The sequence below is a fragment of the Musa acuminata genome, chromosome BXJ3-8 (genome assembly GCF_036884655.1).
Source record: "Musa acuminata AAA Group cultivar baxijiao chromosome BXJ3-8, Cavendish_Baxijiao_AAA, whole genome shotgun sequence".
Lineage (NCBI taxonomy): Eukaryota > Viridiplantae > Streptophyta > Magnoliopsida > Zingiberales > Musaceae > Musa > Musa acuminata.
Genome location: NC_088356.1, coordinates 37,825,569 through 37,943,068, shown reverse-complemented (window position 1 = coordinate 37,943,068; position 117,500 = coordinate 37,825,569). Strand labels below are relative to the sequence as shown.

The window sequence follows — 117,500 nt, the reverse complement described above, 5'->3', positions numbered from 1 at the left end:
TATATACATATATATATATACATATACATATGTATATATACATATATATATATACATATATATGTTACAAATAATATAAATTTAATATAAGTTACAAATAAGATAAACTTAAAGATATAAGTTACAAATAATATTTAATAAATATTTTTTAATCTAATTATATAAAAATTATTCAATAAAAATAACCATAAAAATTATTCAATTTAAACTAATCAAAATAATAAGAAACTCACATAATGATAATAATCATAATAAAATGAAATCCATACTTTTATGTGAAAATGAATATTATTTTATAATTTTTTATCCTTTCAAGTGAAAACAAATATGATTTAATAACAATGTTCTTTTATGCTTATGTATTTAATAACAATGTTATTTTTCTAAACAATAATTGAAAACTTAAATATCACAAGCAATTAAAATCGAAAAACCAAATGTCAACCCAATTAAATTTGATGAATAATCATTCATGTCGAATAGGAAAGCTAAAATATCTGTAATTTATTTTCCTCACAATTCTAATTAAAATTATTTATCATATTCTATTATGATCTTTTTTAATTCAATAAAAAACTCAATTTGGGTCATATCTCAATACCCAAATTGTATAGCCCATAGCTCAAGATCCAAATTGGGCCTAATATCTAGCCCACTAAATCCAATCAATCAAAATTGAGTATGGACTAGTCAAAATAGGATTCAGTCTAAATTAGGGTTGATCGACGTCAAAATTTGGGTTTGATCAAAATTAAAGTTGGTCGAAAATCTAAAGACCCAAATAAAAAAGAACCCAAAAATGATCAAAAAGTCAAAATTTGGTAAAAATGAGAACATTTAGTGAAAACTAATTTTGATTAAATTTTGGATAAATTTGAAATACCACGACTGCTACGGTCACACATTTCTCACCGTTGGCCAATCTATATGTTGACCAACTCTACTCGATGACACAATCTATCTATTGTCATTGTTGCATTACCTACACACTATAGTGAGCACACCCAATGGCTCACTTCATCATACCAATAACCTAGTGACTTTCCTGCATCATTGATCCCCACGATCATCACTAATGTCCATGCAACACCATCTACCATTCGCACACAAAACCATCTTCTTCGGCTAACTAACCCTACGGCCACAATCCTCAACACCACATGGTCCAATCAACTGATGCCTAATTGCGTTGCACACTGTAGTAATGAGCTGATCTCGACCATCACCTATGCCCTAACAATCATTGACGATGCTACCTATGGTGCCACATCATGACGTTCGACGTTGCACCATCACCTATGGCCTACAAGTCTTAATCTGGTTACCATCATGACACCTCCAACGATCACCACTCATAACAAGGTTGTCGCACTCTTGCCACTAACCATGAGAGGGTCAACAACCATAGTAGACCATTACCCTCTATAATGTTATTCTTGACAGTAAATTATCCACGATACCTTAGTAATTAAAACTAAACAACACCCTCCGCCTCCTGTTGTTCCACCTATAGATTTCATGTACATCGGTGAGTAAACCTATATCGCTCACAAGTAACGAAGGCAAAGGTAAAGAACAATAATAGGATAGAATCATCTTTTCACATGTGAGGGCGATAACAAGAACATAAATATATCTCGTACAAAAATAGATCTAACACTTTTATGATTTAAGTTATTTTTATTTCAAAAACATAGTTCTAATACCGGTTGTAAGCATAAAAATAATATTATGCATAATAACTAAATACCAAGATTGAAAGTAAATAAAATAAATTAAAGATTATGTTTGCATACCTTTAGGTATCATGATCAATAGAAAATGCCTTTATCGATTTGGTGACACACTAGTAGTTTGATCTACCAATACGTAGGAAGCAACATGCAGCACCGATTTGTAAGAAAAAAATTAGACTTTTTTTCTCCTCTATTTTAATCTTTAGTAGGACCACAATTATAATTACTAATGAAATATAAACTAATTGGAAGACGAAAGGAGAGATCTATCTAAGAGACAGGAAAGGATATAAGTAAGATAATTAGGAGAGTCCTCCCATTAAGGTTATCACTTAATATATTTTAACATAAGTGGACTTTCATTTTATTAACCAATAATCTCCATCAAAATCCAATTAAAAATTTAATATATCTTAATTAAAATTATATGGGGCTACATAATCTAATAAGCTTTCATTATTGTTCGACGAGTGGGTCTTGTGGTCAAATTCCCTTTTATCTTTGCACTGGAGGGTCAATCTTCATCCAATCCAATGAAACATTTGTAATCATTATTAGAAAATTTGTTTAAAAATGATAAACATCAATAAATCTTACATCAAGAATGGTAAAAAAACAATCATCTTTTAACACCTTGAAATCCTTAAAATAATTAATAAATAGTTTTTATATAAAGACACCAAACCAAACTCGAACCCATACAAAACGAGTTGGTTCCACAAATCGGATCATTATTTATTTACCGGCTGATCGATTTGGATGACTTTGTTCTAACCATAATCGAATGGTCAACGGTGCAAAGTTATTCAAAATATGCAACACATTTGTTTCCGAGTAGATCTTTATGTTGCCCAATAACCTAAACTGCGGGCTGGAACTATATACCTATGCGGACATCAGTCGTCTTCCCAGTGAACGGGTCAAGTAATCATCTCTTAAACTTCTGTTCGGTGTCACTCGATTCAACCATGTTTCGATTTCTAATCAAAACGTGGTTCCACAATTTCTAATCGAACTACAACCCGCAGCGGATGGTTTCTGATAGGGGTAAAAATAACGATGTGACATGCTATGACAGCAACCCTCTGAGCGACACACTGCCCGAGGCTCGCCATACCCTGCGGCAGCTCGGCCTCCCACGCAACCCCAGTGACAATGTCAGACGCCACCGAAGGTACAGTCCTGCCCTGCAGACAACCACGTCAGGTAACATCAAACTTCATTTATAAATACCCCCAAAACTCTAAAGAGAAGGGGGAGAGGAACTCACTCAGACACAAAACACTCAGAGGCTCTTCTTCTGCCTCATCCACAATCCCCTCCACATCTTTCTCTAATTTGATCGTCGGAGGGGTCGGGCCGAGCTCCCGGCCCGACCTGTGTGCAGGTGCGAGACGGTGTCGCCTCTTCCTGAAGCTGCGACGGAGTTGCCTCCCGACCCGAACCGTCGACCCGACCTGCCGAACCGACCTCCCGACCCGAACCACCGTGCTCAGGCGTCGGGAGACCCTGAGGGACGCCGCCCGAGATCCCCGACATCCGGACCCCCGAACCGAGCCGCGACGACCCCGAGGCCACGGCTTAAAAAGTTATTTACCATAACAGCTTGGCGCTAGAAGGAGGGCCCGGAATGACGGTACATTAGTCTTCTCCTTGGTTGCTTCGCTGCAGCCAACACGCTGCCTCGGCCCCTCAGCCTCATGCGCAGCCAACACGCTGCAGCCAACACGTTGCCTCGGCCCCGTGCGCAGCAACACGCTGCAGCCAACACACTGCACGCTGCCTCGGCTCCTCGGCCCCATGCGCAGCAAGCAGCCCGCTGCCTCGGCCCCATGCGCAGCAAGCAGCCCGCTGCCTCGGCCCCATGCGCAGCCAACACGCTGCCTTGGCCCCTCGGCCCCGTGCGCAGCAACACGCTGCAGCCAACACACTGCCTCGGCCCCTCGGCCTCATGCGCAGCCAACACGCTGCCTCGGCCCCTCGGCCCCGTGCGCAGCAACACGCTGCACGCTGCCTCGGCTCCTCGGCCCCATGCGCAGCAAGCAGCCCGCCTCAGCTGCTCAACTAACAGCGCGGCTTGCTGCCTCGGCCCCATGCGTGGCCAGCCCGCGTCAACTGCTCGGCTGACAGTGCAGCCCGCTGCCTTGACACTTAGGCCCCATGCGCGGCAGCCCGCCTCAACTGCTCGGCTGACAGCGCAGCTTGCTGCCTCGTCCCCATGCGCGGCCAGCCCGCGCCAGCTCGTCGGCTGACAGCGCAACCTGCTACCTCGGCCCCATGCGCGGTCTGTCTGCCCACACCGAGCACTTCGGTCACACACTGCCGAGATCTACCTTGGTGTGGCCCGTCCGCCTGTGTCGTGATCCTCGGCCGCATGGTGCCCGAGACCACGCCCGCGCATCCTGCCCGCCTGCATCGTGCTACTCGGCCGCATGGCCCTCACGACCACGCCTGCGCGGTCTGCCCGCCTGCGTCGTGATCCTCGGTCGCGTAATACCCGAGACCACACCTGCACCGCCAACCCGCCTGCGTCGTGCTCCTTGGCTCCATGTTCCCGAGACACACCAGCGCCTCCAGCTCACCTGTGTCGTGCCCCTCGGCTCCATACCCCCCGAGACACGCTTGCGCGGCCAGCCTGCCCGCGCCGAGCTCCTCGGCCATATTCACGACCGAGTCTATCTCAGGGCTGTTTACCCACCAGGGTCTCGCCCCTCGGTCGCAGCCCGCCTGCGCCGAGCACCTCGGCCACACACTACCGAGATCCACCTCGGTACAGCCTGTCCGCCTGTGTCGTGCTGCTCGGCCGCATTGTCACGGACAAACTTTGAAACAGGATGTTTGATGTAATGCTTATATCTGTCCGTGTCTGTTGGCATGTTCATGCCTTGTACAGAATGTAGAGGGGCGGCCGAAGGCTTAATAGTCCCACTTTAGTTGGGTTGGTGGCCTCTTCAGGCTTGTAAATAAAGGTTGTGTCATGTGGACACGTGCGAGAGCTTTTCGGTCTGTAATGGACCATTTTACCCTTTTGTCACGGACAAATTTCTCAACAAGATGTTGGATGTAATGCTTATGTGTGTCCGTGTCTTTTGGCATGTTCATGCCCTGTACAGAATGTAAAGGGGCGGCCGAAGGCTTATAAGTCCCATTTTAGTTGGGTTGGTGGCCTCTTTAGGCTTGTAAATAAAGGTTGTGTCATGTGGACACGTGAGAGAGCTTTTCGGTCTGTAATGGACCATTTTACCCTTTGTTGTGCCACTTTTCAGAGCTTGTAAAGTCTGTTTGTAATTTGCATTGTCTATGAAGTGTTTTTCGGACATGTTTGCTTGTGGATCCCGTTTGAGGCGTTCTCTCTAACCCGTTCTCTCTTTTGGTGGTCCTAAGGGACAATGGGAGGCTTCGGGGAGGCTGACCTTTGCGGACGGACACGCAAGGGTGCCGCACGCCTTAGGCAAAACCAGCTAAGGTCGTGACATTTGGTATCAGAGCGGGACAAGCACTCATAGAAACACTTGACATGCAAACGTGGGGGACCTAGCGGGGCTGCGTTGAGGGCAGTCAGCACACGCGCGACCGTTTGAGGGAAAACGGGCATGGAGATGTAGGGAAAAGAGTCGCTCAGAGGAGCGGGCATCTGAGATTGGCATTCAGAGGAATGGCCAACCCTTCGCGCAAGAGGCACCACGAGAACAGGCAAGCTTGGAAGAATTTGGAGCGCACAAAGGTTGGGGTGGCTGAGTTTGAGCTACGGCTCAACGTTGACAACTATACTTGATGGTGCTCTAGGCAAGCGAGGCGCTTGGCAAGAATGAGACCATCCAAGGTGGAATGAGTTGCTCAACGACCAAAAGAGTTATGCAAAGCTCACAGAGGTGAGGGGAATTGCTAACTCGAAGAATTTGGTACTCATGCATGGGCTTGTATGCGGACGACGGAATGTTCGTGGCCATCCCAAGGCGGCCGAGACTCAGCACCATGGAGCATTGAAACTTTCTCTTCGGCATGTGAAGGATACGTCCGTAGGAGGCTGAAGTGTGCAACGAGTTCAGCATGTTGCTAGACCTTGAGGGGTGCAGTGGTGGCTGTATTGACGGGGAGTCGCAATCTAGCAAGTGCGTTTGCAAGAGGCAGAACAATGCACAGTTTGTTCAGCAGATCGGAGTAGTCCAAGGGGATGGTGGTCTCCGAAACGAAGAGAGATGTTTCTCCAATGGGACAGTTATCCAGGAGGGATAAGTTCCGGCTCTCCAGAGGGAGAATCCTGTGAGACGGACCTCACAAGTTGAGGAGGAGTACCTCAACAAACAACAACTCCACGAAGCTCGATGGACTGAGCATGCGGCAAGGAGTTGTCGCATGATCTCGCTCGAGAGAATGCATTGGTGGATGCATTGCGAGATCAAGTGGGGGAGCGACCTGAAGCAACTTAAATGAAGGCACACTTGGAGTCGATGTGGAGATCGGACTCAAGGGAGGGCTGACCCGTGGAATGGTGGGCGCGAGGGCCACCATCGACTCAATGCAGAAACGAGGAGCGGAGCAACTTGGGTGTAACTTGGCAAAGTTCCCAAGCCGCATGAAGGGAGCTAGCAGAGAAGTTGGAACATGGAGCAGAGGCACAGTGCTTTCCTTAGACAGAGGTCAAGGACATGAACTCTTGCAGAGGCAAGAGTGGGATCATGTTGTTCCATGGGTCTTTCATTCTGACGGAGCAGACTCATCTTGCATGGTGCCAAAGACGAAGGGAGCTTCGGGGCACATGCACCTTATCTCGGAGGAGCATTTGATGAAGGAACTAAGGCGACTCAATTTACGGAGGCGAAGTTGAGTTCAGAAGGCCTTAGCACGGGGCAAGAGGACGCAGAGGCGGGTACTCTTGAAGAATATGCCACAGTGTTGCCATTCAAGTTGCTATGAAGGAAGCAGTGTGCAGCGGAGTTTGTGCTGGTAGGGGCAGAGGCCCAGGATCCAGACAATGGTGCACAAATCACAGTGAAGTCGGTGGACTTCGGGAGCTACTAGGCGACGGACTGTCCTAGAGCAGTGCTTCATCTAGGTGTGACCCAAGAGTGGGTGGATGAAGATCGATTGCCAAAGGAGCGAACAAAATCGAAGGTGGAAGAGACCCGGCGATGTATTGGCAGAGGCCACACATGGAGGGTTCACAATTCGAGTTTATTCCCCAAGGATCAGAATGCAATGGAGATGTCACCAGGAGGCGACATGGTGCAGCGGATCGTGGTGGAACAGTTCGTGGCAATGCGATACACACAACTCGTCCTGTGAGGGATGAGATCATATGGAGGTATGATCGGGAGCTACTGGGAGCTCCGCTTTGGTGAACAACACGACGGTAAGAAGGGCTATGGATTCAAGGATTGAAGGCCATGGTACCGCAGAGGCAGGTCTTCCGGGCGTGCACCGAATTTTGCATCGGATGAAAACCTTGGTCATCAGCATATGGGGGCTGGGTTCCACCAAGGGAAAAGTTCGAATGCAAGTACCAGTGAGTCCCATGGGAGGGACTTGATCATGCAGAGGTATGATCGAAGCAGCTGGAGAGTTGGACTGCTCCAGAGCTCATATTCGCTTAAGGGAGCCCGGCAAGTCAGAGGACAAGGCCGAGTAAGCGAACGTTGCTACCAAGGAAGCTATGGAGAACAGAATTGGTGCAAACCCTACAATGCGATGGCAGAGGCCATGCATGGGAGTGCAGTCTGTCTTTCCATCGACCAGAAGGAGCTGCTTGGAGAACACAGAGGTGTTGAAGCAGGGGGTCGAAAGGGGCGAGGAAGCGACGACGAGTCCAGAGGGACTTAGCTACCCAAAATCAAGCATCAGTTAGAATGGAGGTGGACTCAGAGGAGTGCCACGGAGACATCTCTACTGATCATGAAGAAAAGGGATTCAGAGGCGAGGCGACGGATAGTAGTGCCATGGGCATGGTAGCGCCATGGTACCGCAGAGGCGGGACTTCCGTGAAAGTCACAGATCCCTTGCTCTCACGGAGGGAGAGCGTTTGGTCGTGAAAGGGGCCGAGGAGGTGGAGCATGCAGAGGCAATCTCCAAGTACCGGGACAAGGCTGAAGGGCAGAGGCCGAGGAACTTCGTAAGACCGGTGTCAGTGTGCTTCTCATCAAGACAGCCGTAAGTGAAGGACTTCGGGTCATGCAAGAGTGCACGACCAAGGAACGAAGCAGGCAGTACGCGGTGCTGTACCTTTGCTACTCAGTGGAGTAGGCGGCAGGGTTGATGGAGAAGACGGTACAATCCCAGAGGCGACCTCATCTATCAGAGAATTACTCCAAGCTGGGGTGAAAACTTCCCGCATTCCAGAAGTTCAATGGCTTTGAGAAGGTGAATCACAGTAACTAACTCAATGCAAGGATTGCAAACACTTCAAGTGCTTCAGAAGTGTGAGCAAAGAGTAGGCGAAGGCCAGTAACCAGCTCGATGCATGAAGTACAACCTCGAGGAGGCGGGCGAAGTCAAGTAACCTTTGCCTTCTCAACTCTTAAGAGAATGGGCGAAACCGAGTACCCCAATTCTCTTATCTATCCAGCAGAGGAGCTCTGCACAAGTTCAAAGACCCTTCGAAGATAATGGAAGACAATAGTTGTCAAATCCTCACCAACGGTGATCAGTGCTACTGAGAGTAGATTGTCCGCTTCATTTCCCAACGAAATGCCAATCGAAAGCGGAAGTGATGCGAACCTACTTGGATGTGACAACTAACTGAAAGAAGAGTCAATGAGCAGATTTTGTGGAGGAAGGACCCAAAACTTCAGAAGTTTGCGAGGCGATGCTCGTTAAAGCTCCAACAAGCATTCACCCAGTTCAAGCAGCATGTGGAGATTTTGAGAGACTGGCGCAGTAAGGATGGTCTTTTCCTTCATTTGGTGGATCCGCAGGAATCAACGAGGATCAACACAACTCAGCCAACCCCACACCAGAGTCAGAGTCATTGGCGAGTTGAAGCAGCATGGCGGATCAAAGGTTCGACTACTCAGAAACAGCAGCGGAGAGCAGCTGGGAGCCAGGAGGCTCATTGCAGCTGGAGTAGAAGATTGAAGACTCAGCAAAAGGCGAAGAGTTGCAGTGTTCACAAAGGCTTCGACGAGGACGTCGAAGGGATAAGTGGGGGAGAATGTCACGGACAAATTTCTCAACAAGATGTTGGATGTAATGCTTATGTGTGTCCGTGTCTTTTGGCATGTTCATGCCCTGTACAGAATGTAAAGGGGCGGCCGAAGGCTTATAAGTCCCATTTTAGTTGGGTTGGTGGCCTCTTTAGGCTTGTAAATAAAGGTTGTGTCATGTGGACACGTGAGAGAGCTTTTCGGTCTGTAATGGACCATTTTACCCTTTGTTGTGCCACTTTTCAGAGCTTGTAAAGTCTGTTTGTAATTTGCATTGTCTATGAAGTGTTTTTCGGACATGTTTGCTTGTGGATCCCGTTTGAGGCGTTCTCTCTAACCCGTTCTCTCTTTTGGTGGTCCTAAGGGACAATGGGAGGCTTCGGGGAGGCTGACCTTTGCGGACGGACACGCAAGGGTGCCGCACGCCTTAGGCAAAACCAGCTAAGGTCGTGACACTTTGTTGTGCCACTGTTCAGAGCTTGTAAAGTCTGTTTGTAATTTGCATTGTCTATGAAGTGTTTTTCGGAGATGTTTGCTTGTGGATCCCGATTGAGGCGTTCTCTCTTGCCCATTCTCTCTTTTGTTGGTCCTAAGGGACAATGGGAGTCTTCGGGGAGGCTAACCTTTGCGGACGGACACGCAAGGGTGCCGCACGACTTAGGCAAAACCAGCTAAGTCCGTGTCATATGGTATCAGAGCGGGACAAGCACTCATAGAAACACTTAGCATGCAAACGTGGGGGACCTAGCGGGGCTGCGTTGAGGGCAGTCAGCACACGCGCGACCGTTTGGGGGAAAACGGGCATGGAGATGTAGGGAAAAGAGTCGCTCAGAGGAGCGGGCATCTGAGATTGACATTCACAGGAATGGCCAACCCTTCGCGCAAGAGGCACCACGAGAACAGGCAAGCTTGGAAGAATTTGGAGCGCACAAAGGTTGGGATGGCTGAGTTTGAGCTACGGCTCAACGTTGACAACTATACTTGATGGTGCTCTAGGCAAGCGAGGCGCTTGGCAAGAATGAGACCATCCAAGGTGGAATGAGTTGCTCAACGACCAAAAGAGTTATGCAAAGCTCACAGAGGTGAGGGGAATTGCTAACTCGAAGAATTTGGTACTCATGCATGTTCGTGGCCATCCCAAGGCGGCCGAGACTCGGCGCCATGGAGCATTGAAACTTTCTCTTCGGCATGTGAAGGATACGTCCGTAGGAGGCTGAAGTGTGCAACGAGTTCAGCATGTTGCTAGGCCTTGAGGGGTGTAGTGGGGGCTGTATTGACGGGGAGTCGCAATCTAGCAAGTGCGTTTGCAGGAGGCAGAACAATGCACAGTTTGTTCAGCAGATCGGAGTAGTCCAAGGGGATGGTGGTCTCCGAAACGAAGAGAGATATTGCTCCAATGGGACAGTTATCCAGGAGGGATAAGTCTCAGCTCTCCAGAGGGAGAATCATGTGAGACGGACTTCACATGTTGAGGAGGAGTACCTCAACAAACAATAACTCCACGAAGCTCGATGGACTGAGCAAGCGGCGAGGAGTCGTCGCATGATCTCGCTCGAGAGAATGCATTGGTGGATGCATTGCGAGATCAAGTGGGGGAGCGACTTGAAGCAACTTAAATGAAGGCATACTTGGAGTCGATGTGGAGATCGAACTCAAGGGAGGGCTGACCCGTGGAATGGTGGGCGCGAGGGCCACCATCGACTCAATGCAGAAACGAGGAGCGGAGCAACTTGGGTGTAACTTGGCGAAGTACCCAAGCCGCATGAAGGGAGCCAGCATAGAAGTTGGAACATGGAGCAGAGGCACAGTGCTTTCCTTAGACAGAGGTCAAGGACATGGGTCTTTCATTCTGACGGAGCGGACTCATCTTGCATGGTGCCAAAGACGAAGGGAGCTTCGGGGCACATGCACCTTATCTCGGATGAGCATTTGATGAAGGAACTAAGGCGACTCAATTTGCGGAGGTGAAGTTGAGTTCAGAAGGCCTTAGCACGGGGCAAGAGGACGCAGAGGCGGGTACTCTTGAAGAATATGCCACAGTGTTGTCATTCGAAGTTGCCATGAAGGAAGCGGTGCGCAGCGGAGATTGTGCTGGTAGGGGCAGAGGCCCAGGATCCAGACAATGGTGCACAAATTACAGTGAAGTCGGTGGACTTCGGGAGCTACTAGGCGATGGACTGTCCTAGAGTGGTGCTTCATCTAGGTGTGACCCAAGAGTGGGTGGATGAAGGTCGATTGTTAAAGGAGCGAACAAAATCGAAGGTGGAAGAGACCCTGCGATGTATTGGCAGAGGCCACACATGGAGGGTTCACAATTCGAGTTTATTCCACAAGGATCAGAATGCAATGGAGATGTCACTAGGAGGCGACATGGTGCAGCGGATCGTGGTGGAACAGTTCGTGGCAATGCGATACACACCGGTGAGTCCCGTGAGGGATAAGATCATATGGAGGTATGATCGGGAGCTACTGGGAGCTCCACTTCGGTGAACAACACGACGGCAAGAAGGGCTATGGATTCAAGGGGTGAAGGCCATGGTACCGCAGAGGCGGGTCTTCCATGCGTGCATCGAATTTTGCATCGGATGAAAACCTTGGTCATCAGCATATGGGGGCTGGGTTCCACCAAGGGAAGAGTTCGGATGCAAGTACCAGTGAGTCCCATGAGAGGGACTTGATCATGCAGAGGTATGATCGAAGCAGCTGGAGAGTTGGACTGCTCCAGAGCTCATATTCGCTTAAGGGAGCCCGACAAGTCAGAGGACAAGGTCGAGTAAGCGAACGTTGCTACCAAGGAAGCTAGGGAGAGCAGAATCGGTGCAAACCTTATAATGTGATGGCAGAGGCCATGCATGGGAGTTGCAGTCTGTCTTTCCATCGACCAGAGGGAGCTGCTTGGAGAACACATAGGTGTTGGAGCAGGGGGTCGAAAGGGGCGAGGAAGCGACGACGAGTCCAGAGGGACTTAGCTACCCAAAACCAAGCATCAGTTAGAATGGAGGTGGACTCAGAGGAGTGCCACGGAAACATATCTACTGATCGTGAAGAAAAGGGATGCAGATGCGAGGTGACGGATAGTAGGGCCATGGGCATGGCAGCGCCATGGTACCGTAGAGGCGGGACTTCCGTCAAAGTCATTGATCCCTTGCTCTCATGGAGGGAGAGCGCTTGGTCGTGAAAGGGGCCGAGGAGGTGGAGTATGCAGAGGCAATCTCCAAGTACCGAGACAAGGCTGAAGGGCAGAGGCCAAGAAACTTCGTAAGACCGGTGTCAACAAGTTTCTCATCAAGATAGCCGTAAGTGAAGGACTTCGGGTCATACAAGAGTGCACGACTAAGGAACGAAGCAGGCAGTACGCGGTGATGTACCTTTGCTACTCAGTGGAGTAGGCGGCAGGGTTGATGGAGAAGATGGTACAATCCCAGAGGCGACCTTATCTATCAGAGAATTACTCCAAGTTGGGGTGACAACTTCCTGCATTCCAGAAGTTCAATGGCATTGAGAAGGTGAATCACAGTAGCTAACTCAACGCAAGGAGTGCAAACACTTCAAGTGCTTTAGAAGTGTGAGCAAAGAGCAGGCGAAGGCCAGTAACCAGCTCGATGCATGAAGTACAACCTCGAGGAGGCGGGCGAAGTCAAGTAACCTTTGCCTTCTCAACTCTTAAGAGAATGGGCGAAACCGAGTACCCCAGTTCTCTTATCTATCCAGCAGAGGAGCTCTGCACAAGTTCAAAGACCCTTCGAAGATAATGGAAGACAATAGTTGTCAAATCCTCACCAACGGTGATCAGTGCTACTGAGAGTTGATTGTCCGCCTCATTTCCCAACGAAATGCCAATCGAAAGCGGAAGTGATGCGAACCTACTTGGATGTGACAACTAACTAAAAGAAGAGTCAATGAGCAGATTTTGTGGAGGAAGGACCCAAAACTTCAGAAGTTTGCGAGGCGATGCTCGTTAAAGCTCCAACAAGCATCCACCCAGTTCAAGCAGCATGTGGAAATTTTGAGAGACTGGCGCAGTAAGGATGGTCTTTTCCTTCATTTGGTGGATCCGCAGGAATCAACGAGGATCAACACAACTCAGCCAACCCCACACCAGAGTCAGAGTCATTGGCGAGTTGAAGCAGCATGGCGGATCAAAGGTTCGACTACTCAAAAACAGCAGCGGAGAGCAGTTGGGAGCCAGGAGGCGCATTGCAGTTGGAGCGGAAGATTGAAGACTCAGCAAAGGCGAAGAGTTGCAGTGTTCACAAAGGCTTCGACGAGGACGTCGAAGGGATAAGTGGGGGAGAATGTCACGGACAAACTTTGAAACAGGATGTTTGATGTAATGCTTATATCTGTCCGTGTCTGTTGGCATGTTCATGCCTTGTACAGAATGTAGAGGGGCGGCCGAAGGCTTAATAGTCCCACTTTAGTTGGGTTGGTGGCCTCTTTAGGCTTGTAAATAAAGGTTGTGTCATGTGGACACGTGCGAGAGCTTTTCGGTCTGTAATGGACCATTTTACCCTTTGTTGTGCCACTGTTCAGAGCTTGTAAAGTCTGTTTGTAATTTGCATTGTCTATGAAGTGTTTTTCGGAGATGTTTGCTTGTGGATCCCGATTGAGGCATTCTCTCTTGCCCGTTCTCTCTTTTGTTGGTCCTAAGGGACAATGGGAGTCTTCGGGGAGGCTGACCTTTGCGGACGGACACGCAAGGGTGCCGCACGACTTAGGCAAAACCAGCTAAGTCCGTGTCAGCATGGTGCCCGAGACCACGTCCGCGCGTCCTGCCCGCCTGCGTTGTGCTACTCGGCCGCATGACCCTCGCGACCACGCCTGCGCGGTCTGCTCGCCTGCGTCGTGCTCCTCGGTGGAATGATGCCCGAGACCACACCTGCGCGGCCTGCCCGCCTGCGTCGTGCTCCTCGCTCCCATCATCCCCGAGACACACCTGCGCGACCAGCCCGCCTGCGTCGTGCTCCTTGGCTCCGTGTTCTCGAGACATACCAGCATGGCCAGCCCGCCTGCTACGTGCCCCTCGGCTCCATACTCCCCGAGACACGTCCGCGCGTCCAGCCTGCCTGCGCCGAGCTCCTTGGCCATATTCACTGCCAAATCCATCTCAGGGCGGCTTGCCCACCTGGGTCACGTCCCTCGGCCGCAGCCTGCCTGCGCCGAGCTTCTCAATCATACGCTCCCGAGTTCACCTCAGCGCGGTCTGCCCGCCTGAGCGTTGTCCCTTGGCCGCACCGCCAAGATGCACCTCAGCATGGCCAGCCCGCCTGCGTCGTGCTCCTCGGCTCTTCGGCTTTACGCCACCCGAGACCACACCTGCGCGGCCAGCCCGTCTGTGTCGTGCTCCTTGGCTCTTCGGCTTTACGCCACCCAGGACACACCTGCGCGGCCAGCCCGCCTGCGTCGTGCTCCTCGGCTCTTCGGCTTTACGCCACCCGAGACCACACCTGCGCGGCCAGCCCGCCTGCGTCGTGCTCCTCGGCTCTTCGGCTTTACGCCACCCAGGACACACCTGCACGGCCAGCCCGCCTGCGTCGTGCTCCTCGGCTCTTCGGCTTTACGCCACCCGAGACCACGCCTGCGCGGCTAGCCCGCCTGCGTCGTGCTCCTCGGCTCTTCGGCTTTACGACACCCGAGACCACACCTGCGCAACCAGCCCGCCTGCGTAGTGCTCCTTAGCTCTTCGGCTTTACGCCACCTAGGACACACCTGCGCGGCCAGCCCGCTTGCGTCGTGCTCCTCGACTCTTCGGCTTTACGCCACCCGAGACCACGCCTGCGCGACCAGCCCGCCTGCGTCGTGCTCCTCGGCTCTTCAGCTTTACACCACCCGGGACACGCCTACGTGGCCAGCCCGCCTGCGTCGTGCTCCTCGGCTCTTCGGCTTTACGCCACCCCAGACACACCTGCGCGGCCAGCCCGCCTGCGCTGTGCTCCTCGGCCCTCATCGGCTCCATCGGCCCCGAGTCCAACCCTGCTCGGCTTCCTGACTGAGTTGCGCACCTCGGCCCCATGTTGCACGAGACGTGTCCGCGCGGCTAGCCCACCTGCGTCGTACGCCTCGGATCCACATGACCAGCCCACCTGAAGTAAGAAGCCATGCATCGGACCCCCTGCATGCAAGAACCGACGCATAGCTCCTTTCGGGGGGGGCATATGATAGGGGTAAAAATGGCGATGTGACACGCTATGACAGCAACCCCCTGAGCGACACACTGCCCGAGGCTCGCCATACCCTGCGGCAGCTCGGCCTCCCACGCAACCCCAGTGGCAATGTCAGACGCCACCGAAGGTACAGTCCTGCCCTGCAGACAACCACGTCAGGTAACATCAAACTTCATCTATAAATACCCCCAAAACTCTAAAGAGAAGGGGGAGAGGAACTCACTCAGACACAAAACACTCAGAGGCTCTTCTTCTGCCTCATCCACAATCCCCTCCACATCTTTCTCTAATTTGATCGTCGGAGGGGTCGGGCCGAGCTCCCGGCCCGACCTGTGTGCAGGTGCGAGACGGTGTCGCCTCTTCCTGAAGCTGCGGCGGAGCTGCCTCCCGACCCGAACCGCCGACCCGACCTGCCGAACCGACCTCCCGACCCGAACCACCGTGCTCAGGCGCCGGGAGACCCCGAGGGACGCTGCCCGAGATCCCCGACATCCGGACCCCCGAACCGAGCCGCGATGGCCCCGAGGCCACGGCTTAAAAAGTTATTTACCATAACAGTTTCGATTTCGATTTCACCCTTAGAACCGGAACGAGTGGTCTTAGAATCAAAATCCAACTAAGAATTAGATTCACCAAAGATCAGTTTTTCCAAAGGAATCTGATTCCTTGGCATCTAATGTGGCTTTGAAGCTTTTCTCCCCCCACCGTCAAATCTCATGAGAACCTATTCCAATATCTTTTGAATGCTTTACTTGCACCCAATACGCATTTGGTTGGATCCAGATTGAAGGACATGAAACGGACCAACTCCAGTATCTTTAGCTCCCTTTGATCTAAAGAGTTTAGTCTTTGTGACGTTTGATATCTCTATGTATGTTGATATCTCTATGCATGTGGTGTATGTCGATCGTGTTACACTATATTTCAAACTTTGACTTCAATTCCTGATGGGATTTTGGCCGCTTCTTTGATGCGTGTTACACTATCTAAGTGCCGTGTTCTAATGTTCAATATACTATTATTACACAAGTGTCGTGTTCTGCTCTAAAAGCCATGGATATGACGATGTACGCCGCGGCCTGATCCATCGAACGTGACGACCACGTCCATGTGGGTGGGGTCCTCCCATTGGGGTGGATCACGTGGAACCGGGCCATCTCTCGGTCCCTGGCGGGTACCGATGCCGAGAGTACCACTTACGATTTTGTCTGTAGCTCCGCTCACGTCGGCATGCGTTAACCAATTCGAGGTTTTCATGGGCGACCCGCGGCGGCCAAAACGACCCGATTTTTGTACCTCTTTCTGCCTATTATCTTTCAAACTTAACCAAGCAATATTATATTTAGAGAAAAGAAGTCCACATACTTAATATTTGCATGGTTTCTACCTGGACGACAGATGAGGATAGATATTTGCATGGTTGTCACGATCTTGATGAATTTACTAGTCCATTAATTGCTGAAGCCTGAATCAATCAATGATCTAAAACGATGAAATTTAACTTTTCAATCATTCTTTCACTTTCGAAGTGAGATTATACATGTTTATTATTAAACGTAGAATAAAAGAGCATGTTATAACGGGAAGCTAAAAGTCAATAATACCGAAGGGGGTTTCGAAGACTAATATGGCATATGACACATTAGTTTTAAATTCCATTATAAGGAGGTTCTGATAAGTATATTAAACAATAAGATCATTTCATCGTAGCGTATTTTAATTCAATTTTTTTTATTAATTATATATTTAAGAAAAGTAGTAAAAAAATAATATTCTAACATGGTATGAGTAAGGAATAACTCAGTAGATCTTGTTATAAATTTGTTCAAATTAAAAAGAAAAAAATTCTTTTCAAAAGATTTATTTGAAAAGATGATTTTTTTTAGTTATTTTGGTAGTTATTTTTCAAAGATGATGTCTTTTGAGAAAAATATCTATAAATAGGTAGTTGAGGGTAAATATTGAATACATCTCTTTCATACTCTTCTTCTTTACTCTCAACGTGATTGAATTAGATATTCTCTAATTCCTCTTTGAAGATTCTTTATTGTTTGCTCAATACAGATCTTCTAAAGGCTTGTCATATCCATTAAAATTATTTGCATCAAATCCATAATAATCTTATTGAGAAAAGGGTGTAAATATCATTTTTAGGAAAGTGTTTATACACGTTTGAAGCCTAAATATATTTCCTATAGTATTATTTTTCTTGTGTTTATTATTTGTTTCTATAATATTTTTATCATCTTTTTTGTTATATTTTTTCAACAATCTAAAAACGATATTTTGTGAGTTTATACAAATTCACCATGGAGGCTACAAATACCATCAAATTATTGAATCAAGATTTTATTCGTTTGGATCATTTTGATGGAATAAATTTTACTCGTTGGCAAGACAAGATGAAGTTCATGTTGACTGCTTCGAAGATCTTCTATGTGCTTGATCCAAATCTTCAACCAATTCTTGATCCAACCGACGATGACACCGATGAAGTCAAGGCTGAACGAAAGAAGAGAAATGAAGATGAAGTCATGCGTAGAGGACACATTCTTAATGCTCTTTAGGACTGACTTTATGATCTTTATATGGTGGAACCATTTGCAAAAGCAATTTGGAATGCTTTGGAATTCAAGTATCATGCCGAGGAAGAAGGTACAAAGAAAATTTTAATTTTTAAATATTTTGATTACAAGTTTGTGGATGACAAGTCAATCTTGGCACAAGTGCATGAGTTGCAGGTCATTGTTAATCAATTGAAGGCTGAAAAAATTGAACTTCTTGAACTTTTTCAAGTAGGGGCTGTAATAGCCAAGTTACCTTCATCTTGGAAAGGATATAAGAAGAAGATTTTGCATGACTCCAAGGATATCACTTTAGAGCAAATTCAAAAACATCTTCGAATTGAGGAGGAATCGAGGATGAGAGACAAGAGTGAGAACTCTTTTGATAATATAAAAGTAAATGTTGTGAATCAGCCTAAGAATTCTAACAAAGACAAACAAAATAAGGAGAATTATTTTGGCCCCAAAAGGGATCAAAGAAAATTTAAGAAGCCAAAGAGTGGAGGTTGTTTTGTTTGTGGAAAACTTGATTATTTTGCTAGGGATTGCATATTTAAAAAGGGTCAAAAACCTGAAGTTAACTCCGTTGAGTGAGATGATAATATAATCGCTATGGTGAGCGAAGTGAATACTATATTTGACAAGGTTTTTGGTTGGTGGTATGATATTTGTGCTACTATACATGTTTGCTATGATAACGCACTCTTCAAGACTTACAAAGAAGTCACAGAGAGGCAAGAGATTCAAATGGGAAATGAAGTTCGTTTTAATGTGATTGGCAAGGGAAATGTGGAACTCACTTTCACTTCGAGTAAGAAAGTCACTCTTACTAATGTCCTTCATGTACCAGATATAAGTATAAATTTAGTGAGTGGGAATCTCCTTGGCAAACCTAGAATTAAATCTGTATTTGAATTCGGAAAGTTAATTCTATCCCGTAATAGAACTTTTGTTGGAAAAGGCTATTCCGCTAAGGGAATGGTCAAATTATCTATTGTTGAGAATGATTCTAAATTTAATAAAGATGTTCTTGTATTTATATTATTGATTCTTATTCATTATGGCATGATAGATTAGCACATATTGGAACTAGCACCATTAGAAGAATGGTTAAGTGTGGCTTAATAAATTATCATTTTGATGATCTTAATAAATGTGAAATTTGTGTTAAATCAAAGATGACGAAGAAATACTTCAAAAGTGTTGAAAGATATACTAATTTATTAGATTTAATACATTATGATATATGTGAATTAAATGACATATTAACAAGAGGAGGTAATAGATATATTATTACTTTTATGGATGATATGTCTAGATTCGCATATGTATTTATTGAAACATAAAAATGATGCTTTTAATGCTTTTAAGGCATATAAAGTAGAAGTTAAAAATCAATTAGGAAAGAAAATTAAAGTTTTAAGAAGTGATAGAGGAGGAGAATACTTTCCTAATGAATTTAACTTGTTTTGTAAACAACATGATATAATTCATGAATGTTTAGCAGCTAGAACACCTGAGCAAAATGGATTAGCAGAAAGAAAGAATAGAACTTATCTAGAGATGATTAATGCTATGTTGTTGCATGCTAAATTATCTTATAATTTGTGGGGAGAAGCTTTATTGGTTGCATGTCATATTTTTAAAAGAATAAGATCTCTCCATATGAGTTATGGAAAGGAAGACAACCTAACATTGGTTATTTTAAAGTGTGGGAGTGTCTTACATATTGTAAGAATAATGATCCTCAAAGGACAAAGTTGGGACCTAGAGGAATTAAATGTGCATTTATAGACTATGCTTTAAATAGCAAAGCTTATAGACTTCTTAATTTGAAGTCTAATATAATCTCAAGATGTGGAGTTCTTTGAACATTTAATAACTTTAAGTAATAATGTTCATCCTCCAACTAGTGAAGAGTCACTAGTGGAGACATCTCAAAAGGTTGATGAGCAACCTAATATTCCTTTGATTAGACATCAATCAAGTTCACAAGAGGTTGGAGAGCAATCTCATAAATTAAGAAGAAGCACTCGTGTACGAAAAGCAAAAACAATTCCTCTTATTTTACAAGTGGAAAATGATCCATTCACTAAACCTCTTATAAGAGAAGTTGTAAGATTAACATCAAAATGGATGAGGCTAAAACTCTTTGAATAAAAGATCCACCAATGATAGCAACCTTACTCAATATTATGAAATGAGTAAAGAAGAATTCAAAGGGTAAGAACAAGTCATTGACATGTGGAGTGGTTCAGCACTTTGAAATATTTAACGAGTCCCATCTAAAGATGTTAAAGTGCTGGTTGTCATTGAATGAGGGTTGAGTTAATTATACTCTTAATGAAGTTCAGTATCTCAAAGAGTGACAAAGATACTATAAGAACTTCACCTATATGAACTTAGAAGTGGTGCCGTTTCGATTGAGAGTTGGAGTTTTCTCTCATAAAAGTTCATGAACTTGGATGAGCCCAAGGCCATATTAGAGCTGAGCGAGATTTTATGAGGAATACAAGAATGTTGTATTTATGTGTGTGGTATCACTAGTGTTGTCATTAGGAATAACAAATTCAAAACTTTTATGCTATTTGGGATTTTGATTTCACTTTGTGATGCTTACACTAAGTAATATTCAAATCAAAAGATATATTACTTTATTCATAAATACTATTTAATCACCTGGAGAAAATTTTAAATTTGAACAAGTGGGGGATTGTTATAAATTATTCAAATTAAAAAAAAAATTCTTTTTAAAAGATTTATTTGAAAAGGTGATTTCTTTTATAGTTATTTTGGTAGTTATTTTTCAAAAATTATGTCTTTTGAGAAAAATATCTATAAATAGGTATTTGAGGGTAAATAATGAATACATCTCTTTCATACTCTTCTTCTTTACTCTCCACATGATTGAATTAGATATTCTCTAATTCCTCTTTGAAGATTCTTTATTGTTTGCTCAATGCAGATCTTCTAAAGGCTTGTCATATCCACTAAAACTATTTGCATCAAACCCATAGCAATCTTATTGAGAAGAGGGTGCAAATATCATTTTTAGGAAATTGTTTATGCACGTTTCAAGCCTAAATATATTTCCTATAGTATTCTTGATCTCGTGTTTATTATTTGTTTCCATAGTGTTTTTATCATCTTCTTTGTCGTATTTTTTTCAACCGATCTAACAGGATAATTATTGTGATCCGATGCCTATGACGAATTATGCATATTATTTTGAAACATGATCTGATTAGGTGAGAAATTAATAATAATATACCCATCGAATTCTAAGTCAATCTTAATACTATCATACTTTAGATGTATGATTAAGTCGAGATATTACTTCTTTTCTTTTTCTTTTTTTTTTTGTCAAAGAGCTGCTGGTCGATTGCGATTTAATATTCATATATATATATATATATATTTATAAAGCAGAAAAAAAAAACCACAATAATGTCAGATATGTACGTGTCACGTTGCCGTCGTGATATAAAATCTCAGTTCAGCCTCGTGAGTACAGAGTCCACGTGTGTCAGCGGCACATGAGATGTCAACGACACCAATAAAACCGATTTATATAATTATTTAGTCCCCATTTGTCTTTAAAAATCACAATAATTGGTCACGGGAGAAGGGTTTAATTATCGCAATTATTGATCTAAAAAATGTGTTATTTAATGTAGTAAGTAGCTGCCAAATATATATCCCTCGGACCATATGAATGGCTGCACCGAGAGCAGCATAGAAACCGGTTTTCATTTGCTTGTCCTCCCGCCGGGCATACTAGCCGGCGAGGCCGCTACTTCTCGAACCTTCGCGTCTATAAATAGAGCCGGCTTCAGGTAGAGTGCGAGGTCGTCGGTTCTTTGTGGTTTCTCGCTCCGTTCTTGAGCGACCGCTCGGCGTCTCCCTGAGAGGGAGATCTGGGCGCGTCCCCCCGGTAGGGGTGGTGGTACAATGGCGGCGTCGGCGGAAGTGCCTGCCCCTTACGACGCCGGCAAGGCGAAGGGCGAGGGTCCATCTCCGGATGACGCAGTGATCTTCGTCGGGATTTCCCTCCTGCTCGGGATCGGTTCCAGGCACCTGCTGAGGGGCACCCGGGTTCCCTACACCGTCGCGCTGCTCATCCTCGGCATCGGTCTTGGATCGATCGGTTCGTGTCTGTTGGCCCGATTTTTCTGTTGCGAGATGAAGTTATTGTGGATTTTGTTGGTGGACAATGCGTTATTTTCTTGGATCGATGGTTCTCACTCCATTTCTCTGTTGCTGGATGAAGTTCTTGAGGATTTTGTTGATGCGTGTGCGTGTTTTCTTGAATCGATGGTTCTCACTTCATTTTTTGTCGCTTGATGAAGTTCTTGAGGGATTATGGATGGACAATGGGTGTTTTCTTGAATCGCTGGTTCTCACTCCTTTTTTTTGTCGCTAGATAAAGTTCTTGAGCGTTTGTGGATGGACAATGCTTGTTTTCTTGAATCGGTGATTGTCACCTTGTTTTTCTGTCCAAGTTCTTGAGGGTTTATGGATGGACAATGCGTGTTTTCTTGAATCGGCGGTTCTCACCTCATTTTTCTGTCGCTAGAGCACGCGTGTTATGTTTAGTCGGTGGTTCTCACTTCGACTTGATGACAAGATTTCTTATATAACTATTTCGGCGAGCTATTGGGGTTGGATCCAAACAATTAATTTAGCTGGTTATTCAGTAGCACAAGCCCAGGCTTGTTCTGGTGTTGGAGTTCCCAAGTTTTCATGATAGATTCTGCCCACACTTGAGGCCCGTGCCTTGTGTTCAGAGAACTCAACATGCCAGAGGAATTCTAGTATGGAGTTGCAAACCTCGTCTTGTGTGAACAATAATTGTATGTGTCACGTACCATAATTTTTAGTGCATCCTGTGTGTTCCTTGTGTATCATAGGTTCCCAGATTCCCCAGTGTTCCTTAGCATGTACTCTGAAACCTTGTTCCAAGTGTCAGTATAAACTTCACTGCTATTAGGACACAATTCATTTGCTTCTAGTGATATTGATGTTATGCTTTGCTTTTTATTCTGCAGTAAATTGAATAAACCATTAGAACTTGAGACTATAAAATTGAATTATTGAACCGAACCAATTACAAGAGTTTGGTCTTCTCCTATACTGGTGTAGCTTGTTAGCTTTCTTCAGGTTGCTATTCTTGTGGGTGTCATACTGCTGATTGGCCGTGTTACAATTTGCTGATATGATCGCCATCTTCCGTGGTATTTAATTCTTATCCTTTTTTTACTCTGGATCCAGAATATGGAACGAGCGGTGGATTAGGAAAATTAGGAGCTGGCATTCGTCTTTGTAAGTATTGATTTGAATTGTGGCCAATGTCAACATGATAAATCTAGCTATCAATCTTGATGAAATGACTTGTGTTGTCATCCAGGGGCAAACATAAATCCCAATCTTCTGCTATCTGTTTTCCTTCCTGCTCTTCTTTTTGAGAGTTCCTTTTCTTTGGAAGTGCACCAAATAAAGGTATTCTTCTATCTTATACTGGTGCAGATGTTCAACAGTCATTTCTTCCATTTTCATCTAGTAATTTTATTGCATTTGAGAGTTACTACGCCAATCTTAATCATTTTATATTATGCTGAGTTTTCTATCTGCTCACCCAGTAGATTTTAATGCAATCACAATCTGCATCAGTAGGTTAGTCATGACATGAAGTTCCATATTCTTCTGTTGTTTGGAGGCTGCAACAATTTACATGTTTTTTCCTAACTGGAGAGGTATGATGAAATCACAAAGCAAACACATTATTTTTTTGAATGGAGCTCCTATATTTTAGTGATGATGGAATATTGTGAAATTTTTTTTTTTTTATGAATTATAATTTGAACTTGTAAGTAGATGACATATAAGACACCATTGCATCATCCCTCTCATTTACATCAACTAATTCTTTTACTGAAGGAAAGGAACATTGATGAACATTGACTAGCTTCTGTCATGACTTTTACAAAAAAGTTGAAAACATATAACTCTCACTAATCATATTGAAATTAAATAACCTTGGCTGTGTCATTGTTATGACAAAGGGCAAGTGCAGTTCAATTTGTTTGTATGAAAGAAGGAACTCATAATTTGACTGAGCTGTCTTGCAAAACCTAATATGCACTTTTAAACCTCAACTTAATTCCTGTTGGCTATTTTTTTCTTTCATCTTCGTGAAGGATAGTAAACAATGATATTTCTGTTGCTATTGGTGAAGGATTGCTAACTTAGAAGGTTGGGTCTTGGGTATTGGGTTTCTAATATATGGTTATTTTAATATGTGGAGAACCGTGTTAGCAGTTGAAAAGAAATGATGTGGTTATTACTGACATCAACGTGAAATTGTTGTTGATGCAGAGATGCATGGTGCAAATGCTATTACTTGCTGGGCCCGGTGTGGTTATATCGACCTTTTTCCTTGGAGTTGCTGTGAAGGTGTGTTATCATGGCCTCATAAAATTTATTTTATTTATTTTTTAAAGGTAATTTTCTCCTGCCTTTATTAACAAAATAAGATGAACTCTCTTTAGAAAGTTACCCTTGAGTTAAAGAAAATAATAAGTCAGTCAATCATCCTATGATAACTGTGCTGCAGATTACTTTTCCCTATGGTTGGGATTGGAAGACTTCATTGCTGCTGGGGGGGCTACTTAGTGCCACAGATCCTGTTGCTGTTGTGGCTTTACTGAAAGAACTTGGAGCAAGTAAAAAGATGAATACAATAATTGAAGGAGAATCCCTGATGAATGATGGGTATGAGCTTTTCATATGTCATCTATTTTCACCAACTGCTAAAGATTTGTGTTTCCATTCCACAGTTGGTGTTCCTTTGATTTTGGCTGCATTCTGAATCTGAAAAGAAGGGTAGAATTTTTTTTTTTTTTTAAGTGGGTGCAACAACAAGAAGGCTTAGCGCTAAACATGTCAGCCTTCTGCAGCAGTTCTTATCAAATCTGAAACTCACTCTAGACAATAAGAATCAAGAGAAGTCATATGCTCTAATTAGATAAAGAGGCAAAGATTCATGACTTACCAATGTTTGACCATCTTAGAGTTCACATAAAGCAACAAAAGGTGCATTGCAACTTCAGCTAATTTGTTCCATTGATTACTATGGTGTTTTGTAATTTAGTCTCCATCAGCAGGTAGTGATCGGATTTCTTTACTGCTATGCGTTAGTATATATTTATTGTCTAAATGTCTTTGAAAAGATAATGCACATGGAGCACAAGTTCATAAAACTTTGGAGGATTTGGCCATCTGATTGGCCTTCTATAACTGATTTTTCACCGCAGGCAAACATATTAGTTAAAAAGTTAGGGCCACTTCATGATTTTCTTTTTTTATGCCAACATAAATCAATAGATGCAATTGTCATTGAGCTAAGAGGATTACTTGTCATGGACAGGAACCTATTCCCTTTTATGTTTAATTTTTTTTATAGTAATCTTCTACAATTATGATTTGAGAAAAATTGACAAAAAACAAGTCGAAAACACTTAGATGTATAAAAAGGCTCCTTCATCTTTACTGAAAGTTGTAAGTCATTTATGAACAGGGTGATTTGTATAAAAATCCTAATTAGATGGTTTTAAGGATTAAATCACTACAAGGATTATTTGCAAGCAGGACTTGATTATGACTACTGAATCGCATACCTATTTGCTGGTTGGCTAGTTACAAACACTGGTACCATCAATCGTGGCATGACTTTTGTCTGACTCTTTTGTACTTCGTTCTTTTTCCGTCTTGGTCTTGAACAACTCTGGGAACTTGGGAAATACTAGTTTAAATGCTTTAAGTTGTTAACTGGCAGATTGAGTTAATTTCTTCAATTGGCTTGAGTTATAGATACCCATTTCACCCATTTATGGTATTAGGTTATGCTGCTAAAAATCAGACAGCCTGAGACCCAGTCCAGAATTGGAGCAGCACGTACCTCTTGGTATCGATGGTATACCATGGTAAAGCCATTCATCACAAGAAGCATAATGTCTGTGAATGCAAACTTACAAGAATAAAAGCTAGGAGAACCTTTTTTATTGTGGTGCTGACTGGATAATAATCCAGAAACTATGGAGCCATAGTTGAAGAATGAGATGAATAAGATCACTTGGGAGTAAGAAAGGTCAAAAATTAGAAGGCAGCAATCATGGAGTCACTTCTATACTAGAATCTGAAAGTCTCAATATTTTTTTGAGACCTAAACGAGCAATATTGTCCTTGCAAAAGGGAGAGATGGAAAATGATATGATCATTTGACAAACTGAGTCTTCAAAGTCATTCTTTTCTGTTGCATAATTCCTTTTAGGATTTTGTGTCATCCTGATGGGATAGCCTATCAACTTTATTTGGTCTTTATAAGTATATCCTAGTTTTGTCAAAATGCTTAAATTGAAGTTAATAGTAGCACATTCATTAGACCCTTATAAGTTTATCTTAGTCTTGCCCACTTCTAATGTGGGAATAATCGGGATATTACATTTTATGATGATTATCACAAATCCCAGGGTTGCACAATTCTATTCAGGACTTTGTGATGATTGACTGAAATCCTAGGATTAGAGGTGCTGCCCATATTTCATGTAATAAAGTAAAACAGTGTAGAAGCATATGATATCTCTTAAGTTTTGGTTGAATGCATTTTTCTTAGGACTTGGTGAATCTTAATGCAAACAAAAGCCTACACATTGCATGCAAACTGTTGATAATGCATTTGGAAACTGCAAGGCCGAGGCAAGTGATCTGCTTGCACAATGTCTAAAAATAGAAACATAAGTTGCTGAATGGTAGTGTTACATAGTTGAACAAAAAAAAAGAACACCTTAGAGTGATATCAAGATCTGTTAGGGACAAAGTAATCATTAATCAAGAATGGAGCACAGTTAGTAGCTTTGGTTAAATGATCCAGAATGATGAACATGGTGACTGTGTCTAATTGGTTTTGTTTGATTGCATATCATAAGATTTCTGAGATATCCTAAATTAAGCAATGGACATATACTATGCATGGAAATTGTTAATACTGTTTCCAAAACCTGAAAGCTACATAATTGGTTTTCTGTGCATGGTGGCTAAAAACTTTAACTTTTCACCGGTAGCATGACATAGTTAAAAAACAAAAAAAAAAAGGCCATGTTACAGAAGATCAAGTTTGGACGGAGACGATGTAATTGATCAAGAATAAACTGTATTTGGCCTGAAAGTTACATCATTGAATTTTCGTGCATGGTGGCTAAAAACGTAACTTTTCACTGGTAGCATTGCATACTTAAATAAAAATAAAAAAACAAAACAAAACAAAACAAAAGCCACCTTATAGAAGATCAAGTTTGGATGGAGACAATTGAATTGATCAAGGGTAAACTGTATTTTGGTAGAATTGGGTAAGCACCCAGAATGTAGTCTTAAATATTTTTCTAGCTCCCCAAAACCCCATATAATGCCTAATATAGAACTGCAATACAAATTATAGTTACCACATTTGATCTAGAAATAAGGACCTGCAAACTGATTTGAGAATAATCATTCTTTTGAGTCCTGAAATGTCATAAAGGTGTACCCACTGTATGAGTCTCCCGCCAATGCGGGGTCTGGGAGACGGTCAATGGCGGCAACCTTACCTTTAAATGTCATATTGGTTATAATTATCTTGGATTCTGCTAATACAAGATATAGATTTGGCCCAGCCTAAAATAGTTAGACAGCAAGGATGGCCATACCATCCAAGTGTCATCATGATGTCTTTTACAAATTACAATATTGAAGATGTGATGATATAGGCAAGAATTTTAACTGGCTTCTACTAGTCAACTTCTATTGTGCTGTGCTACTTGATACATGACTAGCTACTGAAGGATTCAACCATGAAACTAAACACAAGGAGTCCCTATCGAACTCGGATTATGATCCCCTTCAGATGCCAGGCCCCCATGCTACCTGAGGGTTGTCAATGAATACACCTGACCCATTTCGGATTGAGATCTAATCCAGTTAAGAGTGGATATGATCATATTTCTAGTCTGATGACTGAACAGTGACCTGATATGCTGTTCTGCTTCATAGTCAAATTTGATTTAACCCCCTTCCTGTTCTACTTAAAGCCCTAACATTATGGTATGGTATTGGCCATGAAACAAAACCCTTGGTTGGAACGTTTGATTTTGCTCCATGGAACAAGTTGGAGCTCATCTATTGTTTTTGAGTACTCAAATGAATGACAAAGTTGATTGCACTAAAATATGTAAACAGAACTTGTTTCTCCAATTAATAATATGTTATCTAGACATGCATTTGTACAATTCTGAGAATTTTATTGGGTATTGAACTTTCTCTTCTTTTTCCAGGACTGCAATTGTTGTATTTCAGCTGTTCTACCAAATGGTCCTAGGTCGGAGCTTCAACGTAGGAGATATAATAAAATTTCTGTCACAAGTTGCACTTGGAGCGTAAGTATACATATTTTGTTGCGCATAATTAGGCTAACAAATGCAATCTGGTCAATGTGGATCTATATTTTGCAGTGCAGCTATGGGCATAGCTTTTGGAATAGTATCTGTATTATGGTTGGGCTTCATTTTCAATGACACAGTTATAGAGATCACATTGACTCTAGCTGTGAGCTATATTGCTTTCTTCACGGTAAGTTTGCACATCTCTATGATGTTTATATCAGATTTTCTGTCTTTCTCAATAGTTCTTTTTCTCATGTTTCATATGTCACTCTTCAAGTGTGTGACATTTATTCAGTATGTCTTAAATTGTGTTGAGGAATTGGTTATGCATATTGGTAGGATTTTTCTTAGACTAAATCCAATTTAGTTTTGAGCATCTTCCATCACCATATGTATAAGTTGAACTTAGCTAGATTACATATGCAGAAACTTAGTGTAGATCACCCATGAGGTCCTAGATTAACATCTAAGCTGATGATTCAGGTCATTCCTACTGATGTGTTCAAGATGCTGAAAACTCTGTTGAGTATGCATTGCATCATCTAAAGAAGTAACTTTATGATGCAATATTATGATTTCTTTCGCTCAAGAATATCAAGTAGTTGACATGTGGTTGATATATGTTTTAAGAGACTCAGATTAACTAATATACACACAGATGCTTGTGTATTTTTATGTGTGCTTTTTTGTAGTTCTAGGATGCTTGGCATGATTGAAGATTGTAGTAGCTATAAGCCTGTGACATGCATGGCAAACAAGAAACAAAAACAATTGAAATAATTAGAAAATAAATTTGTTGAGGAATAATAAAATGTTCTGATAATAGAAGAAGCAATAGAAAAATTAGTTTTGTATATATTGGATAAATCAATAATGTAGTTAAGCACATGTTCATAGGATCAGCCAATTCCAGTATGATATGCCTTGTCCATAATGGTAACAAGACTGATTTGATTCAGGTTGATATCTTGGCCTGATATTTAGACACTGGTCATAGTGATATTTAGACTAAACCAAACTCAATCAGAGTTGACCAATTTTGGCCAATGTTGGTTATTTCATAGCCTTGAAAGAAGAAAGAGAAGAACAATGGAAGGAAAGAAGAAACAAAACCTATGGCTATGACTATGAAATGGAGGAGATATTGTTATTTATGTGTTTATTGACACAACTATTGCTGCGAGACTAAAGCCATTATTTTTGCTGTTTGCCATAATAGTTGCAATATTTGTTGTCCATCGGTGACAAAACCTGATCCATATGGGGGAAGGACTCGGCAACGTTGAACCTTCCTCTGAGCCAATTTTACATCTTTGTGGAGAAGTTGCATCTTTTGCAGCAGAAAACATAATTTCAAAAGGGGAAATCGATATACTTTGCTTTGAAAATAGAAGTACCTAAACAAGGAAAACTAATTTGAAAGACTTCACAAGCGTCAAATGCTCGGACTTCTTTTGCACAAACACAGGCTGAAGAAGTCACAGCTTGCTGCCGGCTTCTCTCCCTTTTTCTCATCCTTTCTCTCGGTAGAGTTCTGCCCTAGACTGGCTGGAACATGCAGCAAAGGCTGCTGTTTTGAAGAATAAGATGAAGAAGATGATTGCTGCTTTGGGGCCCTATACTGGCTAGAGGAAGAAGTTGCAGTGGCTTGTTACTTGAAGCTTGCTGCTGAATTATGGAAGAAGGCTGTGTCTTCTTGGATCTCCTGTTGTCTCTCTCTATTGCAGGTGGCTGCTGCAGGCAGAAGGAAGAAGGAAAAAGAGCTAATCCTGTTTAAGGATGAAGCTGCTGCTCTCGGCTCGATCTCTCTCTCTCTCTCTCTCTCTCTCTCTCTCTCTCTCTTGTGGCTGGAATAAGAGAAAGGCTAGGGCCGGCTGGAATATGCAGGAGGCTGCTGAATTGATGCTTGAAGAGGCTACCACACCTTGCTTTTCAAAGCCTTGAGGGGTAGAGTCCTAACTAGGTTAGGAGTCTCCCCTTGGCTAGGGCTGGCACCCTTTAATCCCTACTTTAATTGGGGCGCAAGCTGCCCCCTAATCCCGGTAGGACTTGAATTTGGTTCTCTGAACTGGCCACCACTTTGGTCCTAATCCAAGTCCAACTCAGATTGAGTCTTGCTTTAGCTTGAAGCTGGTCGAACCCAGCTTTTGGGCTTGGGGTTGAGCTTGAGTTAGGTTTGTCTAGATTTGGATTGAATCAGAATTCGAGTTAAAGTCCGGTTGAGCTAAATTGGGGTTCTGCTCGAACTCAAGTTGTGCTGAACTTGAGTGAGACTTGAGCTGCGTAGGATCTGGTCTTTCAGCTCGGATTCAGGCTTGGATTGGGTTTGGCCAGATTGGGATCGATTTGGAGTTCAACTTGAACTCCAGCTGAGCCGAATTGGAGTTCGACTCGAACTCACTCTGATTGTCCCTGATCAAATCTGAGAGGAGAGGATATTGGGGGAGCCGGGGATGGAAGGGGAGGACAAAGAATAACTGTTAACTTCCTAATGAAATAGATATGTCATAATAGAGGAGAGAAATGCAATGAGATTCATAATTAACCTCAGATTTTGTTGTTGTTCTCTTTGAGTCAAGTTTTTCTTTATTAATATTTGTATCACCTAACTTTTTGCCAACATGGTGATTAGAGAATCCCTAGAGTTACAATTTTGTCCATTTCCATTCTCAGAACTCCCAAGTAAGTTTTGGGTCTTTTGGGTCTATATATATTTTGTTAAATTATTCTTTCGACCAATTTTGATCCCACTGATCTGATCTAATTAGTGCTGCCAATTCTAGTCATATTATCCCTAGCTAATTTTAATAAATATTACCAATCTTGCAAACCATAGTTTAGAAATGTTGGGAGATGACATAATTACAGAAAGGACAAAGTTAGATGACTCATTGAAAGCAGTCTGAGAATGCAACTTGCAATTTATTCAATCAGTTGAACCCTAGTTGCTCTTGTTATGAAATAAAACTCCATAACCATGAATGCAAGGAACATGACTAACATGCATGACAAAACTATTTTGGAAAAGAGAGCCCTATGCGAATGGCAGTAGATGAATAGTTTGCAGAACGGAATTCTAAGAAACAGGTAAACAGAGCAAATAAATATTGATTTCATTCATTTCTAGTAACTGAAGTGATACTTGATTTATTGACATTGTCATAAGACATTGTTTCTTTTGGTGACACAAAGCAAGGGGATTCAGACTTTCACATGTATTTTTCTTTGGTTTGTGATGAATCGTGGGGGATTTCTTGGGAAAGAATACATTATTGAAAAATATATCGAATTTTATTTGACGTTCTATGGACTGTAGGAACTTTTGATGCTATCCACAAGTTTGTACTACCGAGGTCATTAATTTCAAACAATGATTGGTAAGTTTCAAGTGTGGAGTATCCATCTCTTGATTCTTAATTATGGATTTTACCTCATCCCAATTTTGATAAATTTGCATTTTTGCTAACCGAAGCTTCACCTCTGAGTTTTCTAGTGTTGGTTAACATCCAGCACACTTATATATTCAGACCCTTCAGGGTTTTAGTATATAGTGAAACATGTCACTATATTATGGTAGTTTTCACTCTATGATACTGCTAACGTAATCATATATGAGATTATGAGTCCGTACAATTGCGTAACAAGAGCCCACTATTGTGCATTTATTATATGGGGAGTGCAAACTGTGTTTCATTGACACCAGAAGTTTCTTTATGATTCTGCCAAGGCAAGTTGCAATATTTACACATCTGCTTAACACCACTAATCTAATGTTCATTTACCAAGAAGGTTGTTTACAGTATATTCTTGTATACAGATTACAGTATATTGCTAGGGTTTGTCTTTTTGGGTATTGGACCCATTTCAGCAATCTGCTGGAATGGTATGTACCAGTTTGTACTGGTGTACTGACACATGGTACGTTGGTGCATACCAATATTTTGACGAGGAAGAAAAAGAGAGTGAAGAGGAAGGGATGGTGGAGGAACAGAGGAGAAAGAAGGAAAAAGGAAGAAGGAAGAAGAAGAAAGTAGAGGAGGTGAAGAAGTGCAGCAGCAACATCACAGCGGCGAAGAGGCAATGGCGAGGGCTGTGGCATCGTATGCGAGAAGAGGGCTAGCGAACATGAGCCCTAATGGACTAGGGCCCATCGCTTTTCTACTTTTTTACTGGTTTAATCGAACCACCTGAAATGGGGGTGGTCTGCTTATTGGTCCATGCCCAGATTAGTATGTGCCGCTTGTACTATACCGTTTCGGGCAGTACAACAATCACTGATATATACTATATTTCTTTCTTTTTGTAATCATCCATGAATATTCTTTTCATACCAGGCTCAAGATGCGGCAGATGTTTCAGGGGTCCTGACAGTGATGACTCTGGGAATGTAAGTGCACTTTCTCTTGCAATGATGTCTGCACCATTTTAGTTTGTGTGACTTTCTTTGCACTTCACTTGTACGGGCAGGTTTTATGCTGCTTTTGCTAGAACAGCTTTTAAGGGTGATGGTCAGCGAAGTCTGCACCATTTTTGGTATGTAACTTGTCTGCTCAAATGTTTAATCCTGCTGAGGCTATCCATCTCCATATAGCTTCTTTATTTTTCCTTATAGCATTATGCAATACAAAAACTGTCTGCTAAACATGTTATATACACAAATTTTACATTGTTCAATTGGCTAACATGATGTAAGGCTGCACTAAACTCAGGCATCAGAAAATAGTCTGTTAGGTTCACATTTATCTAGCCTACATTATGTATTATCTGTACCTGGTTAAATTTGACTGTTCATGACTTAGCATTACAATAACTTTAAAAGGTTATATAACTACATCATGCCTGAATTTCATGTTAAAAAAGTGTTCTTTTCAGAAACAACAAACGTAAGTTATTTGTATCTTTTCAGGGAAATGGTCGCTTACATCGCCAATACATTGATATTCATCTTAAGGTATTACTAGTTTATCTGTTGTTTCATGTCGGAGATTTCATATGATGTTTTTAACAACTCCGCCATCATCTTCTTAATCTTTTGGCTTTATGTTGTTATGTACTATATCCCTCATGACTTGTATCTACACAATAAATAGAAGAGCTCTGGCAATTCTTTTATTATTTAGTTTCACCTCTACTTATCTTTATTTTACCGTATTATTGATAACTGAATCTCATGACTTTTACCTTCATTTATGTATGGGATATGAATTTTTTAGAATTAGAGAATCCAGTAACAGATATTAGCAGATTGTCTAGAACAGTACATGATGGAAGGATTTGTAAAGGAGCAAGAAGCCAAGAAGCAAGTTCTTGACACAAAATTGAATTTAGTGTAGCACACACCTACAAGGGCACAAGAGATCTAACTTAGTGAGACACTTTGATTACAAATAAGAAATACATAGTGTAATGAGCTTCATGAAGACTATTATTCCCAAATGTGTGACAAATATGGCAATATTCCCAAATGAGTTTCATTAGCTGAGGGAGATACTTCTCCTGGTAACCCCACTAATTCGGACTTCTTTTTCTATCATCATGGCATTAATTCAAGAAATAATTTATATGATGATAACGTTATTTGTGTTATTGGACATAGGAAGAATGTATTGCTTTCTTAATCTCCTTTGGATTATCTTAAGGGAGAGAGATTTAGAAGGACATATTCATATGTATATACTTCAGTTCAGGCATGGATCTCATAAAAAGCTTTTGTTCATTGTTTTTTCTCTATTAGGATGAGAGTTTTTTTTTTTTCAACATTCCTATGATAAACCCTAGTCAACCAATTCTACTAAATTTTTTTCTTACCATAATTATTTCTGTTCTTATTGTCATACTGTCTGTTAGATGTTTCTCTCATCCTTGACATAATAAACACAATCATGAGATAGACAATATGGTAGTGATATTTTCAAATGCTTGTTTATGTGCTTTTGGATAAATAGTGGCAGTTCAAATTTCATTATAATGCACCATGGCACCCTGTTTATTAAGAAGATTTCTTTTTGTAAAGTGGTAATTTCTTTTATCGACTGTGCACCATGATTAAGCTCTTACTGTTATATTCTTTTGCTTCAGTGGAGTGGTTATTGCTGAAGCTGTACTCAACAATGATAGTCACTTTGAAAGACATGGTATGTCTGTGTAGCTTATGTTTATGATAGATTGTTTATTGAAAATTTATATATGGCTTGTCTTTGCCATGAAAATTCTTTTAGGATCAAATTGATTATTATTCAACAACAGACAGTTTGAACTTCTACCATAGGGAACACTTCAAAAAGTTCTCTGAATTCTTTTGACGAAGTTTCTGGAGATCTTTTCTGCCACTTTATTTAGACGATCTACTTTACACCATGTTAAGGCAAACACTTGGACAAACATGGTGAAGTTCAAGAAAATTTTAGTTTATATAGTTTGCTTTTTTTTCTAGGAAGTGAGTTGTTAAAATGTAAAAGAAAAAATACATATTATTTAGTAAAACAAAAGTAAATATCTGCGATATTTTCAAAAGACTACTGTCAAATTGGACTTTGGACCCTGAATGTTTTGTTGTGACCAGGGACTTCATGGGGTTATGTCATTTTGCTCTATGCTTATCTTCAAGTCTCGCGGATCGTAGTTGTTGGGTCTTTATTTCCCCTGCTGCAGTACTTTGGGTATGGTCTTACATGGAAAGAGGCAATTATTCTTGTCTGGTCAGGATTACGAGGGACGGTTGCTTTAGCCCTGGCACTCGCTGTTAAAGTAAGTGGTCTTCTCTTTGTGTTCTCCACTTATATTTATTGGATACATGGTTGTCTATCCTCTTAGAAACACAACATTTGACTGCTGATTTTGCTTTTGAAGCTACTAAAATTGAAGTCTGTGTGATCACTTTTCATACATTTGCTATAACCAAAGTTGTGTTACATAAGTTTGGCTTACTTTTCAAACTTATTTTTCTGGATCATAATTTTATCAATCATCATTTGGCAACAAATTGGACATCAAGATGTGTTATGCATAAATCTGCATTCATCTTTTTGAGGATGGACAGGCTCATGTTAGAACGACACAAGACGTCTATTTGCATGATTGACATATACTTTCTTGTATATCTGAGGCATAAACTACTTAATAATAAATCGTTGTAGTCTTGTAGGAAACTGCGAGTTACCTTTCGTGGGAAATGTAAGCCATGGGCTTGTAGCCTTTCTTTTGTAGGACTGAGATGGAATGGTTGTCACGGTCTTAAATATGATTTCAACAGCAGAAGTAGAGTTTACCAGTGGAGATGATAACCTCACAATTGTTTTCTTTTATTTGCATATGATGTTCCTCAAAGTAGAAATTGCACAGGCACACTGTCTCTAACACTGGGTCTATTTATAATAAGAATTAAGAAGCAATTGATGTTAACAAGTGAAAGTTGACTTGGGGAGGGTTCATATATCTTAAAACAAAAGAATGTTACTAGATTATATAAATATTTTGTCTTTATTATAGGACAACATACTAAAGCCTAGGTGATCATCTAAAATATATTTTGGCTCCATGTTTAAATAAATTTCAAGTTAACAATTGTTTACTTCAGTCAGATCATTACCCTTGACTTGATTTTGGAATTTATTTCATCGGCTTGTTAGAAACCAAGAACATTTCAGGTTTTAGAAATCAAAGTGAGTTTCATTCAACTGAAAGTGAACGATGTAGGATTTATCTTATTTGACCCATCTTTAGATTTAACTAGATTACTAGTTGTGTAACCTTTTCACCATTTTCTTGTGATTGTTGACTTATTTTGTAGGGTTTTTTTGGTGGCTTCTAAGTCCTATTTGCAGTAAAATTATTGTCCAAAAATTCCTTCATTTTGAGGAAAGAAGTTCCATTTTATTTAAATGTTATGTTACTGGTGTGTTAAAATTTTAAATTGTGATTTAAATCTCAATTTGTTTATGTTTCATGGTTGCCTTGATTCTTGCACCTACACTGTTTATGAATGCCAATCAATTAGAAGGCTGGAAAGCAAGATCTTATTGTCATGTAAACTCAGTCACATCTAGTTTGTTTGCTGTTAAATATTTGTCCTGTACAAGTATCGGTTCAAATTTATTGTTTCATACTTTGTCTTATTGTGGATGAAGAATTTTAAATTAGATCTCCATGCTTTATTTTCTATGGTCTCTATATTTCAACACTTTTCTCCATGGTTCTTGGAAGTGCACATGATGCATCATTTTGTACACACTATGGTTGTTTCAAGTATCATGCTATTTTGTACTTCTCCACAATGACATCATGTCCTGGTATTCACATTGGTACCTGTGATGTTTCCTTGTTTTAGGTTTTTCCTAGAAACAATATCTTTACTTGTATGGTCATGACGACGCGTATCAAGCCTTTCTAGACCTTACATTGGTGGCAGTGTTGTGCCATGAGAGACCCTTTTATAAAATGAAGCAAACTAATATTTGCTAATTTGAAATTGATGATCTTCTGTTTCAAAATTTAACTTAGTTACCTCTGATTTTGGTATTCTTTAGCGTGCCAGTGACAACTTGGATAAATCAATTCTCAAACGAGAATTAGGGACCCTGGTATGTTTTATGTTAAAGCTATCATATTAATTTTCCCAACAGAGAAACCTGAAATATGATGATGCTCGTTTAATGCAGTTTTTATTCTTTACTGGTGGGACTGTTTTCTTGACACTAATTTTGAACGGATCAACTGTTCAGTTCTTCCTGCAGCTGCTGGACATGGATAAACTCTCGACAGAGAAGGTTAGGTTACTTCTGTTAATTTCACTGGTCATAATCATTTATTGTGCAGGACCATGCTTTCTTTAGAACGATATCATGGTTCATATTTCTCTTATTTAACTTTATTGATTTTCATTGTTGATGGTTTTATTTTGGATCTGAAATGGCAAAGGTGTTGGTTGTACATTTATATCTGTTATAATTATTATTTATTAAGAATTAATTGGAATTTCACATATTCAAAACTTGCTCTTTTTTGAATGATCAATAGAGTTTGTCACATAAATTTGGATCTTTAGATGACTAAATTAGAATGAGTGCCATTAGTTAATAATTTTATAATAGTACCTGTAGGACAACTTTGTATTTTCCTTATTCAGTGACTGGTTCACTTAAATTAATTACATAGCATAGCTGTTGTGAAATTAGACTAAGACACTTTTCTTCTCTCTCTCTCTCTCTCTCGCTCTCTTTTCACCCTCTTTTCTTTTGAAGCATTTTTCTATTCTTCCTATCCACATTTTGTTGCTTACCACGGCAAGCTATTTGTGTCCATATCAATGGAATGGGTGACTCATTATTTCGATGAATCATTTCTTCGGACAAAAGAAGGTTTTGTAAACACTTCCTCGAAATCTCAATTCCAATGGGCAGCATAAATGTTCCCGGTGACAACGAAGATTTGATAAGACGAAAAGTGGAGAAGAACATTTCTTGTGAAATATAATGTAGCTAAAATTTAGCACTATATAATTTATACTATAATGAATCTAGTTCCTGTATTATCTATAATTTATTTTTTAATTCTTGTAATTTCCTATAATGCCAGATTCGCATATTAAACTATGCAAGATATGAAATGTTGAACAAGGCCTTGGAGTCTTTTCGTGATCTTGGAGATGATGAAGAACTTGGGCCGGCTGATTGGCCCACCGTAAGGCGATACATCACATGCTTAAGTAACTTGGATGAAGGTCAAATACATCCTCATAATATCAGTGAGGGTGAGTCTTACATGCAGATGATGAACCTGAGAGATGTTCGTGTCCGTTTTCTAAATGGTAAGCTGCTTGTACAACATGAACATTCATGACGATTAACAAAGTTATTTAATGATGATTCAGTTTACTATATAGGTCAGCTTCAAACCTGCATAATAATATGAAAGAAATGTCAAAAATGAAGCATTTCACTTTTTTGATCTATTGTGTTCATGAGTCATGACAATATATGTTTTGGCTTATTTTCTTATCAATAACATCTTAAAGGTTGATCTCTAGCTCTTTTCTGTGGGTCGGGTATCGAATGAATATTAAAGACCTCTGAGTTTTTGGACGGTTGAATTTTTTTTGTCAGTCATGAAATTTGTTTTCTAAAGAGAATTTTAGACAAATTGGATCTAGTTGCTTGTATTGTTGAAATCTTTGGCATGTCTTAGATATAATTCTCGTTGTGGCTGTGATACATGCCACACTGAAGTGATAAATTTGCTTTTCTAAACCACCACACTTCCATGCAAGATTTGTGCCAATTAGCTTCTTATTGACCGGTATACTTCAGATTTCTTTTCCTAGTTTTTGTTGAAAGATCTGCTAGTGCTCTATCTCATGTTGCATTTGAACTTACTGAATTTATGAAAGATATTACTTCTCCAAATCCTAACTTTATTGTGGCAGATCTAATGAGAGAAATATTTCAGGTGTTCAGGCTTCTTATTGGGGAATGCTTGAAGAAGGAAGGATAACACAGACTACAGCAACTCTGTTGATGCGATCTGTTGATGAAGCTATGGATTTAGTAGCAAATGATCCTTTATGTGATTGGAAGGGTTTAAAATCTAGTGTTCATTTCCCATACTATTATAGATTCCTTCAAGTGAGCAAATTTCCACGGAGGCTGATCACATATTTCACTGTGGAACGATTGGAGTCTGCATGTTATATATGTGCAGCATTTCTTCGTGCTCATAGAATAGCAAGGGGACAACTCCATGATTTTCTCGGTACATTATCTTTGACTATGTGCACTTTATATATATATATATATATATATATATTTGCATATCTTTGTGCTATATATTGGCCCTATGTTGATCAAGGTGAAATATTCTGTAAGAAGAAGAAAATTACATGTTAGCTGCTACCTTTTTCTTTTTTATTCTATGTTAATAGATAGTATTACTCACCATGCTAAATTCATTTCATGAATTTTTAAACTCAAAATGGTTCCTACTGGTCTCCATCGTTTTCTGAATTGTAATAGATACCAGCAAAATAATTTTGAGTTATCAATTATTCTTGATCTTTAGCATGTATGACTGTGTTTATACGTCCTCTACTAGGTGAGAGTGTAATTGCTACTACCGTTATCAATGAAAGCAATGCAGAGGGAGAGGAAGCTAGAAAGTTCTTGGAAGATGTTCGTGTTACATTCCCTCAGGTCTGTAACTTCTTAACAAAGACAGTCAACTACTATACTACATAGTTTTGGTTTTTCTTTCTCTTTTCTTGTAAATACATAGGCTTACTCTGCTATTCTCTCTCTCTCTCTCTCTCTCTCTCTCTCTCTCTCTGTGTGTGTGTGTGTGTGTGTGTGTGTATATATATATATATATATATATATATATATATATATATATATCTGATATGCTTGATCTACAACTTTGTATTAATTTTATTTGTAGGTCCTCCGTGTTGTGAAGACCAGACAAGTAACTTATTCAATATTGAAACATCTGAATGAGTATGTGCAAAATCTTGAACAAGTTGGATTACTAGAAGAAAAGGAGATGTTTCATCTCAATGATGCTGTGCAGGTTACTCATTGGTCAAATCACTAAACTTTGAACTTTCCTTTGTTTTTCTGTTACTAAATTAATTTTTCTAACGTGGCAGACTAACTTAAAAAAGCTTCTAAGAAATCCACCTATGGTAAAAATGCCAAAAATCTGTGAATTATTAAGCTCCCATCCTTTGCTTGGTGCACTACCTTCCGCTATCCGTGAGCCTCTCGGCAGTTCAACAAAAGAAACAATGACATTACATGGTGTAAACTTGTATAGAGAGGGTTCCAAGCCCACAGGCATATGGTTCATTTCCGTTGGAGTAGTTAAGGTGAGCTTGAAAACCAAACAACAGTGAATACTTGACTTAAGCTTTCTTGGTACTTGTAACTTCATGGTGATACATGTTTTTTGTTTATTCTCAGTGGACAAGTAAGAACTTGAGAAACAAGCATTCACTGCATCCAACCTTTTCACATGGAAGCACTTTGGGATTATATGAAGTTCTAACTGGAAAGCCATATATTTGCAACATGGTTACGGATTCTGTTGTCCATTATTTCTTCATTAAATCTGAAAAGATACTGTCATTACTTATGTCAGACCCAGCTATTGAAGATTTTCTTTGGCAGGTACTTTTGCTATACTCCATTCTCATATTTTAGCTGTTTACTAAATTTTTTTCCATAATTTGGCATCACAGATAAGTCCATAGTATATGCTTACCTATTTATGCAACTAGGAAGGTAGATATATCTCTTATGAGAAGTTGAATTCCATGATTCTGCAATTTAGACATTGTGCTACTTGCTTATTTGTTATTTTTACATATCCTTGTTGTAAATAAAAAATTTTACAACTAAATGGGAATTGAGGTAAAATGTGTTCATTGTTTATAGCTTTCCCAATGCTATTTCAGGTTGCTTGAGCTTTCATGTTGTTTTTCTAATTCTGCTTGTTTGATGTTTAATTTGCAGGAAAGTGCTATAGTCATAGCTAAAATCTTGCTTCCCCAAATATTTGAGAAAATGTCGATGCAAGAACTGAGGGGTCTTATTGCTGAAAGATCAAGTATGAACAAATATATAAGAGGAGAAGCAGTAGAAATAAGACCAAAGTCTATTGGATTTTTATTGGAAGGATTTATAAAGACTCAAAATGATCAAGAACAGTTGATAACATCTCCAGCAGTATTGCTGTCATCACAAACTGATCAAAGCTTTATTGATTTAGAATCTTCAGGTATGAAAATGTCTTATGTTTAAGTGGTCTTATGTTGATCATAGTTAATAGGTATGTTCTTAACTCAACCTCGAATTGAGAACATGGCATGCTTATGATGTAATCTTTGCTGCCAGTTTGCATAATCATCTACATGTATTATTGTATTATTAATAAACCCTTACTATTGATATTTGTGGTTCTACCCATTAGTACTTCACTAAATCCACACATCTGCTTCCATTAGTTACATATAGCAACAGAATGCTCTTCAGTGTCTCTGGCAATAGAGGTTGGGCCCTGAAGCTATGAACAGATGCTAGAAAAATGGTGAAATAGTATGGTTTCTTTTACCTTCATCACCAATGCACTTGTATAATGATTGCAGAAAGAAGGTAATTAATTTATCATAGATTATTGGTTTAGCAGGATATAGGTTCCAACTTGCCTGAGGCTAGGCTGACCTTTTATTGCCCAGTAATTCAGGTCTTATCATGTTGGTCATTTGAAAGCATGTTGCATGGGTGGTCAGATGTAGCTCTTGATCCTTTCACTAATAAACTGCAACGATTGTGAAATTTTAGATGCTGCTGTGCTTGGTTTAGCTGATGATTATATCTACATTTCAGAAATCTGATCTTTGAGCTACTTCCATTAATTGCAGGTGTGAACAGTCTTAGCTTCTGTCACACTGCATCCAGGTACCAGGTCGAAACAAGGGCCAGGGTGATATTTTTTGACATTGGTGTATCTGAGGCTGATGGTGCTCTTCAAAAGAGATCTGCCTCGTGGATCTTACAATCTGGTGAACCACAAAGAACCCCGAGCATGGAGCATATAGGGTTGCTTAGCTGGCCTGAGCATCTGTATAAAGCCACAGGACATCATCAGAGTCCTAATGAATCCATTAAGCAGTCAACAAGTTTATCTGCCAAAGCAATGGAACTAAGCATATACGGGAGCATGGTTAGTGAACTAGAACTTTATATACCATTTGCTTTCTTTTTCCACTTGTAAGTTGACATGGATGTTCCGAACTGCAGGTGAATGTCAGGTGTAGCCACTGCCGAAATATAATGACCGGTTCAACATCTAATCATTCACACAGCCTGTCCTACCCTAGAGTTCCATCAAGAACAACAGATGCCAGATCTCTTGTGTCTGTTCAATCGGAGGGAAGTAGTCTACAAAGCAGGCTAGCTCCAAGAAGGTCTGGCAAATCGGGTTCTATAGCTCCAAGAAGGAACGTAAGGCATGCTGAAGATAATTCAAGCGATGAATCTGGAGGTGAAGAAGTCATTGTTAGAATTGATTCTCCCAGTAGACTCTCTTTCAACCAGACCTCTGGAACTTAAATTAGCTCCAAGTGGTGATGCAATGTGTACCCGTAGGTGTATGTCTGTTTATTTCCGGCCTTCCTCCTGTTGATAAGCAAAGGTGACAAATTTTCTCTCTTCCGGTTTGGACAACAGCATTGCTTCCCTGCCTCATCATCTTGGGTACAGGTGGGAGACCAGAGTTCCAGGCAATGTTCATGTTGAATAAAAGTTTACAAGGCGTGCGTCCAAAGTGGCTGGCTGTTCTGTCACACAAAACCCATTCCTTTGGCACCAAAGGAATGGGGACCTGATCCTAGGTTGGCATACCTCCGAATCAGTTGGACTCTTGTAGTTGTATTGTAATTGGAGAAACAATTACTACTGTTGTGAAGTTTGGATTTGGTCAATAAAAAAGGGTAAATGTTAATTTGTATATATATATATATATATATATATATATATATTTTTTATATAGGAAAACTATTCATTCAAACTTGGCCTATGTTAGGCCTCAAAAAGGTTAGCATCTTCAACTCCTTAGGAAAGAGTTGATCTTTCTATTCTAGCTTTTTGTCTATGATTATGTAACTCATACCTATAAACAATTGATTCAAAAGAATTGAGACTTGGCTTTTCAAAGAAACCGAAGTAACTTGGCAACAAGAAGGCTCCTCCTCTTCCGAAGAAGAAGAAGAAGAAGAAGAAGAAGAAGAAGAAGAAGAAAGAAGAAGGCCATGCCCCCCTCACCTTTGTGCCAATGGGAAGAAGTCATAATAGGTTTGAGAACTAAGCAAATTCCAATAAGTTTCTTACAAAAGGACAGTCCAAAAAAGATATATTACAAATAAAACAAGAATCAGTTTGAAAATGAAGAATTCGAGCAAACAGTGAGGAGCAGTTCCACAATCATTTTCACACAAAAAGGTTTTTTAACTTTAGGGAGAGCATCACCATCACCTTCCTTCCACCCAGTCCAGCGTTTCCACCTTATGAAAAGGATCACTTGTTACATATGAATTAACCACCACTTGTAGACGATACAGAGCCTATAGGAGGAGTGCATATGATAGATAGATTTTTCTGATCAAGATATGATGAAACAAAGAACTAATTGCTTTATAATTTCCAAGAGTTGTAGAAATAATATTAACCACAAAAGAAAAATGATTCGTCTCATATACATTATTCACAAAAGCAGGTCACTTATTTATAGATAAGTTCTTTCACCAATGATCATCTCATAACTTGATGTAGCAACCATTACCAATAAATTTATGAAATCCACCTTTAATATCACAGAGAGGTTTACTTATATATTATGCCAAGAACAAGAAGCTTTGTTGCATGCTATAAGAGATATTTCGAGGATTCAAAACATTCTTTCCTTTCAAGAACAAAAGCCAAAATCATTTTATCCCAACTGGAAGGAAGAAAAACACTTGCACTAACAGTGGATAGAAACAAAGCTTCAAAGATACTGGTTTTAATTTTCCTCCAAATAATACTGGTTTTAATTTCCTCCCAATAATCCTTTTGCCAAGCTCCATTTGGTCAGCAGCAGAAATCTTTTTAGTCAGGTAAAGGTTGCTGTGATCACCAGTGCAGACCTGAGGAAGAGGGGTTGTAGAATTCAAATGCCCCGTGCTCAACATTCCACACTTCTTTTCATTAAAATCAGCCGGCAAAATAACTACTTATCTCAAAAGTGACCCAACATAACTTCTCCGTTCTCCAATTTAATAGAATCAACAGCTCATCATGGCTCAGTCTTGCAGAGCTACCTGACTCATCCCTTCTATGGTCATCGACCCAACCAATTCACTCACTCGTTAACTGCACCACTACGTGTTTAATCGCGTAGTATCGTATCGCTACGAAACCTACAAATGGTTGTAGAATTCAAATGCAGTGTATCATTTGTTTGGGAGAGTTTGTAAATTGCAGCCAAATAAAATTAATTTCAACTAGTCGACCATGACAATCCACCGATGCATCCAGATAAAAACTCAACACACATGTCAGCCCATTTAATACCATCCAAATTAAAAGAGAATCATGATGAGCTTTCCAGTAATTCCAGTAATGTACACATTCGAGTTACGAAGCTAAACTTTGCCTAGCAGCCACGCATAATGCATGTTGGAGCCTTTTTATACGATACCGGAGCACCGGTCCGGAACCACAGAAATGGACCTAGTAGTGATCTGAGAAACTGCATATATTTAGACTGCTGGGTCTTCGAGTGCTGCCGTTGTTAGATTGTTGATTCTTGGATAAGCAGCCTTCTCATCCAGCTGGTTCTGAGCCCATATCAGCATCTTCAGCAAACTTGGAAGCTTTGGATCTGCCACAAGTCACTCACATCAAGTGATAACGGTATCTCAAGCGCGATACTCTAGTTTGCTAGAAAGCAGCATGGCTATGTTTGGTTTGACCTCTAAAGAAAATAAGAGGTGGCAGAGAACTTCGACTGCATAACTACATTTTGATGGGCATTTTATTCAAAATTTGCTTACATATCTTTTGAACTCCTAAACAAGGTTCCCACGTGTCAAAAACAGAATTACCAACTAGGCTCCTGGAAAATATTATTAAACACTTTACGTCAAAAGTATGAAGTTGCTACAGGAGCAATATAAATGATTGAGACGGTTCAGCCTAGGCTTAACAGGAAATGAGATCATTATTTTGAGATAAGAAAGATGGTAAATGCAAGGTGGAGGACCAATTTGAACATGTATTATACATGCATCACAAAATGGTGTTTCCCATCATAGTGTATTCAGTGAATCATTACTCTTTTGACTCGAAGAATATATCTTTTTGGTTGCTTATAAGACACCTTTGATTCACTAGAGAATAAATAAGAAAATCACAAAATGAGAAAAAAAAAAGAAAAAAGAAAACATAACCAACCTTTCTCATGACTTTGGCTTGTTAGTATGGCAGCATTGAGCTCGCTTGCAGTTTTCAAGCGTTGTGACACATCTAGAAGCTCTCCATAAGGACAATTCTTAACATCTTCAAATGCCAGGAGAGCTACTGTCCTCTCCAACTCTTCTAGAAAACTTTGCTGTCAAATCCAGAATTCCAATTACATTAGTTTACAATTCTCTCTACTTAGTTACACATCAAAATTCAAAAAGAAAATACTTATTAGATCATCTAAAGTTTCAAATAAAGCACCATCATATGCAACTTTCGAGACAACCCCTACATACGTGGAGGCTGTTTGTATGACACTTGACACCCAAAGTATTATAACCCGAGCCTGATGAGCTAACTAGCCTATCAACTTCGTTTGGTCTAATCCACTGACCAAAATGCTTAAGCTGAAGTTGATAGTAGTACACTCATCAAACTCTTATAAGTCAATCTTAATCCTGCCCACTTTCGATGTGGGACTAATCAGGGGTGTTACAATCACCCCCACTCAAAGGCTTGACGTCCTCGTCAAGCCCCTACATAACCCAGATCAAACCCTAGCATAGTGCATGTGAGGCGTAGCCCAGTGGTGGCTCCACGCCGTGACGAGTCCTCTGACTCCGTCTACGGGTAGCCCTTTCCTACTCGAGCCCCCTCACCATGCCCAAATGCTAGGTCGGCTCTGATACCAAAATATTATAACCCGAGCCTGATGAGCTAACTAGCCTATCAACTTCGTTTGGTCTAATCCACTGACCAAAATGCTTAAGCTGAAGTTGATAGTAGTACACTCATCAAACTCTTATAAGTCAATCTTAATCCTGCCCACTTTCGATGTGGGACTAATCAGGGGTGTTACACAAAGCACCATCATATGCAACTTTCGACACAACCCGTACATACGTGGATGCTGTTTATATGACACTTGACACCCAGGCCGCACTGGAACAACCTCAACATGGCAGCAAGGCATGTGCTCACATACTACTTCCAAATTAAGTATGATAAATGCAAGCCACATGAGAAAACATGACGATATGAATAAATATCCATGAAAATATGAAAGAAGGAATTACATTTTCTTCCCCCCTTGGTGCAAGCTCCTCCTGGGCAAACTCTAGAGCTTCCTCTATTTTTCCACTGCGGATCAACTCAATCAGTCTCTGTTGCTGTAAATGAAAATAAAGTTGGGGATTGGTATCTAGAATCTGCAAAATGAAATACACCAAGTCAGGAATAAGGAAACACTTTTTTTTTGCAGCTTGAAACGTGTCTAATATGTGGTACAACATTCATAAACAATATCTAAAGCACCATACTATCGAACCATACATTATAAAAGAATGTCAACACACAGAATACAAGAAACTCCCAGATGAAGATCAGATCACATGATATATGGAGAAAACTGGATCTAGTTAAGCCACATAGTCGTGATGAACAATTGAATGGTGTCGGATGACATGTTCCAAATACTTGTTGCTCCAGAGAACGGATATTACATTCTCGATAATAAGGCGAACACAAAGAACCTTCATTCATATGCTAATATTACCATATACCTACTAGAGACGACAAGTCCCAAGATTGAGGGATTAAGGCTACGAGCAAGTCAAAAGACTCTTCCTTCCTCACCAGGTTCACAATTTTCATTTGTAGGGTAGTCTCGTTGGCTATAAAGCTCTTCTCTGACTTCATTCCTAGTCATTAGGCGACTCTTGTTCACATTCTTCCATCTCTCTGTTTCTTGATTAGTAGCATCAGTAGATTGCACCGAACATAAACCTAAAAGAGAAATTGGCTTCTCCCAAGGCTATCGACCATATGCTATGCAGAGATAAGAAGTCCCAAGATGGAGAGATTAAGGCAACGAGCAGGTCACAAACTACTCTTTTCTCACAAAGGATCACAATTTCCCCCCATAGGTAATGTTGACAGCAATAAAGGTCCTCAATTAAGCTACTCTCAATCACATTCTTCCACTCCTCTGTTTCTTGATTACCATCATTAGATCTGACCAAGCATAAACCTAGAAGAGAAACTGGCTTCTCCAAAGCTTATCTACCATATGCTAGTAGAGATAAGAAGTCCCAAGATGGAGAGATTAAGGCGAGCAAGTCACAAACTACTCTTTTCTCACAAAGGTTCACAATTTCCACCCATAGGGTAATATCGACAGCTATAAAAGCCCTCAACTAAGCTACTCTTATTCACATTCTTCCACTCCTCTGTTTCTTGATTAGATCGCACAGAACATAAACCTAAAAGAGAAGTTGAATCATCTCTCCTACATACGGCAGTCAGAGATCAAATGGATCTTACCGTGGGGTTCAAATCATTAACTTTCTCGATCGCATCCTCGACATTGCCCGACTGCAGCGCCTTCTTCACGGCCATGCGATCAGTTATCGTGGCAAGATCAATGTCCGCTGATCCCTTCATAAGGAAAACCAAACCACACGGCACTAAATCAACAAGAATAACACAAACGAAACCCTTGTCAAGAAATCATCTTCCTTTTTCTTTGTTCTTTGAAGCAATGGGGGAGGATACGCTCGGTGCCGGATTCGACCCGGAACTTCTCGGCCGCCTCCACGTAGCCCTCGGTGACGAGAAAGTTCATGACGAGCTTATTCATGTCCTCCTTCCTAATCTTGACATCCTTGAGTTTCCTCTCCCACTCCTCTCTCGTGATCACCTTCTTCGACATGGGCTGCCAAAGAAAGAAGCAGGATCGGGTCAAGAACGTCCAAGGAAACGAAAAGCTTCGACGAGAAAACCCCGAGGGAAACGAGCAGCTTCTAGAGGAGATCACCACTGTCTCGATGGAAGTGAATCGGCCAAGAAGGTAGTAGAAATGGGACATCACCAGGTCACCGCGGCGCAGCTGATCTCATCGATGGTTCTGTGGAAGTGGAAGACGAGGACGAAGAGGGCGGTGGGTTTCGGAGAGGGCAGGTGTCGGTGACCGCAAGGATCCTCTCCAATCTCCATCGTAACCACCCATTTTTCAAGTCAAATCTTAACCATTAAATTTACGAATCCAATTTCTAGTACCTGCCACGTAAAAATCCAATTTCTGTTAACAGGAGGATGAATTGGAAAGGATCCCATTTCACCAAATTCGGCACATTTCTGCCTCCAATATCAAGGCAGGTGGCTGATACGGATAGGTCACGAATGAGGATTTTCCATCCCGTAACATGGAGATAAATAAGGATAAGTATTTTTTTTGTGTGCGATAAAAAGAGAGTAATACGCAATAAATGGCAAGTATTAAATCGTTGAAGACAAATTAGTTGCTTAAATGTCTTCTATAACCATTATTAACCATAAGGTAAATCTACTTGACTTGATTTATCCCTCACATCCATGATGTTGCGCCTAAGTAACGACTGCCACGCTGGTCTCACCCGCGACTTAAACAACAGCTTTCATATGAAATTGAGAATTCACCTACAAAACACTGAGAGTTTAGGATCGTATTTAATATATTGTTATATCTATGACATTGTTCAACTGATGATTTGCTTACTTGAAATCTCATTCAATATGTTTTTTTTTTAATTTATATAAAAAATATGTTTGATCAAAGGAGCAGCAGCAGTTAGTGAAATTAGCAACTACATCAGTCACGAAATAGGATTCGAAGAGGGCTTAAAGCATAATCTATTTGACCCAATTTCTCCTATTTAAATTATTGAAATATTAAGACGTATATATATATATATATATAATCCTTTTTGATTATTATACACAGATTGGACATCAATATGGGTTAAAAGCTTATCCTTTAGGGATTAAATTTAATGTGTATAATCCAATCCTATTAATCCTCTTTGATATCGTGAGACTAATCTCCGCAGTTGATTCATCTCTTCGTCCTGCATATATCAAACTGTTTTTGATATATTGAATTCAACAAGAATAGTGCTTACGAAGCCAAGTACTCTGAATTGAGTAGTGACATTAGTAGAGAGTATTTTCTAGTATCGTTCATGTGAAAAATTACCAGCCTAATGATAAAAACGTCATCTTCTTTGGGTTCATTTGATCAAAACCAGGTAATATTTTGAAAGTAGATCAACCAGCAGACAAACAGATCATATGGTTGACAACAGTTTCGTAACATACAAGAGAATAGTTTGAAATGTCATTCCTTCCTCTATCTGCATTATTGCATAAATTCATTATGTCAAGCTCATGAGACAATAATTAATCATCATATTAGACAGCCTGTAAAACGCCAGAGACCAGAATCCTAATTCTCATGCTTCTGTGGCCATCCTCGACTATCCACTTGCTATGATACCACAGGAAGGCTGCTGCTTCTTGATTCATCACAGCCTGCAACCACATTTCCTCATGGTATAAGCATAAGCATGTCCAGGCAAACAGATTTACAATTAAACAAGGGAAATAAATAAATACAGTAACATAGCCTACACCAGGCTCACTATGACGCGATCATCACTCAATCGATGTCTAAGCTATATTAACATGTTCCACGAAGCATGAAAGATGTCTAGGATGTAGGTTGGCTGAAATAAGTATATCATGATACGGTCCGTCCATAGCAGATCGAAGCAAGGTACAGATTCTTTGCCCATTTATCCTGTGAATCAAAATCAGGTTAAATTAGATAGCTAAGCAATTTACAGAAAACAATAACTTGTATTATATGGCGCAATAACAGGCAATCAAGTAGACCCATTAAAAACAGATGCTGTAAACTAGAACAAGATACTCATTCTATTCTCTTCATTTTGATCAAGTGAGACCACTTATGCACACAAAACAAAAAATAGATGTGGCGTGACCAACAGTATTTTATTGGAACATAGTCAAATTGATATGCATACCTTAACATGGGCACTTGGAAATGCTGATGTTCTAAGGGTTTCCTGAGTCTCATCACAAGGCTTCCGCTTGGGCACACTAAGGATAAGAGCAGCCTGATCCCAAGTGGCACCCATACAAGTAATGCGATATCCATTGTCCCAACGTCTGTGGATGCCCTCACTTGGATACAGGAAGTCTAATTCAACAACCTGCGAAAGCAGCGGATCAGGATGCAAGCATCTTCAGTTATACATCAGATTCTAATACCATCATGTAATCAATACTATAATAGCTAAGCTACATAAGCAAGTTGATAGGATCTCATCACTTATGGGAGACACTAATAAACATATCACCATAAACTTAACAGAAATAGCAAGAAAATTTTGCTACAGTTTAGTACAGATCTTGACTTCTAAGAACAATTGAACAAAAAAAATTCTCATTTGGCACAGACAGCGGTACGTCACTGAGACAAGGTTGAGAAAATTGCAGCATACCTGATCACTAAAACCAGCATTGCGTGACATGACAATGCCCCATCGGCTCCCAGCTGTTGCCATCGATGTGACATGAAATCCTTCTTTCCACTTCTTGTTTATCCATTTGAAGGGGAAAGATTCGCTTACTTTGTAAGACTGCTGCGTGTATTGGGTGCCTGAGTTGAATTGTAGATGTAGTTAAATATCAAAGATAATTTGTCAAAAGAGCATAGCATTTGTACGACTTGAAGAAATCTAACCAAAAGCATAGCATCTTGCAGATGTACTTTTTATGAATAACTTCTCTAACCAAAAGGAAGGACCAAATTCCCCATAGCAACTCTTTTGTCCTTTCTTTTTCCATTTAGTGTGGGCTGGAGGGAGGTTGTAGAAACATCTAAACAGAGGTAGAGGTGATTTTGTGTTTTAGTGGGACCACAAAACATAAAGTCTTCGTTCCCTGCACCCCTCTTCTCTTTCCCTCTGGCACAAATCTACCCCCCCTTTTTTTTTTCTATTGGGTGTTCTTTCCTCATCATATTTATATTTCCCCTCTAATTACAGTCCATGGTCAGTTGTTTTTACTACTTTCTAAGCATGCATTTGATGATCCTGCATCGAAGAATGGCTTACTTGCAAAGGGCAACAATAAACTCAAAGATGTTTTAGATACAAAATTTGTGAAATTGCTTTCGGAAGCCAAGAACCAGAGATTAAAGCCTATCCTTGACAAATGCTTTCTTTCAGGCTCACAAACATCAACTAATATTACTGACTTCAAAGCAGTTGGCCAAATTTAAAAAATGTCAATTATTTACATGATACGAGTTTATATAATTCAATAACCAATACATGACATATTTCTGCATAATTGTTTATTACTTGATTGGTGAGAAGTTCTAACAGTGTAAAACATGGTCATCAATTTCTCACATAAGACAAACCTTTCGACATAACTACAAGAGAACTTCCATTGTTGGAACCAGCAAGAGAAGTTATATAGTAGTTCTTCTCCCATTGATCCATAACCCATTCCTGCATCACTTTACTTTATTAATAAAGTCATTGTAAATTAATACCAAGAGGTTAGCATATAATCTCATCATACCTTGTGGAGAAAGAATGGTGACAACTCATAGATCTGAGATGTGAAACCAGTTCCTGCATCCATAATAAGGGCCCACAAATTGGAGCTCGATGCAACACAACTAATAAGTAAACCATCCTCATTTCCCTTGTCTATATGTTGTGCCAGACGTGCATCAGCGACATTGTAGTGGTACCTAATCACACACAAAGAAGACCTATGTAAACAGTAAACAATGCTAAAAATACAGGCTGTAGAAAAAAAATAAGAATGCCCCACAAAAGATAAATAAAAAGATCTAAATACCCCAGATTTAAAATTCTCTTATAAGCACACACGAGAGAGAGAAAGAGAGAATCGTGAAGGATAGCCCACATTTTGTCACAAAGATCATGCTGATGAAGGACATTCTCCTTTCTTCTAAAAAACCATCAATCTGAAGGGCACTCTTTTAAAACTACTGAAGATTAAAGTAAATATTTATAGCTTATATTTACAAAGTTTGAATTTCAATTTTATTTTATATTGCAATCATTTCATTTAGTTCTTTAGCAAAACCAGTGTACTTTGTAAAAATAACACTCATAATGTGTAAAAAATAACACTTTGTAAAGTTAAGATCTAGCATGAGATTGCATGCTATGTCAGCTTCGAAAATGCATTGGATATAACACTTTTAGGATAGTTCTTATATATGGTTTGGATATTTGTCCAAATTATTTTTTAATAAATTAAAAATGAATACCTGGAAGCATGGTTTCAAATACCATTAGGTTTGTGTCCAATCAAGGACTGGTATGGACCATATGATCCAGTACTAGTTGGTATTAAATTTTATTAGCCTTTTGAGGTGATAACAGGTAGTATGGGTCAGTATACCAAGCAATATACCAGTACCATACCGGACCAATAGAATTCTGAAAGACCAATATCGGACCAAGATTTAAATTCTCACCTGTTTGTTCTTTTGATTCCAAACGAGATAATATAATATACAAAATATTGTTCTATTTCATTCGTATTATACATCAAATTAGGATTATGATAATAGAATGTTCTTGCTTCATTTATCAAAAACTTACCGCTTCAGCATAATCTGTTATACATAATTGAACAGTAATTTACATATGCTTAAAAGTAAGCATTTCAATCTAGCTAATACTCCTGAAAATATAATACCCACACGATTTAGCCAGAATTTCCAAAAGAAAAAACGAGTTTTCATAAACAATTCACAGTTGTTACAAAGAGGACTGTCAATAATAGAGGCAACCAACAGACAATGGACATTTTACGATAGTATTTATAATGCTCAGAAGAAAAAAAGTATTTACAATAGTAAATTTCCTAGGATCAGAAAACAACAAAAGATTAAACAGAATATACATAAATCTACCTTTGTTTCATTGGAAGCCTAGCATTATATACAGAAATCCACTGGGTCGCAGGTACTCCTAAACGGATCTTCTTCCTTTGTTGGCTTTGTTCATCATCATCAATAGTCAATCTACCACGTTTTTGACCAACCTACTAGATAAACTGCCATGATAAGTCATAACTACCAACCCCTGGATTTGATAGAAAAACAAATTCAACAGGTACAACAATCACCTTTTGAGCACCATCAGTGTTGATTGGCCTAGATGCTGGATTTGTTCCAATCAATCCATCAAAGAGAGAAATAAGCTTAGAGTAGTTTGGTTCCTCATCGAACTTCATGTTAACCACAAGCTCAAGAAATTGCTTAAATGGTGGAGGACAGAAACAACATAGCATCTCAGCAGATGTTGCCATCTTTTTCTTACAAACTAAGAAAGATTTATTATCACCCTGTGATGCATAGACATATAAAGAAAATGCAGCTTTATCTGACCGCAGATAAACAATTAGACATTTTGAAAATTATGTTATTTGAATCCAATTACCTGGTATCCTTGCCATGGTAATCTGCCTCGATGAAGAAAAATTAGTGTATATGCAAGAGACTCCAGATCGTCACGCCGGCTTGCGGTTCTTCCTAGATGTGCATGAACACTGGCATATCGAACAGTTCCTCTACAGCAACAAACATCCAGTATAAACCATGGCAATCAAAACAGTCCAAAGCATTCTTTGTTGGAATTTGTATTAGTATGAAATTAGCATACCTGAACACATCTGGGCGTTGGTCATACTCAACATGATGACCATTGCTAGCATCTTTCCATCTTGTGGCTATAGAAACATGAATGCACAAGAACTTAAGAAAAGGAAACTTAAATAAGACAACAAAAGCATGACTAAAATCAAAGGGAATTCTTTTTTAAAAAAAATATATAAATGTAAGTGCACAAAAGAAGAAAAAAAATATTATAACAAAAGAATAAAAGGGGGCATGAGGTATTATCACCCGACCAAAAACTCTTCACTCACCTAATCCAAGATCAACAAGATATAGTTTCTTCTCTTGAGGTGTTGCAGGCTGACCAAGAAGGAAATTTTCAGGCTTTACATCTCCATGGACATATCTACAACATTGTGTTCCATTAGTTTATGATAAAAAAGCTCCGAGTGAAAGAACACCACTTCCAAAGACACTATATCCAGGTTAGTTGTTAATTTCAATCTTACCCTTTTGAATGCATCTTCTCAAGGATTGATATGGACTCAACAGCAATGCAAGCAACCATTTCTGATGACATCCTAGAAAATAATAAAAACAACCTTAGTGCTCAAAAGATAATGATAAATGCTATCATCCTTTGTCTTAGATGATAAAACATCTCTACCCTAGCAGTAGGCCTGGGTTTGATCCCCATCTTGTACAAGTAGCACATTTTTCCTAAGAATTATGATGGATCATTCCCTTTTTGAAGCTCTGAGCTACAATATACTCAATGATCTTGTACCATACACAGAGTATAGGATAACTTTATGAAGAATTGTAGCCCATGTTGTAGGGTCTAGACCCTTCTAAAAAATAGTAAAAACACAACTGCAGGCCATCTTTATAAAAAATTATAGCAATCTTATTAACAACATAATATTCACTAAATGAAATGTCTGTGTACAAATGCACACAAGATCGCACCAGTATAAAATTGACAGGTGCAAAGGAATAGGTGATCAAAAGAATAGAAAAGCCAACCATGAAAATCATTTGCTAAACTCCAAACGGTGACAATGTATACTCACGTTTGACCTGAAGAATTCCAAGCATCCCAAAGGCTGGGACCTAGCATGTCCATTACCTGTGAGTAGCAAGTGAACAAAGTAAGTCAGCATAGTATACAAGAAAGTTTGTTGTACAATTTTCCATGCTGAATGAATCAAGTAATAGAGGCAGTTGCACACCAACTATCTGACTGGCTGAATGCAAAATAATGCACGAGTAAACAGAAGAAACCATACCATCACATAGTAGTCACCTTGCCGACCTTTATAATGTACCCTTGGCACTCCATAACTACCACCGAGAGCACTAAATAAAAGGCCACAGCAATAAGTCAGAACTATTACTAGAGAGGAAAAGAAGCATCAAATTCTTTTGCAGGGAGGATATTCTATACGAACCTATAAACTTGCCATTCATAAGGAGGGCCATAATTACAGCCTTTGCTGTTCCTGTGCTCAAATTTGATGGCAACCTATTATCAGAGGCAACCTTAATCAAATAGCAAAATATATAATAGCGATGCATGATAAGCTCTTTCAATTGCTTCTGCTCCATTAGCCTAAAGATGATAGAAAAATAAAACAGTACCTCCAATGCACCAGGACCCATTGTTCGATCAATGCCACCAGTGACTCGTCGACCAACAAAAACCTGGCCAAACCCACCCTTGCCCAGCTTCCTTTCAACCTTATATACGGGAGAACCACCAACCTGAACCTGAAATTATTTCAAATGTAGATTGACCTTTATTCTCAAATTTAGGCACCGCCAAAGAATGATAACAAACAAAGACAGTAAAAGATCTAGAGAGATTTTTGCAAGTTGCCGTAACATTCTGTTAAACAAAAAGAGAAGAAGAAAAAAATTCTGAAACACATGGTAATATATCCTTTCAGGATGATAAAATTAGACATAATTTATGAACCACAAAGACCACAGACAGCATTAACATAAGAAAATGGCTCCAGCAACTAGAAGCAAGACCCTTTATTACATTGATTACTCCAACTCAAATGACAGTCATCGGAAAAGTGAGAAAGATGCAAATTATTAAACCAGTAGTGAGCCAAAAGCAGATATTAGGTGACCTTATATGCCCTAGAAATAGATGATAGTTCGTGCAAAAACAATGATTGCATAGAGATTACCTTTGTAGAGTTAACAAAGGTGCTCACAAGAAAAGCATGGTCCAACACAAACAGAAGAATATATGGATTTGCAAAAAACAAAAGCCACAAACCTATATAATATTGACTGAAAGTCTAGGTTTGAAAATTTGATCTGGGACGATCTCAACACCATTCAACCAGTTTGGCCGATTTCTATCCAAGGGCCCCTTAAAGACTTGAAACTCTGTTTGGCCAAGCAAGGCCCAAGTCCCAGCATCTCACTTACCTAAATCCAAGTCCTAATAGGACTTAGATTAGGGCAGCCCTCACTCAAATCGGAGCAGCCACCGAGCAAGGAGGGTGCGGCAGCCCTACTAGTACTAGCTGTGCACACCATACAAGTAAAGTCCTTAAACCCTAAAGACTTGGGGTGCCGCTCACCCTATAAAACAAGGGATATATCCCCATCTAAAGGCAATCAAAGAAGTTCCCAACAAGTACCCAGCTGGCCCTAGCTGTTCCAACCTCAGAAAAAAGAAGAGAAGAGAGGAGAAGAAAGAAGGTAAATACTCTACAAGGTGCAGCCAATCCTTTCAACTGCAGCCTTTTCCTCGAGTTCCAACAGCCAAATCTTTGCATCAAACTCCACCCAGCAATCATGAGACAAGGTTCACCATAACGTAGTGTACCGCCCGACATGGGTGGTACGTATCGGTCCGATAGAAGACTAGTATGGGCGGTACATATCGGTTTGTCAATATGGCCCACTGTATCATATGTTAGTATGTTGGTATGGTTTGGTATGTATCGTACCAATAGCCGATCAGTACACTAGTATAGACCAGTAAGATGAACCATGCTGTGAGAAACCTCCAAAGCCTGCTTTCTGATGTCCGAACCTCAGGAGGAGGTTCTCGCAGCGAGACAGAAGGAGAAGACTAAAACTGGCAACGATACATAATTTGCCAAGAGCACCCAAGTGCTGTCCGAAGATAACCTATGCCCTACGTGCCTTTTAGTCTCTTTACACACTTTTAATTCTGTTGTTTTCAACTCTGTGTTAGCACTTTAGTTTTACAAGCAATAGAGGTTATTTTCTTTCAGTTTTATGCTTTAATCTTCCTGCGATAGTTCTCTCTTCCACGAAACTTCTATCCGACAGGTGGTATCGAGTCGACAGATTATCGGACCTGGACCCCATATAGATAAAAAATAACCCAATAGACTAAGTTTGCTTGTCAAAATATCAAAGAATCAAACTCCTATTGACTTCTAGACCATATAAAGTTAACAATGTCATTACGGGATATGGAAATAACAAGCATTGAAACAGACATAATGAGTGTATAGACAAGAAGAAAGAATGCAATATACTACTACAACAGGGACAAATATTGCAATGTATACTTAATTGTCACAACATGGACTAACAAGTATGCAAAAGCACAGAACAAAGGAGATAATAATAAGTAGAACAATTAAATCAGCTTCTGCCACAGCTTAAACCTAGAAGGCAAAGAACTAAATGAAAAGAAAGAACATCGACAAAGTTATTTTCTTGATAAAGATAAGACAAATCTATTCTGAAGTAAGACACAACTGTTGATGCCTAAATTATGCATCCAGTTGCTCAGAAAGGGAACTTGAAAAACAAAGAAAAATATGGTAAGGGCACAGACTATTTATATAGTGGCTTGTACATCACAAAGAGTAGTGTTAGTATGGTGCAAAACTAGGGGGAACATGTAAGAGGTAAAAGAACACTTTGCTAGTTTGGTTGCTCGTATATCATATAATGGAAGAAATATAACAATTCTGTGAAAATTTGTACCACAAAGTAAAAAAATAAGTTGTTCATGGAATGAGTGGGATCCGATCAGTTGGAAGGTAACTATGTAATAGATAAAATAAATATGAAGTAGACTTGTTTTAGTATATACAGCTCCCTAAAACACTAAATAGATCGTACAACTAAATAATTTGTCAAGTATGTGTACTAAAAACCCAGGACTTCAATGTTTCTGGTTTAAACCTGTGAAAGAGACCCATAGTCAGGTAGGTTGCCACCCGGTTCAGGCCTGATAATCGGTCGAAACCACATGGTTGGTCTCAGTTCACCAGACTTACCGCCCGAAAAACCTTATACCAGACATGAACTGCCCGAAATGGGATGGTCTGAGTGCTGGTTCATGCCCAAACCAGTAAGTGTCGACTTGTATGCACCGGTCTGTCCAGGTGAAATTGAGTACCTTGGATCATTAATAACTTGCCAAGGACGTGCATAAAAAAACCAGGATTGGCAAAAGAATCCTTATTATCCTATTGCTCTGCAGGGTGTCATCAAGAAATGATAAAGGCAGTCATCGAAAATGGTAACTATAAAGTTATTGACATCCATCTTAACTTGGGTGCACATATAAAACGATTGTGGGTTAAGCCTAAAGGATACTGTTCAAGAGCCAGACAGCCAAAAGATCGCATTTCTGAAGCAGGAAGAAAGGTTCCTCTTGTCATCACATAAATAATGGAAAAGAAAAGAACAACGAAAAGATTATTGTAATTTGTTAAAAAAAAAAAAAGGGCATGAGATATGTATAATTCGGCAGTCTGGAATTTACAAAAACAATATTCAACTACATCTAAGAACTTGATCTATCAGGAATGGAGCCTTTTCTGAAACGATAGCAAACAAATACAAGACCAAACAAGAGAATACCTTTTTGGGGAACGGTGTAGTGTTCCCCTCCTCTTCCTGTACCGCAACTTTGTTGGCGCTCAATCCACCACTGTCGTCACCCATTACTTCCTTCCCTCTTATTTCCTCCGCTAGATTTGCACGTTCCTTTCCTTTCTTTTCTTCCTCTTCCACCACCACGATCACCTCCTTCAACTGATCCGATCCCTTCCCCTCCCCCTCCTCGACCAAATCCCGTCTCTCCTTGGCCAGTCTCACACGCTGCCTCCCCTTGGCCACCGGCCGCGAAGGCGCAGCCCTGGTCCTCCCCCGACGGCCAACCACGACGGCAACCTCAGCAGGCGCCGGTTTCTTGGCAGCGGCCCGTGCCCTCGTATTCCGCAGGGGGCGATCTACCGCTTCCGTCGGTGGCGGCGGAGCATGGCCCCCTCGACGCACCCCACTCTGCAGCTCTGGCATTCTTCACCCATGCAATCGCGCCTGCGCGGTCCCAATTCGACCATTATCTCCTCAAACTCACCCGGACTTCCCACCCATTCCGACCTTGAAACCCTAAAAGATGCCCAAAAAGGAGATCCCCGGGTCAACCGCAATCGGCTGAGATCTTCTTCAATCTTCAGAACCTCGAGAGGATCCGAAGCGATCGAGGGAGAGAAAAATCGAAGAACGGTAGGAGAATGATTCGATCGACGACGAGGTAGAACAGTTGCCTCGACGGAGCGCCTTCGAGAGATGGAGAGACAGAGCGAGAGATAGAGAGAGATGGATTGGGAATGAAGGCCCGACGCGTCGAATCGTGGGCTAAATTGGTACTTGACGCAACGCGAGGCGATAGTGGGAATGTCGAGTGGGGAGGACCGGGAATACAGCACGTGCTCTCCGCACGTGTGCCGGCCGTGCGGAGTGCAAGCGAGGGAAACGATCGGCCCCGTTTCACCGTCAGCCACATTTAAGACGAGCGAAACACTTTTCTACTCGCTTACAAACCCATTCCTTGCACGACGATGCCCGAGATGGGATACGAGAGGACTGCCCCACAATTCCGTCCAATAGAAATGCCGGTATTCGGTGAAGACTGAGTAAATGGGCCTAACCACGGGCCAACAGAAGAACCGACCAACGGTACAACTATGATTGTTATTAGTATTTATATTAAGAGTGGGATCGGACAGTATTGCCGCATCATTGTGTTTATTGCCACTAACTCAGTCACGTCACTAACAAATTAAAATAATATATATATAATTCAAATAAAAACACATTTTCTATAACAAAGGGACATCCTCACAAGTTAATAAACATATTTCTTTTTTCTAATTTTTTCCATCTCGTTTTATCGAAATTTTACTACATGAACAATATCAGTCTATCCTCAGCGACTTCAAGCGTACACAACCAACACGAACCAACATGAAGGTTTAAATCGAAGTGGGTTCAGCTTCTGTAACCATACACATCCAGGACAAAGATTATCCAAGAAGCAAACATAGTTCAACCCACACGGAACAAACCATTTTTGGTCCAAACACAGTAAGCCAAGGATGAATTGCCAGGGAAGCAACAAACGCAGTGAAACACGATATGATGGGTTGTTCCATGGTTTACCTCATCGGAGGGACTCGATGCTCAGAGCCATTTTGCATTTTGCTGCAGCCACCTTGAACAGACACCGTAGCATGAGGGCGGTACTTGGATGAAGAAAAGCCGAACTGATGCTGCTGCACTGTCCTGCTTCCGCTGGTCGAAGCCATCATCATGTTGGAGGTGGTTAATGTGGCAGACGAGCCAGTAGGATGACCACCGGATAAGTATTTAGAAGTCGGGGCATCCTGGCACACCATGATGGCAGAAGGCGGAGCATCCTCCTGCTGCTGCTGCTGCTGTTTCGTGTTAAGGAAACGTCCCCCTGATCCTCTTGCCCGTTTCATCGCGTGAAGATGTCGAGACTCGTGAAGGTATGGCTGTAAATGTACAGAACAAGATAGATTACAAGTTCGAGCTTGCAGATCAGTCGTTAGAGAGTACAGTATCAACTGACTATATACATCTTGATATTTTACATGATCTAAATTTCCATACTAAAAACACCATGAAAGAAAGGAACAGGTTCTTCATTCAATAAGCAAACACAAGCATCCAATGGACCCAGGCATGCATGCATGCATGACAAAACAACAAGAGAAACAACAGATGGATAAGTATTCCACATGCATTAATATGTTAATGAATAATATAAGCTACAAGGTCATGATACTGCTTAAACACTCTATTTCCAATAACGGTCAAGAACGAGGAACAGTAAGAGAAAGCAAATATTTTATGAAAAATTTAGATACTAGTAGTCTGCAAAATTCATGTACCAGCTATGCATATGATTAGAAACTGAAAAAGAGAACTAACGCTGAAAATTTGAAAGCATGATATGGCTTTAGACTGAATTTGGAACACAAAATGCAGCAAGGTGGAATCCTGAACAAAAAGCAATTTTTAGGAGCTGTTGGTCCATATTGTTGGTAAGCTCCTAGAAAGTAGAAACTTCTATCACCATACGTCTAGAAGATTGCTACACAGGCCTCACCATTTAAACCTGAAAGGATAAAAAAAAAGCACAGATATTATAATAGGATTGTACCTTTCGAGATTTCATAAGTTTGTTTTGAGCCTCCAACCTTGCACGAAATTGCCTCCTTCTGAGGATTGCACTGTATTGTTTTGCATTCACATAAATGGGTTCTTCAGCAGCAGGTTCAGTAGGCAAAGGTACTCGAGCATAGGATGCTACTCCAGCCATTTGGGGGTGAATCTAAAATAAAGTAGCACAATACAGCTATTAGAAGAGGGTAAATCTTCGATAAAGTAGCACACAGTATTACAAGATGGTGGATCATACTAAACTTTTGGTTTGCTTACTTGAAGAAAAGCAGAAAGCCGAAGAATTTCACAATTCTCAATCAATCAACTTGGTAATTTAGAAAAAATCAAGGAAAAAAGAAGGCTAGGATGCAAAAGTGTTTTCATGATATAAGTAGGAAAAAACAAGCAAATCTATTGCAGGCTGAACAGAAATTATAACTTGGAAAACCATCTCCTTAAGGTACTTGAGAAAGATGGAAATAAAATTACCAAATTGGGAGTCCCAAACAACACAACGATTGACGACAATGATTCACTTCAAACAGACTCCAAGAGTACACGAATCGAAGGGTTTCTGGGCTCAAACTACTGTCAACTCCAAATACAAGGAAATGAAGGCATGATTGTGATGTTGTCCCATGTTGACTAATATCTAAAGTTGATTTGGAAACGTGGACACAAGCATCACACAGTATAAGCAAAATATTGAACTACTGATTATCAAAAACATTAAAGAGACATCATAAACAATATATGAAAATAAAAAATAAATAAACTATAAAATCAAAATCATAAACAATATATTAGTAAGCTAATACAAAAAACTTTTCATTCAAGTATTACCCACAAACTGAAAGCATGGGCAGCCAAACATTGACTCTTTTAGCGAGATCGAAGACGATACATTGATGTAACATAACTGATGATAAGTCAAAATAACTATACATTAGCTAGTGTATTTCTTTAAACCCACACAAAAGGACATTAACATGAGTAGCAAAGTCGTACACCAAGAAATTAAACCACAGATGGACAATTACTATAACAAAGAGGTAAGAGTTTTTCATGATCAGTGTCCCGTTAGGTCCATTACTTCAAGCTTTTCCTTGCCAAAACACTAACTAAACATGTGAAGTCATTATGTATACCTCAAGGTGATTTATACAGTTTCAGATTTAACCAATTTGTTTCTCCAATTCAGTCAAAGCTAACCAAACCAAGTGTTTAAAAGTGATTCTTTTGCAAATGAATTTTTTTGCTTAGATTCTAATATATTTTTATGCCTAAGACAAAATTCAGAAACTTTATTTAAAGGCTGTTTGTTATGATCAATATGCACAGAGAACTCTTTCCACTGTTTTTACTTAGTAAATCCACATTAAAATATGAAGAAGATTGCATCTTTATAGATAGGCAAGAGATTCAGAAGACTCAGGCAAACTTCATTCTACTATTCATGGCAGAAAAACTTACATTCAATTTTTAGTTTCAATCTAAATACACTTGAATTGATTAGATGATGTATGTTTGAATTTACCTTTCAGAATCAAAATTTCAGACTATCAAAAAGGTTTCCTCAGAATCAAAATTACAGACTCTCAAAAAGGTTTCCCAAACTTTGACAATTAATTAAATACAACATGATATTGTGCTCTTTGATAACTAAACAACATTACATAATTGAAAAACTATAACAACACAGATCTCACAGAAGAAAAGTACTCTCAAATTAAAGTGAAAGATCTTTATTTTCTCTGTTTGTTTCATTTTTTCTTTTTCTATTTTCTACTTTCTGTTTTGCTTGTCCGAGGCGCTTGAAAAAGGCCAAGTAGTTGCACTAATTTACTTAATTAGCAGAAACCAAGCAGTAAATTACTTGCTTGGAAAAGTCAAAATAGTTGCACTTATTTACTTAATTAGCAGAAACAAAGCAGTAACACTTTGTCAACCAACTTAGAAATTGCAAGAATATACCCAGGAGCACCTACTATAGCATGTGGTCCATAAACAGCCGGGATGCCTCCATAGTATATATCAGCATATGGATATGATATACAAGCCTGCCACAGGAATTTCAGAAGACGTATCAGATCTACACAATAGAAAATAAATTAAATAACCATGCTGCTACCCCAGTGCTTAAAGTAATCAATGTCACCTAAAAGTATGAAACCATAAAACTTACAAAAGGCTGGCTACAATCAAGTTTTGGAGGTGCATAGGTAGCTTCTGAAGCCCCTAGTGATAGAACTGCCTTCATATGACATTCAACTGGCTTTTTTGGCGTATTATTTACGCCTAAGGAAAGAACAATTGCATCAGATCATCAACACTACATGTTAAGGAAGTCACCTAAAATCGCAAAAAGAAAAGTATATGCAGGCTTGGAAAACATGGACACTGAAAATTGTTACCAACTAAAAGAACTACAAGTACAGGCACCTTCACGTAATAAATCTATAGCACCCTATCAATGAATGATGAAAACCCCAACATAAAGTCAGTGTAGCATGATTTATGCCATTAATTATCTACATGTTATGTAAAGGAATCTGAACAAGATGTTTCAGAACCACAGAAATGCTTCCAATATTTTATGATGATGAGGGGAAGCCAAAAGAAGTTATCATGTTCCCCTTAAGTTGTTTTAATACCACACTGAAAAGAAGAAGAGACAAAACAGAAACAACAGTGACCTAAATTATTTGCTTGTATCAAAATTTAATCAGGATACTCATGCAGTTCGTCCCTGCTTCAATTTTAACATAGCAGAATAAGCATGTGGAATCTCTACCGAGCAGAAAAGATTGTAAAAGTTTGCGAACTTATTTATATTGAACTTACTATTTGAACACCTCTAAATTTGCAGTTAGTTCCTACGTGAAATTTTATCTATCAGAATAAGCATGTGGAACCTTTCATGTGAAACGTCTGAACATCCTCCATGAAAAAGTTTGCATATATGTTTGAAGTAACTATACTACAAGAAAACTGTCGGTCTGCATAATTACAACACAAGAATGGGGCTGTCTAAGAGCATCTAGATACTTGCTGGAAAAATTGCATGAGAAAAGGAGAAAATGCTGACTTCAATGAAATACAGTGAAATGGCATGTTGAAAGAGAAGTATAGTATGAAATACAAGATGCCAATCTGATCTATACCAGATTGTGATGAAATATGTTGCTCGTGGTTGTTGCAATCGCTTGTTTCTGATACTTCTTGATGGGGTTGACCAGTTGACTGAGTAGACGGTGAGTTTTGGTTGTGCATTTGATGGCCTAGATGCTTTAACTGATTACCATTTTCTGCCATGATGTCCATATTCAGGTTACTTGAGCTACACCAAGAGAGATGGTTTTCTAAACTGGGAATATGAGGAACTTCGAGTGGTTGAGCTGCCTGAGTTCCACCAAGACAGATGATTCTATAACCAACTGGATGTCGAATAGACCAAATATCCTCTAAACTTTGTTAGAATATCTTAATAACAAGATGCTTCAATTCTGCATCAGTTTTGGATTGTTACATCAAGCTGTATCCATAAGAGAACAAGATATCACGACCAATGCATTAAAAGGGTAGATAGTTGCACATAAAATCAGACTACAAATGATGCAAACCACAGAATTCAACTATTAGAACCATGTGAATGAGAACAATAGACAGTAACTGATGGAACTTTAAACTTTAAAGGTTTACTTAGCTACTACATCTTGTTGGTCACAGATAATATTTTAACTTGAATAATCAGTAAAAAAAGAAGCATAGTGAAAAACTTATCTAATAAAATACATTACAAAAAAATCTATTTCAAAACAGCCATTCTCTGGTTTTAAATAATTAATGCCAGATTGTCAACCAAACATTTCATGCAGCCAACCTGATAAAAAAGGAAAAAAAAAGGTTTGGTAGTTATGATGATGTATAATATGGAAAAATAATAGGTAGGAAAAGTCTTTTAACATTTGACATCTACCGTCCGAAGTCTCCCAAAGTTCAACCAAACTAAAGGGCTTTAAGGTAAAGTCTATTGCCTATCTTTAAAAGCAAAGAGTGACAATAAGTATTCCTGAATTGCTTGGCAACATGTAAACGGAGCATTTCCCATCTTTTAGTTATGTTGAGGTGATATCTATCCCAAGATAACTCAAGGGCCATCATATATTTATTGATTTTGACAGATGTAAAAAAAAATTCAATTTCACTTTAGCTTTGCACCTCCACAGTCTTGCCTTTGTCATAATGTATCAGTGTTGGAGATTGTTACAATGAAATAAAAGTAATTTATAACTGAATAAAAATTTAAAACAAAGATAGCCACATATATTTCAAGTCTACTTGGACATGAACTATATGTGGTTTGGACAAGTTTTTTGGTTATTATGCTTGTTTTAAACAGAAAATTTAGGAAGATATAGAGAATAAATATTGAAATAAGAAACAAGCTATTATACTTGGAGGGAAAATTTAAATCACAGGATCAATAAATTTTTGGATGTCTTGGTAGAAACTCTAAAATAAAGTTAACTCACATGAACTTTTCTTCTTTGGTCCTCTCTCTTTCTTGGTGCCTGTAATCTAAATTAACTGACCTGATCTTATGGGACATTTAGAAGTTTTCTTCAGAAATGCCTTCACCACGGTAGAAGATTTTCTCGCATGTTGTACTTGATTAGTAGTAGTACTACCCCTAATTTTTCACTAAATAAAATCATTTATTATTCTCTCTCCTACACCAACCATCCGTCTAAATATAAAAAATTTGCCAGTTTAAAATTTTGAATATGTTGTTTCTTAACTACTAAATTTTACGAATGAAATAGATATACGTATCTTGTTAACTTCTTTTTGAAATCAAAAGGTAAATATGCAACCACATAAGACTTTGAATATGCTCTTTATAATAACTCTACCACATAATTAATGAGATTCATCAGTCTCTCTTTCTTGTTGATGAATGTCAAGAAATTCTAAATAATCTTGACCATCTATAATAGTTATATTACTTCAGTTTCTATTTAAATTAAAAGAGTCATTCATATATTCACCTAGCCTAAAATCCTAATTTCTATTTTGTGTTTCTAGATTTCTATACACATATTCTTACTTTCATCAACAAAAATGATGTCATCAAACAAATACCATACATCTTACACATTTAATTTTATCATAATGATGAAGTTTGATACTCAAACATTCTTAAATGAATGACTCAATTAAGAAGAGATTATAGCTATCTGGCTTCAATGTCTCCAACAGACTAGTGGCCCCAGTTAATTTCATGACCAGCAAGATTCTATTTGCTGCAAACTTAATATAAAGAACAACTAATGAACAGATTCTTACAACATCAAGTGCGAACTACCTTTATCAAATTGGAATCTTTTTATTATTATTATTATTATTATTATTATTATTATCAAACAGCAAGAGAAAGGTCTTGATTTCCAGTGAGGTCATTGCACCGTCATTCACTACAGTACAGTGAAACAGCGCTACACCGTCGTGCAAAATCCTTCCTTTCGAAATAAGTTATTAAAAGGCCACCAAGAATTCAAGTCTGACACAGAAAATCATCGCAAAGATGCCGCTTAAACTATTTGTTTTCTTTCTTTTCTTTTCGGACAAGAAAGTACCATAAAACAACGAACAGTCTAAGCAATTAAATCAAGGATCCAGAAAACAACCCTCAAATTGTTCCTATAACAGATCATAAACGAGTAATCACGGGAACAAACTAGACAAGACCAAGAAACCATAAATTTCCCAGAAACAATCAGTATTATGAGACCAAACACTGCCAAATCTAGTCACCTTCTACCGTGGGATCACATCCCAATCCCTAACACATGCGCCCCAACATAAGAACCAAGAGATCTCAAGAAGCCAAGCTCGTCCAACCCAAAGTCGAAAAGGACGACACAACAAGAACCAAAACCTCCTCAAACCACCACATGCAGAACCAACAAACGAGCCTCTTTTCGCCCGAACATCCCAAACCCCAAGAAAGAAGAAAGACGACCAAAGGGAACGACGGGAGGAAAAAGAATAGGTCCAAGAACGGCGGAGCCAAGAAATGAACCACCTTTCTTTGCAAGGAAGCATTTCTCTCTCTATCTCCCCCTCGCACACAACCTCTTCCTTCTCTGCTGCCTGCACCACCTCCACTTCACAGCACAGAATAAGCAAGCATCTAATCCTCCTCATCGTTGGTCTTCTTCGATCATTTTCTCAGGAAGGGAGAGAGGGAAGAAGTACCTCCAACTGCCATGACCACCAGCATGCAACCTCACTCTGCCCCTCCCTGCGCTGCCCTCCCCTCGCTCTCTCTCTTCCCCTGTTTCTCTAAATAAAGAAAAGAACCAATAAATGAATATATACACATTTAATGTCATTATCTTCTTACACAAATGCCCACGGATTACCAAATTATTATCGATAACGCCACCGCTTCATTATATTTCAAACGCCACCTGTAACACAGCCGGGCGACTCGTACAGTAGCCAGCGAGTTATTTTCCGCGGTCACCGAGTCAGCCCGCCAGACAACGACCCACCAGCACACCCAGCACGGCGAAGCGTTCTTCCACCCCTCGCGTGGGTCCCGCTCACAGGTTCTACACGTCCTTGGTTCCCCATTAGTCTACCGGGCCTTGGATTAATTGTGGCGTGCTTGGATCTCACAACAGCGTCAACAAACCATTTATGACTTTGAGTCGACGAATGCCACGTTGCATGGCCACAACCCTTCTTATATTAGGCCTTTTTTCCCATAATAAAAATAATTAAATTATATATATATATATATATATATATATATATATATATATATGTGTGTGTGTACAGATTATCTTAACAATGCATGTTTAAGGAAAAATATTTTCTCGACTCGAACAATGATTGAGGTACCTTATTGATCGATCGATCTATCAAGATTCATCAAAATTAAAATATTTAAAGCTTTATATTATGTTTTTATTTTATTTTTAAATAGAAAAAAGAAGTGACAATTCATTTGGAAAAGCAGTCAAAACCTCACGAGTTAAACATTTGGGTCATTGATCATACTTGTTTTGTTATGCTTTAATTTGTAGAATGAAACCCTTTTTTTTTCTTCCTTTTAAGTGGGAACATTTAAATTCCAAAGAATTACAAAGGAAATTGTAACAAAAGATAGAGGAGAGATAATATGCATCAATTTATGAAATTTTAGTTCATGAATAAATCATAAGAGTAGCTCTTGCAAAGGGGGGCGGGGGGGGATTCCTTAACAAAGTGAGGTGTGCAACCAAAATCCTTTTTGTCATGTAGAAAGAGTGTCAACTTTTCCGAGGCATTAACTTAAATGCTTCTGAGCCAAAGCTAATTATAGTTCCTTGTAAAAAGGGGGAAAAGAAAGACCAGTTGAAAGGGGTTGAAGCATGAACAAGACATTTGAAATGACCTTACCGCACGAAGGAAAAGCACAAAAGGATGGATCAATGGAGGCAAACCAAAGTTGGAGGCCAGAAGGGAATGCAACAGTAAGTGTTGGGCTGGATATGGCAATGTCTCAAAAAGAAAGAAAAATTAGGTGCTTTTGTGGGGGTGCTTAAAAGAGAACATGTAGATTCCAGAGCATATTAGTAGGGACCTTTGTGAGTGTGGTAGACTTGACTCAACACCAAAAAGGGTAGATTCTGATGAGGCCTAAAGATGGGGTTGGAAGATAACAAAGAGTTGATGAATTGCCATGGTCCTTTAAAAAAAATGCCAAAAATTATTCCCCACCCTTATTGTCTATAGTTAGATCTGAAGAATCTCCTTTTAAACACCTATTCCAACTTTTTTTTTTTGGGGATTTTTGGTCAGAAAATAATTGGAGAAATGATCATGAATAAAAGACATGGAGAAATGTCTTGCACTTGCTGTCACTGGTTGTTTGGTGTTATGATGACAGTCTCATCATCTATTTGATCTTTATTTTATTATTTTTTTTGTTCTTTTAATCCAAGTGGGATCAAATGATTGTCACATGTCTCTAACACTATCTTCTAGAGAGAAAATAGATGTAATGAAAATAATGTGATTGTCTTCTTGCTTTCCTTATTTTACATGTATGGGTGTATTCAATAATTAGATGTAAATAATGAAAGGTTCTCAAAATTATGGTATTGTTAGTGTGATCACCATGCCATAATCAACCAAGCTCGGATTAAACATTCTTTTCCTTTTTAAAGCATATAAAATTTCTAAAGAAATATTTGTAACATTTGTGATGTTTCAAGAATAAAAAATAAGAGGTCTCAGCCAATGTAGAGTCCAGAAAAAGGTCAGTATACAAATGTTCTTATTGTTGTGTATGCTCAATTTGCATGTTTCACCTTCTGAGAATACCTTATACAACTCTTCTTCCACTATAACTCAGAAGAACTAAAAAAGAAATCTTGTAAATGCTTCAGGTGATGCAATTGATGCAGTCTTATACTATTGAATTGGTACATAAACCAGTCCTGTAGATACTATTATACTATTTCAAGTGGACCATGCTAACCATCTAAACTAGTACAAGTCCTCTTACCTGTTGATGCACTCTGATCTGGGAACCAACATGATTAGTCCTTTCTCCTTCGAGTAATAATTGTGCCAAGTCAATTTAATCTTTCATTTCTGTGGTCAACTATCTTGAAGTCTCGAATGATGGGTCGTACAGAACATTATTTCTCAACCGAGTTGTTTTAATGGTTAGAGAAAACATGGCTGTAATATCTCCATTTTCCAATTCTCCCAGCAAAAGAAAATGCTCAATCATTAAAGCAAGAAAAAGAGAATTTTAAGAGGTGATGCTTTCTAAATGGTTGGCATTAAACCACCTAAAACATGGAGGGGACCTTTGACATAAAGGATGTTGTAGAGCATGGTGGACCTCTATTATTATCACACTTTTAATGTAATAAAATGGAATACTAGACAAAAAAAAATTATGCCTACATCATGCATAATGCTTCATACTAAATCTCTAGATGCATTAGCAAATCATGATTCTATGATAGTTGCACCTGAGTTGAGCTACAAACCAAAGAAAACTAGTAATGATTGACATAACAATTGACACAACAAGTATCATTTTTTTTTTAATCATGGACATGTTAGAAAGTGATACTTGTTTAGCCATCTCTTCATTTGGGCATGTCTACTATCGGTCCTCATATTTATATTAAGCAAATAAAAATAATAAAAGAAAATGAATAAAATGCTTAGAATTATCTATACCGGTTTTTTTGAAACATAAGTCATGGTAATGTTACAGGAAAAATCAAGATAGCTTATATGAAAAGGGAGCGGAAATTACCTTTGATCAAAGAGTCTTGTAATGTTTGAAATACTGATTCTTTTATGGTACATGTGACTAGATCCATATTTTATGTATATGATGAAGATGTTCATTCTTCAAACGGCGCGATCTTGTCAATTTGATTAGAGCTACAAAATAGACATGAGAGCCATCAGTAATCTTGCTCATGTTTGAATATCCTTGAAATACAATTACTTTGAAGTGGAGAGTGGCTTCTCTCACCTGGTGATTGGTCTCCACTGTTATCTTCTTCCAATTCCATTGCCATACAAAATCAAAATTTATATTCCCCCAATTCAATAGTACTCGAGATTTGACTATATCATGTTCAGAATCAGCATGATATATACAAACTAAATTTGAATGAGTAATGGGAGTACAGGAGAGATGACATTCAGGCTTTTCATTGCACCACTCCATGATGCAGCTCCTGCAAGCAACACACACAACCTGAACTACCGGATATGTCAGCACTAAAAATGCCAGCTGACCAGGCTCGAATCCAGCTAATTTTTAGAGTCTGTAAAAGTCAACAAGTTCTTCATGAAGTCAACAAACTCTCGATGTTATTTGTTGAGCAACATGAATTAATCTCTAAATAAACTACTACATAAAGCGCTTTTTTTTTTTCACTTGAAAGAGACTTTAGTTTTGAAAAAGGAAAACCAAGATCAGGGCACCATTTTCATGCAGGGTTTAGAAAATTAAATGTAGTAAAAAAAAAAATCCGAGTTTGCAACAAAACAAACTAACCTATTTTCTCTCCTTGAAGATCTTACAGACGGATTTTTGCTAGCAAGTGTGGCTTGTGGTGCCACAAGGCATAGGTAAATCAGCTGTTTGATGGCTGTCAAAACCTGGCATGGCCTTAGCATATATTGTCTTCATCCCTGCTGCAAGTCCAATTAATAACATTAGCATGATTATTATATCTCAATTATTTGACTATTCTATGCACCTTGAAATCTTGAAGAACCGGGCACTTGTATGCTTGTCCAAATCCTATCCTCATGCAACATTTGTACTGAATTATCCAAGTTTAAACATGCTCCTTTAGAATCTTAAAGCTTGAGATTTTGCTGATTTGACACCGGTAACTACTTGAAACTGTATCCAGACTTTGAAATATTAAGGAAAAATATCATCTCACTTCTCCAAATTATCGTTGAGCATCAAACTTCATGGAGTTTTAAGCATAAAAGAAGATACATCTGAGTGGGTGTTGCAAGAAATTATCCGTTTTGAATGGACATTTGATTCTTTATCAAGACTAGATTAGATTCTCTAGTTACTCGACCAATAAAAGATTAAATATGATATAGTCAAAGCTCTTGCTTTCACTGGTACAAACTCTTTAAGCCATTGAAATGACTACAATCTGCTAGCCATTGATTCTCCAAACTCTCTTGAACTTTCTAATCAATGTGGCATTAAATATGACCTTATCAACAGCGACCTTAGTAATTGCCTTTTCTCATGCAAGATAGCTTTAACCTACACACCGCTAGAGACGACTAACACCTATTTCTAGAACTTGTTGTATTGACTTCAAGTTTGCGATGAACTAGCAACACCAAGATGGGTTTTTCCGAATGAGCTTTGAGAACAGAGAACCAGAAAACAAATATCTCAACCGAAGATGATTGGTGGCTTGCAGGAGATGTATTATGAGCAGAACTTGTAAATGAATACATAGCTGAATTGGAAGGAGCACACCCAAAATCCGGCGTATGCAGAACGCATGAGAAGACAATTTGCCCTAAATTATGATTGCACGTACGTAGGAACATTGAATCGACGACATTCTGGCTCCCTGATATGCACAAAACAAGGTCTTGAGGAGTGGAAGGAAGGCAGGCGAAGCTTACCGAAGAGGTGTCGGAGGGATCGTGGACATGCGCGAGGTCGTGTCCATCCTTCTCCACGGCCCGCACGATCTCCGGCCGTGCCGCCGAGGAGACTTCTCTCTCTTGGGCCGTTCGACGACCGCCAATCGGCCCAATTTGCTGACGTCCGGTTCAAATTAATCTGGGACGAATTTAATTTTGACTTTTTCGTTGCAGCGTCCCGAGTTTAGAAACTTCTCGAACAACGCCCTGCTTATGTACCTTTTATCTTTTTATCGGAGACAGCAAAGTAATTATTTTCTCGCTCAAAATAGTAATTTGAAAACCATCAATTTAATAATGGTTTAATATTAGATGGATTGGTAGTTGATTTTATTATTATTATTATTTTTCTTCTTCTTTATTTTTTTCTTCTAGCTTTTTACATGAGTGATGATGTTGCTCTTTCTTTCTTTGTCTGTCTGTCTGTTTGATTGAATCCCAAAAAAGATGCCATATAAGAAAATATTATCTTTGTTTTTTTAATCATTTAATAGTTATTTATACATGATAAAATAATTTTCTCAATCAAAATAATTTTATAAAAAAATAATTGATGTTTAAATCCTTCACATTGAGACAAACATTGAATTTGAAAATTGTTATAACAAAATATACCATGGAAAAGGAAACTGTTACATTTTAGTGAAAATGAGAAAAACTAAAGAAAATAGGAAAACCAAACTAAGTTGAATCCTTAAAAATGTCAACAAACATGAAAAAAAATATATTAAAAACTTCTAAAAAATCAAAAAATTAATCTAAATTAAAAAAATTGTTATAGTGGTCAATATGATTGTAAATTTAATTTTTTTAAAATTTTATAATATTTAGATTATTTCTTGAGATCGATATTGTTGTTTTAAGATTCAATCAAAATCAAGATATTGTATACAAGAAATTCATTTTTGTGGACCTTTTTTTTTTAATAGTTTCTTGACATATTTAGAAACTCAAATATCAAAATATATTATATGGACCCATCATGTTTTGGTAGAAAGAAAAAATAAATTAAAAAAAATCAAAATATTCAGATTTAGAAAAAATAAGAAAAATATTGACAAAATATTGTTGCAACTGAAATCCTTCCTAAAAATATTAAAATATTTGAATCACTCCTTGAGATCAATATTCTGATTTAGAAGTTAAAACATCAAAAGTATTGCATGAATCCATCATGTTTTAGTGGAAATGGAAAAAAAAGATGAAGAAGATAAGAAAACACCAAATTATTCATATTCTAAAAAAATATCTAAAATTTTTGAAAATTAAAAAATTATTGTAGATGTCCATCTAGTTCAATTGAAAACTTTTCTAAAAAGTTCATAGCATTTTGATTACTCTTTAAAGTCGATATTCTAATTTTGATGTCCAATTAAAATTAGAATACATATACCAAAAGTGAACTTTTTTGAACCAAAGTTTTATCATAGATTTAGGATATATTTAGAAGCTAAAATATTAAAAAATATTGTATAGATCTATTATGTTTTGGTGAAAATAAAAACATATGGGAAAAAAGGAAACCACCAAACTGTTTAGATACTAAATAAATTAAGAAAATATCTAAAAAAATCTAAAGTAGATATTTTGTTATAGAGGTCCATCTAGATATAATTAAAAACTTTTCTAAAAAATTTAAAGGATTTGTACTATTCGTTGAGGTCCGTCCAATCAAAATCAAGTATCATATATCAATAGTTGACTTTTGTTGACTATACTTTTATCATAATTTGTCAACCTATTTAGAAGCTGAAATATCAAAAAATATTGCATAGATCCATCATATTTTGGTGAAAATGAGAAAATGATGAAGAAAATTAGAAAACATCAAACTGTTCAAATTCTGAAAAAATAAGAAAAATATCAAAAAAATTTCTAAATAAAAGAAATTATTATGGATGTCTATCTGGTTGCAACTAAAAGCTTTTTTTGAAAATTTTATAGCATTTATACCATTCATTGAGATTGATACTCTGATTTTAGGATACAGCCAAAACCAAAGGTCTAACAAAATTAAGGTATCTTATACCAAAAGTTCACTTTTATCATAGTTTATGAACTTATTTAAAATGTTAACTATCTAATAATAATGCATAAATCTATTATATTTTGGTGAAAATATAAAAAAGATGAAGAAAATAGAAAGACTATAAACTATTCAAAAAAATTAAAATAAAATTTTAAACTAGAAATTTTATTATTGAATTATATCTTATTGTAATTGAAAACTTCTTTAAAAAATTTAAAATATTTGAACCATTCCTTGATGTCAATATTTTGATATTAAGGTCTAACCAAAATCATAGTATCATATATTAAGAGTTGATTTTTTGGGATCAAATTTTTATTATATCTTTGAGATATATTTAGAAACCCAAATGTAAAAAAATATTGCTTGGATCCATCTATAAAAAAAATGGAGAAAATAGAAAAAAGCCAAACTATTCATATTTTGAAAAAAATAAAATAAAAATTATTTAAATTAAAAAAATTTGTTATAGAGGTCCATATGGTTGTAACTGTAATTTTTTCTAAAATTTTATGGTATTTAGACCATCCCTTAGGGTCGATACTTTGATTTTGAGGTTTAACTGGAATCAAGGTATTGTATATCATGAGTTGATTTTTGTAGACCATACTTTTACAATAATTTATGGACCCATTTAGAAGGTCAAAAATTAAATAACATTATATAAATCTAAATTTTTACTATAGTTTGTTTAGTTTGTGCCATTCTTTATGGAATCTAAAAACTAAAAACTTTTATAACCTAATATATTATAATATTGATTTATGTATAGAAATATTATATGCTTGTTTATCTAATGATCTCATTTTAAAGACTATCTATTTTCTATTCTCAAAAATATTGATATTCAAATATCATGTGAGACATCAGCTTTGGGTGAAAGCCAAGCCAATTATTATGTAGTGGTCGAGTCTCACACACATTCAATGCCAATAGAAACATAAATTATATATATATATATATATATATATATATATATATATTTATTATATGATTTATGATGTTTATGCTTCGTGAATATGATAAATAATATGCTCATATTTTTTCCTCAAATTGAAGTACATGCTTTCTAAAAATGTCATTCTCACTATTCTATATAATGTTGGTTGAGAATGTATAAGTATTGATACATATATTAAGTATAAAATAAGAAGTCAAAATATACTGATGGACTCGAATATAAGGTTAAGTTATGGTAATAAGCATATATATATAATGACTAGAAGTGATGATTGAGTTGTAATTGACTTTAAATAAATCTTAAGGCTCGAATGAATTTGAACATAATTAAAATAAAAAAATTTAAGTTTTAAACCTCGGATCATAAGTTAGTGGATAGAGTGATGAAAAATTAAATGATGATGCAAATTAAAAAGGAGTGTTGCACTAAATATAGAGATACATAGTGAGATTGAAAGATGAGTTTAGATTAAAAAATATCATCTACAAACCAAATTAAGCCTAATCAAAATTATATTAGTAACAAAAGAAAAAAAAAAAAAAAAAACTTGAAATGAGGCCTAATTAGATTGAACCCAAGACCTCAAGGCCACCTCCTAAGTACCTCAATCTTATTTTAGTCTCGTCCTCTTTAGTAACCTTAGAACCCATGACTCCTTCTCTTCTTCTTCAGCTATTCTCTTAGCTTCTCTTTGAGATGCCATAAAACCCCAACTCTAAGAAAGATTTAGGTAAAAAAACTCAACTCTTTCTTGGCTACTTTTGAGTAACTTATACTTTGAATTTTTAGTTATGTTTTGGATGATTCTCTTATCATTCTAATACCTCTAGTATTACCTTAATATGAGATTAATGCATTAAGTTATTATTGTTTCAATTTGATGTACTTAGAATATCCTATTTTCTAAGAAGAGGTTTTGTTTGAGCTAAATTAACCCTCTTAAGGATATGTTTTAAAAGGTTCTCTTAGGGTTCTATGAGATTTAGGATAAGGATTACAAGTTCAGAAAGCCCTAACCCAATTTCAGCATAACACAATAAGTGTTGGTGGTTGAATTATGAGGGCAATTTAACCTCAAAATAATTTTATTTTAAGCTAAAATATGATGATATGTCTCTTAGTTTTTTATAAAATTTTATAACAATTTAATATCGTTTGGTTGGCTAGAATAGAGAAGTAAGATTTCTTCATAGAATCTTGTGATAGTTTGATTGATGCTAGCTAGTTTGTTTGATTTTAAAGTGAATTGTTAGAAAATTGATGGTGAAATCTAGATGAATCTTCAGCTTAAGTATAGTTTATTTATGAGAAATTTTATCAAACTTTTTCTATGGATTATTATAATGAATTATTATTACAATTCGAGAGGTATGGTTATTAATTAACATATCTCATAACCATATGCTCATAGTTTGATAAGTGTATCGCTCCCTAGCACACTTGATCATTAAGAAATATGGTCTTTCAGTAGCATCATATTTTTTAGTTCAATCAGGTAAATATAGGTTTAATCACTACAAAATAATGGCCATTTATATTATCATATGCATAATTTATTTGCTAGTATAATTCAAATGATATGATCATTATGAGCTTGTCATGAGCTAAATGAAAATGTATATACTTTGTAAGTATAAAAATATATGAATTATGATAAAAATATCTTGCATGGATATATGATTACATGTAATGTAGAAGTGTATGTATATATTATAACATGTGGTATTGGGAGTGCATGTATGTATTATGATGTGTGGTGTATGAGTGCATGTATATATTATAATGTGTGGTGTGGGAGTACATGTATATATTATGACATGCGATATGGGAGTGCACGTATATATTATGACATATGGTGTAGGAGTGTATATATATATTACGATGATATGCAGTGTGAGAGTGCACGTATATATTATAATATGGGGTGTAGAAGTTCATGAATTGCCATATTTCCTTCATGTGCATATAAGCATTTCGAATCATTTCGAATTATTTCGATATAGAGTTTTACGTTCTTATTTTGTGCATGCTCTATGTAGGGTTAAATATCTTATGCTAATTATTTGGATTAAGGTCCATTTTAACTCCCATGGTTTTCGTCATGGACCACTTAAGCCCTTATGGTTTACTCGTATCTAAAATAATCCATATATTTTCAAAAATATAACATATAAGCCCCTCCCATCATGTCTGAGTTAACAGACATTAAAGTCTACTTACATGACATGCTGACTCTTAATAAACTATTAATATAATAATATTTTTTTATTTTTTAAAAAAATCTATTTTAACGCTTATGGTTTTGATCATGGACCACTTAAGCTCTTATGGTTTTGCTCATATCTAAAATAATCTCTATATTTTTAAAAACATAGTATATAAATATTAAAGTTTGCTTATGTGGCATACTGACTCACAATAAATCATTAATATAATAACACGTGTAATTTAAATTAAAAAAATTAAGACTACCATCAATGGCAAGAGGAGACATCGTCATAAAAGTGATCACTAGTAATAGCACTGAGCCGCTCCTACCTAGCAAGGCATCATATGCACGTAACCTCTCCCGTGCTAACGACAAGCTTAGAAACTTTCGGTCCTACCTCAGGTAGATGTGTGTCGACCAGTCTAATGCTAGATATTCAATGATCTCCTGGTCCCTCCTCTTCCTCTTAGGCATCTTTGTTTTCATTCCCTCCCACTTCATCCTCTCATGTGCCCCCACCCATTGTGCTTACGACATAGTGGTCTAGCTCTCCCTCAACTCCACCTCCGACCTCTCCTATCTTTGTCTCTTCATCTTCGTCCGCCTCTACGACCTCTGTCTTCCTCTTCATCAATAAGTTAGACTTTTTTTTTAACTTAAATTATATATACCATTATATTAACGATTTATTGTGAGTCAGTATGTCATGTAAGCATACTCTAATATCTGTTAACTCAAACTTTACGGGAGAGACTTATATGCTATATTTTTAAAAATATAGGGGTTATTTTAGATATAAATAAAACTATAAGGGCTTAAGTAGTCTATGACCAAAATCACAAGGGCTAAAATAAACCTTCTTTTTAAAATATAAATTACATGTGTCATTATATCATTGTTTATTATGAGTCAACATGTGATATAAGTAGATTCTAATATCTATTAATTCAGACTTAACGGGAGGGGATTATATGCTATATTTTTTAAAATATATGGGCTATTTTAAACTCGAGTAAACCATAAGCGCTTAAGTGGTCCATGACCAAAACCACATGGACTAAAATGAACCTTAACCCTAATTATTTTGAAATATTATATATATGACATAATGTTGCTCACTTGATTAAAGCTATAAGAGCTTATACTTATTTAGTGATCACTCACTATAGACCCTATTTTGTATATATGGATACTACCACCTCACTCAAGTGATTAGGTAGGGAAGTGAATATATATGCAAGTTGATGCTAGAATATATATGAACAATGACCTATGGGCATTTCGTATATAAAATTTTGGACGTGCTATATTATGTTAGATAGAACTAGTTGGACATGCTATGTTTGAATTTTCTTTTTTAGTTAAATATTATAATTTTATATAGAAAAACCCTATCATTTCATATTTTGCCTTTTAAGATTCCATACCTTTTGTTGCATTTATATTAATAGTAGTCATATAAAAGAAAGAAATATGGTATCATACCTTAGTTAGACATGTAAGGTATAGATGCAACTAAAAGTAAGGTATTACATATTAAATAGTTCTGGTTTAGCACTCGTACCATAGACTCGAATGACTTATTTTGTTATGATCAAAATGATGATAGTGATAATATCTTTCAAAATGAATTGGCTAAAGAAATAATATAAGAAAAAATTGAAGGTGACACTAATCCTAATAATTATGATGCATTAGATATTGTTTATGAGTGAATTATTTTAAGTGAGGATATATACGATAATATTGAACTAAGTGTTTGTTGAATACGAGTGTATCGAAGATGATTCTGTTAAACATACCACTTCTTATGTTATTTGTTGGTTATGTATGCTATCATGAAGCACTTAAAATTACTTTATTATGTATTTTTTATATATACTATTTTATAATCCAAATAATTATTGAATCTCAGATTTTGATGATGAAATTAATTGATGTGTTTATGATCTGATCTGCATTTTGAGTGACATAGGAAGCTTCGATCAGGGAGAGAAAATTAAAGTAGGAAGAATCATGTTGGGCCAGAGTGGAACATGTCAGAAGATTGTACATCGATCCGGAGGATCGGTTGATGTATTGGCATAAGGCTTCGAGCTATGGGTTCGGGCATCGGGCCAAGAAGAGTGAAAATTGCTATAAGGAAATCGGAGTTACGGAGGTCAACTAGCCGATTGAACAATAGGCCGCAAGAGAGGATGATGCGTTGAAGAATCAGACAAAGCGTCGATGAACCAATGACATGTCAGATAATATTTGATTCAAACTTTGTAATAATTGTCTAGATCGAAGTATGTTTTAGGTATAAGTGAGTTGGAATTGGGTCAACTCAATTAGGGGCCAATTTCATCCAAGTTTGGATTATGTTGGGCCAAGTGAAAGGCTTAAATAGTGACCCAAACTAGTGGAACCATCGATGACATAGTCTCCGAGACTATATCAAGCGGTGGTACCGCCAGACTACGTTGTGGTACCACCCAATGTCAGTGCTCCAAGCGATGGTACCACCCACTAGCGTTGGTACTACTAGTACCCAAAAAACCAAGGACGATACACTTATATGCTTCAAGTTTGAATCCACTTGAGGCATATAAATGCCCCTCTTATCTCTGGTTAACATACACAAGAATTAAGAGCAAAAAAAGAAGAAAATGTTGTTGAAATCTTATGATAACTCCTCTCAAACTCTAAGTGTTAGTAAAGTTTAAGAGAGGAGGTAGTGGGGGTGTAAAGGTTCTCTCTTGATCCTGTCAAAAAGAGAATAGAGTTGTAAGAATATGGTTGGTCTTCGCCTATTGAAGAAAGACCGCTAGTGGATGTCGGTGGCCTCGACGGAAGAGAAATTGGGAGTGGATGTAGGTTATGATGACCGAACCACTATAAAACTCGGTTTACATTTCTATTTGTGAAATTTACCTTTACTGCAAATTGCCTTACTTGCTTTACTTTCTTATTACACTCTTCCGTACACTTTTAAGTTAAACTCACTTTGTCGAAATGATTTTATCGAACGAGATTTTTGAACCGACGTTGTTTTTATCTGTTGCACTAATGCACCCCCTAGTGCCGACTCAATCCTAATAGTTGGTATCAGAGCTATGTTCTTTCTCCTTTGATTTAACACCCAAGAGAAATGACTCTTTTTGGATTTCAAGAGAGTCACTCTTTCATTCGTCCTCCTATATTCAATATGACAGACTACATATATTAAAAAACTCGAATGAAAATTTTCTTGCTTTCTTTAGATTTGAATTTATGGAATATCATTGAAAACAGATTTCAAAAGACTTCTCTTCCACCAATGAACGATTAGAATGATTTGGAGAAGACTTCCTTTTTAAATGTTAAGGCTATGACTGCCTTGTTTTGCGCTTTAGATAAAAATAAGTTCAATCGAGTGTTTATTTGTGAAACGACTTTTGATATTTACAATACACTAGAAGTAACTCATGAAGGCGTGAATAGATTAAAAGAGTCTAGAATAAATCTTTTGATATATGATTTTGAATTATTTCGAATGGAACCAAGTGAAACTATTGTTGATATGTACGCCCGTTTTATGGATGTCGTCAATAGTTTAAAGGTACTTGGTAAATCTTTTTCTAATCTTGAACTTGTAAACAAGATTCTAATATCTCTTTCTAAAAATTGAGATTCGAAAGTAACCGTAATACAAGAAGCGAAGGATTTGAATTAATTTTCACTTAATGAACTTATTGGGTTTTTGATGACCTATGAATGACTTGTATTAAACATGATAAATATGAGAACTACCTTCCAAAAAATAAGAAGGATTTGGTACTTCGAACAATAGAATACCACTTAGTGATAACTTAAGTGATGATGATGATGACCTTAAACTTTTCACAATAAAACTTAAAAAGTTCTTAAAACACAAATCAAAAAGTAAAAATAAACTTAAAAAAAAGAAACTGCCAAAGAAGAAAAAAGTATTCAATGTGGCTTAGGACGAATTGAGCTCATCCGATGACGAGAAGCAAACCAACAAAGACAAGGTGGCGAACTATGCCTTAATGACTTTCGACGACGAGGTAACCAAAACCCCAGTTTACTTTGAAATTACTTGATACATTTCATGAGTTATTTTTAAATTAGTTTAGAAAAATTATATATATAATTAAAATTTTGAGCATAAAAATTACATGTTAACTCCTAGCACTAAGCATGAAAAGTTGGATTTATTTAAAAAGAAAAATACATAACTACAATAAACAAAATAATTTTGATTGAAAATGCTTTATGAATGATGAAATCAATTTTGATGATTTAATGATGTATAATGATGTAATGATTTAATGAAAATATTAAAAGATTTGATACCATGCTTGATGATTTTATTATATGCATGAGATTTTAAAGTTATACATAATGATTTTTATGATTTATTGACTTTAATGATTTTTGTGATAAATATTACACTTTCATTTTAAACAATGAATTATGTTTTGATTTGGCAGAAAAAGGGACAAGGACATGCTTGTATGAAATCAATCACATGAATTGAAACAACTAAAAAAGGAATGTGTTTTAAAATTTTCTCTATCTTATCAATTTTTAAATAAGAAATTAATAAATCTATTTATGTCATTTGAATCTCTTGAAAGTGATTTTGATGATTTGATGATTTTAATATGGAAGAGTTTTATCTAATCATGATTTTTATCTTAATTTCTTGATATTTATAATTTGAAAATTATTCTATATGAATCGAGATCTTTTATCCTCGATGTTTCTTTTTACTATCTATTATCCAAATGAATCATGATCGGTATCATTGCTATGTTTCTTTTTGTCGTTTACTAAAGAAGAATTTTTTTCTAAATGAGTCATGATTTTTCAGAATTATAATTTTTTTATGATTTATAATGAATCGAGAGATATTATACATGAATCGATATCCTTTATGTGTTCTCTCATGACTCCTTTTGCGATAGGAATGTCTTTATCTATATCATGATCTTGAATTCTCGATATTGATACTTGAAATCTTTCTATGAATCAAGATTTTATTTTTGAACTCCCATGATTCTTTTTTTTTTTTTTGCTATTTACTATGATTCTTCTTTTCGCTATTTGAGTCATCCAAAAAAGAATCATAATTTTTCTCTTGATTTTTTTATATTCATAATTTAAAATTTAGTTCATGACTCTCTTATATTCATGAAGTGTATATCTCATCACCCAATTAAGTTTTATTGATATTCTTCATGTGATGATATGAAATTAAGTATGAAATACTTATGATATTATGTTGATGCATACAAATGAGAAGTCATGCTCATGCATGATAGGATGTGATGTAATTTGACATTTTAATACCATCATGATTTGAAATATTTATGATTTGTATATCTCATGATATGATATGATTGAATCATTATTGTAAAAGAAAAAGAAAAATGTTAGCTTGCACATTGCAAAAGAGAACAAAAAAAAAGTGCTTGAATGATAAACTTAAATCTCCCAAATACATAAACTCATCTTATACATTTTTCAGATTATGATCTTGATTTCTTGATTTTTATGAGTTGAGTGTTCTTTTTAAATCAAGATCGTTTCCTATCATTCTTTCTATTTACAAAAGAAGAAATTTGTCAAAAATGATATATGACCTTTTGACATTCATGACTTGATTTTTTATTGAAATATTAATGTAAATTCATCCTTGTTATTTATCTTTGCCATGATATAAAAATTGGCGTAAAGGGAAAAGAATTACAACATTATATTCTTCCCTTCTATTTGACAATGACAAAGGGGAGCAAAACTTGCTAACTTGCTCATCTCAAAAGAGAAATAAGAAGCGCTATCTTGTAAATCTCAAGAGAAGAAATGTTTGCTAAGTTACACATTTAAAAAAGATGCAAAAACAAAATTAGGCTATCTTGCATATCTCAAAAGATGTAAAATTTTTCTAACTTTCATATGTGTAAACTTTGCTAGCTTGTATGCTCTAAAATGATATAAAATTTGCTAGCTTGCATGTTCTAATATGATGTAATACTTGCTAAATTTGCTAACTTACAAATTGCAAAGAGAAAAACTTGCTAGGAAGCAAAATTGCTAGCTTGCAATTTTCAAAAGAGAAGAAAGAACTTGCTATCTTGAACAACACCAAGAATTGCTAGCTTGCAATCTCAAGAGAAGCAAAAGATCTTGCCTATCTCAAGAAGTAAAATTTGCAAACTTGCATAACTCAAAATTGTTGCTAGCTTGTATGTTGTAAAATTTATATATCTCTAAAACTTGATAGTTGTACTTCTTCTTTTTGTTTCTGACAAAGGGGGAGAAGGTATGATGATGATCATGTATAGAATGATATATTGAAATTTGGATTATACATGATTTTATGATGATATGTTGTTTGGATTTTTGAATTCAAGAGTTCTATTAATATGATATATTGATAGGGGGAGTTTAGTTTAAACTTCATCATCAATTACTTGTCATCATAAAAAAAAGGGGAGATTGTTGAATCTCGGATTTTGATGAAAAAATCAATTAATGTATTTATGATCTAATCTATGTTTTGAGTGACGTAGGAAGCTTCGATTAGGGAGAGATAATTAAAGCAGGAAGAATCATGTTAGGTCGGAGTGGAACATGTCAGAAGATTGGACGTCGAGCTGGAGGATCGATCGATGTGTCGGTAGAAGGCTTCGGGCTATGGGTTCGGGCCAAGAAGAGTAGAAATTACGCTAAGAAAATTGGAGTTGCAGAGGTCAACTGGCCGATTGGGCAATAGGTTGCAAGAGAGGACGATGCGCCGAAGAATCGGACGAAGCATCGAACAACATTTGATTCAAGCTTTATAATAATTATCTAGATCAAAGTAAGTTTTAGGTATAATTAGGTTGGAATTAGGCCAACTCAATTAGGGGTCAGTTGGGCCCAAGTTTGGACCGTGTTAGGCCAAGTGAAAGGCATAAACAGTGACCCAAACTAGTGAAACTGTCGGTGGCACAGTCTTCAAGACTATGTCAGACTGGGTGGTGGTACCGCCCATTGTTAGTGCTGCAAGCGATGGTACCACCCAGCACTGGTGGTGGTACCGCTAGTACTATGAAAACCGGGGATAAGATACTTTTATGCTCTAAGTTTGAATTCACTTGAGACCTATAAATGCCCTTCTCATCTCTGGTTAATATACATAAGAATTGAGACCAAAAAAAGAAGAAAACGCTGTTGTAATCTTGTGAGAACTCCTCTCAAACTCCAAGTGTTAGTAAAGTTTAAGAGAGGAGGTAGTGAGGGTGTAAAGGTTCTCTCTTGAGCCTATCAAAAGAAGAATAGAGTTGTAAGAAGGTAGTTGGTCTTTGCCTATTAAAGGAAGACCACTAAAGGATGCTAGTGGCCTCGACGGAAGAGGAATCGGGAATGGATGTAGGTCACGACGACAGAACCACTATAAAACTTGGTTTATATTTCTATTTGTGCAATTTACCTTCACTGCAAATTATCTTACTTTCTTTACTTTCTCATTACACTCTTCCATACGCTTTCAAATTAAACTCATATTGTCGAAACGAGATTTTTGAACCGACGTTGTTTTTATTCGTTGCACTAATTCACCCCCCCTCTTAGTGCTGACTCAAATCTAATAATAATACCTTTGTATAGATATTTCAAGATAATTCAAAGAAACTTTAAAATCAAACATATTGTAACTAGAAGTTATAATATAAAAGTACAATATAAAGCTCGAAACTAACCGTTTTAAAATTATTAAGTTTTATAAAGATCATAAATATAGCGTATTAATATTAAAGAAGGATTATAAGAAATATAATAGTTCTTTTACTGTAAATCAAATCAAAGATCATAAATATTAATTATACTCCAAAGATGATTATTAACAATATTTAAAAAAAGTTTGAAGTTATTGTATCATACAAAAAGGATTATTTTGCATGGGAGATTGCATTTGATAAGGTTTCATGGTGACTATGAAACTTATGTTTAAATGATAATTTTATCATAAAATTATTTTTTAAAAAATATTTTGAACTTTTAGAGCTTGCCTTCAAAGTTTTAGATTATAGATGCAACCTGTGTTTGGTATTAATACTACATATCTATCAAAAAATATATCCTAGTACTTTGATGTTTGCTATAACTACTGATAATTATAATAACTTATTTCCAATTATATTTATTGTGATAGATATTGAATGTAGAGATTCATGAGAGTGGTTTTTGCATCAATTGAGAATATATATTATAGGATATAAAAATTTGACCATTATTGGTGATCAAAATCTAAAAAAATCTAAAAAAAATTTAGTTGTGAAGGAGATCATCGCATTTCATGGTTATTACATGGTTTATTTATCAAAAAATCTTAGCACCAATGTTCAAGATAGAGAGATTATAAAGTTATTTTCAGTTGTTATTAAAGCCCATACTATGTACAAGTTTCACAAATGTATGCAAAAGTTGAAAAAAAATCACATAAATAGTTTCTTATAAATATTTGAAATTAATAAGGAGAAATGAGTTTCTGTATTTTTCCCTAGCCATCATTATATAATATTGACAACAAAAATATTAAAAAATATAAATTCATTACTCAAGGATATTTGTGGCTTACCTATTACATTTATAGTTGAAATGATAATAACAAAAGTTACTAAATGATTTTATATTTATCGTGAAATGATTATTAATTTAAAATAAATTATGACAAGTATTATAGAGGATTAACTTGCCAAGGCAAATGACAAACATCGATACTATAATATCTTTCCACATATTCATACTGAATTAGATATCCTTTAAAACGGTTGTAGTAGATTTGGAAAAATGAAATTGTTCATGTCGGTGTTTTGATGTTTTTGAGAATTGATTGTTCTCGTGTAATAGTTGCTATTAGATATGAGTGTTAATCCATATTTATTTTGTGAAGAATTTTATAACATTGACACTATAAAAAAGATCTACAACAATAAAATTTTTCGTATAAGAAGTAAATAGTATTGGATATAATAAGAATATGATCATATCGTATTACATCCGAGAAGCATGGTATAGACTGAGAGAAGAAATAAAGCAAGAATTAAATTAATAAATAATAATTAAAAAAAAATAAATGTTCAAGGTACCAATAATTTGGACATAATAATCAATTATGTGAATTCTCACTTGTATCACAATAGTTATATGCAATGATAATTATAATGGAAGTTTGGTTAGTTAGAATTGTAATATATGAATACAAAGGTTTTGGGATCAAATCAAAATCAAATTCTGAAAATAAAATATGTCGATAGACTATTGTAATTGTTTGGTGGAAATAGGAAATATGAAAACATGGTATGGATTCATCATGTTTTAGTAAAAATAAGAAAAATATGGACAAAATAGAAATAACATCAAACTAACAGATTCTGGCTAAATAAAAAAAATATAACATATAAAATTTTAAATTAAAAAAATTATGATAAAGGTCCATCTAGTTTCAACTGAAAGCTTTTACAAAAAATTCATAGCATTTAGACTATTTTTTTAGGTTGATACTCTGATTTTTTAGGTTCAACCAAAATAAAAGCATTGCATATCAAGAGTTATTTTTTTTACCAAATTTTCACTATAGGTTTGAGATATATTTAGAATAAAAAATATCAAAAAATATTTCATGGATTCATCCTGTTTTGATGGAAATAAAAAAAAATAAAATAAAAAAAATTAAATTATTTAAAGTTTAAATTAATTATAAAATATCAAAAAATCTCTAAATTAGAAAATTATGATAGTGGTCCATTTGGTTTCAACTGAAAGTTTTTCTAAAACTTTCATAGAATTTAAAATTTCTAAAAATTTAAAATATTACTAATTTTTTTTATATCCAACCAAAATCAAGATATCCAATATCATGAGTTGATTTTTCTAGACCAAATTTATAACATAACTTTGGGATATATTTAAAAGCTCAGATGTTAAAAAATATTATATGGATACATCATGTTTTGGTGAAAATATAAAAAAGATTGAGAAAATAGGAAAACACTAAGCTGTTTAGATTTTGAATTAATATAAAATATTAAAAATTCTCTAAATTAGAACATTTATGATAGAGGTTCTGCTTTCCACCGAAAGCTTTTCTAAAAATTTCATAGCATTTGAAACAGTCCTTGAGGTCAAATTTTTATATTCAACTAAACCCATGGTATCGTATATCATGGTATCATATATCAAATTTTTATCATGGTTTAGGGACATATTTAAAAGTTAAAATACAAAAAATTATTCCATGAATCTATCATGTTTTGGTGGAACTAGAAAAAAGATAGAGAAAATAAAAAAACCACTTAGTTTTTGAAAAATTAAAAATATCAAAAAATCTCTAAATTAAAAAAAAATTGTTATAATTTTATACAATGTTTTTGCCCTATTCTTAAAGGGTATGATTCATATCATTTAAAAAGACAAGGATACTAATTGAGAATTTTTCAATTGCTCTATTAGAGAAAATCAAAGTTTGCAATTTTTTTTTCAAGAATTCATCCATTAATCTTTCAAGAATTTTTTATTTTTGAATTTTTTTCTTTATTCTTTACTATATATTTTTAAAATTTATTTATTTATTTATTAAATAGGGTGAATTATCGTAGAGCATCTTTAGTTTTAAAAAATTCTCGCAAAGTGTTCCAATTCCAAAAATTTGTACAGAGAGCCATAAATTTTTTAAATGATAAAAGTATCCCTCCAATAACATTTATCTTTTCTCTCCTTAAAAACTATTATTTGCTCTCAAACGAACTCAATTCAATCATCTAAAAACTTCAATCGGTTCAAAAAAATTATGCTAAAAATAATAAATAAATATTTAAAAATGATAAAATTAAAACAAATTTATCTAACTATAAAGTCAAAAGTAATATAATAATAATAATAATAATATTTATATAGTTTAAATTTAAAATTTAAAAATTAAAACATGAAAATAAATTCAAAAGGACTATTTTTTTATTTTAAAGTTTTTTTTAAATAGTTTATTAATTTTGAACCTTAAAAGGTTAAATTTATACAGAAAATGTCAAAAAAATATAGAGTCTTACCCTATTAGTGAATTATTATTATTATTATTACTATTATATTATTCAAAATAATAAATATATTAAAATATATCAAATCATAAAAAGTAATAAAAAATATAATCAATAAATTTAAAAGATAACTATAAAGTAAAGTAATAAAATAATAAGTTTGTGAACCAAATTTTTAGAATAAGTTTTTCACCTATTTAAAAGATCAAATATTAAAAACCATTACTTGGATATGTCATATTTTTATGGTAAGTAAAATTTTAAAAAAGGAAAATTTTAAACTATTCAGATGCTTAAAATATCAAAAAATAATAAAATAAGAAATGTGCCATGAATGTCAATCTGGTGTCACATGAAGGTTTTATAAAAATTTCATAGCATTTTGAACAATCCTCGTATCAAATACACTATTTTTTAATTTTATTAAGTTAAAAAAATCTAAATTAGAAAAAATATGATAGATGTCCATCTGACTCTAATTTAAAGCCTCTCTAAAAATTTTAGAGTATTTGAATCGGTCATTATATGCGATACACTAATAATTGATTTAATCAAAAATAATATATCAGATATCAGAGCTTAATTTTTTTAGACCAAATTTTTATCATAGGTTGTCTATCTATTTAAAATCCCAAATGTTAAAAAATATTATATGGATCCATCATGTTTTGGTAAAAATAAAAAAGGTAAAATAGGAAAACTATAGACTACTCAATAAATAAAAATATTAAAAAAATGTCTAAATTAGAAAACAGATAATGAATGTCCATCTGAGTCCAAATCAAAGCTTTCATAAAAATTTTAGAACATTTTGACTAGTTCTTATATGTGATATACCTTTAAAATAGTGTATCCTATACCAAGAGTTCAATTTTTTAGACCAAAATTTTATCATAATTTGTCATATATTTATTTAGAAGCTCAAATATTGAAAAATATTGCATGGATCCAACATGTTTTGGAGGAAATAAAAAATAGAGAAAATAGGAAAACTACAAACTGTTTAGATTTTGAATAAATAAAAAACAAAAAAAATTCTCTAAAATAAAAAATTAATGATATATGTCCATATAAGTTCAATTCAAACTTTTTATAAAAATTCTAGAGCATTTGAATCCATCATTGTATGCTATATACTATTTTTTTATTTAACCATAAAAACGATATATCATATTTTAGAGCTTAATATTTTTGGACCAAAATTTTAACATGGGTTGTTCATATATTTAAAATCTTAAATGTCAAAAAATATTGTATGGATCCAGCTTATTTTGATGGAAATGAAAAAACATAGGGAAAATAAAAAATACAAATTATTTAAATTTGAATAAATAAAAAATTTAAATTAGAAAAAAAAAAGTGATAGACGTACATCTGGTTGTAATACAATGGTTTTCTAAAAATTTCAAAGTATTTAGATCCGTTCTTATATGCAACACACTATTTTTTGGTTTGACCCAAAAAATAGTGTATCGGATATCATGGCTTAATTTTTTTAGACTAAATTCTTATCGTAAGTTGTTCATCTATTTAAAAGCTCAAATATAAAAAAATATTGTAGGGATCCATCATATTTTGGAGGAAATAAAAAAAATAGAGAAAGTAAAAAAATTATATATTATGTAGATTCTAAATAAATAAAAAAAATATTGATAAAAATATCTAAAATAGAAAATCAGTGTTAGATATCCATATGGGTCTAATTCAAACATTTCATGAAAATTTTAGAGCATTTAGACCGGTCCTTGTATGCAATATATTATTTTTAATTTGACCATAAAAATAGTATATTATATTTCAAGGCTTAATATTTTTGGACTAAATTTTTACCATAGATTGTCCATATATTTAGGAGCTCAAATATTAAAAAATATTGCATGGATCCAATATATTTCGGTGGAAATGAAAAAAAATCATAAAGAGTTCAAATTTTGAATAAATTAGAACAATATCAAAAAATTATAAATTAAAAAAATGATAGATGTTCATCTGAGTCCAATATAATATTTTTAAAAAAAATTTAAAGCATTCGGATCACTCGTTGTTTGTGATGTACTATTTTTTATTTGACCCCAAAAATAGTATATCGGATATCAAGGCTTAATTTTTTTGGACCAAATTTTTCCCATAGGGTTGTTCATCTATTTAGAAGCTCAAATATCAAATAATATTCTATAGATCCATCATGTTTTGTTGGAAATAAAAATAGAGAAAATAAAAAAACATAAATTATTCATATTCTGAATAAATAAAAAATGTTAAAAATTCTATAAAATAAAAAAAATGATATATGTCTATCTAGGCCCAATTCAAATATTTAATTTATATTTTTAAATTTATTTATTATACTTTTTTTGTTTTTATTATATAAATTTAACTTTTTAAGGTCCAAAATTAGTAAATAAACTATTTTAAAAACTTAAAATAAAAAATAATGGTGTTATAGAACTTTCAAAATTATTTTTACGTATCTTAAACGGTTTTTAAAAGTTTATATTATTTTAATATATATTATTATATTACTCTTTACTTTATAGTTATATAATTTAGTTTTAATTTTTTTTATTTTTTATAATAATTTAATATATTTATATATTATTTTAAATAATATAAATTGATATATCAATAAATTATTTAATATAATTTATTTTGAACTTGTTCAAGTTTTTGATCAGTTGAATCTGTTTAATTGTATGAGTTTGTTTAAAAAAAAGGTGAAAAGAGAATATTCAACTTTTAATGGGAGAGAAGATAACCAGTTTTAAGGAAAAAAGATAAAAGTTGTTGGAGAGTTATTTTGTCATTTTGAAAAGTTAGAGCTCTATGTGGCAATTTCTTAAAACTAATTTTTTTTTTTAGAATTCGCCCTTTTAAATATGTATGCATGTGTTATAAATTATATATTTTATAATTCACGAATCTAAAAGTAAAGGATGTGATGATATTTTATACTAATTATCTTTAAGTCATAGTCAACAGAAGTTTAAGTTTAATATGATTATTTGATACATTGATTATCTGGTTAGGTACAATATATCCTTAAATCACATTATATATATATATATATATATATATATATAATATGTATATATATATATATATGTATATGTATATATGTATATGTATATGTATATATAAGGAAAGCTTAGTCAATTACAAAACAAAGAATGTCTACCATGCCAACACAACATTCACACACACTTTATAATTGGGTACACTAATCCCAAACATATCAGTGTATATAACTAAGCATGCATTAGCAATGACAATGATATGTTGGAGGAATGCTCATTTACAGATGTTTTGTTGGTGATGTGGATAGAAACCTGATCATTTGGTCACTCTATAAAGCAAATGCTTCCTTTGAAGAAAATGGAACACAGTAGAGGAGGCTTATGTCACTCAAAGAAGGGCTTCCAGGTTTTTCACCTCCGGGTCCAAATCCTCAGGTGGACCTTTATCATTCTGGTAACCTGGAATCCTATAAGCCTCTGCAATGGCCTTTCCTTTATCCAGCACCTTGGATGGAACAGTTTGCAATAGGCTGCAAGAAGAAATCAACCTTTTTGTCAGATTATAAATCCATTTTCTGTAAATAGCTGTTCATTCTTTTCTTAACTTTTTCATGCTTCACGATTGGGGGTTGGACTATAATCAGTAGAAGAGGTGGTCATGCTATTAACAAGTAGACAAATTGTTCCATGGATCAAGTCATGAGCCACAAAATTTGGATGATGGGAGAATCTTACTACAAGATTGGGATCCTGTTGCTCATCAAAGGGAAATTTTCAGTACCTGTCCAAGGCTCCCAAAACGGTATCGAGTTTGCTCTTCATGGATTCTACTGAAGCTGTTGGATTATTTCTTATTGCTTGCAGCAACAGTGAGTCAAGATCCTCCAAGCCCCTGAAAGTGAAGAGAATCAGTGAAAGGAACAACTACCTCGATGGCCGAGAAGTTCCAAGGACAGCTGAATTTTGATCAATTAGATGTTGTGAAGGCCAATCTAACTAACCTTAGGCATTGCTCAACAGCATCAGAAGCTGCTTTTCCATTGCCATCCTCAGCTGCATATTGTGCCACCTATAATTCCCAAGATAATATTCAAAGCTAGAAGGAATTCAGGTCATGTGAGAACTGCCACATACAAGAAACACAAAAACACTTTCAGATGGATTTCTTTTATTGTCCAGTTAAATAGACTATATAATTAGCAGGAAACTACATACTATCTGCAATCAGAAGGATCAGACCTAGTTGTCCTCTTGGACATTCTTCTCATCTTGGACTATCAATAGTAAAAAAAAAAAAAACTTTAACACTGCATTTTTATGAATTCTTTCTTTTCTTGTTTGACCAATGTGTAGAAACCAAATCATTTGACTTGTTCATCCTCCTTGAAGCTTTATAGCAGATAATTACATTGTATTAGGACATATTTAGCATCATTCACTTCATGATACTTGTAAAAATAGAAATCAATTAATTTAACTTTTTTTTAGTTTTACATGTTTCACAGCCATAACTCAATACAAATAATAGAAACAAAAAGTGTGGTGAGCTTGACATGAGGAAGAAAAAGAATGAAGGATAGGTAGGGGAATGATGCAGGGGAGAAGACAGATCTCATAATCATGAAAAAGTGAATGTTCTTATGAGAAACAATGGATGGCTTTATATATGATCTGCTCTTTATTTTTTATTTTTTAATTGTTATTGTTCCATATATATATATATATATATATATATATATATATATATATATATATATATATAAATGCTGTGATCACTGCCCTAAGATACTTTCCAAGTGAAATTCCGGATGAAAACAAAGCACCTTTTTTATTGTTAGATCTTTCATGTTACAATCATGCAAGTTTTTACTCAACAATCTCCACTTTATGTGTACCAAACAGATATGGATTAAAAATGGCATAAATCATAAACACTTGATTAAAAGAATCACATTTAATTTCACAAAAGTATCAAATATAAGAAAAAAAAAAAAAAAACTACTTAACATGATCGCCAGTCTTGAAAACTGTAGCACTATTTATCAACACAATAAAGTTATCAGTGACTAAGGTGAAAATATTACAACCACTTACTGCTCTAATATTCAAGCGTAGAGATCCTGCTGGACCAGAGCGCAACATAAATCTACTCATATCATAATTTGGCTGCTTTGTATCCAAAGATTTCTCTGTTCAAATAATGGAAGAGTAAGAAAATATACAAACAAGATATAATTTGGCAATTCACTTTCCAACTACACAAAAGAAATAACCAAAATTCTGCTTGAACAAAAAATATTGCCTGAAAACATTACTGTTATCTCTGAAGGTCAAATAGTCACAGGGAGAGGAATCTTGCATTTTGATCCAACCAACACAACTATATCCACAGAACAGAATAACATTAAGAGAATTAGCAACGGAGGATTTGCAGGCATTACCCAAGTCCTCAAATTGCGCTCGACTCAGGAGAACAGCGGGTATATACGCCTCTAATGGATCCAATTTCTTCCTATTATCGTTGCCGAAAGAATAAAAACAAATAATTAGAGCAAAGAAACGAATTTTTTGTAACAATTTCCCATTCTGAGGGGAATAAATCTGATACTGATTCAAGAATGATGAAGACCTAATGAAAAAAATGCTTCGCCATCCAATCCATATGCGAATTATCTTGGAAGGGATGAGCTTACCGCTTCACGTACTTATCAAAGAGGTTGACCGCATCAGCACCTGCGATGAAACAAAGGGAGGAGAAGATTAGCAGTATTTGGGCTCGAATAAAGCGGCGGGGTTAGGAGAAGGATGGGGAAGTGGGCGCACCGTCGGGATGGGCGGAGGAGCCGCAGAGGAGAGAGAGAAGGGCGATGGAGGCGGTCCGCCTCGTGGCCGACGGCGGCGATGACGAAGACGCGACGCACCGCCCCCTTCGTCTGGTGGCGGCAGACGAGAGGTGCGCCGCCCCGTGGGGTACGATGGAGGAAGCGGTCAGCACAGTGGATGCCATGGCGCAGAGGACCCAACAGACGGGATGAAGAAGGCCTCATCCTCCCGCCTTTTGATGACGCCGTTATTTTCCTTGCCGATATATCGATTAGTGAAAATAACGGCCGTTATTTACAGTCGACTAGTCTGTTATATTTACTTTTTCCTAATTTTGATTTTGAAGCAAAATAAAAAAGGCCCAAAAAACTGATTTCTGCATACTATTAAATTTTTTATATTATAAAATATGATGAAAATATTATTTAAATAATAATAGTAAAATCCATACTTCAATTAGATCGAAATATATAATATGAATAAAAATTATATATATAATCTTTAAAAAAATCCAGAGGTACATAAACATTCCTCAGCTCAGGTAATCGTCTAATGGGAAACCATCTAAATAATCTTCAATGAGTCTGATAGTGATGAGACTTTGAAAATGAGATGAATATCTTTATTTTCTTCTTCCTTTATTTTTCTCATAATTTATTTCTTTTTTTTTAATTTTCCCACCATCTCCATCAGTTGTGAAAGAGGTTTATTTATGAGCTCTCCAACCAATTCTGTTATATTTTTAATGCAAAAATATGATAAATTTATAGAAAAAATTGAAAAATAAGAAATGAGATGAAACGGGAAGTTCTTTATTCATTTCATTTGGTGTCAAAACTTTCTTCACGATCGTATATGGTTGGGTATAACGTTGGATGTATAAGGTGGGGCCCACGAATACAGTTAGGATAATGCTTACGTGTCTTCGGTATTTTCTAATTTTATATTTAATTTTTATTCATATCGTATATATTTGTTATAATCGGAGCATTTGATTTTTGTGATATTGTTCAAATGGATATCAAAAGAATAAGATTTCATTTTAGCTCAAAACGGTTTCTGTAGCGGATCGGACACAACATGAATATAACACCAGATATAACTCCGAAACGAAACAAAATCAGCGGTCTTTGAGTGGTGGAGAAACGAGGATGACAAGATAAAACCGGAACAAAGAGACCGCGTTCCGCCGCAGATAGCTAAGCGTTCGAGGTGTTTGAGTAGCTGCGGCTCCCGTTCTGATGGCCGCCGCCGCCGTCCAATCTCTCCTCGTGGCCTCCTCTCCGCCCTGCCTCTTGCCACCATGTCACCTACTCTCTCTCTCTCTCTCTCTCTTCTTGTTCTCCGCCCTTCTCGACTGTTCCAATGTGGTACTGAAGGGATTTAACGCGACCCGTTTGCGTTCTGCAGGTGCCGCTGCTGCCTCCAGACCTCGTGCACTGCATCGGTCGCCCTCCTCCACCGACGCTTCCCGGCTCGTTTCTTCCTTCACGCGCGGCTCTCCCGGTGGTAGTCAACCCTTGGTTAAAAAAAATAATCGATTTTGCTTTGATTTCTCTGGTTTCGGGCGTTAGATAGGCCAAATTGGGTTCTGAATTTATGGTATGATTCTTATTAGGGTTCGACATGGGAGGCTAAATTAATATGATTCCGTCTTTTTTTATCTTATTTGCTGCTCTCAACCTTTCAACAACCAAGAATTGGCTCACTGATAACTTCTTGCTATTTCTAATGTTGCAAAGAATTTTACATGCAGTCTTTTGGGTGACATCTCAGAGAAAGAAAGTTAATCATCAAAGAACATCTGTTTCCATAAGGTGTGAGCAGGGAACAAAGGAGAGTAGCGGATTGGATGTGTGGTTGGGTCGCCTTGCTATGGTTGGGTTTGCAACAGCAATCACAGTCGAAATATCAACAGGGAAAGGACTTCTAGAGGTATGGATTCAAGACTGATCTAAAATACTTTTATGTCTAATACAATCTGTGCTCTGGGGATCGGCACACATAAAAGCATACGATGGCTCAGGTCAAACACCCTTGCAAAGAAAAGAGGACATTATTGACATATCAAAATTTACCAACCAATTGGCACACCTATTTCCTTCCCTGTAAATCTGGATCGATTTGTATTCAGACAAGGACACCTATAAATATGGTCTAAAATATTGAGTTATGCAAGATATCATGTGTAAATTGCTACAGCTATCATGTAGTAGTACTTCATGTGCTAGTATTGTAGCACTGTACTAGGTCCCTAAGTGATGTTCTATATCAATTGTTGCACATTATATATATACTTCCCTGTGATAGTTTAAATTTCTTTGGATGAGGTAGTCTTGAAATTTCACATTTGGTAATTTGATGTATCAGGCAACAGCTTATGTATCATGCAACGACTTTTTTATCCTGAATAATTTATTGTTGCTTTAGTTCTTGTAATATTTCAATATAAATTATTGAGGTGTTTTCATATGTTTTCTATTGCTTATTTGTCCAAGACAAATTTGGAATGTAGAAAAGAATTATGTTTATCTAAGATGATTGAATGTGTATACTTGGTCATCTTGTATCAATAAATCTGATTAAGACCTTATAGAAGATTTGTAGATACTTATCCTCCAACTTCACCGTACTTGAACTTAGGGGGTTAGAAACATTCACTTAAAAAAGTCCTAAAAATTGATTTAGTCTTAAAAAATGGAAAATTAAGTATAACCATTTAAATAATTATTATTTAGTGACTGTCATCATTCCTTGACATTAGAATACTATTCATCATCATTTTTCACATGTAATTTTTTTTCAACATCTTTTTAACGATTGTCGTCATGCAAAGAGCATGTGGAAAAAGACAGATAGTGTCAAGAAGGAACTAAGGAAGAAAAACAAGTTGGTTTTTCAGTTTAACTTTCGGTCCTTTTTTAATAATGATATATGGAGCTAATTACAAATAAGGTTCCGCTTGATGTTGGTTCAGGTTCTGAGTCCTGAAATAGGGTCTGCAGTAATTGAACCTGCGTATTCCTTGGCAGACCATGTAATTTCTCGTGCATCTGATTTGGTGTTGTTAATTGTTGCAAAGTAACATATCCAACATATAAGTAGGAGTCTTAATCACTTTGGACATATTACTGCAGCATCAGGACAATATGCAGAGGCTATGACAGAGTTAATAGCATTTGTTGGAGATTAAGGACATTACGGTTAAGGGCTTAGTCTGTCAACGCTTTAGACATACTCAGGTTACCTTAACTTGGTCAGCGTAGTTTAGTACATAAAATCACAGGTGATCAGATTAAGTTTCTCTTATTCTTTTCATACTTGAATAATCCAAACATTTAGTTGAGTCAGCAACAAAACAACAGATGGTTAATTTGTCTAGTCTTGGCAAGAATGTGTGCATACTCTTCGTGACTTTGTCTAAACTTGAACTTATTGCTTCCTTTCAACTGATGCGCCTGGCATGCCAGAGCATCCCTTGTTGCAGTATCTAAATCTTGATGAATTCTAATAAATGATAACTATTTTTATTTTGCAGAACTTTGGGTTTTTGACACCATTGCCTACTTTAGCATTGGTTGTTACAGCACTAGTTGGAGTTCTTACAGCATTCTTCATCTTTCAGTCTGCCTCTCGAGATTAATCGTTTGTAGATTCTTTTTTCTTATCTTGTTTATATTGCATTGATATTCTTTTTATCCCTTGTTGCAGGATCTAAATCATGATGAATGCTAACAAATAATAATTATTTTTGGTCTGCAGAACTTTGGGTTTAAGACACCATTGCCTACTCTAGCATTGGTTGTTGCAGCAACAGTGGGCCTTCTTACAGCATTCTTCATCTTTCAGTCTGCCTTTCGAGATTAATTGTTGTAGATTATTTTCTCATTTCTTGTTTAAAGCGCATAGATATGCTTTCAAGCTGATGGATCATATTGCTTGAAGACAATACTATCATGTAAGCTGATGGTTGTCTTATCATGTAAGGTTTACTTGGCAACCTTCCTTTTCGTTGATATTTCTATTCACATTTAAGATATGTTTAAAATGTGGAGGGAACAACCAATCAACCATCATGGGAAGTGATGAATTGTGTACAGGAGGGAAGCACGAGTGCTAATTAGTGGCACGTTTTGCGACAACCTCCAAATCTTCCAGTGTTTGGTGAGACTCTTGGCCTACAGAACCTGGTCAAGTTTTGTGCTCCGAGGAGCATGTCATACCCTGTATTAGAGTTTTGAATTAATATAGTTCTTCCTCTTCAGAGTAAAAAATTGTGGGATGCTTGAGAGACTTGTTGCTGCCAATTTATGATGCACTTTCTACTCCAAGAATTGCAGTTGAGACATAATTTTGAGGCATCTTTAAGGCTATGCTGGGAAAACTATTCTTTAGAGAAGGCTTCAGTGACAATGATCTGCCCAGCTTGATGTTGGTTCTGGTAGTACTGATGGAATATGAGCTTTTGTAGCTTTAGCAACATGGAAAAGCATCCTGGGGAGTGTGGAATAGGAGAAATGTTGATCTAACAATGTGAACATGCTCTGACCTGAGGAGAGGGATGACCAATTACATTGCCACTCAGGATGAATTTTATCTGAACATGAACCCAACTAATTATTTAGATATTTAAAATTAGAGGACTTACTTTTCTATTGAAACCCATCTCTATTAAGGATTTTTTAAAGCTTGATTTGAACAGGTCAAATAGATGCAAATAGCAGAAATTTTCTTAATTAAGTAGTTATGAATTTCATGAAATTGAACCATATAAACTACCATATACATACACCACCTAAACCTAAACCATAGTTTGGTGATGGTGTACTCGATTTCGATTTATTTTAGAGTGAGAATTCAAAACTTCTAGTTCAATAAATTTTATATTTGGAATATTGATCTGATAGTGATGTATATATATATATATATATATATATATATATATATATATATATATATATAATTTATCTATATTATTAAAGACCTAAATTTCTGACTTAAGCCATTTTCAACCTGATCAAAGGATATCAAAATTCAATCTAAATGAGGAAATGACACCACATCTAAAAGATTTGATCCATTGTAATACCTATCCAGTGGCATGAATTGCATGCAGTCATCCACTCTGCTTGCTGTCACTGTACTCCCAAATGCATCTCTGCAGTACACTGATCAATGCCGCAGTACATGCAGCTTGTTTTATTCTCCTGTACTATACTTTTTCCAGTACATGTCACCATATTTTGGATAGCAACTTGACATTCTGGGCCCCAACATGTGGCCCCACTGTGTCTACATCTGGTGCAAGTTGCTTCATGTACTCTTCTCTTACACAGTTGCACTCCTTTCTTGTGTTGGGATGTCAAATTTTATATTAGCAAGGGGGAGATAATATTAAGTTTAAGATCAAATTATCCCAATACAATTTATTAGTTTTGACTTAAATATATATATTCAATACATAAAACTTTTACTAATATAATATTAAAAAAAAATCAATGTACTCAATCTTATCTTTAAGCCATCAAACTTTAATATCTCATACATATCACAAAGTAACATCTCATCATTCTATCTACTGTGTCTCTATTTGGTTCAACTTTTCAAGTGTTTGTGTGCATCTGTTTGTTGTCATCCACTTCTCTCACCAATTCATCAAACAATAAAAAGATCTATTACCAATTATCCCTGCAAATGTGCTAATTGGTTATCACATTTTGTGGAATCCTCGAATTCATCAAAACCTTTCTTGAATTAGTTAGCTCTTCACTGATTTCTTCTTACACTCTTCTCTTTCTTCCATATAATCATAACTTGTATTGCTCTTCACTGCTTTCTCCTTACACTCTTCTTATATATATATATATATATATATATATATATATATATATATATATATATATATATTAACAGTGAGAAAAGTACCCTCTTTTCGTGGAAGAAGTATAGCTCACATGTTAGTCATTATATGTGTCATCATCCTTCCTTTGAAATGTGGATGGCAGAGGGTCACAATCAATGGAGTACCAACATAAAAGATATCCGTATCTTATCAATCAATCACAATCAATGATGAACTCCTCCATTCATTCGATGGGGTTTCGTGTAAGCTAATGGCTTCCTGAATTGATCGATCGATTATGCATGATGCCCACAATATATATTTTTTTTTAGGTATTTTTCTATCCAATTGGTTGGACAAGTTTCTTATCCTCCTCTTCCATTTCTTTTTGTTTCAATATCTTTTTATCTTCTTTACTCCTTTACTCCTTCATCTTCTCTCCCTTCTTTTTCTCTATTCTTTCTCCCCCATCCTCCTCTCCTTTATTATATTCTCAAAATTTGATAATTAATTATCATAATTTATTTTAAAAATAATACTAATCATCTTAGAATCATATCATAATAATTCTATAAAAGTTTCAATTGACTTATTATAAATTAATTAATCAAAAATTAACTAAATTACACTTACCATAAATTAATTTCAACTTTTATTAAGCCAATTCAACTTCTTTAATTATTATTATTATTATTATTATTAGTTACTATCATGATAGCACTGGGATAGGGATGATTTTACTACATTATCATTAGGAATTATAAGATATAGATATGAATAAATTAAGTGCTATCTAGGTATTTAATACAATTTGGCTATCAATTTTCCATACGAGTCAATTATAATTAAATGGTATGGTAATTTTGTTCGGTGTATTTGATATACAAAATACAAGAGCCAAATATAAATTACAGTGCACCAAAATACTTGATTTTTCTATCCAAATTAATTTGTATTTGATTAAAAGATATCCAAATTCTACATCAATAAGTAGATAAACTTACTATCTAAAACTACTACTTTGTCACCGCCTGCACTTCACCTAAAGATGCATATGCAGTACAATGATCACTAATTGCTGTACATGCGACTAATTTTGTCTTCCTCTCCGCCTGCACTTCACCCACTTCAATTCAGTTGCATGTGTGTAGTACACTCATCTTTGTCATTGCAGTACATGCGACCCTCTTTTGCCCTTCCTATACTTTGTAATTTCAAGATTATGATTATATATATATGTGTGTGTATTATTTTGCATTATATATATATATATATATATATATATATATATATATATATATATATATATATATATATATATATATATGTGTGTGTGTGTGTGTGTGTGTGTGTGTGTGTGTGTGTGTGTGTGTGTGTAATTTATTTTTTTACTTTACTATATAATTCTACTATATATATATATATTCATTTAGTATAAGCGAATTCTTGAAAAAAATCTATCTATTTCGATTTTTTTTCTATGAGTGTTATATGTTTTTAGAATTATCTAAGAATGCCTCTATTTTTATCTAATATATGAAATATCTTTGAATTGATTTTTTTTTCCTTCAATTTTTATTTTATTTTTTCTATAATTTTTTTCCCCTCCATTTCTATAGTATTTTTATATTTTCAGTAAACACTAGGAAAACACTTTTAACATAATATAAAAAAAATACTATAATATAATATTTTATATTAAAAAAATTAAAAATAACAGGCACTTTTCAGTAAAAACTAAAAAAGAAGAACTTCTTTTTCTCAAGAAATCATTCTAGTTCTTATGAGATATTCACAAAATCTCGGATCTTATTTTTTCAGCTCCAATCACTCATAATTTATCTAATGAATAAATTAATTAATGAATAATTCTTTATTTTTATTTATTTATTGATATAACAAGTATTTTACGGAAGGGCTAGTTATTACCAAACAAAGAAAAATATTATTTAAATTATATAATTGATAGTCATATAATATTAATATTTTGATCCACATATTTTAATATAATATAATGTAATATAAATATAAATATAATATTTAGGGGCATATTTATAATTTTCGAAAGGTTGGTTGCGTATTGATCCGTTTGCCTCACCTCTCCACGGCATAGCATAAATATGGAGGGAACGCTACACACCGATCCCTCGCACTACTTCCCCGCCACACCCGAAAGGTGATCGATCCCTCCACTTGGTTCGATCTCCTCCGGCAGTCGATTAGGCTTCAATTTTGGTTGGGGATCTTCGTCGATTCCAAATTCTTGCTGGCTTTTGAGTCGCAAGGAGTAGTAATTTCTCGCAGATTGTTCGTCTTGTCACAGCTTGTCGCGGGAGCGATAAGATGGAGGAGGACCAGGCGTCGGCGTGGCTCGAGGCGCAGACGATCGCCATCAGCGAGGACCTCGTCGCAGCCGCCGAGCGGCAGCTGGTGTTCCTTGCGGCGGTGGACCGGCGGAGGTGGCTCTACGTCGACGGCCCCTTGTTGGATCACGCCATCCGCAGGTACGGACTTGCTTGCCAATTTCATTGTGTTAGGGTGTAAATGACGAGTTCCGATGCTGAAGATCGCATCAGGGGAACATAAAAATCGAACTTTGAACCTATTTTTGTGGTGAGAGTGGCCAGGAATTTCTAAAAGGATTTTTATTTGATCAAACAATGAGATTGTAATAACCTAAGTTGATGTTGTTGTTTGGAGTTTGCCACCCAACCAAAGCAAGCCTTTTGCTGGCCATATACGGCTTTCTTATTCAATCTGCTGGATAGGTGAAGGGGTAAAAAAATAGTCAACGTCGTTGCTTAGCGAATATGCATAGAAAAGAGTGAGAGCATTTGGTTCTTGTGCCAAATGAACAATCAGGATAAAGGAGTCCATTAGATGATGTGTCAAAAACTGAGGGATAAGACCAATGGGTTAAATGATATCTTCATTAATTGGACAATCAAATGGTCCAATGAGTGGTCGACGTACCTTATCTTATTGCAGCACAGTCTATTGATATAATGTGGCACAAACATTTTCTAAAAGCAAGTTGGGTGGCCCATTTCATCATAAGGGTTGACATAGTCAAAGAGTAGTAGATCCAAAGGAAGTATCTATATAAAACGATCTTACCTCTGTTCAGTACAAAGGAGAACATATTACATAGCTAAGATGATTTAGTTTAATCTTTCTCTGGGAGGAGTGGTCCAACTATATATATATATATATATATATATATGTCAAAGTTCTACTTTGAACCAGTACAAAAAAAAAAATATATTACACAGCTAAGATGGCATCCAATTCGTGGTACCTGGTTCCATGGAACAGAGGGCTGCATAAACCTAGTTCTTTCATTCTACTATGTACAGGACCAGCCCAAATGAAAGCTTTGAACTTTTCATTTGATGTAGTTGCATGACTTGCGAGAGATGGTATCAATGGCGAGCTGACTGAAAGACACAAAGAGAGGTGCATTGCTTCCTCTTTAATCCCAGTCGCACCACCCTTCTCTGGTGACTGGACATGTAGACCATATACGGTCCCAGATCTCCACATGGTTATTGCACATCACTCAGATCAGATTTGCATCGACTCATCTGTTCTTTGTTACATATCCATCCAAATACTTTGATCCTGACAACTATCATACCACACTGGCAGAATAGAGTTGCTAATTGAACTTGTAGAGTTTGATGTGAAAAATGCATAGACTGTTCTAGTAGTTCTTGATCTAACCTTCTTTCATAATGTGGCTAAACAAATAATCTTTAGAAGCTTGTTGTGACTCAAGGGAAATCATGAAATTATGTGAGCACTTCTGGAAATTCTGATAGTGAGATTTTCCTTCTTTAGTCTCTCTCTTCTTTCTTAGAAAAGGTTGAACTGTAAGAATTTTACCTTTGGAGAATAAGATCCAGGTTCTATGTTTTGACATGCCATAATGTGAGAATAAGATGGCAATAAGTACTCCTTTAGTCCTTTTTTCCTTTCTTTTGATGTATGGCCACTTTGCTATCTAGGTACAAGGCTTGTTGGCTTCCTCTGCTAGCCAAACACTCTGAATGTGGAACAACAGATGGTTCTCTGTATGTTCCTCTGGACTGTGAATGGATATGGCATTGTCATCGATTAAATCCGGTGGGCATCTATTATCACTTCTGATAATTGAATTCTCATGCACAACTGTTTCTTTCTCTGGTTCTTGTTGGACAGTTTCTTATTCTGTTTCATGTTCAGGTTCAATACACGAAGGATTGCGAAGAAACTTTTGGGAGGATCCTGGATAACCATAATGTCATATCCTCTCTGCAAGCGAAATCCAAACATGAAATGTCAGAGAAATGGTCTAAGCTGTACCCAGAGGAGCCTTTTGAGCTTGACTGCAGCAGTACTTTCTCAGAGGAGACTTTCAATAAGTGCCCTGGAGCTGCTTTGGCTTTTACATATGACTTGGTTTCTGCTGTTAAAAGGCAGTCTTCTTTCTGCTACCAGGTAGCTCCGTTAGTGTCTTTTTTCCTCTATACCGCCGCAGATATCCAAGGTTCTAATCTAGTGTTTTATGGTGATTGATATTCTTTATTTATCTAAATGCAAGAAACAGGAATGAATTCAGCAATAGCAACATATGGTGTACTTTGCAAACATTTACATATTCTTATTTGTGTCTTACTTTGTCTAGCGTTCATACGTTAAGGATGTGAGTCCAGTAAAAGATATAGCAGCATCTGAGGCTGCTAACGTAAAGGACCCACTCATATGTGCCATGCTTTTTGGTCAAACAAATGAGCATATTAATATTTACACTGCAAACATTGACCAGCATTTTTTGAGATAACCAAGAAAAGCACAATGTGTTAAGCTATAAATGCATAGTGAGCAAGATTTCTGATGATTTTGGGTGGTTATCAATTGCACATAACATAAAGAAATGGTAAAAGAAAAATACTGACTGTGATTTGCTGACTTCCATGTAAAGATCAATATCGAGCTTCCTCCAAAGATGGTTTTCACATTATTTAAGAGAATTTTTTGGTAGCAAATACTTGGGAACAACCAAGCGAATGATATGATTTAGATATTTTTCAATTGTAGCTCACCTTTTTGATGCTATATAACGTGACCAAGGATTATCACTTGGAGTTTGTAGATGTTTCTATGCCCTGTGTAGTGTATGATCCCTTTTACATTTAGAAAGATACAAACATTATCCTTTGCCAAGTAGCAAGTTCACTCAGTTCATGCTTGAATGATCTATGTCATTCTTCATTTCTATTACACTAATGTTGACTGATTGATTAAATTTCTAATACTAGTCCATAAGATCTCTATATTGCCATACTATGCAGTATAATTTTGCCTGAACAATACGGAATGCCTTTTCATCTGCATCATCTGAATATTTATGATCTTTGTTTACATTCTGGGATTGCTATTTGTTTCATTGCTATTTGTTTCTGACCTCAATCGTATTACTGATAGATCTCAAGACCATACATGCATGACAACCGTTTTCTTGAAGCAGCAGTGGCCAGATACAAGGGGTTTCTGCATTTGATCAAGACAAAGCGGAATAGGTCAAAGAAACTCTTCTGTGTGCCAGCCTATGACATAGATCTCATATGGCATTCTCACCAGCTGCATCCTCTTTCTTACTGTAACGACATGATTAAGCTGCTTGGGAAGGTACTGGAGCATGATGACACAGACTCTGACAGGTCCAAAGGAAAGAAACTTGATGTTGGTTTTAATGAAACAACCAAGCAATGGGAAGATACATACGGTTTGAGATACAGGAAGGCAGGCACAATGTACAGAGGCAATTGCCCTTCTCCTGTGATATCGGATTTCTCTAGCCATCTGGAAGTAAATGAAACTATCCCTTACAGATCTCAGAATCACCTTGTGCTTCCTCAACGGATGGTTGTCGAGGTAGGATTCAGAAATTGTTTAAGTTGTTCCTTTGATTTCTAACTGAAAAAGATAGATCGTTAAACAATGGTTATTTTCTTATAAAATGGTTATCAGATATTATGCAATTGTCTTTATAGATTTAATCGAAACTGTCAATCAAGCTTTGCAGCTTCAGGCTGCAGAAGCTTTTAGTGAATTTGATTCTGAGATCCTATACTAATTTTGTTTTTGGTAATATGATTGTGCTATTTCAGAATAATAAATACTAGCAGTAATGGAATCTATATAAACATAAAGATTTGTCAAGACAAGCACCAAATGAATCTTGGTACAACAGTAATAATGCTCATTTGCAACCATCATGTTTGAGTCAAGAAAACAGTTTATTTACTTGTAGGGTAAAAGATTTGATTACATACATCAATTCTCTGAAGATCCTCATGCATTGAGCCATCCTTTATCAAGATAAGCATTAAGCACATCTCTTCTGAAATCCATAACAATGAAGTGGGGCTATACATGCAATTAAAGTGTACCATCTATGCTTCACAAATTTTTTGTTGCAATCATTCTTTTTTCTGCAGGTGCTTTTGGAGATTGTGGGAATAAAAAACTTGCCAGACGGTCAACACGGTGACTTGTTTGTATCTTTTAGTAAGAAAAAACCAGATATGCTCTTCTATGGTGGTACACTAGGCATTCAATCTGAAACTGGTAAGAGAGATTCAGCTAGTTTCAAATGTGAACCTACAGGGGAGCTTGTTTTGGCCCTCATGTCCAAATCGGATTCCAAGATTGACTCATCCGTGCCAGCAAGAACTATTGGGACAACGTCGATTGCCCTTCAAGACTTGATGAATCCAGATTCTAAATTGTCCATCGAGAAGTGGTTTGAATTGAAGCCTCAATCAGGAACTGTGGACTCTGAACCAGTTTGTCTATTTGTTGCTGTGTCTTTTACTGTTCCAGTTCCTGCTCCCCTTGAACTTCGCATGCTCAAGTCACATCCTGTCTCCACCTTACCACTCCAGGAGAAGGAAAGGATCAAAAGTTGGACCCGTTTCCTTGATCATAATGGTGATGAAGTCATCTGTCTACAACTCAGGTATTCATTGCACATCTAGCTCAATAAAGTGATCCCTATATGGATGTAGTTGAACTATTTTGAGCCAGATATTGTTGTTTTCTGAAGGTGCAAATGCATTCATCTTATCCTTGGTTTTCATATGTGCTAACACTCGTATGCAGTCACATGGTATTGTACCTATGATTGTCACTTGAGGACCACCTAGTCTCTTTCTAGTGTGGTAACGTGTGGCATGTATTTAGAATATAATGAAAGAATATTATCAGAATGGTAGGGAAATTAATAGTATTTTATGCTTCCTATCTAAAATATTCTGTCACCTCAATATCCGTGATTTGCCAAAATATATGAGATACTAAAATTAATTGATTGTTAATTTAAACTCCACAGGAATTTGGAGAAACCAGAAGAGACAAACACCACTGCTTCAAAGAAGGAAGTTGTTGGCATATCAAGACTTTCGAGAAAACCATGCTTGCTAGCAGAGTATGCAGACAATAAGTGGTCACTGAATGACTATAATATCTCACTAGTTGTTGAGAAGGAAAAAAATCAAGATGCACATACATTTGAGATTAAAGGTGATCCCCAGGTAAGTTCATCAAGTATAAGTTCTATGAACTACTAAATCATGATGAAAGTTGATGTTTCTATTGATATTTTTTACTTCTTATATGATGCCTTCTGGTGCTCTTTAATGGCTAAAAATGATTAATCATGCAACAACAACTATTAGGTTTCCTCTTTGGCTACCAACCTGTAAGGCATTTGTGAAGCTGATCTATAGGAACTCGAAAGACTCATAATGAAGAATGGGATATAAATATTCTTGATTGATGTGCACTTTGTTCCAACTGCTATCCTTGAATGCCATTTTCAAGAGCAAAACAAATGTACAAAATATACTTGCAAGACTGAACTTCAGGTCCATTTTGACTACTAAGATAAACAGATTACATGCTTGCTGCCAGATCTTGAATTGCATCACAATTTAGATTGTTTTGGAGGCTTCATCTTAGCTTTGTATGGTTTCTCTTCACATTGAGAGTGACATCTGTCATAAAATCTGCTACATGTTAAACTAGTCAACTGCTTCATAGATAATATCCTTATCTAAATGTCACATATCTGTTACAAACATGATCAGTCAAAGAAGAACCGAGCTATCTAAGGCAACTTTGATGGGAAGATCGAAGAAGATTGGGATTGAAGCAAATATAATAGATACCAAGATAGCATGGTATGAGACCCTTCATAGAGCCAAAAGTAGATACGTAAGAGCTTAAATGGCCAGAAATTGTTTCAAAACAGTCAATGCATTTCAAACAAGAGAATGTCACAGCCATTTCATGTCAGTTTCTTAGTATGAGATAACTGATGAGAACTAACAAAGCCACTTTATATAACCAGTCACCAGCTTTCATATGAGTTATTGACATCAAGAAGTACATGTAGCCACTAAATCTATTGACCAGCTGACTGCTTCAGTAGATGTTCACAGACAGTATTAACTGCTCCTCCAATGATATAATGTACCTTTTACATCTTTCAGCATAAAGGTCGATCATTTGCTCTGATTAACTCTCTCCTGTTTCTCAATATACTTCTTAATACCTTTTGATACATCCAAGCTTATCGAGGCAAGGAGTTAAATTAGCATCTCATGCTCAAACAGCTGAAGCTCTTCTTCGGCAAAAAGCTGGAATATGAATCCAAATGTTGCAAGGCGAGAAATGACAATGAGTTCATCACACTTGTGGAGTTATCAGCTGAAAGCCCCTATGGAAAAGCAGTCGCATTGTTCAGCATGAAATCAAACACTGTCGAGGTAACAAGCTTCATACCTGCAAACTAGATTTGAACTTTCGACATCGGTAATCAGACTACTTATCCTCCTTGGCAAGTAGGTCAAAGAAGAGACGTTTGCTTTGCTTGGTATCCTACTGGCATTCATAATCAAGAAAGAAGGATGCAATGCCCTCTTTCCCGACAAAGAGGAGGCAGAAGAGATCTCCTCCCCAGCAGTTACTGAAGCGAAGATTGTCGATTGTGGAGGTGGCTGTGGTGGTGGTTGTGGCGGTGGGTGTGGAGGTGGCTGTGGCAACTTTTTAAGCGGCGTTAAGTCTGGTGGTTGCGGCGGCGGATGTGGTGGTGGGTGCGGCGGAGGTTGTGGAAATATAATTGGAGGCAGCGATTCCGGCTCCTGTGGTGGTGGTTGTAGCGGCGAGTACGGCAGTCGCTGTGGCAGTAAGTTGGCAGGTGACAAGGGAGGCGGCGGTTGTGGCAGCGGCTGTTCCGGTAGTTGCGGCGGCTGCGGGGCCGTCGTAGTTCCCAGCAACGCAAACGTGAACCCGGTTGCTGCTTAGCGGGATGACACGTGTCGTCAAGGTGGGCGCTGTTGATGCTTCGGAATAATGGAGCGTTTTGCTCCTTGTGCTGTTATGTGCTGGTATTAAAAGTCAACATCGTGATGATTATGGTCAAACCCTTAAATTTGTATGATAAATAAGACAGGCAGGCGGCAATGAACTCCGCTACCATCCACCATTCAAATGCATTTCTACGGTTGTGACGGGCTTGATGGTCCGAGTTTGTGTGGATCTTGGGTTTTGGTTGATCAGATTTCGGGTCGGGTGTGAACTTGATCCGTTCTCAAATTCGGATACGAATCCTACCTCATTACGGATTCGGATCGTGATGCTGTGATTAGCCAATATGATTGGGTTAAGAGGCCTCGTAAAGTTCACTATGATTAGCCAATATGATTGGGTTAAGAGGCCTCGTAAAGTTCACTATGATTAGCCAATATGATTGGGTTAAGAGGCCTGCGTTGGAGGCCTAATGGGCTTATCCGGAAGCAAACAGACGTTTTATCCTACCGGTTCCTTAATCTTGACCGTCCATTCACGATGATGCACGACGACGTGAGGAGGCCCGAATCGTCACGCATGCTGGAACGGTTCAGATGTGCTCGAGTTCTGATAAACCAATGGCTGGGATTCAGGGGAAGCGTTCATGTGCTATCTCTTTCTCACAATAATATAAGGCTAGTCGTCAACACAAGCGAGCGGGCGAGAGAGGGAGGGAGTGTGGATTTCTCTGTTCCCTCGTCCTTCGTTGATTCGAGAAATGGAGCCCCTTCCTCTCGCAGCGGCCGCAGTAGTCGCGAAATCGACCAGGGATTGACAACCGCCGGCGGGATTCTAAGCGGAGCCAGCTCGAGCAGGTGAATCCAGGGGGGAGATTCACTTTTTTACCTTCTAATCCGAAGCTCGGGAAGAATCTTTGAGGTGAAATCCAGAGAAGGGAGAAGGAGTAGGAGCTCGCTCGTTGTCACTTCCTTCTTTTCCCTTTCACTCAATGGATTCGTTCCCAGCCGTATTCCCCCTCATCGATCTCAGAAAAGGTGGGAACTTCTATCTTTAATCTTCTCTGGCTGATGTTCTTGAAGTTTCTTTCACTGGTCTGTTCTTTCGATGAAATCCGCGAATCTGGCCTTCTCTGGTGTGTTTCATGGTGAGGGTTTCGTGGGAGATCATTTTCATGTCTTTATTGAAGTTGCCGGATGAACGGTTTTTGATTGAGGACCTCAGGAACCCTTTTACTTAGAGTTCTCCTCCTTGTACCTGCTGCTTGTGTTTGGGTGTGCTGATTGGCTTTTGGAAGCATATATCTGTTTCTTTACTGAGATCTGATGTGATTTTGGGCTGTAATTTTCGTTCGCAGGTGATGTTCACACTTTGAGTCGTTCCTTTCGTATGTTGGAAGATCACAACAATCATAGACAGCTAAGGAGGTTATCTGTTGGAATATGACAAGGGTGCAAGTAAATTGAAATATACGAAGAGCAATCCTACCTGAAACCTTGAATTCTACATGCCACTGCTGATATATTTGTATAGATCTCCGCATCTTAACAGTATTTAGCTTCATATTTTGCTTTGTTTCCAGCATACAGGTCCAAACTAGTTGTCAGAATTACGATTGTAAGGTTCCAATTAAATTGAGAAAAAGATGGAACTGTAGTAGGATAAATGAAGTTGAAGTTGTCGGTATGTGTGAAAAGATGGAATTTTGGCCCCCCTCCCCACCCCCACCCGAACAAAACAAAAAAAAACCTAGTTATCTTTTCATCAGTCTTAGTGTGTTTATGGATACACAAAACCAATTGCAAGTTGCAACTGCCCGATAATGAATTTCCTTGTCGTAATTATGATCATAAGGTTCCAGTTAATTTGAGAAAAAGATGGAACTACAGTAGGAAAAATGAAATTGAAGTTGTTGACATATGTGGAAAGATGGAATTCTGTCTATGAAGTATCCCCCCAAAAAAACTTAGGTATCTTTTCATCAGTCTTAGTGTGTTTATGGATACACACAAAAACAATTGCAATTTGCAACAGCCCGATAAAAAATTTCCATAACCTTTACTGAAATGAAACATTCATACTCCTTGAAGAATGTTGGATACTTAACTATGACAAAAAATGCCTTATTTTTTGTTATACATGACGGATATGGTGTTTTTTATTATTGGTATGGTATGCTTGCTGTAGTTGTTATGTGTAAACATAACATTTTCTGCAGGATTGGGATAACTTCTTCCGGGAACTTCTTTTTTTGTAAGATAAAGATGAACATATCCAACATAGTTTCAGACAGCAAAGACGTAAAGTTCAGTTCACTGAATAAGGCTACTGCATTAAATCCCAATGCAGCAGAATTTGTTCCTTCATGTGTTAAATATACTTATGGAACCACTGAAGCCTTAATTACTCCAAAGCTTGATCTACCAGGATCTTCTAGAAAATCAGTCTTAGATCGATCAGAGTCCAACATTTCAAATAATTCAGATGATGAGGTACACCAGTATTGGCCTCATCGGCTTCCAGACAACATCACTCCTGACTTTGAAGTCATGGGAGAAGATGAGCTGCATAAACCTGGACACCTTACACTAGCAGGTTTGTCAATTCATGATAGTGTTGGACAATCAAAATTTTCAGGGTCAATGACCACTAGTGGTGTATTGGATATGTGGGATCTATCTTCTCCGACTCTTGATAATATTAACTTGAGTGGAAAGATGAGATATCCTGGATCCATCTATGCTAAAGAACAACCATCAGTTGCTTCAATAACTTCAGCTGATAATTTATGGAGTAATCCTCTCATAAATGCTGAACAGCAGGAGGAGCATCGTTATAATGGGAATCATAATACCAGTTCAATGGGTGATTTGATAGGTGATAATGTGTTTTTGGAGAATTATGCCACTGATCCCATAGAGTTCTTGTCATCACAGTTCCCTGGTTTTGGTTCTCAGAGTCTTGCAGATGTTTATTATGGGAATGGATGTGATTTGAACTTAACCATTGGGATTCTAGCTCAGCTTGAGGTATGTTTGCATCTGTTCAATTTTATTTTATTTTTGTATAAATTAGTACACTTCATGTCTGACCATGTGTTGAATGTTGAGACTTTAAGAAGCCACAGATTTGGTTCCCTCGTAAATATGTAAGAAAAGCAAATTTGGCAAAATATTGGTGTTTGATGTCTTCATGAAGGTTTTGGAACTGTGGATGGACCATAATTTGCTGTTTATTCCATGCTTAAAAGAGTGTGCTTTAACATCTGCCTAAATCAGCAAGTGCAATTTGCTGGTTGACAATACCAACATGTCATCTGGATTTAGATTTACAAGTGTGGAAAAATATGAATTTTGACTGTTTGACGTCCTGGAAGAATTACTGGAAACCAAAATTTTCTTATTTATTTTTTGAAATATATTTAAATGCTTAATTTTATCATCTTAAACTACTGAATGAGCTTTTTGAAAATGTATTATCATGATATATGTTGCTAGGGTTTAGAAAACAGTGATGGAATGGAAAAGGAAATTTGTTAGAACTTTAGAAGCACAGAGAATATCTTGCGACCATTCATTCATCTAGTGGGTCTCTTTGTTTCTGATCAAATGAGATATCTTGGTTTCTTTCTCTTTTCCGTTTAGCAAACCATAATGGCTTTATCTTATTAGAATTTTGAGCATATTTGAGATCATTTTAGGATGAAGAGCAAAAAAAGAAAGTCTCTGATGATTCAGGATTTGATAATTGTGTTGCTGTTGTGGCTAAAAACAAAGGCTTAAATTTTTTTTTCTTTTACTGTTGGACATCATGATTAGTTGTTTTAAATAGAATGGCAATGCACAGAGAGCTTGACTGCAAGGACATACTTTGCTCTGCCACTTATTGGCACAAATCTGAGATATCAAAACAGAATTAGTATTATAAAGGTGATGTTTGAAGTTTGTACATTCACTCTTTGGTTGCCTTTTGTCACATTTATATATCTGTTATTTCTGGTGTAACACATGCTCTGCTTATCACAAACTGATGATGCATGAACGTTTATCTAATAATATTTCCAGGTGACTCATTTCTAATAGCTTTCATCTTTGTAATGAGTTTTTGTTTTTCTTATCATTAATTAGATAAGGAGGTGAATTTTAGTTTATAGCTTTTGGTGCTGTTTTTTCTGAAGCATTTGTAAAGTTTTGCCACAAAATGCTAGAGTTCTATTGATAGCGTTAAAGGATAGCACAATGGTTCAAAAGTTGTATGTTAATCACCAGGTGTAATTTAATGGGTTGCAAGGAGGTCTGACAGTAAAATTTCCATATTGCAGCTTCAAGTTGACAGTGGTTTTGGCCCAAACCTTGACTCAAAGTCCTCGGCTACCCCAAACTTTAGCCCACTGGACTTTCCTACCCTTCCAGTAGGAAACACTCAGAATGGTTTGCCAAAGCCTGATGGAGAAGATCTCCAACATGGCTTCATTACATATAGATCTCCTGGTATATTAAGAGGTGACATTGATTTTGCTCCAACTGTTAGAAAACTAGCATTGCAGGATCCTGGTCATTGGAAGTATGATGGAAATGGTACCTTTGATGGTAGCACTGGTTCAAGTAGAAGTTCCAGATTGTCAGGTAGCTCGTATAATGGTAGTGGCAGAGTTCGTTATGGAGACAAATGGAGTGGTTCAAGTGCAGCTCGGGCATCTCCTGTTTGGCTTGAGACTGGGGAAGCAATGGGTAAAAATACTCTTACAGTAGCTTCTCTGTGATTTAACAAAATTGTTTCATCAATCCCCACTTATTTAGGTGGTTTTCTTCTAATTGTTTCTCCATTTTTTGTCTATGGTAGCAAATATTTATACAGAATCGGGGGAAGAAGCTCGTGATTTTACACGTCTTCGAAATGCATGCTTTGAACAGGTAGGCGTGCTCGTTTCTATTGCATTTAGTGTAGGAGGACAATGTATTTATTCACAAGTGACAGAGATATGTCTGTTTAGATTGATTGACTCTATGTTGTTGGCTGAATGTTTAACTGACTGGTTTAGATTTCAGTGTTCTTATATGTTGGATACCTGTTAAAATAGTACAAGTAATATAAACAGCGATCTATAGTAATCAGATAATGCAGATCATCAGTGTCCTGAGGACAGCAAGAAAATCTGGGTTACATTTTAAAGTTACCTGGATGTTTCTTTTTTGTTGTCCATTCAAAATTTGTATCTAGATTAGGGTAGGTGGACTGATTCTTTTTAATGTTTTAAAAGAATAATCACACTTAATATCCCCTGGATGCAAATTACATTTTGTTGTGTTTCTGAAAGATCAGAGGAAATAACTTCATGATATATGATTGTCAATTAACCCGTTGAGAGAGGTTTGTCTAGCCTTATAGTAGTTTTCTTCACCAACAGATCTAAGATATGTACGCATGTAGTCAAATTCTCCAATTTCCTCTGCAGTCACATGTGGGTTATACAAGTTATTGGAATTAGCCTGTTGTATGTTTATTTTGTTGCTATTTTGGCTAATGGATTGTATTTCACTTATATCTCTAGCTTGAAATGCATATCAATTTTCAATAGAATGCAATCTTGTGACTGACCTCTTGAATCCAGAAAACTTTACACCTAAAGCATACTGGACTTAGCTAACACACCTCAAGGTCCAAGGAAATACATATGCTAAAACAAAGCAGATGAAATTAAATGTTGTGCCAGAAAAATAAATATGAACTTCTGTACATGAGGGTCACCTTGATATGTCTCAGTTTTACAAAGTGCAAGATCAAACATGTTCATTTTGGAGATATGATAATATATTGAAGAGATAATCAGATACACATCAAAATTCAAGTAACAGTATAAAAATAAGTCTAGATGCTTGAAACATGTCCATATCAGGAATAAGATTATCATAATGTGGAGGCATGTCACATGATTTGTCAGAGTTAGTGAAGATGTGGAAGATCAACTGGCATTTTTGGGTGGTTTGCTTATGTAATGTTGCTATAACGTTTGAAATACTATGAACTGATGTATGCTTTCTTACATGTGCTTAGCTGGGAATTTGAGCTATGTAGTTTGTAGTAATGAGCTATTTTTATGAATATTGACAGGCAAGACAAGCCTATCTAATTGGAAACAAGGCTCTAGAAAAGGAATTGAGTTTCAAGGGTCAGTTGTACAACATGCATATGAAAGCAGCTCGTCAAAAAGCCAGAGAAACAATTTTCCAGAAAAGGTTGGACACTCATCATTTTTGAAGTTCATGTTTCATCTTGTGTATTCATTCCTACTTTCCCCTTCAAGTTCTGTACTGACTTTTTGAATTTTTAAAGTGTTTCCCTAGAATTATCTGAGCATGTTGCCTTTGCTGGGCCGGCAGATGTTCTTGTTGAGTTGTTGTAAAGATTCTATAGTAATTTTAGCTATTTAACTTTGTTCTGTATCTTAATCAGTAGTTCCATTCACTACTGTTACCACTTCACCTTCCCTTCTGATACACACACACACGCCCATATGATTATAGCCAATGTAAATCAGAATCATACAAGGGTTGGCCTGTATATTCATTAGGGTAGAGAAATACTACTTGGTTTGTTTGATTACTTTGATAATTAATTCCAGTTTGTACATTCACACTGTCTGCCAAACTAATTTCTTCTTTGATCATTTGACTTTATTGAATCCTGAGCACTAGGTTGGCATCCTGAACTTTTTGATCTTTATGGCTGTCAAATCTGGAATAGTCAAAATCAGCGGGGTACAAGATCGGTTGATAGATCTGCATGGTCTTCATGTGCGTGAAGCTATACAAGTTGTAGATCGTGAATTGAGCAACCTGAGGAGCACAGCTACGGCTACCGGGCAGCGACTGCATGCTATGATATGTGTTGGCACTGGACACCACACCAAGGGCTCCCGCATCCCCGCCAGGCTCACTGTCGCAGTCGAACAGTACCTGCTCGGTGAAGGCGTTCACTTCACCCTGCCTCAGCCTGGCCTACTCTGCGTCGCTATAAATTGATGGCTTTTATGCTATACCTCAGGAAAGAAAAAAAGAAAAAAAAAAAAAAAACAGAAAAGGAAGGAAAGAAAAAAAGAAAAAAAAAACAGAAAAGGAAGGGGGAAAAAGGAAAAGAAAACAGAAGTAGAAAACACAGTCCAATTTTTGTTCTGTATATTTCTGAAGTGTGAAGATGGAAATATCTAGAGTACGTTGCTACAGTAATATGAAACTAAACAGTAATGGCTTTTTTTGGCCACCTCCTGTAAGTTAATTCAGTGGGACTCTTTATTATTATTTTTTTTATCTCAAGGCATATCTCTGTTATAAAGTATAAAATAACTAGGGTGTGGGTGTCAGATTATCTGGTTTTATCTAATTAAGTAAAATACATTATAAATATGATTGTATTTTATTTAATTAGGTAAAATATATTATAAATATGATTGGATTTTATCTAGTTAGGTAAAATATATTGATGTAAGAGATTTAGAGATTATAGATCTCCTAGGGATAAAAAAAAATTAGTTATTTAGAGATTATAGATTTTTTTTATCTTTCTTCTATCCCTAATTCATCGCTAATAACAATCCTATAGAGGGGAAAAATGCTGATAATGATGCGTTTTCTTTGTAACATTGAAAAAAGATACGTATTATAAATTTGATATATTATTATTTAATTTTAATTTTTGATATTAAAGTTTTTCTCTAGCATAATTATAGTTTTTATACTTACAATTGGTATTAGAGTCAAGTTTTGAAATCAAATATTTTAGATTGTAAAAATATTTCAAATCTATTTTGTTTCTAGATTTATTTATTAGAACATTTTGCTTGTGAATAAGTGTTATCCCGTTTTGATTTACGATACTTAAACGATCTGTTTGTGTTATCGATTTACTTT

General features: G+C 36.9%; 8 protein-coding genes and 1 long non-coding RNA gene across 20 annotated transcripts; 4 read left to right on the top strand and 5 right to left on the bottom strand.

Moving 5' to 3' along the window:
* The first annotated feature begins 21,320 nt into the window (after nt 1-21,320).
* Nucleotides 21,321-42,576, top strand: LOC135583980 (sodium/hydrogen exchanger 8-like). The gene is made up of 23 exons (XM_065163454.1): nt 21,321-21,750; nt 22,875-22,925; nt 23,011-23,102; nt 23,979-24,056; nt 24,217-24,374; nt 27,968-28,069; nt 28,145-28,262; nt 32,410-32,462; nt 32,543-32,608; nt 32,982-33,026; nt 34,154-34,209; nt 34,638-34,822; nt 36,601-36,654; nt 36,733-36,840; nt 37,649-37,880; nt 38,519-38,821; nt 39,161-39,258; nt 39,503-39,634; nt 39,714-39,932; nt 40,027-40,233; nt 40,579-40,843; nt 41,487-41,788; nt 41,866-42,576. Exons 1-23 carry the CDS (start codon nt 21,555-21,557, stop codon nt 42,175-42,177), a joined length of 3,432 nt encoding a protein of 1,143 aa, XP_065019526.1. The 5' UTR covers nt 21,321-21,554; the 3' UTR covers nt 42,178-42,576.
* A 1,564-nt stretch (nt 42,577-44,140) lies between these two features.
* On the bottom strand, nt 44,141-48,041 carry LOC135645044 (protein GID8 homolog). Of its 4 annotated transcripts, none has more exons than XM_065163085.1 (6): nt 47,885-48,041; nt 47,620-47,779; nt 47,389-47,495; nt 46,143-46,274; nt 45,058-45,214; nt 44,141-44,485 (listed from the first exon to the last, which is right to left on the bottom strand). In XM_065163085.1, the coding sequence occupies exons 1-6, from the start codon at nt 47,930-47,932 to the stop codon at nt 44,364-44,366; spliced, it is 726 nt and encodes a 241-aa protein (XP_065019157.1). In that variant the 5' UTR covers nt 47,933-48,041; the 3' UTR covers nt 44,141-44,363. The 4 variants fall into 4 exon arrangements, with proteins under 4 accessions (XP_065019157.1, XP_065019156.1, XP_065019158.1 ...); XM_065163084.1 differs by having other exon boundaries at nt 47,882-48,038; XM_065163086.1 differs by having other exon boundaries at nt 46,143-46,235; nt 47,882-48,038.
* A 1,133-nt stretch (nt 48,042-49,174) lies between these two features.
* On the bottom strand, nt 49,175-59,228 carry LOC135645650 (casein kinase 1-like protein HD16). Of its 3 annotated transcripts, none has more exons than XM_065164269.1 (17): nt 58,457-59,228; nt 55,220-55,348; nt 55,030-55,103; nt 54,868-54,937; nt 54,652-54,707; nt 54,088-54,159; nt 53,890-53,984; nt 53,625-53,691; nt 53,403-53,532; nt 53,089-53,307; nt 52,874-53,004; nt 51,499-51,673; nt 51,335-51,425; nt 50,409-50,566; nt 49,929-50,117; nt 49,498-49,681; nt 49,175-49,413 (listed from the first exon to the last, which is right to left on the bottom strand). In XM_065164269.1, the coding sequence occupies exons 1-16, from the start codon at nt 58,892-58,894 to the stop codon at nt 49,622-49,624; spliced, it is 2,154 nt and encodes a 717-aa protein (XP_065020341.1). In that variant the 5' UTR covers nt 58,895-59,228; the 3' UTR covers nt 49,175-49,413; nt 49,498-49,621. The 3 variants fall into 3 exon arrangements, with proteins under 3 accessions (XP_065020341.1, XP_065020340.1, XP_065020342.1); XM_065164268.1 differs by having other exon boundaries at nt 49,513-49,681; XM_065164270.1 differs by having other exon boundaries at nt 49,524-49,681; nt 58,457-59,042.
* Nucleotides 59,229-59,726: 498 nt separating this feature from the next.
* LOC135644414 (nuclear transcription factor Y subunit A-3-like) lies at nt 59,727-67,417 on the bottom strand. Of its 2 annotated transcripts, none has more exons than XM_065161958.1 (6): nt 67,158-67,417; nt 64,234-64,604; nt 63,255-63,367; nt 63,058-63,129; nt 61,068-61,238; nt 59,727-60,396 (listed from the first exon to the last, which is right to left on the bottom strand). In XM_065161958.1, the coding sequence occupies exons 2-6, from the start codon at nt 64,391-64,393 to the stop codon at nt 60,037-60,039; spliced, it is 876 nt and encodes a 291-aa protein (XP_065018030.1). In that variant the 5' UTR covers nt 64,394-64,604; nt 67,158-67,417; the 3' UTR covers nt 59,727-60,036. The 2 variants fall into 2 exon arrangements, with proteins under 2 accessions (XP_065018030.1, XP_065018031.1); XM_065161959.1 differs by having other exon boundaries at nt 67,331-67,407.
* Nucleotides 67,418-69,382: 1,965 nt separating this feature from the next.
* On the bottom strand, nt 69,383-72,397 carry LOC108953599 (uncharacterized). The gene is made up of 4 exons (XR_010498548.1): nt 72,275-72,397; nt 71,160-71,299; nt 70,629-70,926; nt 69,383-70,534 (listed from the first exon to the last, which is right to left on the bottom strand). It is a non-coding gene; the product is annotated as an uncharacterized LOC108953599 (long non-coding RNA).
* A 19,333-nt stretch (nt 72,398-91,730) lies between these two features.
* Nucleotides 91,731-94,608, bottom strand: LOC103994776 (uncharacterized). Its single transcript, XM_009415211.3, has 7 exons — nt 94,398-94,608; nt 94,268-94,307; nt 94,016-94,086; nt 93,669-93,763; nt 92,576-92,643; nt 92,356-92,466; nt 91,731-92,104 (listed from the first exon to the last, which is right to left on the bottom strand). Exons 1-7 carry the CDS (start codon nt 94,579-94,581, stop codon nt 91,963-91,965), a joined length of 711 nt encoding a protein of 236 aa, XP_009413486.2. The 5' UTR covers nt 94,582-94,608; the 3' UTR covers nt 91,731-91,962.
* A 935-nt stretch (nt 94,609-95,543) lies between these two features.
* On the top strand, nt 95,544-98,413 carry LOC135644346 (stress enhanced protein 1, chloroplastic-like). 2 transcript variants are annotated; one of them, XM_065161831.1, is made up of 5 exons: nt 95,544-95,702; nt 95,808-95,903; nt 96,154-96,332; nt 97,936-98,042; nt 98,160-98,413. In XM_065161831.1, exons 1-4 carry the CDS (start codon nt 95,639-95,641, stop codon nt 98,038-98,040), a joined length of 444 nt encoding a protein of 147 aa, XP_065017903.1. In that variant the 5' UTR covers nt 95,544-95,638; the 3' UTR covers nt 98,041-98,042; nt 98,160-98,413. The 2 variants fall into 2 exon arrangements, with proteins under 2 accessions (XP_065017903.1, XP_065017902.1); XM_065161830.1 differs by having other exon boundaries at nt 97,936-98,046.
* A 3,916-nt stretch (nt 98,414-102,329) lies between these two features.
* LOC103994773 (glycine-rich domain-containing protein 1) lies at nt 102,330-109,796 on the top strand. Of its 2 annotated transcripts, none has more exons than XM_009415202.3 (9): nt 102,330-102,474; nt 102,563-102,743; nt 104,247-104,364; nt 104,464-104,718; nt 105,706-106,155; nt 106,722-107,242; nt 107,615-107,816; nt 108,900-109,052; nt 109,132-109,796. In XM_009415202.3, exons 2-9 carry the CDS (start codon nt 102,583-102,585, stop codon nt 109,588-109,590), a joined length of 2,319 nt encoding a protein of 772 aa, XP_009413477.2. In that variant the 5' UTR covers nt 102,330-102,474; nt 102,563-102,582; the 3' UTR covers nt 109,591-109,796. The 2 variants fall into 2 exon arrangements, with proteins under 2 accessions (XP_009413477.2, XP_009413478.2); XM_009415203.3 differs by having other exon boundaries at nt 102,544-102,743.
* A 149-nt stretch (nt 109,797-109,945) lies between these two features.
* Nucleotides 109,946-116,535, top strand: LOC103994772 (polyadenylate-binding protein-interacting protein 7). 4 transcript variants are annotated; one of them, XM_018830290.2, is made up of 7 exons: nt 109,946-110,630; nt 110,951-111,120; nt 111,812-112,622; nt 113,915-114,323; nt 114,436-114,506; nt 115,705-115,829; nt 116,338-116,535. In XM_018830290.2, the coding sequence occupies exons 2-7, from the start codon at nt 111,101-111,103 to the stop codon at nt 116,393-116,395; spliced, it is 1,494 nt and encodes a 497-aa protein (XP_018685835.2). In that variant the 5' UTR covers nt 109,946-110,630; nt 110,951-111,100; the 3' UTR covers nt 116,396-116,535. The 4 variants fall into 4 exon arrangements, with proteins under 4 accessions (XP_018685835.2, XP_018685836.2, XP_018685833.2 ...); XM_018830291.2 differs by lacking the exon at nt 110,951-111,120; XM_018830288.2 differs by lacking the exon at nt 110,951-111,120 and having other exon boundaries at nt 111,781-112,622.
* The last annotated feature ends 965 nt before the right edge of the window (nt 116,536-117,500 follow it).

Excerpts from the sequence above, each read along its gene's own strand:
- LOC135644414 (XM_065161958.1), bottom strand. The coding sequence starts at position 64,393 with ATGGACATCATGGCAGAAAATGGTAATCAGTTAAAGCATCTAGGCCAT. Across the intron at positions 63,130-63,254 it reads TTGATTGTAGCCAGCCTTTT|GCTTGTATATCATATCCATA; the intron begins GTAAGTTTTATG and ends TTCCTGTGGCAG. Across the intron at positions 60,397-61,067 it reads AACTTATGAAATCTCGAAAG|CCATACCTTCACGAGTCTCG; the intron begins GTACAATCCTAT and ends GTACATTTACAG.
- LOC135583980 (XM_065163454.1), top strand. The coding sequence starts at position 21,555 with ATGGCGGCGTCGGCGGAAGTGCCTGCCCCTTACGACGCCGGCAAGGCG. Across the intron at positions 28,070-28,144 it reads TCACAAGTTGCACTTGGAGC|TGCAGCTATGGGCATAGCTT; the intron begins GTAAGTATACAT and ends TATATTTTGCAG. Across the intron at positions 34,210-34,637 it reads TAGTCACTTTGAAAGACATG|GGACTTCATGGGGTTATGTC; the intron begins GTATGTCTGTGT and ends TGTTGTGACCAG.
- LOC103994772 (XM_018830288.2), top strand. The coding sequence starts at position 110,585 with ATGGATTCGTTCCCAGCCGTATTCCCCCTCATCGATCTCAGAAAAG. Across the intron at positions 110,631-111,780 it reads CCTCATCGATCTCAGAAAAG|TTGTTATGTGTAAACATAAC; the intron begins GTGGGAACTTCT and ends TGCTTGCTGTAG. Across the intron at positions 114,324-114,435 it reads TGAGACTGGGGAAGCAATGG|CAAATATTTATACAGAATCG; the intron begins GTAAAAATACTC and ends TGTCTATGGTAG.
- LOC135644346 (XM_065161831.1), top strand. The coding sequence starts at position 95,639 with ATGGCCGCCGCCGCCGTCCAATCTCTCCTCGTGGCCTCCTCTCCGCCC. Across the intron at positions 95,703-95,807 it reads GCCCTGCCTCTTGCCACCAT|GTGCCGCTGCTGCCTCCAGA; the intron begins GTCACCTACTCT and ends TGCGTTCTGCAG. Across the intron at positions 95,904-96,153 it reads CTTCACGCGCGGCTCTCCCG|TCTTTTGGGTGACATCTCAG; the intron begins GTGGTAGTCAAC and ends TTTTACATGCAG.
- LOC103994773 (XM_009415202.3), top strand. The coding sequence starts at position 102,583 with ATGGAGGAGGACCAGGCGTCGGCGTGGCTCGAGGCGCAGACGATCGCC. Across the intron at positions 104,719-105,705 it reads AGTCTTCTTTCTGCTACCAG|ATCTCAAGACCATACATGCA; the intron begins GTAGCTCCGTTA and ends TATTACTGATAG. Across the intron at positions 107,243-107,614 it reads GTCATCTGTCTACAACTCAG|GAATTTGGAGAAACCAGAAG; the intron begins GTATTCATTGCA and ends TAAACTCCACAG.
- LOC103994776 (XM_009415211.3), bottom strand. The coding sequence starts at position 94,581 with ATGGCATCCACTGTGCTGACCGCTTCCTCCATCGTACCCCACGGGGCG. Across the intron at positions 93,764-94,015 it reads AGCGCAATTTGAGGACTTGG|AGAAATCTTTGGATACAAAG; the intron begins GTAATGCCTGCA and ends TTATTTGAACAG. Across the intron at positions 92,644-93,668 it reads TACGCTTGAATATTAGAGCA|GTGGCACAATATGCAGCTGA; the intron begins GTAAGTGGTTGT and ends TGGGAATTATAG.
- LOC135645044 (XM_065163083.1), bottom strand. The coding sequence starts at position 47,932 with ATGTCCCATTTCTACTACCTTCTTGGCCGATTCACTTCCATCGAGACA. Across the intron at positions 46,275-47,388 it reads TTAATGATTTGAACCCCACG|ATTCTAGATACCAATCCCCA; the intron begins GTAAGATCCATT and ends TTCATTTTGCAG. Across the intron at positions 44,486-45,057 it reads AAGCCAAAGTCATGAGAAAG|ATCCAAAGCTTCCAAGTTTG; the intron begins GTTGGTTATGTT and ends GACTTGTGGCAG.
- LOC135645650 (XM_065164269.1), bottom strand. The coding sequence starts at position 58,894 with ATGCCAGAGCTGCAGAGTGGGGTGCGTCGAGGGGGCCATGCTCCGCCG. Across the intron at positions 53,985-54,087 it reads GAGAAGATGCATTCAAAAGG|ATATGTCCATGGAGATGTAA; the intron begins GTAAGATTGAAA and ends ACAATGTTGTAG. Across the intron at positions 50,118-50,408 it reads ATGCTGGTTTTAGTGATCAG|GTTGTTGAATTAGACTTCCT; the intron begins GTATGCTGCAAT and ends CTGCTTTCGCAG.